Below are 144,179 nucleotides of genomic sequence, written 5' to 3'. Positions count from 1 at the left end.
TCCCAGCAGATCACAATCTTCTTCGCCTTCTTCTTTGGCATGATAGATCGGATGGTCGAAGTCATACAGAGATGTAACCAAATTGTTATCGATGAGATCAGGAGGGTAATCACTTTTGAGGTTGGACCGAGACAAATTCAAAAGGAAATAGAACGAAAAACATTGCCATTTATTTGTTTTTAAAACTGCAAAATTAAATGAAAAACAGGGAACACCGCTTTTAACTACAAAAACATCCATTCATTACTGATGCAAAATGTTGCATAATGAAACACATGAGATGGCCCTTATAATGGACCATTACGTTTCGGGCAAAACGTATGGCTTTCATGCAAACAAAAATTGAAAAACAGAAATACTACTCTTCAGGATGAGTGACAGTGATGCTTTTGGAGTCCTTCCAGTTTCCTGGTACGCACGACCTTATCCACAACTCGAGCTCGCGGTCGCAGTCGATCTCTCCACTCACTGAACAAGCGTGATCAGGATCCAGCATTCCTGCACTGACAAAGGGGTACGGTGGACGACATCTTCTGTTTGGTCTAGACGACTCTTGATCCGGCTGATAACCGACCCCAAACATGTCTGCTTTTACCACGATGTCAATGATCCTTCCCCAACCTTGGGCCTCTCTGCTCTTTACCACTTCCAGGGCTTGTTTATAAGAAGAAATGGACAACTTCTTCTCTTTCTCAGTAACAAGGGCATTCTCCACCTGGACGGTTTCGATTGCTTGATTGGGTATTTCAAGTTCTTCACTGTCCATTTCTACTTCCTTCATCTTCTGGGTCGTGTCTTTCATCAATACACACCCCTCTGTGGTGACGGTCGCACAACAGACATCAACAACAGGGAAAGCTCCATCCTGCATCAGAGATTTTGGGACCACAGACATTGGAACCTTTAACTGATTCTCCTCAGCCACTTCCATTCCTCTCTTGTTCTTTTTCACCATCTTTACCTTTACAGGACCCTTCCTGGGTACGGGGTTGACATCCTCATTCATTATCTGTGCCAAGCTGATAGCCTTGGAATCCACCATATCTTGGACGATATGCTTAAAAGCTCTACAACCCTCAATGTTGTGTCCGGGTGCCCCAGAGTGAAACTCGCACTTGGCACTCTCATCATAGTTTGCAGGCCTCCGCTGCTGTTCTATAGGAATCAAAATCCTCGGCCGAACTAATCCCAGATCCTTCAACCTCTTGAATAGAAGGGTATAAGTCACGGGTGGCTCCTCAAACTGACGATCTTCCTTCTTCTTCTTCACCTGGCTCTTAGCTCTCGGTGCCTTCTGTTGAGGTGGCAGTTGTTGCTGTTGAGCAGGTGGATTACTGACAGGAGTGGTTGCAATGGCAGCATAAGGGTGATAACGATCTTTACTACGTTCTTTCTTTGCTGGCACACCAACTGGCTCAACCTCCTTCTTGAATGGACCACTGTCGGAGGGTTTCTTTGCTACAGTACCAGAAGGTTTGTTCACTTCGGAGGACGGAGCCTTCCCCTGAACTTTCTCCACTATCAGCCACTTCTCAATCTTTTCCAATCTCTCAGCCATGGCTTTCTGCCCCAAGGTGAGCCCCTGCACGGCTCTGAACAACTCCTTTATCATCTCTTTCAACTCGAAGATATCGGCGTTGGGAGGATCCATTAGTCTGAGCTATTTGAACGGAAGAGCTATGCGCACCAGTTAGTCACTGTCACCTACAAAACAGCAAAAATGTTAGTATGAGTCACGCATGCAATGTCTATCCGTACCAGGAAAATTATGTCCTTTGATTCTGGCGTCATCGAGACAGATAATTTTTCATCAATAACATTCTAACATCGGGATAACTTTCAACCAGAATCTTAATCAAAAAATGAACCCTGAGTACGGATAGACATGGGTTGGATGCAGATGAATGCGAAATGATAATGATGCAAATGCATGAATGCAGGCCACTGTGCCACCAAGTCATCTGAAGACCCATTCTCTGAACCAGTCACAGTCAACTGAGTCACCATAAATCCGACTTGGGGAGTCCCGAAATAAACGGAACCGAAGGTATATCATTACCATTACAGGAACATCCACTGAACGGATGACAGCCAGCTCCTCTGAACAAGTACTCTCAAATTCAACCCGGGGATCCGAAATAAACGGAACCCGCTGATAAACCATGAACAGAACTCCGGCGTCCCAGAAATAAATGTCCATAATTCACAGTCACCATCAGTACCAAGAGTCACCAACAAGTCACCAACTGGTCACCATCAGTACCTGTTAAAATGATCATTCCCTCCCCACTCACGGGTGTCATCTAGGCCAGGGTAAGGTCGAGAGAAACGCAGCATAAATAACCTTTCATAGAATATCATCATATACACACCCGAAGTATGCAACGATAATACCCCACCAGGGTCTGAACTGCTCGTGATATCAATGTTCCGCTAAGTGGCGCAATACCACCCGCTTCCCATGAATCACTCTATTCTTAAGTATCCTAGATTTCACTCATGGCCTGGGTATTGGGCCTTTTACCTCGAGTAACTCCCACCCCAAACAGAGAAACACAGCACATCCAGCAGATGAATATGAATGAATGCAAACATTAATGCAAACAATAAATGCAAACAGTAAATGCAAATATATACAAATGAATGCAATAAATACAACAGCAAACAGCAACCAAAACCCTAACCTAGAGAGCGCTAGGAGAGACTCGCTTAGGGAAGATGGACCAGCAAGAGGTCAACTTCCTTTGTTGTCCCCAGCAGAGTCGCCAGCTGTAGCATTACGCGACAAACCGGCGGGAAACGAAAACAACAGAGCCGCCACCGTGCGTTATTTATCCCAAAAGAGGGAAAGGAAACGCTCAGAGTAAACCTGGAAAAAAGCATGGTCTCGCGACCAAAGAGAATGGGATCGGGAGTCGGTTATGCGGAGGGAAGGTATTAGCACCCCTATGCATCCGTCGTACTCGACGGGATCCACGCACAATAGGAAGGAATATGGTTGCTAAAACACTGCTCACACACACACACTGGCTGAAAGAGACACAAGAAAACAAACGAGACTGACTCGGCAGGATGTCGCATCCTGGGCCTACTTAGTCTATCAAGCATAGACATCAGAGTCGAAGTAGTTCGGACTGGGGAAACGACACATGCTCGCTAGGATGTCGCATCCTATGCATACGTATCTTCTTTGGACGAAGAAGAATCATAGAATTCGTAGCTCGGCTGACACGCACACAAACAAACACAGGCAAAGGCAAACGTGGAGCCCGAATGCCAATCACTGGACTTACATCAGCATCCGAACCAAAACACACCCACACTGGAAACCAGATGCCACTTGATGGACTTATACCGGACTCCAAGCACACAACAAACACTAGGATACAGAATGCCAATCGCTGGGCTTACATCCATCTCCTGACACACACAAAGACAAAACAAAGACACAGGCGCCCGGAGAGATCAGCTCATCTCCTGCCTACGTACCTCATCTGGTATGAGGATCAGGGCGACGTAGTTCCCCTACGGAGGGATGAAGGACTAGCCTAACCAGATAACAGAGGGAGACACAACTAGGGAGACTGCGACTCGAGCCTAGATGTTATCATGCAAAATCATCCCTAAGTTAAGGTTTCTAGCTAACTTGTACAGGAAGCAAGCCTATCCTAAACATGACTTGCACAGGAAGCAAGCCAAACTAAACCTAACTTGCACAGGAAGCAAGCTAAAACAAACACACAAGCACAAACAGCACACACTATATGCAATCAGTTGGCTCAAACAAGGTTAGGTTTTAGTCGAGGGGTCATGTCAACCTCGACAAACAAACCACTGTAACAGGGTGAGGTTAGCTCTTAACCTTAACATTGAGAGTTAGGGTGAAGCTGATGAAAGGTGAGTGAAGATGAGACTTCACAGCTCTTATCCCTAGCCTGGGAGAGCTTAAGACAAGAATGTGTGGCTTCAGAAAGTGGGAACCCTTCTACACATATGACTGACACAATGTACAATGATCTTGGGTTAGTATCTACAATGCATCAACACAGTGGTGTGAGCAAAGCAGATGACACACAGAATAGCAGGGGATGGATTGCACATCCCTGTTATCTGCCAATGCCTCTTCACTTAGGAGGTCTTTGAGTCTGTACAAGGACAAATGTAAACAAACACAAACATTGCCTCTTAAGGAGGACTTCAGACAGGTGCCTGGCCAAGTAACAGGCCAGGTCTTCCAGACTACATGGAGTTAGGATGTTATACCTCAATGCAAATGCTCTTAAGCAAAGAAAAGCAAGTTCTCAATAGAACTAAAGCAACTAATGTACCTGAAATCAATCAAATACAATCAGTACTCAGACAAACCAACATTAAACAGCAAAAGGTTAACAGCTAATTATACACAGTCAAACACAAGTCAATGCACAAAGGTGCAAGCTTTAAGGCACAAGAACAAGTTTTAAAACCTACAAAAAAAACCAATGATTAGTCATAAACAATCAAGAAAGCAACTCCAAATGGGGCACACCATCAAGCATAAGCATTTGTGCTATTAACCTGAAACACAACTCAAAAGTGAGAACACAAACCACTAGTCCAGGACTAGGGCCAAAATGAGATCAAATCATCAAAACAGAACATGAAACTTATCCAAAATCAAGATAAAACAATTAAAAATAAAATCCAATTGGTCTCATGTTCATATCATTCATCATTATCATTTCATGATCAAAATAGCACAAAGCATGCAAATAGGAGCTCATAGAAGTCAACAGAACGATTCAACTCAAATCCAATCACAAACATTTCAAAAAATCTTCAAATAATTCATGATCAATCATCATCCATAACATGATAAGCATACCAAATTTCAGCTCATTTGGATCAAGGGAAGTAGGTCAATGAAAATCAGAAAGTCAAAGCAAGTTCAAGCAAACTCATACAAAGCATCAAAACATGCACCAACTTCAATTAATCATAAAACAGAAACAACACATGATAAATGAATGGGACTAAAACCATGACAAACTTTAAGATGTCTACAATTCACATGTCAAATTTCAAGTCCATCCAATTAAGCATTAGAATTTCACAAATCAAATGAAATCATGTGTCACAAGAGGTCAACAATTTGGTCAAACAGGGGAGAAATTATCAAACAAATAGGAAATGAATTCAAAAATTCCAGAAAATTTCACAAGCATTCTCAACATGCACAAGTGTCTTCATGCAAAAATCCAAACCATTTTGAGTTCAATAAGCATGGTAATTAAAATCATGAAGTTGGACATGAATGGTGTGACACAAATTGTCACACCCCTATTCAAAAAATCATATCTCAATAACCAGCAATGATAAAATTACAAACTCTATATCAAAATCACCATGAACATGTCTAGTTTAAGCACAAAACTTTTGAGAGGCATTGGATCATGTATCATCATTTCACAAGCAAATTGGCAAGGCATACACAAAATGGACACACATGAACAAACCCTAGCACATTTAAAAATACACACGTGCAAAAAATCTGGAAAAATCATCATAATAAACTAGAGGTCATGAGAAGCAATTCAAAAAAAATCCCATCAAATTTGGATTAAAAATGAGTGACTTATGAATTTTCTAAGTTTGCCATGCCAAATGAAATAAAATTGAAAAAAAAAGAAAATGATTTAATTAAACTAATCAACGGCAATGGCAATATGGTAAATACACGGCCACTTAAGTGAAACGCCGCGTTTCACTTAAGGGCGTGTCAGCTGGCAATTGGTGCATGGCAAATAAACGGGAAAATTACATGCAGACTTCACTTCCAAAGATCAAACACGCATATGGCATGGGAAATTTAGGGTTCTAACGCGTTCATCATCATTTTTTTCCAGCAAGAACAACTTGTGACCAAAATCAACAATCTATATACCAATGTGTTCATCTCACAGTGTACATCAACAATCCAAAGCTTATTTACCCTAACTCAAACTATCATGGAAGAATCGAGCAAGATAATATTTGACCAACAAACTTTAAATCAATGTATCTCCTTTAATACTCAACCATTTCTCACGATTCAAAGCTCATTGTATTCATGGCAAAAGGATCTACAAGAAGCATAGCACGATTTCACCATTGGCTAGGTTCGAAATTTTACCTGATTTGAAGAGCAGTATGGAACAGTGGTTATTTGGTCACAACAAGTCGAAACAGATGCACCTTCAAGTTCCAGATGATGAATGGAGGAGTATTGAAAGCTCAAACTTGCTTGGTGATGCTCCAAATTCGAACTGCCATGGAAGGGGTTCAATGGAACAGTGCTTGAAAATGGTTCAACAGCTGCGAAACTATGCTTGCAAAAGCTTCCAAAATGATAGTAAATGATGAATCTATGAGCAATGGCACAAACTCTTTGGAGACTTTTTGCAGAAAAATGAAGAACAATTTTGAGAGAACTTTTTCTTTTAGATCTAGATCTGGATGGAAATGAATGCTAATCTGTTTTTCTGTTAGAATTACCTACTTATACCATCTGTTAATGCAATTTGTTAATTGAACTTAAGCCAAACTTTGCCAATTAGTGAAAATGACCAATATGTGCAAATTGCTAAATCCAATCATTATGCATGGGGGTGCATGCTACTGCACGAAAATGGGCTTAGGCACACCCCAAATGTAGTTTCTGAACATTGGCAATTGGTAAAAAGTGTAGACAATGATTAAATTGAAAGTCCATTTTTCAACTCTCCCCTTTTTTAATTCAATGCACTTGAAAAAGGCCATTTTGATTGGATGATTTTTGGTGAAAAGTGATGAAGGATTTGGATAGAGCATATCAAATGTGACTTGTAGCAAAAAAACCTCACTCAATTTGGCCAAATGGTTTGGAAGATATGCCACTTTGAAGTTCAAAAATTCTTGAGAATGATTTGATCATAACTTGCCAACCACAAATGAGAAATGAGTGTTCTTGGAATTTTTGGAAAGGTGAGAACAAGATCTTCAACTTTCGTGCTGGACAAAAATTCATTTGAAGCTTGTATGATGATGTAAATTTAAGGAGCAAAACTTTCCATTTTTGGCAATTTCCAATTACAGGTCAACTTACTATTTTAGGAAACTCTTTGTCTGACTTCAAATTCTTCAATCTTGATCTTTGAAATGACAAATGGGACTTGTATGGCTATGAATGAACCCTTTCAAACCATCTCCCACCTTGAAATCCACGAATTCAAGCACAGTTGACCATAGTTGACTTTTTAGGGTTTCTGGTGAAATTCAGCTTAACTGTTGAGCTTTGATCATCCAATCTTTGGCCAAACACTTCAAAATGATCACATAATCACATGAACTTGATAAACCAACCCTAGGGCTTTGTTCCCTTGAGAATTGCACTAGCTTGCTTGATTGACTGATTCTCCTGATCAGTTGACCTAATCTGTCTGAATGACTTGCACTTGGGCAAAAGGCAATGCAATGTTATGTAATGGACTATGTTATGTTAATGACCTAAAATGAAAATGTATGTACAAAAGGTAGGGTGCAAATTTGAGGTGCTACAGTAGGTTCATACATGAACTGACCATTGGAATATTCAAAGAGTTTCAATAATAGGTTCAAACATGACTTGACAATGTCGGGGTATATTAAAAATATCCATCAACAAGTTCAAACATGACCTGACAATACTGAAAAAAATACAAAGAAAGCTTTATCAACAGGCTCATACATGACCTGACAACATTGGAAAATTCAAAGTGTTTCAACAACAGGTTCATACATGACCTGATAATGCTAGAAAATCAAGGAAAGTTAAATCAATAGGTTCATACATGACCTCAACATTAGGATATTCAAGGTAAGTTTCATCCATAGGTTCATACATGACCTAACAATACTTGGAAAACTCAAAGGGAGTTTTATCAACAGGTTCATACATGACCCGACGACACTGGAAAATTCAAAGAAAGTATATCCATAGGTTCATGCATGACTTGACAATTATGGAGGTTTCACACAGATTTTAACAACAGGTTCATACATGACCTGACAACACTAGAAAACCCAAAGAAAACTTCAACAACAGGTTCATACATGACCTGGAACTATTGGAAAACAAACAACTCAAGTTTCATCAACAAGTTCATACATGACCTGACACTTTAGAATACATCTGAAAGTTTTGGAGATTTCTAACAGGGAACTTATGCAAAACAAAGATAAGCGGGAGTCTTCTTAAAAGTATATCATCCACACAAAAGGCTACGATGATTCTTTACAAAGAAATTAAACAAAACCAACATCATTGGAGTTTTCTAACACGAAAAATCTTCAAGCTTCTAGGAATTCCTCAAGATGATGAGCCATACATGACTTTCACGGAACCATCAGGAAATACAGGGTAATCAAACTCTCTATACGTGCCAACAACAATTGGACTTTGACCGTAAAGAATGGATTACAACCAGCTTTTAACGGATAGGTGCCAACAACAATTGTACTTTGACCATAAGTAATGGATTACAACCAACTTTTAACGGATAGGCGCCAACAACAATTAGACTTTCACCGTAAGCAATGGATTACAACGAACTTTTAACGGATAGGTGCCAACAACAATTGGACTTTGACCGTAAGCAAATGGATTACAATCAGCTTTTAACGGATTGATGCCAACAACAATAGGACTTTGACCGTAAGCAATGAATTACAACCAAATTTTAACGGATTTTGCCAACAAAAATTGGACTTTGACTGTAAGAAATGGATTATAACCAGCTTTTAACAGATTTGCCAACAACAATTGGACTTTGACCGTAAGCAATGGATTACAACCAGCTTTTAACGTAGTTTGCCAACAACAATTGGACTTTGACCGTAAGCAATGGATTACAACCAACTTTTAATGGATTTTTCCAACAACAATTGGACTTTGCCGAAGGCAATAGTAAAACAATTACCGACTACAATGTAGTTTGCCAGCAACAACTGGACTTGAAATGATGTTGGTGACAACCAAACTTCAGATACCAATTACGATTGTATTTACAAATGGAGTGACAATGATTCCAACGACAATTTGGTTTAAAATGAAATCTAGTAACAACTGAGCTTGGAATAATGCTAGCGATAGCTGAATTTTACGAGACACCAATGAGCCTAGATATAATGCTAGGCAAGGGCATAGTGGTTCTGGAAGTGCGTCAAAACAAAAATGACATGTCCGGGAATTCATCAGAGAGCAACAAAAACGAATTCTGGAAATGCATCAGAATTACAAGTGATATTATGGGAATACAGCAGAATACAGACACCTCCGGTAATACATCAGAATATAAGACAGACATATTCAAGAATACATCAGATAAGTGAGGAAACATCTGGAAATACATCAGAATATAAGACAGACATATTCATGAATACATCAGATAGGTGGGGAAACATTTATAAATATATCAGACAAATTATGGAAATATATCAATAAACAAAGGAGTAATTCGGGAATTCATCGGATAATCCAAAAAGGAAATAAACCTTATGTACAATTTTTTTTTATAGGTGCCAACTGAGTTGGACTTGAAAATGACTGTGAAAACCGGATGATGGTTTAAGGGCACCCAAGGCAAACTGGAATTAGAGGTCAAAGGATATAGGATCAACAACAAGGCCGAGGTCAATGCAAAATGAGCACGAAGTACATTTCGGTTATGCATGATTTTAATTTGTTTTTATGCGTGATATATGAATGATCATCATATGAAAATACTAACACTTGAGTGGACTAGGAGTTTGTAAAGGCTTTTTATGGAGGTCATGATTCCCCAACACCGAGAACTCAACCAAATATTTTATGATAGATGTTGTCAAAGGAGAATTCTATCAAGCTTGACAGCCACAACTTAGACAATGGATCCTTTTAGAGGATTAATGAATTGTGCTAGCATAATTTTTGGGCACTCGTCTTAAACTCAATAGTTGTTGACGTATGGAAGAATTTATTTGAGCAGTGCAAAAGCATGAAGAAAGCAGTCCCCCCCATATGGCTTATCTTTCCCCAGTCTGTTGGGTCTTTGAAAGTGTCCACCTTAAAAGTGAGTTTGAAACAACTTGGCATGAGACGATCTCGAGATAGCTTGCCCCAATGATTGAATACCGCAGTGATCTGACCCTGATTAACCAAAACCTGGAATGGTAGACTTCTGATTGACTATCCTTGGATAGTTGGACTCAATGAGCTTCTGAGGTGGCTTGCCCCGATCTGAGTCTTGAAGAAAATTACTCTTGGCTAACTGAACATTGGGGTGATTGGCTTGGATTGACTGATACTCAAAGTGATTTACCCTGATTAGACTTCTTTCACTTTATTAAGTTCCTCAACTGTATATTGTTGGAATTTCTTTAATGCTAAATGTTGACTCACAAATAAGATTGTTCATTCAAAAATGGTAATTTCAATGCAGTGCTTATGCAAAAAACAAATCAAATCAAATTTTATTGATATGAACGAGTGAAATACAGTGAACGGATCACTGATAAGAACACAATGATGATCTAGTCATTCACAGTATGGAAGTTGGTCTGATAAAAATGATTAACAAAAATCGTTTGGAGTCAGGTTAACACAATCTTGTTGTAGTATGCTTTCAGAATAAACCCTGTCTCAATTAGGTATTTTAAGGGTTGTAATGTGGTCTGGTTCATGGTTCTTGAAACAGAAGAATATAAGGCTCAAAATTTAATTTGTACCGACCCCTTCTTCTTGATGATCTCCAATTCCTACGTTCAGTTAATTCGATACACGCATTCGACTTCCAAGAGGGTTCGAAGGTTTGATGGTAAGGATGAGGGTTCAATATGAGATTTTCTTGAAATGGCAGCCACCTTCTTTTGTTTTTGTTGAGGATTTTGGTGACCTCTTTTGATTGATTTTCTTTATCCCTAATTTTTCCTGGACAGCTTCTTTGAAGCTTTCGGTCCATCGGGATGCCCTGATTTTTGCCTAAGCCATTTTTTGAGGTGTTTGACTTAGCGGGCTTTTCTTTTTGAAAGGTGGAGACTGCCACATTATTGGTTGATGAGGATCAACCAACACTAATTTTAGCTTTTCTCAGCTTCTTTGACACTTCAACATGTGCGCGAAGGATAGCATGTGATTGAACCTAATTGGAGGGTGTACATATGGACGAATTCCTTTGAAAGATCGAATGCATGGTCAAACTATCTGAACATAACTACCCTGCCCTAGGTTAAGATTAAAGGTTTTAGATCCGAAAGAAACTTCTAGGCTCAAAGTGGTTGACTAGGGATTAACTCCTTATCACTTCAGTGTTTGGGGATTTGAAACAATGCCTTACATCATCGACAAGGTTTTCTTCAAAAGCCTACCACAACAATTCTAGGTGTTTCGTTTTCATCCTCCTCCAACTAATACTTGTTAACACGACGACTTGATAAACAAAAGTGAACGAGAGATGTATTTTTTGTTTTGTTTTTAACATAAATGAAAAATGAGTGAATACAAATGGATTAATTCAAAATATCCATAAATATTTCATTAATCTTACCAATTCAAAGAAAACAACAATGCTTAAGAGCATCTAACAATCAACATGCAAGGAAATTACAAAAGAAATGCTGAAACTGTCAAATGATTGTCAGGTTTAGGGAATGACTTCTTCAAACTTGATCCATTAACTTTGGGAGACACCCCTTGAGATCTTCGCACATATCTGGGAGATAGGTTAATGTTCACTACCAAGTTTCCTTCTTGAAAGTCTATGTACCTGTTATCAATTAGCTGTTGTACTTTGGCTTTGAAAGCATTGCAGTCAGTTGAATGCCCTTCTGATCCAGCATGATATCCATATTTCACATTTGGGTCATACCCGGGTGGGTAAGGTTGTGAAACCGGCTTGAGAGACTTGGGAACCACCAACGATTTTTGAATTAGAGGTTGTAGAAGTTGTCTATATGTCATGAGGATTGGATGACGAGGAACATTTCTTCTTTCCAAGTTATTTTGAGGCCTGGGCTGATTTTGACGTTGATTCCGATATCTCGTGCCTTGGGCTTATTGATTTGGATGAGGAGCAAACTATGATTGTAGGTAATGAATACCAAAAGGTAGTGGTTGTTGGTATGGCACTTTGGGCATTTATAACTGCTCATTTTTAGCCACTTGAAAGTTGGGATCAACAAGCTTTTTGACATTGGCACGGCGATCTTCAAAGTCTTTATCTTCAATCTCATCATTGGATGTCGCCTTCTTGGATCCATTACTCACTTCTCCTTTGCTTTTGTTGGCATGGGTCGTGACATTAGAAATCCAAGGTGATATCTCAATTCTCTTATTGGGAAATGATGATATCTCGTTAGCCACCTCCATGACTTCTTCCTTGTGGTACAAAACCTTGAGGGGTTTCTGAGGTCCTTTGCCTTTCTCTCTAATTGGCCCAGAAATCAAGATGTATGTACCTGAGCTTTCCTCCTTGAGTGTTGGTGACCTAATGTCAATCAATCTTTGTAGATTGAACTTAAACTCTTGCATTCCTCGATGGAATTCCCCATTGTTCCAGTATGATATCCGCACATGACCTTCGGGTGATCTTCTTCAAAGACTAAGCTCTTTTTGTTAATCAGCTCTCGTACCAAGGCTTTCAGCGCTAAGCAAGAATCCAGGTCATGTCCCAATGCTCCTTTATGGAATTCACATGTTGCATTTGGATTGTACCATGGCAGGTATGTGACGTAGGTGTGAGAGCTCGAGGGGTCACTAAAGCATTTTGGATCAGTTGCGGGTAGACCTTGCTATATGGCACTGGAATCAGATTGTGATCTTTGTTCCCCTTGTTCTGATTCTGATTTTTGTTCTGAATTTGACTTCAATTATTTTGAGGAGGAATGTCTAGAGGATGTTGATGATGACATCCTGAGGGAGGGCCATATGCCGGTAGATAAAGAGTTGCCACATAGAATTTCCCCTGACTAGGGGTAACACCGGATGGATGTGGAGCAGTAGCTCCCTCCGTTGCAACAATGGGTATGGGATGACCCTATTTTCTCAATAAGGCTTGCAGGGTTTCCACGACCCATCCCATTTGGCTCTTCAAAAAATTTAGTTCCTCCTTCAATGCTTCTTGCTTTTCCTTAGCTCGTCCATCATCTCTCGAGACATGGTTCTTTGTTCTAAACTCGTGTCAGGAATCACTTTGCTGATCATGGATAAAGGATGGATGAGTCTTTTTGTATTTTGTCTAGAAAATGACATACATTATGGTGAGATGCATATGCAATGGAATGTGAATGAATGCAATGCAAGCCATGCATATTTGTTTTTTCCTCAATACACGGGTTCAAAAGTCTGAGGTACTGATGAATCTGATTACTTTCCCAGAATAGGTTCTCACTAGGTACGATCTAGGGTTACAAAGGTTCCTATAGTCATGAATCCATTAGACTGTTTGCTGTCTGCGGCAACTTACTTGCCGGGCATCAACTCCATCCAAAGAATCTACTCCAAGTGAGGTTCTGGCATCGATCCAACAAGAAGTTTGTATCGCGGACCCACACTACGCAACCATCTTTCCTAATTGGCCAAAGTATTAAGGTTCTTCAAATGGTCCTCAGAGTCATGGATCCTAATGAAAATATTGAAGCTTATAGCAACTTACTTGCCGGGCGACAACATCCTCTCAAGGATCTACCCTAAGTAAGGTTCTCGCACAGACCCAACGAGAAATTCATCTCGCGGATCCACACTACTCAACCTCATCATATCTTATGTTTTTACTCGAGACTCAGGTAAAAAGTCCTTCCCACCAGGTTTGCAATCAGAGTATCCAAGTACCAAAGCATAATGAAACCAATTCAACAAATTATATCAATATGATAATAAACATAGCAAAAGCAATAAAGAAAGGCTACATAAGTAAACAAAAAAGATACACAAACGACCTAATAAGGCTTGACTCACTTCGAGAAGCCTAACTTCCCCAGTAGAGTCGCCATTTATCGAAAAAATGAGAACACGACCTAGCGAAGCGGAATCGCACGCTCGTAATGATGGACTGAACAGAGTCGCCACCAAACTTTATTTATTCCTAAAACGGAAAGGGGAAATATCGATAAAACCTAAGAAAGAACGAAAATAATTATGGTCGTCGCAACCAAATCAGGGTTCAGGAGTCGATTACGCAAGGGGAAGGTATTAGCACCCCTCACTTGATGAAGGGGACTAAATCTAAGTTTTTTTATTAATGGGCCTGACAAGATTTCGCAATCCTGCTCCTACATATCTCATTAGAGAACTCAAGGCTTACGTAGTTCTAGGTAGAAAAATGTTTGTTTGTTGGTCGATTTTAGTGAAATCTATATTGTATTAATCAACGAAAACATTGTTTTACCCAAAACAAATGAGGAGCAGACGTATACCACACATCGAATGGATTTACAAATTAACATTCGGAAAAACGTCACTTATCTCAACTCAATAATTATGGCCAAAGCATTTCTTTACATCACCTTAAGACAAGATGACTTTCGTTTATGAAAAGGTTTCAAAGATCAATCGCACGACGGCGAGAAAAGAGTTTGATTGGTTGTATGTATTTTTTGAAGGAGAATGGCGATCCAAAACACAGCGGAATTTAAAATTTCTCCTTTAATGATCCTTACGAATGGGCATGATCAGTGATAGAATCGTTACCTCTTTTGGCGATCACGAACGTTGAACGATGACAACGCCTCTACTCAGTCCACATGAACGGATTCCTTCAATCTCAGTGCTAGCTGCTACGAATGAAGGCTTTGAGTGAGAGAGAGAGAGAGAAACAAAATTGCAAGTGTTCCAATGATTCTACACAAGGGTTCTATTTATAGAACCATTTGTGTGGGCTGCAAGCTAAAAAGCCCACTCAAGTGTATATGGCCCATATCTTATAATATGCCAAAATTACTTAAGCTCGTGGTACCTTACCATATTTCGTATTCTACTTAAGTACACTGTACCTTACGATGTTCTATAATTCACTTAAGGGCACCGTACATTACGGTATTCCTTAATTACTCTATCTCTCATCAATCTGTCCTTTGTGTGTCACCCTATAGGTTTTCGTGGCATTGGTAATTATATTAAATCACGTATTTAACATAATAAACAGTAAGTGGTATCTAGCAACACATCACTACTACCCAAGACACGAAAATGTCATGTGATCTGACAAATCCTTCTGTGATAATAATTATGTGTATAATTACCCTTTTGCCCTTATGTCTATATTGAACACAAGGCATAGATCGTGTCATCCTTGTCCAGTTCAATATTGGGCCCATAGACATTTATCCTGTTACGCAGGATGGGCAAATTCCATCTAGGTCACTCATGTCCCTTAGCATGTGTCGTGGGGTACCCATCAACTGTCTTTATGGTCATCCAGTTATGGACAACGTTTGATCAGCAATAAGGCACTCGACTCTACATCTAGGGTCCATAGTGGTTTCAGGTCGAAGGGTGGTATACACCATTATCACCATGAGAATAACTTATGACACTTTGCATAACATTCTATATAGTATTCTCATAGCGGGTCAATCTAATATAAATATTACTTTTAATATTCATACCTATGTTTGAGACTTGATAACTCCTTATCCATGATCCATGAGATGTGATCATCAGTCTATAAACATAATAGTCTTCATGCGTTAATGTTATCCCACTTCACAATAAAGCTCGACTACGGATACTTTAAGAATAGTGTCCTTATGTTTAACGTGCTCTCATGATTAAGTCACATTTGATACATTAAACAGACTATCTATTCCAGGGACTTTATTAAACAAACATAATAAAGAAAAAGCCTTTTATTATTAATAAACATTTCGATACAAGTACCAAAAGTATTGGCCTCTAGGGCTTACACCAACAATCTCCCACTAGCACTAGAGCCAATCAGGCAATACCCCTAATGCCCATAGATCTAGTATGGCCATCATGCTTCTGCTGCGCAAGAGGCTTTGTCAGTGGGTCAGCAATATTGTCAAGTGTAGGTACTCTACATATTTTCACATCTCATCTATCTATTATCTCTCGTATGAGGTGATAACGCCTAAGTATGTGGTTGGATCGTGGGTGAGATCTAGGCTCCTTAGCTTGTGCGATATCATCATTGTTATCACAATAGAGACCAATGGGATCCACAATGCTAGGAACTATGTCAAGTTCAATAATGAACTTTTTGATCCAAACAACTTCCTTTGCTGCACTTGAGGCAGCAATATACTCGGCCTCGGTTGTAGAATCAGCAATTGTATCTTGCTTTGAACTTTTCCAGCTCACAGCGCCACCATTTAAGCAAAACACGTAACCAGATTGCAATCTAAAGTCATTCTTATCTGTCTGGAAGCTAGCATCGGTGTATCCAATTACAGCCAACTCTTCCTGACCTCCATATATCAAGAATGAGTCCTTAGTCCTTCTCAAATACTTAAGGATATTCTTGACAACTACCCAATGGGCATCACCAGGATTAGATTGGTACCTACTCGTTGCACTTAAAGCATACGAGACATCTGGTCGAGTACATAACATGGCATACATGATAGATCCTATTGCAGATGCATATGGAATCTTATTCATGCGATCCCTTTCTTCCTTGGTTGAAGGGGATTGTGTTTTTGATAGACACAGGCCATGTTGCATAGGTATGAATCCTTTCTTGGAATCATGCATGTTAAAGTGTCTCAGCACTTTGTCTATGTACGTACCCTGACTTAGGCCAAACAGTTTTTGTGATCTATCTCTATAGATTCTGATTCCTAATATATAGGCTGCTTCACCTAGGTCCTTCATAGAAAAGCATTTCCCCAACCAAGACTTTACTTGTTGCAGGGTAGGGACATCGTTTCCAATGAGTAATATGTCATCTACATATAATACCAGGAAAACGATCATGCTCCCACTAACCTTCTTGTAGACACAAGGCTCATCTTCTTTCTTGATGAATCCATATTGTTTTACTGTTTCATCAAAACGAAGATTCCAGCTTCTGGAAGCTTGCTTCAATCCATAGATTGATCTTTGTAACTTACATATCTTTTGGGCTTCTTCTGGTATGTCAAATCCTTCAGGCTGTGTCATGTACAGATCCTCAAGAAGATTCCCATTAAGGAAAGCAGTTTTGACATCCATCTGCCATATTTCATAATCATGATATGCAGCGATAGCAAGTAAAATCCGAACAGATTTAAGCATTGCAACTGGTGAAAAGGTTTCATCATAGTCAACCCCATGAATTTGTTTATATCCTTTTGCAACCAGTCTTGCCTTATAGGTATGTACCTTACCATCCATGTCAGTCTTCTTTTTGAAGACCCACTTGTATCCGATAGGGTTAACTCCTACAGGAGGCTCTACCAAGGTCCAAACTTGGTTTGTGTACATGGAATCCATTTCAGATTTCATGGCTTTTAGCCACTTCTCAGACTCGGGACCAGTTATGGCCTCTTGGTAGGTCACAGGCTCATCTTGATCCATGAGTAATACATCACCTTGATCAGTTATGAGATATCCATATCTCTCAGGTATGTGACGTATCCTGCTTGACCTACGCTGGTCTTGTTCTACTTGAGCAGGTTGCTCTTCCACAACTACTTGTGTTTCCTGCTCTAATTCCTCCATAGGTGTATCGATGCTTTGTGATTCTTGAATTTCTTCAAGCTCTACTTTCCTCCCACTGATTTCTTTGGAAATAAAATCCTTTTCTAGGAAAACTCCAGTTCGAGCGACAAACACTTTGCCCTCTAAAGGATTGTAGAAGTAATACCCTATTGTTTCTTTAGGATACCCCACAAATAAGCATTTGTCAGATTTGGGCTCAAGCTTAGTTGAAATTTGTCGTTTCACATAAACTTCGCAAACCCAAATCTTCATGTAAGACATATGTGGTTTCTTACCACTCCATATCTCATATGGTGTCTTCTCAACCTTTTTGGATGGAACACGGTTAAGTGTGTAAGCTGCTGTCAATAGTGCATGTCCCCAAAAGGAGTTTGGAAGATCGGCGTGACTCATCATGGATCGGACCATGTCTAACAGGGTTCAATTTCTTCTCTCAGATACACCATTCCATTGGGGTGTTCTAGGAGGAGTAAGTTGGGATAGGATCCCACACTCTTTCAGATGGTCATCAAACTCTAGGCTTAAATACTCACCACCTCGATCTGATCGAAGAGTTTTAATATTCTTACCTAGTTGGTTTCGTACTTCATTCTTGAATTCCTTGAACTTTTCAAAGCACTCTGATTTGTGTTTCATTAAATACACATAACCATATCTACTGAAATCATCAGTAAATGTGATGAAGTACTGAAAACCTCCTTTGGCTGGTATGTTCAGTGGTCCACATACATCAGTATGTATGAGGGCCAAAAGATCATTAGCTCTTTCACCTTTTCCTATGAATGGAGACTTTGTCATCTTTCCAATTAAATAAGATCTGCATGTCTCATATGATTCATAATCAAAAGAGTCCAAGAGTCCATCTTTATGGAGTTTGGAAATGCGTTTCTCATTTATGTGGCCTAATCGACAATGCCAAAGGTAAGTTGGATTTAACTCATTAGGTTTCATCCTTTAGTATTAATGTTATAAATATGCATTTCAAGATCAAGGACATATAGTCCATTGTTCATTTGTGCAGTAGCATAGAATATATCATTCAAATAAATTGAGTAACAATTGTTCCTTATTATAAATGAAAAACCAAACTTGTCCAAACAAGAAACGGAAATAATATTCCTGCTAATTGCAGGTACACAATAACAGTTCTCTAACTGAATTATTAAACCACTACGTAAAGTCAATACATAAGTTCCTACGGCTAAAGCAGCAACCTTTGCTCCATTGCCAACTCGTAGGTCGACTTCACCTTTTGCCAAATCTCTACTCCTTTTTAGTCCCTGCACATTTGTACAAATGTGAGAACCGCATCCAATATCTAATACCCATGATGCAGAAGTAGATAAATTAATTTCAATAACAAAAATACCTGAAGTTGAAGTCTCTACTCCATTCTTCTTATCTTCCAAGTACTTTGGGCAGTTTCTCTTCCAGTGTCCGGTCTTGCCGCAATGGAAGCAGGTGCCTTCTTTTGCTATGACTCCACTAGGCTTTAAAGCAGCAACGGTGGGTTTGGGTTTGGCAACTTCCTTTCCTTTCCCTTTATCACCCTGCTTGGTGGGCCTTTTGTTCTGTCTCTTTCCATTTCCGATCATCAGAATGGACTTCCCTTTTGACTTCAGATTCTGCTCGACAGTTCTTAACATGGCTAGCAGTTCAGGAAGAGATTTTTCCATATCATTCATATTGAAATTTAGGACAAACTGAATGAATCTATCTAGCTACGATTGCAAGATCAAATCAGTCGCAAGTTCCTTTCCGAGGGGAAAACCCAATCTCTCAAGATTTTCCACATACCTGATCATCTTGAGTACATGGGGACCTACAGGGGCTCCCTCAGCTAACTTGCCTTGAAAAAGGGATTTTTGAAACTTCAAACCTCTCATGCCTTGGTTGCTCTTGATAGAGCATTTTCAGGTGTCGATCATATCGAACGCTGCCATGTTCTCATGTTGCTTTTGCAATTCTGAGTTCATGGTAGCTAGCATGAGACAAGCAGTTTCATTGGCATCATCGACATGCTTCTTATAAGTATCTCTTTCTGGCTTAAGTGCAGAACTAGGAGGTTTCTCTTCAGGAACAGGTTTCTCCAAGACATACAGCTTTTTATCATGTTTGAGGACAATCCTCAGGTTTCGGTGCCAATCCAGAAAATTTGTCCCAGAAAATTTTTCTTTGTCAAGGATTGATCGCAAGATGTTGTTAGAGGTGTTTGTTATCATGGTAATCTACATAAGAATTAATGAAAATATAAGTATCAATAACATATTTAATTAGGCCTTTAATTAAATATGCTCCCACTATTTTACTCAAAACAAATGACCCTCACCATTTGATTAAGAAAATTCCGTTGGAAGATTTTCTAGTGGGTCGAGATCCATATTTCACTTCGTTTTAAGTCCGCGTAGGCGGATTACATAAAACTAGGTTATTTAGGTAGGAACTCCTTCCAATTGTATCTAATACAACTCTCGAATATTTTAGTTGGGTGAATAACTCCTTATTCCAATCCATCACATGGATAATTTCCAACTCTTGCTTCTAAACATATATAATCTTATTATAATTTGTTTGGTCAAGTTTGGCCCATTGTTTTAACAATTGGATATTACAATTATCCCATCGCACCTTGCTAATATAGAACATGCACCTCGCGTATGCAAAAACTACATTATCCGATACTAGTCTTGATGAGTGTTAAAACTTGGAAAGCATAAACTTAATATTTAATTTGAGGGAATTTACAATTATTCTAATCTCACCGGCTTATTTATCATATAAATCGTCTCTCACATGGATCAACATACATACACATGCATCATCATACATTTATAATGAAACAGTTATGGCCCCTAGCGCAATTGTTCTCCCAAGCCAATGAGAGAACCTAAGTTAACCTAATAATGATCTAAGCTTCTCCAAGCAAGATCTTCAAGGTTGTCCTCCTTTGATGTTGACTTCTTCTCTTTCTTCATAACATTACATTACATAAAAGAAACTCATTTTACATACAAGGGAGTGAGATGAGAAAAGAAGTTACATTGAGAGATTAAAAGAGAGGCACGACACGCAGGTCGTATTTTAAAACCCAAAACAAAATAAAGGAAAACTAAGGCCATAACCGATCACCACAAGACAATAATAAACACATTATTATTATTATTAATTTTAATTCTTTTAATTAATTAAAACCAAATTAAATTTCGACGATCGATCACACTACGCAGAGTTAGCCGAACGGGTGTATTTTGTCTTGCGTTAACCGGTTAACCATATGCGTTAACCGGTTAATACTGTTGAAAATCTGTTCGTATTTTGTATTCTGTTTTGCGTTAACCGGTTAACCAAATACGTTAACCGGTTAACACTGTTGAAAATCTGTTAGAAAGTTGTATTCCGTCTTGCGTTAACCGGTTAACCATATACGTTAACCGGTTAACACTGTTCGAAAATCTGTTAGAAAGCACAACTCTTGTGCAGTCACAACCCTAATCGCATAACTCTTTGACAACACAACCCTTGTGCCATCATTAACCCTAATGCACCAATTTCAGACCGTCAAACACATCTCGATTGTTGATTCAGTATGATTGATCAACACGTCATTGCTTCACCATACTAATGTCGGATCAAGAAGCAAACGACCATTGATTGCTCAAAGGAAAACAACCAATAAGTGTTTGAATGAATGAAACAGAAACACTATATCATATATACCGTATTTTGCATCAGGGTTACTTATATCATATATATAACTTGATCGATCTCGATTTAATTACTCGTTTATTCTTTGATTCATTATGTCTTTAATTATATTAACACAGAAAATAAACAGTTATCAGATTCATGGTTTCGTAAGTGGCTCTGATACCACTGAAGGAGAATAGCGATCCAAAACGCAGCGGAATTTAAAATTTCTCCTATAATGATCCTTACGAATGGGCATGACCAGTGATAGAATCGTTACCTCTTTTGGCGATCACGAACGTTGAACGATGACAACGCCTCTACTCAGTCCACACGAATGGATTCCTTCAATCTCAGTGCTAGCTGCTACGAATGAAGGCTTTGAGTGAGAGAGAGATAGAGAAACGAAATTGAAAGTGTTGAATGCTTCTACACAAGGGTTCTATTTATAGAACCACTTGTGTGGGCTGCAAGCTAAAAAGTCCACACAAGTGTATATGGCCCATATCTTATAATATGCCAAAATCACTTAAGCTCGTGGTACCTTACCGTATTTCGTATTCTACTTAAGTACACCGTACCTTACGATGTTCTATAATTCACTTAAGGGCACCGTACATTACGGTATTCCCTAATTACACTATCTCTCATCAATCTGTCCTTTGTGTGTGACCCTATAGGTTTTCCCGGCATTGGTAATTATATTAAATCACATATTTAACATAATAAACAGTGAGCGGTATCTAGCAACACATCACTGCTACCCAAGACACGAAAATGTCATGTGATCTGACAAATCCTTCTGTGATAATAATTATGTGTATAATTACCCTTTTACCCTTATATCTATATTGAACACAAGGCATAGATCGTGTCATCCTTGTCCAGTTCAATATTGGGCCCATAGACATTTATCCTGTTACGCAGGATGGGCAAATTCCATCTAGGTCACTCATGTCCCTTAGCATGCGTCGTGGGGTACCCATCAACTGTCTTTATGGTCATCCAGTTACGGACAACGTTTGATCAGCAATAAGGCACTCGACTCTACATCTAGGGTCCATAGTGGTTTCAGGTCGAAGGGTGGTATACACCATTATCACCATGAGAATAACTTATGACACTTTGCATAACATTCTATATAGTATTCTCATAGCGGGTCAATCCAGTATAAATATTACTCTTAATATTCATACCTATGTTTGAGACTTGATAACTCCTTATTCATGATCCATGAGATGTGATCATCAGTCTATAAACATAATAGTCTTCATGCTTTAATGTTATCCCACTTCACAATAAATATCGACTACGGATACTTTAAGAATAGTGTCCTTACGTTTAATGTGCTCTCATGATTAAGTCACACTTGATACATTAAATGGACTATCTATTCCAGGGACTTTATTAAACAAACATAATAAAGAAAAAACCTTTTATTATTAATAAACAATTCGATACAAGTACCAAAAGTATTGGCCTCTAGGGCTTACACCAACATTTTTGGGCTTGAAAGACGAGTATTTATGACTTGCAAGCTCTTACAACTTGGGTCTAATATACTCGGGATTACGACTGGTTATTTCATCCAAGTAGTCTTTTTCTTTCAATTTTATTGAGAAAAGACGTTTGAATATGTACAAATATTTTAAAGAGAAGACGATGACATATGGCTCACAAGCTCTTACAACTTGGGCCTAATATTCGGGATTACGACTGGATATTCCATCCAGGGTAATCTTTTTCTTCAGATTCACTTATGAAAATGATTTGAATATTGGAGCATTTTAAAGAGAAGACAAATACATAGGACTTACAAGCTCTTACAATTTAGGCCTAATATTCAGGATTACGACTGGATATTCCATCCAGGGTAATCTTTTTCTTTAGATTTTATTGAGAAAAAAGATTTGAATATTTGAGTGTTTTGAAGAGAAGACAAATACATAAGGCTTACAAGCTCTTACAACTTGGGCCTAATAGTCTGGATTACAACTGTATATTTCATCCAGGTAATCTTTTTCTTCAGATTCACTTATGAAAATTATTTGATCGAAATCATGGTGAAATGTTAGTGAGATTATTTACATATGTTAGGGTATGGACATGGATAGAGAAATTAACTAAGTAATCATTTAAAAGACATGAAATCGACTAAACAATTAATGAATAATCTATTTAACAAATAAAAATGTAATTAACCAATTAAACTATAACTAATTAAATAATTAAATAATTAATTGCTAATTTAAATCAATAAAAAAAAAAGGGTGTATCCATTAATATGGAGTGTGGATATAAAATTTCTTTTTAGGCCCAAACTTTGAAAGGTGAATCAATCCAAATTATCAATCTTTTTCTCTAACCAAATTCTACTTACTAAAATATAAAATAATAAAATATAAAATAAATAATAATAATAATAATAATAATAATAATAATAATAATAATAAATGAATGAATGAAAAAGCTGGAAAGGTGTGGAATCTATAAAACAAAGTTGCAATTTTTCTTCTATTCTAACTTAGAAATACATGAGTGTTATGAAAAAACTAATTTTTTAAATGATAATAAAAAAAAATTTTAAAAAAAGTAGAAAATAAACTTATATTTTTTCAAAAACTAATCGAAACAAATGCTTCCAATTTTCTAAAAAAATAAAAAACTAACTCTCTCTTTCATTAAAATAAAGAAACAAGACAAACAATTAAACACAAAAACAAGTATGGAAACAAAAATACCCCACAGTGGTACGTATCGTGTTGTTGGAGAGATGTGAAACAGAGATAGTGTGACGGTCGTCGGAGGTGCAATGTCGGAGAGATGAAGACAATCGCGTTGGAGCTAGGAGCATCGTCAAAATTGAAATAGAGGCGAAGGAACCGAAAGCGAAGGTTCGTCGGACATGTGTTTATGTTGGTTGTCTAAAAAAAACAAAGCTTAATGGAGAAAGATCCTCTTCAAACTTATCACTTTTTCTCAACATTTTCCATTTCCCTTTTGATTTTTCTTTTCCCTTTTTCATGGTTGTTGATGGGTAAAGAGATGTGGTTAATATTTGAGGTGTTATGTATGAAGAAAAGGTTAATGGTTGTGGTTGTTTTATGGAAGTGGAGAGAATTTGAGTTGGTGTGATGAGTTTATGGTGTAAGTTGTTTTTACATGAATGGTTTGTATCATGAAGAAAATGGTGTTAAATGGAGAAGAAATATGATTTTATGATGTTATAGAAGTTGTTAGTATTGATATATGAAATGTGAAGTTTGGAAAAATGAAGGAGTTTATTTGTGAGAGAAGAGACATATATGTTTTATGGTTGTTTTGTTGATGAAGAGGTATGTGTGGTTTATGTATGATCTTGGTTAGTTATGGTGTGTGTGATCCAAGCATCATGAGAGGGAGTTAATATTATGGTAAAAATATATCTTTTTTCATTGGTTTAGTGTTTGTCCTTTATGAGTGTATTCAATCCATTTGTGTATATTAGATCATGAGCTTTTTTCTCTACTTTTTCCAATTTTCCATTTTTTATGATTCATTGCCATAAAGATGATCTGTAAGAGCACAGAGAAATTGGGGATTGCTTTGTTGCCACACGTTTAAGGGAGAGGGAGAGATTTTTTTTGTTTTGTGATTTTCTTTATTCATTAATATTATTATTATTATTTCTATTTTTTGATTGGACAAGAAGGGAATATGTGGATAAAACCTAAGAGCTCTAGATTAATTTGAATTTCATGACCATGATCAATACAAAGAAACACAATTAATTTAAAATGCAAAAATTACCCTTTTTGATATTTTGAGTGCAAAAATGAATTAAAACCAATTAGGTGAAATACAATCCATACATTTAAAATAAATAAAATAAAATCAATTTTAATATATAATTAATTCTATTTCTTTATTTCAAATATTTTGACAAAAAAAATTTAATAAACGGATTAAAAAATGAATAAAATTCGGGCGCAAAAGTGCTCAAAAAATTAAAATGAATGCACCAAAATGATCAATGCGAAATAAACTTATTGGAAAAATACAGCGTCTCTTTTAATTTTGAAATAAATTTTGACCGGTTAAACAGGCCCGAGCTAATAAAAAAGTGGCCAAAAAATTAGCTGAAAAATAAATCGAGCATACCAGATTAAACTACGTGAAACATAGATTAATAAAGCTGATGTCTGGAAGCTTGATTTTTAAAAAAATCCGTCCACTGATTTGATGCACATCCGTCGATTAGTTCAACCGGTTTGCTTGTAGATCCGAAAAAATTATTTCGACTGGTATTCTAGGCACTATGCGGTATGGAATGCATGGTATTCTATGTAGAGGTGCAACAACTATGATGAATATATTGAATCGGAATTTAGGGTCAAAATCGGGGTGTGACAGCAGTAAAGACAAGACTGATAGAGCTCCTTCGTGAGTATGCAGATGTATTTGCTTGTTCATATCAGGATATTCCTGGGTTGGATATTGATATTGTCATGCACAATCTACCACTCAAGGAAGAATGTCCAATGGTCAAACAAAAGCTAAGGAGAACTCGTCCAGATATGGCTCTCAAGATCAGAGAAGAGGTGCAAAATCAGTTCGATGTCAGGTCTTTAGAGGTTGCAAAATACCCATAATGGGTTTCTAACATTGTGCCCGTACCAAAGAAAGATGGAAAAGTCCGCATGTGTGTTGACTATCGATTTCTGAACAGAGTTAGTCCAAAAGACAATTTTCCATTACCTCACATTGGCGTATTGGTTGATAACACAACTCACTTCTCGGTATTTTCTTTCATGGATCCAGAGGACATGGAGAAAACTATATTCATCACCCCTTAGGGAACTTTCTGTTATAAGGTGATGCCTTTTGGTTTAAAGAATGTTGGGGCAGTATATCAACGCGCAATGGTGACTCTCTTTCATGACATGATTCATAAAGATATCATGTATATGTTGATGATATGATTGTCAAATCCCAAACTAAAGAGGAACACATTATAAATTTGCATAGGTTGTTTGCTCGACTGAGGAAATTTAGGCTGAGGCTTAACCCTAACAAATGCATATTTGGGTTTTAATCTGGGAAGCTTTTGGGTTTTATTGTAAGCCAGAAAGGGATTGAGGTAGATCCTGACAAAGTCAGTGCTATTCAGAATATGCCTGCGCCGAAGACCGAGAAAGTGGTTCGTGGATTCTTGGGGAGATTAAACTACATCGCCAGATTCATTTCATATATCACCGCCACCTGTAAATCAATATTCAAGCTTCTGAGGAGAGATAAAGTAATTAAGTGGAGTGATGATTGCCAAGCAACTTTTGATAAAGTCAAAGATTATTTACAAGAACCACCAATTTTGATGCCCCCTATTCAGGGAGAGCATCTCATCATGTACTTAACAATACTCAATGAGTCTATGGGTTGTGTGTTAGGGCAGCAAGATGAAACTGGCTAAAAAGAGAATGACATCTATTATACGAGCAAGAAGTTTAACGACTATGAGATTAGATACTCATTACTCGAAAAAAACTTGTTGCACACTTGCATGGGTTGTTAGACGTCTCAGACAATACATGTTGACTCACATAACTTGGTTAACCTCCAAGATGGACCCCATCAAATACATATTTGAGAAACCAACCCTCACTAGCATAATTTCTCGATGGCAGATGTTATAATTAGAATACGACATCCTTTATGTCGAACAGAAGGCCATCAAGAGTAGTGTACTGGCATATCATCTTGCTCACTAGCCAATGGAGGATTACCAACCTTTGAAGTTTGATTTCTCAGATGATGATATTATGGTTGTCAAACACTATGGGACCTCTTAACCCAACCAAGGACCCAAACCAGGGGAGCGATGGACTCTTATGTTCGATGGTGCTTCAAATGCCACAAGTCATGGAGTTGGAGCAGTATAGATGTCTCCAGAAGGCATTACAGTGTATACTCCTTACTCTAAGTATTGAATATTGGGCCTTACACCTTCCAGATATTGAGTTAAGATGAACGTTTGGCCCTTGGCCATGATCATTTAAAGGTTATAATCCAAGTCTTATATTGGTGCATAACATGTCTTCATTCCAGATGTGCATACAATTGTATCTTAATATTGGAGGTCCTCCTTGGTTTTGCATTAAGAAACCTTGTTTTATATATTCCAAATAATTGATAATTGATATATTTATTTCAAAGTGATTGGATTCATTCATGTTATATCATGTTCTATAATGACCTTGATTATAAGTATTTGTTGAAACAAATGTGAGTTAAGAAGGGCTATGTTCTTATTCATAATGTTAACATAAATTTGATGTAGATCATTTTATTATCTCAAATTATGGACTTAGAGGTTTGAATGTCAGACTTGAGTTTTTTTTTTTTTTTTAATTTAAGTTTTTATGGTCACATGTAATGCCCTTTGTCAAATTCATCTTTAAGTTCTAGACCACTTGGATAATTGGGAAATAAGGAAACATGTATTAAGGTTCACTATCTTAAAAAAACCAAGTTACTTTTAAAAAGATATATAATTTGTTATCCTACATACAAGTTACATTAAACAATATATAGAAGATTTAAATGAAATTTAAAAAAACTAGTGTTTGAATGTACATTTGAAACGATTTATTAACCTATCTCTAATCTTACTCAGAATCCTGTTTGCACATCAATAAATTCTCTTCTCAAAACTCCCATTGAGCAATCTCTTCACTTGAATCCCACCCTTTACATTAGTGACATGTTAAGAGAGGAAGAGTTAATTCAAATTAATCTACATTTAAGTTAATGATCATTCGCATGGTGTAATCATTACATGAATTATCTCCATAAAACATTGCAACCTAATCACATAACATGCCACAAGATATAATACCTTGGTCGATTTTCGACTTGGAAGAAGAGTTGTACTGCCTTTTCCCCAATATGTCACCATGATTTTCTAGCTACTCCAATAGCCTCATCATCCAAAATTCGTATTTGAACCCGCAAAAACAACATTGATCAATTATTAAGTTAGTATAAAAGTTTGCATCAAATGTCAAGCACATTCGCCTTACAAAAGGCATTGTAACATCAGGGTCCCTAAAACTCCTATTGGTTATACAACATCATAAACATAAAATTATCAGTCCAAATACAAACCCGCTTCAGCAAAAACACACTTGACGTGTGCCATACTAAATAACTTGCAGTGAAAACATTTTTGTCAACACATAACAATTAAAAGGGGGCATATTTTAAACTCAAAAAGAGTAAGAAGGTACAATCATGACAGATTCTACAAGTGAAGAATTCGTGTCATTCAACTCACAACCATCTCGTGAAATCAGGGAGACACACAAGTCTCACTAACGGTTTGATTCTCAAAGATATTAGAGCTCACCATTTTTCTCAGAATTCCCACACGAGCCAAAATAATATTAAGAGAAACTCACACGTGTGTACCCTCTCTCATTACCCTATTCATCCCTGTAAGACCCCAATTTTGTCCCTAAGATCCCTCATGGCATCATGTCATATCATTTCATTGCCTCAAGGAACATTGTGCACCTTGCCTCCTTCCCTATGGATGGGTTATCTTTTTGAGATTGGTTCTTGATCACCAAGCATGTTTTGCATTTGTATATCACTGCTTTTCCTTTTATCACTAACCAAAAGTACAAAAATATGTCATTTAACCTTTGTCTTGCAGATGAAGCAACCAACAGTCAAAGCAGTTAAAGGCAATCATTGAGCAATAGATGGTGGCCATTCTTGAGAATTTGGACACCATGATCATTATCAAGAGTTCATATGAGCTATGATATCATTTTGAATCAAAATCCCAAATGGTAGAGGCTTGAATTTCATCAGAACATTTTCAGGTTAACTGGAGGCCTAGAAAGTCAACAGCCAAGTCAACTGTGGATTTGGAGGTGGGAAGTGATTGGAAATACTTCATTCATGTTCAAACAAGTCTCATTTGACATTTCAAACATCCACATTGAAGAAAATAAAGTCAGGTCAAAACTTTCCAAAAATAGAAAGTGACCTATAATTCAAATTTGCCAAAAATGGAAAGGTTTTAACCTAACTTCAACTTCAAATTACATCATCAAGAAAGATTCAAATGAAATTTTGTTGAACATGAAAGTTTTAGATCTTTCTCTCCCATTTCCAAAAAGTCTAAGATCATCAATTTCTCATGTGTGGTTAAGGACATATGATCAAAACATGGAAAAGTGTACTTGAAGATTCAAATGGGCATAACTTCTCAACCAAAACTCCAAATTGGATGGTTCTTTTTGCATTGTTCTTATTTTGACCTATAATTTCCAAATCATGCATTGCATTTCATCAATTATCATCATATGAACATTTGCCAATTCACTTGATTTTTGGAGGGAAAATATGGAATTTAAAATTTGTGCATTATTTGAACATTACACCATTTCCATTGGCTCCAAAACAGATTTTTGAGTGAATTCAAACACAAACCCGTGCACTGTTCACCATGCATTCCCATGCATAAGGATGAAAAGCTAAATTGCAATTACACCTCATTTTGCTAATTCCACTTACCATTGGCTAAACATGATTAGAAGGGTGATTAGCATAGCATATATAAATGAAACCCTAACTGTTTTCAGCATAACAACAATCACAATTTCAGATCTAGAAAATTTCTCAAACTTTTTCTCTCAAATTTTCTTTCATTTTCTTCAAACAATTGCATTTCTCTTGGTTGATTCATCATTCTGAAGCATCATTGAGCAAGTTTGGAGGTAGAATTCAAGAAAATCGTGGCACATGGAAGCATATTCAAAGCATGAAGCATCAATGGTGATTTGAGATTCTGGTTGAATTAAGTGCGATTGAACCTCCAGCTTTCATCCAATCAACTTCACAAGCTTCATAGAGGAACTGTTGAGCCAATACAAAGCCTGAATCAAGCGAATTCCATTTCTGCACTTCAAGAGGTTACAAAATCGATCTCTTTATTTCTTAAAATTCTTATGCTATTATGATAGATATTGTGATGCTGAGTAGTTTGAGCTTTGAATCTTGCGAATCCATGCTGTTTTGAGTGAGATATGGATGTTTGAATTTTTGATGATGAATCTTCTTCACTTCGATCCATGCATGTGTGATGTTTTCTCGATGAAATGTTTGTTGATTATTGATGTATGATGAAGATACTACACAATGATGTGCTCATTTTTAATTTCTGGATGTGTTGAATTTTTCTGGAAATTTGTGGATGAAGATCTTCATGATCTTCATGATGTTCATACTGTTCCCAGATTACCTGCGAATTTTGCCATGAAATGCATATGTTTTCCTGCGAATTCTGTTGCCAGTTCATCCCACTTACCTGCGGATTCCAATTGCCATGCATGCACGTGTTTTAGGGTTTAGGATGAAACACTGTCGTTTCAGCCTTGGCGTGCTTCAGTTCAAATGTGAACTGACTTCGATTCCTGGCCAGCGCTTTTATTCAAATGCCATGCTTATTTTTCAATTTCCCTCCTATTTCATATCCATGCTTCATATGTCATTTTTTTATTTTTTCTTCATCTTACAAAATTCATATCTAATTGAATAATCATCCAAAAATTATGAGGTTTTTTGCATTGCATTCCTTATCTTGTCTATTATTTTTTGATCATTTTTCCATAAATTGTGCTTGGCTGGATTTCATTTTGTGCTAGGGAATGTAAACATGTATGCATTTTGTACCTTGCCTTGCTATATCATTTGTGAAATGCTGGTCTTTTATCCAATGAATCTGAAAATTTGCATGATGAAACTAGACTCATTGCATGACATTTTGGTGTTGATTTGGTATTTTTACCATTTATCATTTCTGTTTTATGATCATGTTAAGTTGGTGTGACAATTTGTGTCACACCTTTGCTTGTCCAACTTAGGTGATGTGTTTACCTTCCAAATGATCTCCAATTGTCCTGATTTTTTGTGTGATGCATGTTATGAATGTTGTGATTACTCATGAATTTTTGTTGGAATTATTTGAATCATTTCTGATTTAATTGAGATTTTTCATTCTGGTTGGTCACATTTGAGCTTTAAAATTGTCTTGAACTTCAATTGATCACGAAATGTTTTTGGTATATGATATTGATGTGAGACCTTTTGGATTGTTTCAAGATAGGTTTGAACTTGATTCATGTTAATTTTCAGCTTCTGTTTTGAATTTTTTCTCCATCTTTAACCCTAGGCTTTGACCTAGTGGTTTGCCTCTCACATTTGAGCTTTGATTTCAGGTTGACCATCCAAGTTCCATAGTTGTTGATGCTCCATCATTTGAGCATTGATGTTTGCCTTTGATTACTAATCTTTGTGTGTTTTGTAGGTTGATGTTGACTCATTTGAGTTTGACTTTTGGCTTGCACATTGTGAACCTTGTCTGATTGTCTGATATTAACTATTGGTTGTTTGTCTGTATAGTTGTACTGATTTGTTTGATGTTTCCACAGGTACATAAGTTTCTTAAGTTCATTTTGAACTTGCTTTTGCTTGGTTGCTTAACCACTTAGGTATAACCTCTAATCTTTATGTAGTCTGGAAGACCTGTCCTGTTATGTGGGCAGGCACCTGTCTGAAGTCCTCCTTAAGAGGCAATGTTTGTGATTGTTTACTTTTTGTGCCAAGCAGGAAAAGTCTTCTTATGAGGCAATTGGCAGATAAAAGAGATGTGTAGTCCATCTCCTGCTATTCAGTGTGTCATCCACTTTGCTCACACAATGTGTTGATGCATTAGGGATATTAACCCAAGATCTTATAGAGTCTACTTGTAGAGAAGAGTTCCTACTTTCTGAACTCCTACACATTCTATTATTCAAAGCTCTCCCAGGCCAGGGATAAGAGCTATGAGGCACACCCCTCATCTCCATTTCATCTGCTTCACCCTAACTCTCAATGTTAGGGTTAAGAGCTCAAATTACCCCATTCCAGTTGACTGTAAAGTCTAACCTTGCTTGAGCCTAATTGATTATATATAGTGTGTGCTAACTGACTTGATTGTTTGCTTACTTGATTCATCTGTGCATATTTGCTTGAGTGTGTCTTTGTGCATTTATCATCATCATTTGTATATCATTTCATAAGCTTTTCTTTATAGCATTTTGCTCTGACCATGGAGGAGACAAACATAAGTCCATTACTTGGCAGTTGTTCCTATGATATGGTGGGAGACTAGTATAAGTCCATTGATTGGCATCTGGTATCCTTGTTTGTTTGTTTTAGGAGATTGGTATAAGTCCATTGATTGACATCCGGTATCCATGTTTGTTTTGTGAGACTAGTATAAGCCCATTGATTGGCATCTTATATCCATGTTTGTTTTAGGAGATTGGTATAAGTCCATTGATTGGCATCCGGTATCCATGTTTGTTTTGTGAGACTAGTGTAAGTCCATTGATTGGCATCCGGTATCCATTTTTGCTTTGTTCATTTGCTTATTTGCTTTGTTGCCTATTCCAAAGGAATCACTTGGATCATCTACATATGATTTCAAGAGGTGAACATCTAAGAAGTTTTACACTCCCTCACCCTCCCACCTTTGTGTTTCTTTAAACCTCCATCTTCGCATGTTAACCCAAACCAAAAAATATTGTGCAAACATTCTCATCTCTTTTCAAATTAGAAACCTAGGCCTTAAGCCTTTGACTTTTTCAAACTTCATTTTCATAATACTTCTTTTGAATTGAATCCTAATCATACTTTGACCATCTTTTGTGAATAAATCCTAATTGGTTAATTTCACTCATTCAATTGTTTTGTGGCTTTGTCCATTCTTGATAAGTTTTCATACATTAGCCATAGGTTTGATTTATCCTAGTTGGTTGATGTTAATCTCACCTTTTGTCCTTAGTGATTGAATTGTAAGACTTCCTTGCTTATTATAGGGTTAACCCCTCACTAGCAAGTTGAAGCTTTTCTCACATGGTGGATTTGTTGTTTGTATAAGGTTGAGTTTTCTCCCGTGGATAACGAAAGACCTTAGGGCTTTTGTTTTAAAATCAATCCACTCATATTTTGGAAATCTTTTAGCCGAACTACGAGGTTTTGTTCCTGTAAAGGTACGTAGGCAATGGATTCTTCCATCCAAACACAAAAAATAATAACTTGTATATTCTTTTCTCATCCCTTCATCCATGTTTGCACAATAAATATTTCATAAACAAATAACATTTCGTACAACAAGTGTGAAAAGGGCTCCCTAGGAGTACCTAGGACGTTTTGGGTGCCTAACACCTTCCCATTGCGTAATTAACCCCTTACCCAGATCTCTGACCTTTTCATTAGTTTTCTATGTGTAAAACTTCTTAGGCTTTTGTTCGCTTTTTAGCCATTCTTTTGGATAAATAAAAGTGCGGTGGCGACTCGATTCTTTGTATACTTTGCTTTTGGTTTAATCAATAAATCATAAAGTGACGAATACACCGCTACAGAAAAGTGGCGACTTCACTGGGGAAAGCAATTTCCTTGGTGGTTTTACCTACTTTTCACCCTTGTTGTATGATATTATTTATTTGTTATGTGACATATTTTTCTACAATTTGGAATAACTGTATTGATTGTAATGTTTGAATTGCTTGATATACAATTGATGTTTGCTTGGTGATCTCTGTAAGATGAGTTCTATACCCGAACTCGAGTGCACCTTAGGATAGGAGAATGGCGTAGTCTCGTCGACTTGTGTGGAGTATTCCTTAGCAAGTTGACTTGCGAGTCCATTCACTTGGTGGAGGTCATGTTGGATTAATAATGTCACACAAGTTATTTGTGGTTAGGCATTATTCTTTCAATCATGTGCCTTAGAAGCCAAGGACCTTAGTTTACCAAGCCCATCTTGGCCTATTTTTAGGACGTAGTGCGGAGGTCGTTCAGATGTCAGATCTGATGCGATTGTTACGCGATACTACACTCATAAGAGTCTCTCTTGAGAACATTTTTGGAATACGAGTATTCGTTCCTCCGATAATATTCGAAAGATGGGATGATGACTATGGGAACCTCTGATAGAACATGTTCGGCAGGTTTAAACCCTAGTACACTCCCTTTGGGTGGTTCTTAACCGAGACTCCATGCTCGTGACTCTCAACAAACCTGTGATTCATGGTTGAGTCGTTCAGACATCCTTAATATCAATGGAACTTGGGTGTCGATAAGGTGAAAACCCTAATCCACCAAAATGGATGATTGATATTAAGGATGATTGAGCCGGTTCAGGTACCGTTAATATCAATGGAACTTGGGTGTCGATAAGGTGAAAACCATAATCCACCAAAACGGATGATTGATATTAAGGATGCTATGAGTTTTCCCATGACCTTTGTCTGGTGTGCTTTGCTTGATCCTTGAGTGTGATTGTTGCATTCACACATTCATGCATTCATGTCATCAGAAAAAACCAGAAAAAATTTCAAGGAACTTAAAGGGTTTATTTGCAAAATTTTCAGACATGGAAAGACCAAAAAGGCATACAAAGAAGTACAGCTTTAGACAGCCCGATCTGAAAGAGTTAAGGAATCTGACATCTTATGTATTGGATCCCTTGGGTTTCAAAGCTCGTTATGGGAAGCTTTTGCCTCTGTTGACTACTCAGGTTGACGAAGGGTTGATGAGTACTTTGGCTCAGTTCTATGATCCTCTGTATCATTGCTTCTCTTTTCCGGACTTCCAGCTGTTGCCTACGCTCGAGGAATATGCTCATCTTGTGGGTATTCCTATTCTGGATCAGGTGTCGTTCAGTGGCTTAGAGAGTATTCCGACTTCTCGAGAGATCGCAGACTTGTTGCACATAGATGAATCTTTGATTGAGGCGCATATGACCACCAAAGGTGGAATTCGGGGTCTTCCTATTGATTTCCTCATCGCTCAAGCTACCGTTTATGGGAAGGCCATGAGTGAGGATGCCTTTGAGGCTTTATTTGTGCTGCTCATCTATGGTTTGGTATTATTCCCCAACATCGACAAATTTGTGGATGTGAACGCCATTAGGATCTTTTCAGTTCTTAATCCCGTTCCGACTCTGTTGGGCGATGCCTATTTCTCTTTGCATCTGAGGAATGCAAAGGGTGGAGGAGTTATTGTGTGATGTTTGCCTTTGTTGTATAAGTGGTTTATTTCTCACTTACCGCAGACAGTCGCTTTCAAGGAGAACAAGGGATGTCTATGGTGGTCTACGAGACTTATGTCTCTCACTAATGATGATATCTCTTGGTATGATCGCGTGTATGATACAGTTCAGATCATTGATTATTATGGTGAATTCCCTAATGTGCCTCTTCTTGGTTCATGTGGTGGGATCAGCTACAATCCTATCTTAGCACGTCGTTAGCTTGGGTTCCCCCTAAAGGATAAACCTCATAACATTTTGTTAGAAGGTGTGTTCTTCCAGGAGGGTAAAGAACCCCAAGGCTTGAAAGCCAGGATGGTCCGCGCTTGGCGCAAGATTCACAAGAAAGGTAGGAATGAGTTGGGTCCGAAGAACTGGATTGCTTTGGAGCCATATACTTCTTGGGTCAGACAGAGAGCTTCTGAATATCTTATGCCATATGATTATCCGAGACCTACACCATTGGTTGTGGCTGGGCCTTCAACCCTCCCTAACCAAGGCGTAGAGGAGTTGAGAGACGAAGACCTTTCACGTGCTTGGATCCGTGAAAGAGAAGAGTTGCTTCAGCAAATCAAGGAGAAGGACGCTCTGATTGAATTCCTCGAGCATCAGGTAATAGACGATCCGAATGATACCTGGACTTCTCTGCTTCCTCAGTCTTCCAAATTCTGGAAGAGGAAGTATGATCGACTTGCGAAAGAGAAAGCGGATATGGAAGCAGCATATGAGAGAGAGATCAAGAAGCTTTGTGTTTCTCGTCTTCCAGCATCCCGAGCTTCTAGGGATCCATAGGATGTTTATTTTCCTTTTCCCTTGTAATAATCAAAAATGCTGTACTTCTTTGTCTTGAATATATATTTGATGAGATATTTTCCATATGCTATTAAATGCTTAATATTTCAAATTTGCAAATAGAACCCTAAAAGTTCCTTGAAAATAAAACAAAGCATATGCACAAGCATTGCATGCATCATCTTGCATAAGCAGGTTGTTCTGGTCTTCTTGTCTGTGGCCTAACTCCGTGCTCTTCATTCATTTTGAAGACAAGCTGACTCATCGGTACTATACCAGAGCCAATTCTGCAAGAGTGATGGATCAGTTAGAACAAGAGAACAGAGAGCTGAAGGATGAAGTCGCCAGGCTCACTGCTTTGATGGAGCAATTTCTAGCTGCTCAAAATCAACCTTCTCCACCTCCTGCAACTCCTCCCCAAAGGACTGTTATATCAGAGATTGTCTCCTCGACTGTGCCAGCTGCCAGTGCTCATTTCATGCCAGCCATGCCAGCCGGGTTCCCGTGGGGTATGCCTCCAGGTTTTATGCCTGATATTCCAGCTCCTACTTTTGCTTCTATGCCGGCATCTAGCCCGGTCCTCGCAATGCCTCCTCCTGTCGTGCATACCACTCCTAGGGTAGACGACACCATCTATCATTTTGAGTCGTCTGAGGGCCCAGATGTTAATGAAAAGATGGATGCTATGAATGACCAATTCCTCGAGCTCCGAAAGGAATTGAAGACCCTCCGAGGGAAAGATCTATTCGGCAAGTCTGCTGCTGAACTCTGCTTGGTTCCCGGTGTGAAGATACCCGTCAAATTCAAAGTCCCTGACTTTGAGAAGTATAAGGGGAACACCTGCCCTCTCGCTCACCTGGTCATGTACGCCAGAAAAATGTCTACTCAGACAGATAATGATCAGTTGATGATTCATTATTTTCAGGATAGTTTGTCAGGTGCAGCTCTTCGTTGGTATATGAGCCTTGATAGCGCAAACATCCGATCCTTCAACGATCTTGGCGAAGCCTTCGTCAAGCAATACAAATACAATGTTGATATGGCTCCTGACCGTGATCAACTCAGGGCCATGTCTCAGAAGGATAAAGAGACATTCAAGGAGTACGCCCAGAGGTGGCGAGAGTTGGCAGCTCAGATTACTCCTCTGCTGGAAGAGAAGGAGTGACTAAGATCTTTCTGAAGACTCTTAGTTCATTTTATTATGAGCGGATGGTCGCGAGTGCTCCCTCTGATTTCACCGAGATGGTGAACATGGGGATGCGTTTGGAGGAAGGTGTCCGGGAAGGACAGTTGTCTAAAGATGAGAGCTCTTCTAAACGATATGGGGCGTTTAAGAAGAAAGATGGGGAGGCACATGCTGTGCAATCCCATGCTAAACCGAGAAGACCCTCTGTTAAGAGGAAGTCGGTGCGTCATCAACACCAGGTGGCTCATATAGCACCTGTCTTCAGAGACAACAACCAGCATCAGCAACAACCTCAGTATCAACAGCAACATCGTCCACAGCAACAGGCTTACCAGCCTCGTGGCAGCACCAGTAATCAGGCCAATTTGAATTATGATAGGAAAAAGATCAATTTCGATCCAATTCCTATGTCATATGTTGAGCTATATCCCTCCTTGTTGGAGAGGAAACTGGTTACACCCAGAGAGCCTCCAACTGTGCCTGCTAACCCGCAGTGGTGGTACAAGCCTGATCAACATTGTGTTTATCATTCCGGTCCTCCGGGACACAATATTGAGAACTGCTATCCATTGAAGACTAAGGTTCAAGACCTTATGCGATGCGGCATTCTGAGCTTTGAGGACTCAGGCCCGAATGTTACGAAGAACCCATTGCCCGAGCATGGGAAATCAGTGAACATGGTCCAGGGTTGCCCTGGCAAATATAAAGTCAAATATGTGAGCCATATTCGATAATCATTGGTCGAGTTGCATCGTCTGCTGTGTCAGTACAGCCATATGGAGCATGACCATGACAGATGCCGTATCTGCTCCGTCAATAGATTGGGTTGTCGCCAAGTGCGAAGAGAGCTTCAAGAGCTGTTGGATGAGGGTACCATTGAGATTCTTCAAAACAAAAATGTTGATGAAGACGAGCCAGAGGTGAATGTGATTTCTCCTGTGTTCAAACTTCCCGAGCCTGTTGTCATCCGTTACGATGGTAGCAAGCAAAAGGTCTCCCCTTCTCTGTTAATCAAGCCTGCAGGCCCTGTGCCTTATTCTTCGGATAAAGCTATTCCCTTCCGATATAATCCCGTTGTTGTTGAAGATGGGAAAGAAGTGTCGTTGCCTTCAACTTCGATGGTGAATATTGTTGATGTGAGCGGGTATACCCGTAGTGGTCGTGTGTTTTCAGCACCTAAGCCTCAGGCTAGAGTCGTTGCTTCTGATTCTGCTGAGCATCCGGTTGGAACTGTGGTGAATGTTCCGAATCCGGCACCTGTTGCCAAACCCTCCTCTGTACAAAAGACTCCTGCTTCTTCTGTTGGCCCGAGTGGCGCTGTGAATGAAGAATGTGATGAGATGCTGAGGCTCATCAAGAAGAGTGAGTACAATGTTGTAGACCAGCTTCTACAAACGCCGTCCAAAATCTCCATGCTATCTTTGCTTCTGAATTCAGAACCCCATAGGGAGGCTCTGCAGAAAGTTTTGGACCTGGCTTATGTTGATCATGACGTCACGATTGAACAGTTTGACAGTATAGTTGCAAACATCACTGCTTGCAACACTTTGAGTTTCTGTGACGCTGATCTCCCTGAGGAGGGAAGAGACCACAACATGGCTTTACATATTTCCATGAATTGCAAGACCGATGCCATGTCCAACGTGCTGGTGGACACTGGATCATCTTTGAATGTATTGCCGAAGACCACTCTTTCGAGATTGTCATATCAGGGGCCTCCTATGAGGCAGAATGGTGTTGTTGTGAAAGCTTTCGATGGGTCGCGTAAGACCGTGATTGGGGAAGTTGATCTCCCAATCAAGATTGGACCAAGTGATTTCCAAGTTACCTTCCAGGTTATGGATATCCACCCATCTTATAGCTGTCTCCTTGGTAGACCATGGATTCACGAGGCTGGCGCTGTGACATCCACCCTACACCAAAAGCTGAAATTCGTTAAGAATAAGAAATTGGTTGTGGTAGGGGGAGAAAAGGCTCTCCTGGTTAGCCACTTATCTTCTTTCTCATATATTGATGCTGAGGATGAAGTTGGAACTCCTTTTCAAGCTTTATCTATTGCTGAGCCGATTGAGAAGAAGTCTCTTTCATTTGCTTCCTATCGTGATGCGAAACTGGCCATTGAATGTGGTGCAGTTGCTGGTTTGGGGAAGATGATTGAGCTTGAAGATAATAAATCCCGGGCTGGCATTGGCTATTCTTATGGGGCATTCAACGAGCAAGGGTTGTTCAAGAGTGGAGGTTTCATCCATGCTGATCAGGCTGAGGAAGCTGCTGCTATTCTGGAAGAGGATGCAGAGGACTTGAGCAACTTCATCATACCTGGTGGTGTCTGCCATAATTGGGCCGCTGTGGATGTTCCTACGGTCATTCATAAGTCAGCGTAATTTGTTCACTTTGTTTCAAAACCCTTCTCCCATGCCAAAAGGAGAAGTGATGACATTGTTGGCAGCATTTATGCAATGATATTTCATTCAATTAATGCATTGTTAAACATTTGTTTTTCCATTTGTTTTCACTTTTTGCTTTTGCATGAAATCAGTGATCACAAAAAAAAAACCCTAATAACAAGAATAAAAGCAATCTTTTCATCTGCATAATGGTTTGCTTGTTTAAATTCTAAAGTTTTTTTTATTATTATCCAAAATCATTATGCAGGTTGATTCTAAAACCCATTGAACATAATGATCCAAGGCCATCTCCCAATTTTGAATTCCCTGTATTCGAGGCAGAGGAAGATGATGTTGAAGGGATTCCTGATGAGATTACCCGTCTCCTTGAGCACGAGAAGAAGATCATTCAGCCACATCTCGAGGATCTGGAAACAGTCAACTTGGGGTCTGAAGATTGTGTTCGTATGGTGAAGATTGGGGCACTTCTTGAAGAGTCTGTCAAGAAGGGGTTGATCAGTTTGCTACGAGAATATTCCGATATCTTTGCTTGGTCGTATGAAGACATGCCGGGTCTAGATACAGATATTGTGCAACATTTCCTGCCTTTGAAGCCTGAGTGCGTGCCTGTGAAGCAGAAGCTCAGAAGAACTCATCCAGATATGGCAGTGAAGATCAAAGAGGAAGTTCAGAAGCAAATTGATGCGGGGTTTTTGGTGACTTCTACATATCCTCAATGGGTGGCCAATATTGTGCCTGTGCCTAAGAAGGACGAAAAAGTCCGTATGTGTGTTGATTACAGAGATTTGAATAAAGCTAGTCCGAAAGATGATTTTCCTCTACCACACATTGATATGTTGGTAGACAATACAGCTAAATTCAAAGTCTTTTCCTTTATGGACGGATTTTCCGGATATAATCAAATCAAGATGGCACCCGAGGATATGGAGAAGACAACATTCATCACACCTTGGGGAACATTCTGTTATCGAGTGATGCCCTTCGGTTTGAAGAAAGCCACGTATCAACGTGCTATGACTACCTTGTTTCATGATATGATGCACAAGGAGATAGAGGTCTATGTTGATGATATGATTGCTAAGTCCCGAACGGAAGTTGAACATGTTGAGCATTTGTTGAAGCTTTTTCAGCGTTTGAGGAAGTTCAGGCTTCGTCTCAATCCGAACAAATGTACATTTGGAGTCCGTTCCGGCAAGTTGTTGGGTTTTGTTGTCAGCGAGAGAGATATTGAAGTTGACCCTGCGAAGGTCAAAGCAATACAAGAGATGCCTGCACCCAAAACTGAGAAGCAAGTCTGAGGTTTTCTTGGCCGCTTGAACTATATTTCCAGATTTATATCCCACATGACTGCCACATGTGCGCCGATATTCAAGCTCCTCCGAAAAGATCAGTTTCATGATTGGACCGAGGATTGTCAGAAAGCTTTCGACAGTATCAAAGAATATCTGTCTGAACCTCCGATCTTGTCTCCGCCTGTAGAAGGAAGACCTCTGATCATGTATTTGACTGTTCTTGAAGACTCGATGGGTTGTGTACTCGGTCAACAAGATGAATCAGGGAAGAAAGAATCTGCTATCTACTACCTCAGTAAGAAGTTTACTGATTGTGAGTCTCGATACTCTATGCTTGAGAAGACGTGCTGTGCTTTGGCTTGGGCTGCTAAGCGTTTGCGCCAGTACATGATAAATCATACAACTTGGTTGATATCCAGAATGGACCCAATCAAGTATATTTTCGATAAGCCTGCTTTAACTGGGAGGATTGCCCATTGGCAGATGCTGTTGTTTGAGTATGATATCGAGTATCGAGCTCAGAAAGCTATCAAAGGTAGTATCTTGGCTGACCATTTAGCGCACCAGCCGATTGAAGATCATCAGTCTGTTCAGTACGACTTCCCAGATGAGGAGATTCTGTATTTGAAAATGAAAGATTGTGATGAGCCTACACTTGATGAAGGTCCAGAACCTGGTTCCAGATGGACAATGGTGTTTGATGGCACTGTAAATCAGTATGGAAATGGTATTGGGGCAGTAATCATTACTCCTCCTGCCACGCATATTCCGTTTACAGCAAGGCTAACTTTCAAATGCACGAATAATATGGCTGAGTATGAGGCCTGTATTATGGGACTAGAAGAATATATTGATTTGAGAATCAAACAGCTTGATGTGTATGGTGATTCGGCCCTGGTTGTCAATCAGATCAAGGGTGAATGGGAGACGAATCAACCAGGTCTCATCCCGTATAGAGATTATGCGAGGAGGATTTCAACGTTCTTTACAGAAGTTGACTTTCATCATATTCCTCGAGAAGATAATCGGATGGCAGATGCTCTTGCTACGCTTGCTTCAATGATTGTGGTCAAGTATTGGAATGAAGTTCCCAACATTGCCGTGATGCGCTTGGATAGACCAGCTCACGTGTTTGCAGTTGAAGAAATGAATGATGACAACCCTTGGTATTTTGATATCAAGAATTTCCTCCAGAACCAGGTCTACCCGCCTGGGGCATCTGTGAAAGATAGGAAAACTTTGAGAAGGTTGTCAGGCAGTTTCTACCTCAGTGGTGAAGTGTTGTATAAGAGAAATTTTGACATGGTTTTGCTCAGATGCGGGGATAGACACGAAGCAAACCTGTTGATGACTGAGGTCCATGAGGGTTCATTTGGTACTCATTCCAATGGACATGCCATGGCTAGAAAGATGCTGAGAGCAGGCTACTATTGGCTGACAATGGAGTCTGACTGCTACAAATATGTGAAGAAATGCCACAAGTGTCAGATTTATGCGGATAAGATTCATATTCCTCCGACACTTCTGAATGTGATTTCATCATCATGGCCTTTCTCTATGTGGGGAATCAACATGATCGGCATGATTGAACCGAAAGCGTCCAATGGGCACAGGTTTATTCTCGTAGCAATTGATTACTTCACCAAATGGGTTGAAGCCGCTTCGTATGCGAATGTGACCAGGCAGGTGGTTGTGAAGTTTATCAAGAATCAACTGATTTGCCGTTATGGTGTGCCAGATAAGATCATTACTGATAATGGATCTAATCTGAATAATAAGATGATGGATGAGTTGTGCGCTGAGTTCAAGATTACACACCATAATTCCTCTCCTTACAGACCAAAGATGAATGGGGCTGTTGAAGCTGCTAACAAGAATATCAAGAAGATTATCCAGAAGATGACAGTTACGTACAAAGATTGGCATGAGATGCTGCCATTTGCTTTGCATGGTTATCGTACATCTGTCCTCACTTCAACAGGGGCAACCCCTTTCTCTCTTGTTTACGGTATGGAGGCTGTTCTCCCAGTAGAGGTGGAGATCCCATCAATGAGAGTCTTGATGGAAGCCAAGTTGACTGATGCTGAATGGATTCAGAGTCGTTACGACCAGTTGAATTTGATTGAAGAGAAGCGATTGACTGCCATGTGCCATGGTCAGTTATATCAGCAGAGAATGAAGAAAGCATTCGATAAGAAGGTCAAGCCTCGTGTGTTCCGAGAAGGTGACCTCGTGCTCAAGAAAGTCTTGTCTTTCGCGCCCGATTCCAGGGGCAAGTGGACTCCAAACTACGAGGGTCCATATGTTGTTAAGAGAGCCTTTTCAGGCGGTGCTTTGATGCTTACAACAATGGATGGGGAGGATTTCACTCGTCCTGTGAATTCAGATGCAGTCAAGAAATACTTTGCCTAAAAAAAGTATGCAAAAGAAAAACAGAATAGCTCGCTAAGTTGAAAACCCGAAAGGGCGGCTTAGGCAAAAATGAGCGTCTCGGTGGAGAACCCGAAAGGGCAATCCAGGCAAAAGTTAGAGACATAAAAAATGAATTTGCATCCCGCTAGATTGAGTACCTCACCCTGGGGCAATCTAGGCAAAAATTAGGGATATGGCAAGTAACTGCATCCTGACAAGACTTTCTGTTCCACAGCTGTCTGTTCGTCAGAAATTCTCGATTCGTCGTCGACTGAAGCTTCGCATACATCGAGATTCAAATTGGTAGAGAAAGGATCATTATGTTCAATGTAGCCCTCTTCCAATATATATCATTGATTTCAAATTTGTACAGATCTATGGAGTCTTGCCATTTGCAGGCTACCATTCCATCAAATCAATTTGAGCTTTTATTCAATTATTTGCACTCTTGTTTGTTTCGATTCAGCAAATGTTTTGCATGTTTTAATTGATAAAATGTCATTGTTTTAAACAAATAAATTTTTCAAATTTTTGTTGCTTTAAACAAAGTGAACATTCACAATGATGAAAGGATACTTAAGAATTTCTCAGTGCTCTCCCAAGGGTGGCATGATTTCCAACAGGTAAGACATTTGTTCATATTCCTGGCATGGTTGTATCCTCTTTCTCCAGATTGTTGTTGGGGTTGTTCCCCAAGCAGAGCTTTTGTTGGGGTTGTTCCCCAAGCAGAGTGTTTGTTAGGACTTCACAGTTCTCTCCAACAGTTTTATCTCCTCAGCATGGGTGTTTGTCCCTTGGAAGATTCAGTGATTGGCGGGTTGACATCCCGGTACTTCATCACTTTCCTCAGCACAGTCGCTAGTAGGGTTTGTTGATATGATATGCTATATTCCTCCCCATCGGAGCGCTTGTTGAGGTTTTCACCTCTTATCCCTTCAGCGAAGCAGTGTTTATTTTCCTCCTCCACGGTTGTTGGGTTTCTCTTGGAGGGTTCAGCATTTGGTGGTTGATTCCCAGCTCTCCTCCTCATCCCCAGTGGATTCCCTAGTAAAGCCGCCAGTAGATTTGTGGTATGATGGATTGTATCTATGTGATTCCTCAATAGAGTTGGTCTCCCCCAACAGAGTCAGAATCCCCGCCAAGAGTGGTATTCTCAACAGAGTTGCTTTTGTGGCATTTCCTGCCTGTTGAAATCTCTGTTTTCCCCAGTTGGGTCGGTTGGTGGTCTATCATCCAGAGATTTGGTTGATTCCCTGATGCTTTTGATCCCTAGTAGAGTGGCTTATTGCAGAATCTACTTTTATGTGATCTATTTTCCATCCGTGGGTGTATTCCCCAATGGAATGGCTGACAGTATTCCCAGTAGAGTTGCTTGTGCAGTTAGATTCTACATCGATGATCTGTTCTCCCTTTGTGGGTTGTTCCCCAGCGGAGTTATTTGGAGTTGCTTTCGTGGCAGTTCTCGCCTGTGCAGTGAACTCTTGTTTCCCAGTTGATACTGAGAATCCCCCTGCATATATCTTGGGACTTCTCTAGTTCCCCAACAGTTTTGTCTTTGTGGCTGTTTACGCCTGTTGTGACTTTCTGTTCCCCAGTTGGGTTGATTGTTGATCCATCACTCGGAGATTTTGTGATATCTCTGATCTTTTGGCCTCCCCGCAGATCTTTGCTTTTTAGCATGTAGATCTCCAACAGATTGGCTCTCCAGTTGGATTCTTTGGTCATCCCTCTGGAAGTGTAGTACCGGACGTTTGATTCCTGGGCCTGTTTGCGTTAGATATGGCTGTTTTGTCAGCATTCATCAAATATAAATCAAGCATAGTCATGCATACTCATAAACATTCAGATATTCATGTTGCATTTGTTGCCATATATCTCTTGTTTGTTGTTTCTCGCTAATGGGTGATATAGATCTCTCCAATAGATCTCCCCAAGCAGATGTCGGGTGTTTTAATCTCTCCATATAGAGTCATCCCCATAAGTAGAAAGTGTTTGTCTTTCCTTCTGCAGTTCCCCACTGAGATATATCCTCGTGGATGACGGTTTCTTCCGTTTCCCCCCAACACATATATTGGGATGGATCTTCCTATTGAGTTATATCCTCATAGGACGAGTCTTGTTTCAGTCCGTCTGTTCGGTTTGATCCTGAATTGGCATTTGTCAACCGTTTCTTGTGCTTCCCTGTGGAATAAACGAACGAATTGCCCAGTAACCGGCAATAGTTCTTTTTATCCCCCAGCGGAATCTTTTGGGCCTCTACCCTTATACCGGTAGTTGTAAGTCCTGTGTTCCCTATTCTTAGCGGAATTTGTGGTTATATACCTTTTATTCCTCAACGAGAGTCGATGGTTTTCTACCCAGTAGTCGGTAGTCGTAAATCCTATTTTCCTGCTCTCCAGCAGTTTGTGGTTTGTTATGAACCCTATTTGTGTTTTCTCGTGAGGAATTGTGGTTCTTCCATTCCCCACGCAGAGTTGTTGGTTGTCTACCCGTATTCGGTAGATGTAAACCCTATCTTTTTATCCTCATCAGAGTTGATGGCTACTACCCCGTATTCGGTAGTTGTAAGTCCTATCTCTTTTCCCCTAGCAGAGGTAGCCTTTGTGGTTCAGTCTGGTTGATGGTGGATTTTGTGGTCTTCTACCCAGTATTCGGTAGTTGTAAATCCTATGTTGTTGTGGTTTCATCCCCAACGGAGTCTGTGTCTCCCTGTGGAATAAGTTGAATAATTGCTCAGTATTTGGCATTCATTCACCCTATCCCCAGTTGAGTCTTTGGTTTTCTACCCCGTATTCGATAGTCGTAAACCCTAATTTCTCCCCTTTGCATAGTTAACCTTGTTGCTCATCCTAACCGATGATGGTTACTCTTTGTGGTTATCTTCATTCAATATTCGATGTTGATATTCCCTCCTTGCTTCTGGGTATTTGTCGTTTGCTAGCAATTGTATCCCCAGCAAGTCCTTATGGGTAATTGCTGTTTTTGCAATTCATCCCCAGTGAGTCATCTTTCATTTACCCTTTTGCTTGGTAATGATTGTTGCTCCCTTTGATTGGTCATCTTTATATACCTAGTTCGGTATCCCGATGCCTTTCTTTTCGGTCGATTTATCCTTTATTAACCCAGTAATCGGTTGTGGATAATCTTCCATGCGAGTATGTTATCCACGTTCTGACGGTAATGGATAATATGTCTCATGCACTCTTCAGTCGAAGCCTGTTGTGTTTCCCCAGTCGAGTAAGATTCGTGTTCCTTTTGCGGAATCGAATATTTCTTTGTTTCTTGAATAATTGCCGGATGCTTGCAATTTATCCCCTGTGAGTTATCTTTCGTTTGTCTTGTTGTTGTTGGTAACGATTGTCTCTCTTTTTGGTTGGTCACCTATTATATACCCAGTAACCGGTATCTTTGGTGTCTCTTCCTTTGCGAGTATATTATTCACGTTCTGACGGTAATGAATAATATATCTCATTCACTCGTTGGTTGGAGTCCTTTGTTGATTTTCCCCAGCGAAGTAAGATTCGTATTCTTTGCAGAATCGAATATCCATCCTTTGACAAGTTTGTGTTTTGGATGATGAGTGTTTTGGCATATATACCAATTCACGTTTTCGGTAGGTCACCTATTATATACCCAGTAACCGGTATCTCTGGTGTTTCCTTCCATGCGAGTATGTTATCTACGTTCTGACGGTAATAGATAATATATCTCATGCGAGTATACTATCCATATTCTGACGGTAATGGGTATTATATCTCATGCGCTCTTTGGGTTTGTTCCCCAGCTGAGTAAGATTCGTTTTCCCGTTGTGGATTCGAATGTCCATCCTGTAAGTCGATTTGTTTTTTCAAGCCCTCCTTTCGGATGATGAGTGTTTTGGCATATATACCAATTCACAATTCGGTCGGTCACCTATTATATACCCAGTAACCAGTATCCCTGGTGTTCCTTCCTTTCTGCTCCCTATTATGACCTTGGTCCCCTATGGAGTAAGACTTTCCTGAGTAGATGTACCTTTTTCAGGTCTTTCTCAGATGTTTGGTTGATTGATATCTCTCACCCTTATACCGGTCTTAGATATTCTTTCTTCCTGAGCCTGTTACCCTTATACCGGTAACACCTCATTCTTTGTTGCTTCTCCAGTGGAGTTTCTGCTGTGATTTTACCCTTTTGCTGTATTGGCGGTTTCCCCAATATACGCATTTTTCCCCGGTAGGGAGGTTCTGTGTGAATCTTTTTCCCTAGTCCGAGTCCGGATTTTCATCCGAGGTATCCTTCGTGGATAGTTTGAGTCAGCTTGAGTCTTTCCAATGAATGTGTCCTCCTTTGGAATTCTTCTTTCCCTGTTTGAGTCTTTTGCTCCCCAGTGAGGTCTCTAGTCCAGTCGTGTCCTGTTCACACCGCGTCAGTTTCCCCTAATTCAGAGTCGTGTCCTGCTCACGCTTTCTTTTTCTTATCCCCATGAGAGTCTTGTTAGAGTCTCTGTTCCTGGTGAGTGTATTACTCTGATGGATTGTCTTTTCTTCTTTTGTGGACCAGTATTCCCCACAGAGTTTTGTTTCTTTTACATGCATACATTTGCATCATGAGGTCTCTTAGGGATCAAAATTTGTCTCATTAATGTTATTTAAGCCCATTCTACCGCGTCGAGATGAAGATTTCTAAACTTCACTTCTCCGGCTAGAATGACCTTAAATAGGGGCATCTGTAAGACCCCAATTTCGTCCCTAAGATCCCTCATGGCATCATGTCATATCATTTCATTGCCTCAAGGATCATTGTGCACCTTGCCTCCTTCCCTATGGGTGGGTTATCTTTTTGAGATTGGTTCTTGATCACCAAGCATGTTTTGCATTTGTATATTACTGCTTTTCCTTTTATCACTAACCAAAAGTACAAAAATATGTCATCTAACCTTTGTCTTACAGATGAAGCAACCAACAGTCAAAGCAGTTAAAGGCAATCATTGAGCAATAGATGGTGGTCATTCTTGAGAATTTGGACACCATGATCATTATCAAGAGTTCATCTGAGCTATGATATCATTTTGAATCAAAATCCCAAATGGTAGAGGCTTGAATTTCATCAGAACATTTTCAGGTCAACTAGAGGCCTAGAAAGTCAACAGCCAAGTCAACTGTGGATTTGGAGGTGGGAAGTGATTGGAAATACTTCATTCATGTTCAAACAAGTCTCATTTGACATTTCAAACATCCACATTGAAGAAAATAAAGTCAGGTCAAAACTTTCCAAAAATAGAAAGTGACCTATAATTCAAATTTGCCAAAAATGGAAAGGTTTTAACCTAACTTCAACTTCAAATTACATCATCAAGAAAGCTTCAAATGAAATTTTGTTAAACATGAAAGTTGTAGATCTTTCTCTCCCATTTTCAAAAAGTCCAAGATCATCAATTTCTCATGTGTGGTTAAGGAGATATGATCAAAACATGGCAGAGTGTACTTGAAGATTCAAATGGGCATAACTTCTCAACCAAAACTCCAAATTGGATGGTTCTTTTTGCATTGTTCTTATTTTGACCTATAATTTCCAAATCATGCATTGCATTTCATCAATTATCATCATATGAACATTTGCCAATTCACTTGATTTTTGGAGGGAAAATATGGAATTTAAAATTTGTGCATTATTTGAACATTACACCATTTCCATTGGCTCCAAAACAGATTTTTGAGTGAATTCAAACACAAACCCGTGCACTGTTCACCATGCATTCCCATGCATAAGGATGAAAAGCTAAATTGCAATTACACCTCATTTTGCTAATTCCACTTACCATTGGCTAAACATGATTAGAAGGGTGATTAGCATAGCATATATAAATGAAACCCTAACTGTTTTCAGCATAACAACAATCACAATTTCAGATCTAGAAAATTTCTCAAACTTTTTCTCTCAAATTTTCTTTCATTTTCTTCAAACAATTGCATTTCTCTTGGTTGATTCATCATTCTGAAGCATCATTGAGCAAGTTTGGAGGTAGAATTCAAGAAAATCGTGGCACATGGAAGCATATTCAAAGCATGAAGCATCAATGGTGATTTGAGATTCTGGTTGAATTAAGTGCGATTGAACCTCCAGCTTTCATCCAATCAACTTCACAAGCTTCATAGAGGAACTATTGAGCCATTACAAAGCCTGAATCAAGCGAATTCCATTTCTGCACTTCAAGAGGTTACAAAATCGATCTCTTTATTTCTAAAAATTCTTATGCTATTATGATAGATCTTGTGATGCTGAGTAGTTTGAGCTTTGAATCTTGTGAATCCATGCTGTTTTGAGTGAGATATGGATGTTTGAATTTTTGATGATGAATCTTCTTCACTTCGATCCATGCATGTGTGATGTTTTCTCGATGAAATGTTTGTTGATTATTGATGTATGATGAAGATACTACACGATGATGTGCTCATTTTTAATTTCTAGATGTGTTGAATTTTTCTGGAAATTTGTGGATGAAGATCTTCATGATCTTCATCATGTTCATACTGTTCCCAGATTACCTGCGAATTTTGCCATGAAATGCATATGTTTTCCTGCGAATTCTGTTGCCAGTTCATCCCACTTACCTGCGGATTCCAATTGCCATGCATGCACGTGTTTTAGGGTTTAGGATGAAATGCTGTCGTTTCAGCCTTGGCGCGCTTCAGTTCAAATGTGAATTGACTTCGATTCCTGGCCAGCGCTTTTATTCAAATGCCACGCTTATTTTTCAATTTCCCTCTTATTTCATATCCATGCTTCATATGTCATTTTTTTATTTTTTTCTTCATCTTACAAAATTCATATCTAATTGAATAATCATCCAAAAATTATGAGGTTTTTTGCATTGCATTCCTTATCTTGTCTATCATTTTTTGATCATTTTTCCATAAATTGTGCTTGGCTGGATTTCATTTTGTGCTAGGGAATGTAAACATGTATGCATTTTGTACCTTGCCTTGCTAAATCATTTGTGAAATGCTGGTCTTTTATCCAATGAATCTGAAAATTTGCATGATGAAACTAGACTAATTGCTTGACATTTTGGTGTTGATTTGGTATTTTTACCATTTATCATTTCTGTTTTATGATCATGTTAAGTTGGTGTGACAATTTGTGTCACACCTTTGCTTGTCCAACTTAGGTGATGTCTTTACCTTGCCAAATGATCTCCAATTGTCCTGATTTTTTGTGTGATGCATGTTATGGATGTTGTGATTACTCATGAATTTTTGTTGGAATTATTTGAATCATTTCTGATTTAATTGAGATTTTTCATTCTGGTTGGTCACATTTGAGCTTTAAAATTGTCTTGAACTTCAATTGATCATGAAATGTTTTTGGTATATGATATTGATGTGAGACCTTTTGGATTGTTTCAAGATAGGTTTGAAGTTGATTCATGTTAATTTTCAGCTTCTGTTTTGAATTTTTTCTCCATCTTTAACCCTAGGCTTTGACCTAGTGGTTTGCCTCTCACATTTGAGCTTTGATTTCAGGTTGACCATCCAAGTTCCATAGTTGTTGATGCTCCATCATTTGAGAATTGATGTTTGCCTTTGATTACTAATCTTTGTGTGTTTTGTAGGTTGATGTTGACTCATTTGAGTTTGACTTTTGGCTTGCACATTGTGAACCTTGTCTGATTGTCTGATATTAACTGTTGGTTGTTTGTCTGTATAGTTGTACTGATTTGTTTGATGTTTCCACAGGTACATAAGTTGCTTAAGTTCATTTTGAACTTGCTTTTGCTTGGTTGCTTAACCACTTAGGTATAACCTCTAATCTTCATGTAGTCTGGAAGACCTGTCCTGTTATGTGGGCAGGCACCTGCCTGAAGTCCTCCTTAAAAGGCAATGTTTGTGATTGTTTACTTTTTGTGCCAAGCAGGAAAATTCCTCTTATGAGGCAATTGACAGATAAAAGAGATGTGTAGTCCATCTCCTGCTATTCAGTGTGTCATCCACTTTGCTCACACAATGTGTTGATGCATTAGGGATATTAACCCAAGATCTTATAGAGTCTACTTATAGAGAAGAGTTCCTACTTTCTGAACACCTACACATTCTATTACTCAAAGCTCTCCCAGGCCAGGGATAAGAGCTATGAGGAACACCCCTCATCTCCATTTCATCTGCTTCACCCTAACTCCCAATGTTAGGGTTAAGAGCTCAAATTACCCCATTCCAGTTGACTGTAAAGTCTAACCTTGCTTAAGCCTAATTGATTGTATATAGTGTGTGCTAACTGACTTGATTGTTTGCTTACTTGATTCATCTGTGCATATTTGCTTGAGTGTGTCTTTGTGCATTTATCATCATCATTTGTATATCATTTCATAAGCTTTGCTTTATAGCATTTTGCTTTGACCATGGAGGAGACAAGCATAAGTCCATTACTTGGCAGTTGTTTCTATGATATGGTGGGAGACTAGTATAAGTCCATTGATTGGCATCTGGTATCCTTGTTTGTTTGTTTTAGGAGATTGTTATAAGTCCATTGATTGGCATCCGGTATCCATGTTTGTTTTGTGAGACTAGTATAAGCCCATTGATTGGCATCTGGTATCCATGTTTGTTTTAGGAGATTGGTATAAGTCCATTGATTGGCATCCGGTATCCATGTTTGTTTTGTGAGACTAGTGTAAGTCCATTGATTGGCATCCGGTATCCATTTTTGCTTTGTTCATTTGCTTATTTGCTTTGTTGCCTATTCCAAAGGAATCACTTGGATCATCTACATATGATTTCAAGAGGTGAACATCTAAGAAGTTTTACACTCCCTCACCCTCCCACCTTTGTGTTTCTTTAAACCTCCATCTTCGCATGTTAACCCAAACCAAAAAATATTGTGCAAACATTCTCATCTCTTTTCAAATTAGAAACCTAGGCCTTAAGCCTTTGACTTTTTCAAACTTCATTTTCATAATACTTCTTTTGAATTGAATCCTAATCATACTTTGACCATCTTTTGTGAATAAATCCTAATTGGTTAATTTCACTCATTCAATTGTTTTATGGCTTTGTCCATTCTTGATAAGTTTTCTTACATTAGCCATAGGTTTGATTTATCCTAGTTGGTTGATGTTAAGCTCACCTTTTGTCCTTAGTGATTGAATTGTAAGACTTCCTTGCTTATTATAGGGTTAACCCCTCACTAGCAAGTTGAAGTTTTTCTCACATGGTGGATTTGTTGTTTGTATAAGGTTGAGTTTTCTCCCGTGGATAACGAAAGACCTTAGGGCTTTTGTTTTAAAATCAATCCACTCATATTTTGGAAATCTTTTAGCCGAACTACGAGGTTTTGATCCTGTAAAGGTACGTAGGCAATGGATTCTTCCATCCAAACACAAAAAATAATAACTTGTATATTCTTTTCTCATCCCTTTATCCATGTTTGCACAATAAATATTTCATAAACAAATAACATTTCGTACAACAAGTGTGAAAAGGGCTCCCTAGGAGTACCTAGGACGTTTTGGGTGCCTAACACCTTCCCATTGCGTAATTAACCCCTTACCCAGATCTCTGACCTTTTCATTAGTTTTCTATGTGTAAAACTTCTTAGGCTTTTGTTCGCTTTTTAGCCATTCTTTTGGATAAATAAAAGTGCGGTGGCGACTCGATTCTTTGTATACTTTGCTTTTGGTTTAATCAATAAATCATAAAGTGACGAATACACCGCTACAATCCCTTATAAATAAGGGTATTATTCTATTGGATTAAAGGGAGAGTCCGCATACTATTACTCTGCAAAAATTTCATCAAAACCATTACCTAAAGCTCAATCTATCTAAAAACCTAATTAAAGTTTCACACTGAAACTCTGATATAGGTGAGCTCAAAATTCTACGGTACAACAAAGTTCAAGAAAGACAGAAAGAGAAGAGGAGGAAGACTTTGAAGAAACATAAAGGGAGTAAAGAAAGGCTTATTTATTGGTCACCGGAAAAAGCATCAGATTAGCTCGGATTTTGTAAGTTGGCTTCTTTTCCTCCATTTTCTTGCTACTGTCGTCTTCACCATGACGTCTTGAATAAAAACCCCTTGTTGATTACCTTGACCCTGCACTATTTAAACCCTAATTCGAATTAGGGATTTTGGTTGTTTGTTCCCCTTTCTTGAAATTTCGCTCTGATTAAGATATAAAAGGTTGTTTAGTATAAGTTTAGGTTTCGATCCGGCCATTTGGAGAAGATTTAGGTAAAACTGAGGCCACATTTGGATAGTAGAGAAGAAATAAGGGGGGATAGTGTTTTAGGTTTTGGGTTTGAAGGTGTTGTTTCGCCAAAGAAGAAGGTGGCGTCGTCGCCCTTGAAGAGAGAGAAAGTTTTTATGGAATGAAGAGGATTGACTAAGGGTTGGAGCTTTTAAGCCTTGACCATGGACACTTGTCACTGGTCAGGGGACCCTCTCCGCTAGATCCTGTGTGTGATCCCCATTCCCTTATCGTATCCTTCCCTCTCCCATCACCTTCCATCCATGTTGACCAAGTCAGATCACTGAATCTGGTGGTCAAAGGCATTACTTCGAAGTCAACCTAGTTGATCGGAGGTCTCACTGGACCTCTCAAGTAGGGATGGGCCTTTTGTGTTGGGCCTATGTGGATTTTCCGTTTACACCCCAAGGGAAGTTTGGTAGCGCCTTTTGGGCCTTGTTTTCATCCTTTTTGGGGAGCCCATTTACTCTTTTTTTTCTTATTTTTTTCTTATTTTTTTCTTGATTTTTTCTATTGTTTTTTTATCATAATTATTTTAAATATTATTTAAATGATTTATTATATTTATTTGATTAACATTTTAATATTTTAATGTGTATTAGTCAATTAATTAATATTTTTTTCCATTTTATTATAATTCTCTATTATTATTTAATATAATTGAGTTAATTCTCCATTCATTCTTGAAAGATTTGTCTGAGTTATTACTTTATATTTGATTGATTAAATTTACTTGTGTAAACTATAGTTTCATACAAATCATGCATTTAGTTTTTTTTTATATTATGATGATACCCCAATTGGTAATCATCCTAAGCGTTATAATCTCACTAAGCCATTTGAAAATCAAATAATTCTCAATTCAATATCAAGCATATTCTTTAAACACCTTCGAAAGTCGATTGCTCTTAGCATCGCCATCAACCACACATAGCTTACTCTTGGGCTTTCTTACAATGAGACCTATTCGATTTCAATTAATCGATTAGATTGTTGATTCACTAAATATAATCCAATATATCCGTGAATACAAATTTAAAACCTCGACCTAACATCGAGTATTTTTTTATTCAAATCAAATTAAAATACCTAATCACGATTAAACACCATTTCATTTAGAAATGAAAAAGGGGATGGTTTTGAACCTTCAACTCCTCTCCTCGATTGTTTGAATACTTGTTCCCTTACTCGGTTATTCAAATATTTGTCATTTCTGTTAAAAAAACATCTAAACCAATTAAGTCAAAACATTTTAATAATAAATTAAGAACGAAAAGGGAGATGGTCTAGCGCCTTCAATTCCTCTCCTTGAATGCTTGAATATGAGTTGCCTTACTCAGTCATTCGAACATTTGTCGTTTATCCAAAATATCAACCATACACAAACCTATTTTGTTAAATCACTTAGATGAAAAAGAAAGTGGTCTAGAGCCTTCTATTCCCTTTCCCAAATATGTGGACATGAGTTGCCTTACTCGTCCATCTGAGTATTCGTCATTCATTCAAAATACATTAACTATTATCAAACCCTTTTATAATGAAGGATGGAAAGGGAGATGGTTTAGAGCCTTCGATTCTTTTTCTCGGCTATTTGGATACAAGTTGTCTTATTCAATTATCCGAATAACCGTCATCCAAACAAAACTTACAACGTATTAAATCCAACTTTTAAAAAGTACATTGTTTAATCCTTCTAACACGCATAACAAACTAGTGCTTAAGCTTCCGTCGAGAGTAGACAAGTCAATGTTTAGCCTTTAGAACACGATCTAAACAATTGTTCATTAAAAAACACCAACAAATCGTAGTTCCCCAAACTACGAATGCTCTGATTTCCTTATTACATTATAAGAATACGTAGGCACGAGATTGCGAGATCTTGGCGAGCACACTAATAAAAAACCACCACTTTCCCGCCTTCTGAGGTTCCCATCCATTTCTCTTTTCAATCCTTTACTCACTTGAAGAAAACAATGAACATTAGCTTACATTCAAATCGCAAATTAGACTAAAAGGTTCCTGTTGAGTATATTATTCTATTTTTAAAGGTTTTATCGATATTTTCCTATTTCTTCATTGGGATAAATAAAATTTGGTGTCGACTTTGTTCGGACCATGTTTTCGCGACCATCGCGAAGAATCACATTTTTTGAGATACGACAACATATAATTTGGAAATGGACAATTCAAAGGACAAATAGTCTAATCAAGAGTTTAAGGCCTCGCATTTTTGAACTAAAAAAAGCACACAAAAATCAATTTACTTATTAATATTTAAATAAGTCAAAATTATTTTAAATGCTTGATTAGCTAAATTATAAAAAAAAGAACTGTACCATAATAACTTGTCATAATAAATCAATTTTCTCTCTCTATTATTCATTATAATTTTTTTTAATTCATACATAAATAAATGTATGGAGTCTATATATGTATATCAAATACATCAATTCAAAAAATAAAATTTTATTAACAAAAAAATGGAGGGATAACTTCCCAAGATAAATTAATACCAACAAAAAAGAGGTCCCAGAATATATGCGTAAAGCACATTGAAAATTAATAAAGGAAAATAAAAACATTGAACATTTACAAAAGACGAATAACTTAATTTTGAAGCTAAATGTTTGTTAATTTCAATGTTTAAATTATATTTATATTTATATTTTATCTAAAAATCATATTTTTTATATTTAAATATAAATATTAATAAAAAATTTATGATAATGTTAATGATTTTTTTATAAAAATTACTTTATTGAATAAAAAAACAAAAAAAAACAAGGGGACATAAGACCTAACTAATGAAAAAGATAACAAATAAAATTGAGAATATGTTTAACCTATCTTTAAAAAAAATTCAAACACAAATAGAAAGTAAAGCTCATCATGTATCATAATCAATAAAAATAACCTTTATTTTTGCTAATCTATCCGAACAAATGTGAGATATTTTGAATGTAAGAAGCTCAAAGCTTTCTTTATTACTAATGATAATATTAATTAATTATTCTTATGATAAATAATTTATAAAGATAAAATTTATTATCAAGAAATTTAATTTCACAATTAATTCTTTTTTAATTAAAAAAATTTGAAAAATATATTAAAATTTATTTTTCCAACACCCTTATTTTTGGCTATCTTAGGTAAGCAAATGTACATATTTCAAATAGAGCATTAACTATATGCAATTAAGGTCAAACCTTTATTCAATTCTTACTTTAGACATTTCTTATATAAGGGGATAGTGTCTCAGTTTCAAAAACCAATTTTCAAAGAAATCAAGAACAAGACAGAAATCCAGTGAGTCATAGCCATGCCAGTCTCGAGTAGCTTCTCTATTGATGATGAAAAATATGATGATGATGGAGTCATAAAAAGAACAGGTTTTTATCTTGTTTGATCAAATAAAATTTTATTTAACAAAAACCATAATGATATTTTGTTGTGTCAACATTGATAATGTTTTGATCATGATTCATGAAGGAACATGGGTGACTGCGAGTGCGCACATTGTGACGGTTGTGATTGGATCTGGAGTGTTGTCATTGGCATGGGTTGTTGCACAATTGGGATGGATTGTTGGGACTATTATCCTCCTGTTCTTCTCCTTTATCAGTCTCTTCACTTCTCTTCTTCTTGCAGGTTGCTATAGGTATCCTGATCCTATTTATGGAATCAGAAATCCTACCTACAAAGTGATGGTGAAAAATATTCTAGGTAAATTCTAAGTCCAATTTTAATACTTTACTCTTCAATCATATATTTGAATAAACATTACTCATGAGATGTATTTGTTGATTTGTTTGTTTATTATGTTTGTTGTTGTTGCTGCTTTTATTTTGATGTTTGTGTTTTGTTCGCTTTCTAACCTTTCCTTTAGATAAATAGAAGTGCGGTGGCGACTCGAATTGTATGTTTACTTTTGATTTAGTCAATAAATCTAAAGGTAACGAATACCCCGCTACACTAATGAAAGTATTGAAGCTTACAACAACTTACTTGTCGGGCGGCAACATCCTCCCAAGGATCTACTCTAAGTAAGGTTCTCGCACAGACCCAACGAGAAATTTATCTTGCGGACCCAGACTACTCAACCTCATCCTATCTTATGTTTTTACTCGAGACTCGGTAAAAAGTCCTTGCCACCAGGTTTGCAATCAGAGTATCCAAGTACCAAAGCATAATGCAACCAATTCAAGAAATTATATCAATATGATAATAAAGATAGAAAAAGCAATAAAGAAAGGCCACATAAGTAAACAAAAAAAGGCACACAAACGACCTAACTAGGCTTGACTCACTTCGAGAAGCCTAACTTCCCCAGATTTGTCGAAAAATGAGAACACGACCTAGCAAAGCGCAATCGCACCCTCGCAATGATGGATTGAACAGAGTCGCCACCGAACTTTATTTATTCCTAAAAAGGAAAGGGGAAATATCAATAAAACCTAAGAAAGAACGACAATGATTATGGTCGTCGCAACCAAAGCAGGGTTCAGGAGTCGATTACGCAAGGGGAAGGTATTAGCACCCCTCACGTCTGTTGTACTCAACGGGAACCGTTAGGTTAGTTGTGTGTGTTAGTGTTAGTTTGAAATGTTAGGCTTCAAGTTATTAGGTGGGAAAGAAAGAATAGAAAAGAGAAGATTTTTTTTTGGATTTTTTGATGAAGGGGACTAAATTTAAGTTTTTTAGTAATGGGCCTGACAAGATTTCGCAATCCTGCTCCTACGTATCTCAATAGAGAACTCAAGGCTTACGTAGTTCTAGGTAGAAAAATGTTTGTTTGTTAGTCGATTTTAGAGAAATCTATATTGTATTAATCAACAAAAACATTGTTTTACCCAAAACAAATGAGGAGCAGACGTATACCACACATCAAATGGATTTACAAATCAACATTCGGAAAAATGTCACTTATCTCAACTCAACAATTATGGCCAAAGCATTGCTTTACATCACCTTAAGACAAGATGTCTTTCGTTTATGAAAAGGTTTTAAAGATCAATCGCACGACGGCGAGAAAATAGTTTGATTGGTTATATGTATTTTTGGGCTTGAAAGACGAGTATTTATGACTTGCAAGCTCTTACAACTTGGGTCTAATACTCGGGATTCCGACTAGATATTTCGTCTAGGTAGTCTTTTTCTTTCAATTTTATTGAGAAAAGACGTTTGAATATTTACAAATATTTTAAAGAGAAGACGAATACATAGGGCTCACAAGCTCTTACAACTTGGGCCTAATATTCGGGATTACGACTGGATATTCCATCTAGGGTAATCTTTTTCTTCAGATTCACTTATGAAAATGATTTGAATATTGGAGCGTTTTAAAGAGAAGACGAATACATATGGCTTACAAGCTCTTACAACTTAGGCCTAATATACAGGATTACGACTGGATATTCCATCCAGGATAATCTTTTTCTTCAGATTTTATTGAGAAAAAAGATTTGAATATTGGAGTGTTTTGAAGAGAAGACGAATACATATGACTTACAAGCTCTTACAACTTGGGCCTAATATTCAGGATTACGACTGGATATTTCATTCAGGTAATCTTTTTCTTCAAATTCACTTATGAAAATTATTTGAAAATTATTTGATCGAAATCATGGTGAAATGTTAGTGAGATTTTTTACATATGTTAGGTTATGGACATGAAATCGACTAAACAATTAATCGAATAATCTATTTAACAAATAAAAATGTAATTAACCAATTAAACTATAACTAATTAATTAATTAATTAATTGCTAATTTAAATCAATAAAAAATAAAAAAATAAGGGTGTATCTATTAATATGGAGTGTGCATATAGAATTGCTTTTTAGGCCCAAACTTTGAAAGGTGAATGAATCCAAATTATCAATATTTTTCTCTAACCAAATTCTACTTACTAAAATATAAAATAATAAAATATAAAATAAATAATAATAATAATAATAATAATAAATGAATGAATGAAAAAGCTGGAAAGGTGTGGAATCTATAAAACAAAGTTGCAATTTTTCTTTTATTCTAACTTAGAAATACATGAGTGTTATGAAAAAACTAATTTTTTAAATGATAATAAAAAAATAAAAAAAATAAAAAAAATAAGAAAATAAACTTATATTTTTTCAAAAACTAATCAAAACAAATGCTTCCAATTTTCTAAAAAAATAAAAAACTAACTCTCTCTTTCATTAAAATAAAGAAACAAGACAAACAATTAAACACAAAAACAAGCATGGAAACGAATCGTGTTGTTGGAGAGATGTGAAACGGAGATAGTGTGACGGTCGTCGGAGGTGCAATGGCGGAGAGATGAAGACAATCACGTCGGAGCTAGGAGCATCGTCAAAGCTAAAACAGAGGCGAAGGAACCGGAAGCGAAGGTTCGTCGGAAGTGTGTTGATGTTGGTTGTCTAAAAAACCAAAGCTTAACGGAGAAAGATCCTATTCAAACTTATCACTTTTTCTCAATATTTTCCATTTCCCTTTTGATTTTTCTTTTCCCTTTTTCATGGTTGTTGATGGGTAAAGAGATGTGGTTAATACTTGAGGGGTTATGTATGAAGAAAAAGTTAATGGTTGTGGTTGTTTTATGGAAGTGGAGAGAAGTTGAGTTGGTGTGATGAGTGTATGGTGTAAGTTGATTTTACATGAATGGTTTGTATCATGAAGAAAATGGTGTTAAATGGAGAAGAAATATGGTTTTATGATGTTATAGAAGTTGTTAGTATTGATCTATGAAATGTGAAGTTTGGAAAAATGAAGGAGTTTATTTGTGAGAGAAGAGACATATATGTTTTATGGTTGTTTTGTTGATGAAGAGGTATGTGTGGTTTATGTGTGATCTTGGTTAGTTATGGTGTGTGAGATCCCAAGCATCATGAGAGGGAGTTCATATTATGGTAAAAAAATGCCTTTTTTCATTGGTTTAGTGTTTGTCCTTTATGAGTGTATTCAATCCATTTGTGTATATTAGATCAAGAGCTTTTTTCTCTACTTTTTCCAATTTTTCATTTTTTATGATTCATTGGCACAAAGATGATCAGTGAGAGCACAGAGAAATTAGGGATTGCTTTGTTGCCACACGTTTGAGGGAGAGGGAGAGATTTTTTTTTTGTTTTGTGATTTTCTTTATTCATTAATATTATTATTATTATTTCTATTTTTGATTGGGTAAGAAGGGAATATGTGGATAAAACCTATGAGCTCTAGATTAATTTGAATTTCATGGCCATGATCAATACAAAGAAACACAATTAATTTAAAATGCCAAAATTACCCTTTTTGATATTTTGAGTGCAAAAATGAATTAAAACCAATTAAGTGAAATACAATCCATACATTTAAAATAAATAAAATAAAATCAATTTTAATATGTAATTAATTCTATTTATTTATTTCAAATATTTTGACAAAAAAGTTTAATAAACGGATTCAAAAATGTATAAAAGTCGGGCGCAAAAGTGCTCGAAAAATTAAAATGAATGCACCAAAATGATCAGTGTGAAATAAACTTATTGGAAAAATATAGCGTTTCTTTTAATTTTGAAATAAATTTTGATCGGTTAAACAGGTTTGAGCTGATAAAAAAGTGGCCAAAAAATTAGCTGAAAAATAAATCGAGCATACCAGGTTAAACTACGTGAAACGTAGATTAATAAAGCTGATGTCTGGATGCTTGATTTTAAAAAAACTTCACCCACTGATTTGACGCACATTCGTCGATTAGTTCAACCGGTTTGCCTGTAGATCCGAAAAAATTATTTCGACTGATATTCTAGGCACTATGCGGTATGGAATGCATGGTATGCTATGTAGAGGTGCAATAACTATGATGAATATATTGAATCAGAATTTAGGTTCAAAATCGGGGTGTGACAGCAGTAAAGATAAGACTGATAGAGCTCCTTCGTGAGTATGCAGATGTATTTGCTTGTTCATACCAGGATATTCCTGGGTTGGATATTGATATTGTCATGCACAAGCTACCACTCAAGGAAGAATGTCCTATGGTCAAACAAAAGCTAAGGAGAACTCGTCCAAATATGGCTCTCAAGATCAGAGAATAGGTGCAAAATCAGTTCGATGTCAGGTCTTTAGAGGTTGCAAAATACCCATAATGGGTTTCTAACATTGTGCCGGTACCGAAGAAAGATGGAAAAGTCTGCATGTGTGTGTTGACTATCGATTTCTGAATAGAGTTAGTCCAAAAGACGATTTTCCATTACCTCACATTGACGTATTGGTTGATAACACAACTCAGTTATCGGTATTTTCTTTCATGGATCCAGAGGACATGGAGAAAACTATATTCATCACCCCTTATGGAACTTTCTGTTATAAGGTGATGCCTTTTGGTTTAAAGAATGTTGGGACAATATATCAACGCGTAAGGGGGGCATATTTTAAACTCAAAAAGAGTAAGAAGGTACAATCATGACCGATTCTACAAGTGAAGAATTCGTGTCATTCAACTCACAACCATCCCGTGAAATCAGGGAGACACACAAGTCTCACTAACGGTTTGATTCTCAAAGATATTAGAGCTCACCATTTTTCTCAGAATTTCCACACGAGCCAAATAAATATTAAGAGAAACTCACACGTTTGTACCCTCGCTCATTACCCTATTCATCCCCTATAAATAAGGGTATTATTCTATTGGATTAAAGGGAGAGTCCGCATACTGTTACTCTGCAAAAATTTCATCAAAACCATTACCTAAAGCTCAATCTATCTAAAAACCTAATTAAAGTTTCACACTGAAACTCTGATATAGGTGAGCTCAAAATTCTACGGTACAACAAACAACAAAGTTCAAGAAAGACAGAAAGAGGAGAGGAGGAAGACTTTGAAGAAACATAAAGGGAGTAAAGAAAGGCTTATTTATTGGTCGCCGGAAAAAGCATCAGATTAGCTCGGATTTTGTAAGACGCTGCTTCATTGTTTCAGAGAATCTCATTTATCTGTTTGAGATACTGCTTCATTTATCTGAAGAATCTCATTTATTATTTGAGATATTGCTCTAGTATCCTCGAAGAGTCTTAGATACGATTGAGGTATCATTCCTCTTCCTTGAATACCTCGATTATATCATATAAGACTTGTTTTGCTAATTCGAAGAATCATATTTATTTGTTTGAGATACTGCTTCATTTACCTGAAGAATCTAATTTGTTCTTAGTGAAACTGCTTCAGTACCCCCGAAGAGTCTTAGATACGATTGAGGTTGTCATACCCCAAAATTTGCCCGTTAATCTTACAAAACACTTTTCGTAGCACTCCAACTCATTTTTCAAGGGATTGACCTTAAAAGAACAAAGGCCCAGCTCACGAGTGGCCCAATCCAGAAAATGGCCCAAACTGGCCTGCTCGCTAGGCGAGCAACTCCTTCGCCTAGCGAACCCTTCGCTACACGCTCGCCTAGCGAAGCTTGCGAATATCAGAATTTTTGGGCTTCATTCTGAGCCCATTAGGTCACCACAATCACTATAAATACCGACACTTCAGTCACGAAAATGGACAGACGGAAAACGGAAAAAGGAGAACCCTAGCAAGCAAACCCTAACACTCACAGGAGGCAAACCCTGAAGGAACTCGGCGGCATCAAGGTTTACCTCTGCCCAATTCAATCTGATTTTGCCGATTCGAAGTCGCAATTCAGTTGCAAACAGGTTTACATTGCTATTACTGCCTTATGTTCTTAATTTGCATATGGCATTATGATTAAATTTATGAAAATATCTTAAGTTTGGCATGTGAATTTTAGTATGTACCTGAATACCTTAAATGATTAACCATATAATTGCTGTAATGAAAGCCATAAGGCATAAAATTGGTTGAAATTGTACTAATATCAAAACCAGAATCCGCAGCCGCTCGCTAGCACATCGCTAAGCGCGCATGCAGCGAGTATTCGCTAAGCCTTCGCTAGGCGAGGCAGGAGCGAACGTGACAGTAGCTGACTTTTCTGTTCTGATTTTTCACTCATGTTTTATCATAGCCATGCATCATTTACCCGACCCTATTTACTGTTGTGATCTTTTTTTTGTGGTGTAATCCTCGATTGCACCCTGATTTGGTGTTCTGACATGTTTTGTTGAGTTTTGTACAGGTTCACATATCCCAGGAAAAGATTGCTTGTTAGGTCTCTCACTTTATTTGTGGGGTACCCTTGTGGAGATTCACCCTGAATTACTCAATTGATTTTAATGTATTAATTTTATGGCGAAGATCCATCCTAAATTGCTTAATTGATCTTAATGTATTAATTTTAATGTGGGGATTCCTCCTAATTACCTAATTGATTGTAAAATACGGCCTATGAATATGTGACCTTGGACCTCTCTTTGTTGCTTTACGGTATTACGGTATTATGGTCATGTCCCGCGAATGTGAGGATACACTTAGCCAAGACCCTTCGATTAAATCATCATGTCCCTCGAAAATAAATCATAGCCCCTCGGATGTTGCCTTCGAATATATGATTTTGTCCCTCGATGACCCTTCGGTGTAGCCTACGGTTAAATGATGATAGTCCCTTCGAATGCTAAGGTATCCTTACAACCGTTGCTTTCAATGACCAATCGATGTCCCTACGATGACCCTTCTACATCCAAAGGATAAAACTACTTACTTCTCAATAGTAAGGACAGTTTTACCCTCATAAGGATAGGAAATGCCCATAAAGACCTTGGGTAGGTATAACTCCTAAATGCTTGCTCACAACTAAAACTACTTTTCACACCTCACACTTTTCAAAACCTCCATTAGAAAATCACCACTTGGCATACATTCGTACTAGAATCATTGTCAGGTTATATTTTTCTAAATAACTTTCAAAACTAAACGAGATAACCACTTTGTATACATTCATACAAGAATCATTACAAAGTTAAATTCTCTTTTCAAAACATTTTCTAAACAGCTCTCACACACTTTTTCAGACAAGTGATCAAGCAATTAAGAGCCCATGGATAACCATGGATACAAAGGGTGCTAACACCTTCCCTTTGTATAATGTACCTCCTGAACCCAAAATCTAATTAAGGTCTTTCTTGTTCTTTTCCACCTTTCCTTATTGGATAAAAGAAAAGTCGGTGGCGACTCTTGCTAACCGCGACATTTGCTTTCCAAAGCAAAAACACACAAAGTCAGTTCACCGTATGACAGAACTGGCGACTCTGCTGGGGACCCTTAAAAAGAGAGGTTACCTTAAAATCAAGATCACTTATTCAAATTGTCTGATTTACTTTTAAGGGATTGCCTGGGTATTTTATGCTTGAGTGAAAGATCCTACACCCGGATCTAGTGTACCTTAGGTAAGTAGCAATAGATCATCGCGACTATCCGGCGTATACTGGAATGGTCAAAATGATGGCTACGGTTAATGTGACACTTTGGATGTCCTGATGTTCCTCATGTTTACTTGAGGAAAAATTTGACTTCCGCGTGGTGTCATCAAAGCATTAACCAGACCTTTAGAACCCTAATTGACTCATCCTAGCCATTAGAAAGTAGTGAGATAACTGGCTTCGGTTCCGACTGGGGTTGGTTGATACTCGATACTACACTCTTTGAGATTGGACTTTAGGGAAGCTTTGGTCAACCACTTGGTGTTGCACTGAAGTGGACCTAAAGGAAGGTCAATGATTGGAGATCCTTCTAGAACCCGGTTACTATTCTAGGACAGGTTGAACCAACCAAACTTCAGTGGGGAGGGTATTTACCTATGGAACTCATGCAAGCCTTAAAACCTAAGGATTATTGTTGTGTGACTTGTTTGTGCTTGTTATCTATTTAACATCATAACATCATAACATCATAGCATTGTACTAACCATTTCAAGGACTTAGGGATTTAGCTTTGCTCTGTTAGACAGGTTATGGCTTCCAGGAAGACCATCCGGATCAATTTTGTAGCAATCTTTCCTCAACTAAAGGATTTGGTGTCAGAGCTTCCCGATCATGCTCAGTTCATCAAGAAACATGGTCATCTCCTCAATTTGGTTACCACTGATTTCAAAGAAGATATGATGAGAGTCCTATTCCAATTCTTCGATCCTAAACATCATTGCTTCACTTTCCCAGATTATCAGTTGGTACCCACATTAGAAGAGTTTTCCAGGCTGCTTGGGATACCTATCCTTGATCAAACACCTTTCAATGGTTTAGAAAAGATTCCGAAGTCTGAAGAAGTTGCCGCGGCTTTACACATGACAAAATCCGATATTGAAACTAATTGGGTAACAAGAAGTGGAGTTAAGGGTTTACTTGCCAAGTTTCTGAGAAATAAGGCCCGAGAATTCTTAAAGGTTATGAATGTCCATGCTTTCGAAGACGTTCTAGCATTACTAATCTATGGTTTGGTGTTATTTCCTAATCCAGACCAATTCGTAGACGTGAATGCTATTAAGATATTCCTCACTCATAACCCTGTGCCTACCTTGCTCGGAGACATTTTGCATTCCCTTCACACCCGTACTATGAAGAGACAAGGGACTCTCATGTGCTGCATACCTTTATTATCTAGGTGGTTTATTTCGCACCTTCCTCAAGCAGTCTTGAAGAATGAGCAGAATTTGAAGTGGTCTCAAAGGATAATGTCGCTTTCCCATTCAGACATCCGTTGGTGTCCTCATCTCAAAGAAAATGTTATCATCATTGACCGTTGTGGAGAATTCTCTAACGTACTACTCCTGGGGATAAGAGGAGGTATTACTTATAACCCAGCTTTAGCCCTACGCCAATTGGGGTATGCTCGAAGGGAGGGTCCACATGAAAGAATTATTCAAGGCACTGTGTTTGACTATGACACCGACCCCCAAGGTCTCCGTCAGAGATTTGTACGAGCCTGGGGCATGGTGAAAAGAAGCACTTTAGGAAAGAAAAACTCTATTCCTATGGAACCTTATCTCAGATGGGTACGCGCCAGAGCTCGTGAACTTGTCATGCCATACCTTGCAGTCGGACCGCTGATTGTTGAACCAGAGGTTGAAGGAGGTACTCCTCAGATCATTCCTTATCCAGATATGCCTACCGATGTGGAAGAATTAAAGAGGTCCTGGATCCAGTTGAGAGAGGAAAGGGATACTTTTGAGATTCAGTTCGTTGCAGAAAGGAAAAAAGTATTAGAGCTCACCAGCCAGCTTAATGAGGAACGAAGACTCAATACATATCTTCGCCCAAAAAGAAGCCGTCCCTGGGAGACTTGAGCTTTCATTGTATTTTTATTATTTCCCTTTTGTAATGAACATTGATTAAGGAAATTATTAATAAAAGTCTCCCTCTTTTTGGTGGTTTACGCAAAGTTAAATTCCAAAAGTCCTTGAAAACATTTCATACATTGCATAGCATGACATAACATTGCATAACAGGTATTCTAAAGGATCTATGTTCTCACGGTCTTCCTATTGCAAACAGAAAAATGGCTCTCGAACAAACTGTCAAAGATCTCCAGGCTCAGAATGCTCAATTCCAGGAGATGATGCTGAGCTTATCCAAGGGGAAGGAGGAACTGAAGGCTCTCTTGCTCGAGAAGAAGAAAGACCAGAAACCTGTGAGTTACATTAACCCGGGAAGAAGGCGTAAAGGACAGGTTGCGGGAATCAAGATTAGACTTCCAAAGGATCAAGAGGAGGAGACAGAGAATGATTCAGAAGAGGAGAATGCTGATCCTCTCAACCAGGAGGACGACGATGAAGATTATGAAGATGAACAGTACTCTCCAAAAGAGGATAAGTATAAGTTGTTGGAAGAACGCATGCTAGCTATGGAGGGTCAGAAGGCGCCCGGTCTGGATTTCGAAAGCTTGGGATTGGTCTCTGATGTGGTCATTCCTCGCAAATTCAAGATCCCCACTTTCACTAAGTATGATGGTGCGTCTTGTCCTCAGATGCATTTGAGAGCTTATGTGAGAAAGATTCAGCCGTATACCACTGATAGGAAACTATGGATCCATTTCTTCCAGGAAAGCCTGTCAGGCACACAGTTGGAGTGGTATTATCAGCTCGAGAGCTCTAACATCCGCACCTGGACTGATTTAGCGACAACTTTCTACAAGCATTACCAGTATAATTCTGAATTAGCACCTACTCGGCTACAGTTACAGAATATGACTATGGGATCTAAAGAAAGCTTCAAAGAATATGCTCAAAAATGGAGAGATTTGGCTGGCAGAGTCAAACCCCCTATGACTGATCGAGAATTGGTGGACATGTTCATGGGTACACTGACTGGTCCATTCTACAGCCATCTACTGGGAAGTTCTTCATCAGGTTTCACTGACCTTATATTGACGGGTGAACGTGTTGAAAGTGGTATTCGAAATGGAAAGATACAGGCAGCTACCTCCGCAAGCACCAGAAAGACCCATCAGGGAAAGAATGAGTCAAATGCTGTGTATGGTGAAAGGGGTCATAACAAGAAAAGCCGTGACCATACCATCGGAGCAGTCACAATTGCAGCCCCGCCAGCTCAAAACTTCCAGCACAGACAAGACAGGCCAAGGAGGCAGTTTACCAAGATCAATATGACTTTAGCACAGGCACTGCAGGGTATGCTAAAAGCAAATTTGATTACCCTCAGAGATCCTCCTGCGAATGTCAACACTACTTCTCCTCGTTATAATCCCAATGCCAGGTGTGCATATCACTCCGATAGCCCCGGGCATGATACAAATGATTGTTGGTTGTTGAAGAATAAAATTCAGGATATGATCGACGCGGGAGAAATTGAATTTGATCCTCCGGAGACTCCTAATGTCATCACTGCTCCTATGCCTAACCATGACAAGACTGTTAATTCTGTGAATGACAATTCTCACATTACTAATGTGGCGGACTTAACATCTCCTCTCCTGATCATCAAGAAGAATTTATTGCAAGCTGGTTTATTTCCAGGTTGTGCTGAAAATTGCGATCGCTGTATACTCCGACCCAATGAGTGCTTGAAGTTGAGGAATGGTATTCAACGACTGATGGATGATCGCACAATTCTCTTCGAAAAGGTTCCTAAGGTGGAAAACCCTACTGAAGAAATATCTGTAATTGCTAGGTCCAAAGTTCCAGTGAAGATTACCGCTACCAGAGCACCTGTGAAGATTACTGCTGAGCCCAAAGTAGCTCCCCTAATCATCACTGCACTTGGCCCAGTACCGTATTCCTCCAGCAAAGCCATTCCGTGGCATTATGGAGGTGATGTTTACATCCATGGCGTGAAGCAAGTTGGTAATTTTGCTAATCCTATTGACATTGTTGGGACTAGTAAAGTTACTCGAAGTGGAAGGATCTTCTCTCCAGAAATCTCGCCTCCCGCCCCTGAAACCCGAGGAAAGGAACCAGTTAACCCTTCTCAATCAGGGACACCCGTCGAAGTTACTACTGAAGATGTTGCCAAACAAGAAATGGAAGAAATGCTGAAAATCATCCGCAAGAGTGATTTTGATGTGGTAGAACAGCTGGGGCATACTCCGTCTAAGATCTCGATGTTATCCTTGTTATTATCTTCTGAATCTCATGCCAAAGCGTTGATAAAATTCTTGAAGACCGCTCATGTACCTCAGGAGACATCCGTCGATCAGTTCGAAAACTATGTTGCTCACCTGGCTGTTGACAATGGCCTAGGCTTTTCTGATGCTGACCTGACACCAGCAGGAAAGAATCACAATAAAGCTCTGCATATCTCCATTGAGTGTACAGGGATCACCTTGTCTCATGTGTTGATCGATAATGGCTCTTCTTTGAATGTACTACCGAAAGCCGTGCTCGATAAACTTGACTGTAAAAGCATCGAACTGAAGCCTAGTGACATTGTGGTGCATGCTTACGACGGTGCGAAGAGTGTTGTCCATGGTGAAGTGGTTCTCCCTATCAAGATAGGACCTCAAGTCTTCAACACTATCTTTCACGTAATGAACATTCGTCCTGCCTATTCTTGCTTGCTGGGACGCCCTTGGATTCATGGGGCAAGTGTTGTAGCCTCGTCTCTCCATCAAAAGCTGAGGTATCCAATAGAGGGCAAGATTGTCACTGTGTGTGGAGAAGAAGAATATATTGTCAGTAGTGTGCAGGCCTTCAGATACGTCGAGATGGATGGTGAATTCTTTGAGACTCCCTCTCAGTCATTTGAAGTGGTTCCTCCTCCCAGTCCCGACCTTAAGCCAACTCCCCTTATACCCAAGGTTATTAGTACTCCTCCTGCCATGATTTCTCTGAAAGATGCTCAAGCCGTGGTTGAAAACGGTGGTCGTACTGGTTGGGGTCAACTGATCAACGTACCATACAAGTCCGACAAGTCTGGTCTGGGATTTAACTCTGAAAAGATGGTCAAAGATCAAATTAATGTTGTAGAAGATGCTGATAGCGATTGCGATATGGATAGCTGGATTTTCCCAACAATTGGTGACGGACTCAATAATTGGAAGGCTGAAGACACTATCCCGATTTCCTTTAGTCAGGAGTAATTGTTATTGTCTGTTTTAGTGTTGCAATTTTTTAATTTTTACAATTGAACTTCTTAAAGCATTGTGTCTATGCCCGGGGCACAATAGCTAATTTGTTAAGGGTTTTGTCATTTTCATAAGCATATTCACATTCAATAAATCAATGGACTTTTTGCATTCAAATATTGCGCTCTTTATCTTTCCTGTCATCTTCCGAAAAATCTATGTTTTCTTACACACACTCACGTAACGAATTGTAGATCCATACCCACTCTGGATCCTGTTGATAATAGTTCTACTACTGTTCATTATGACTTTGAAAATCCAATCTACCAAGCCGAGGATGGAAGTGAGGAAGATTGTGAAGTACCTGGAGAACTTGCCAGACTGGTACTGCAAGAAGAGAAGACTATACAGCCGCATGAAGAGTCAATCGAGATAGTAAACCTGGGTACTGAAGTGGACAAGAAAGAAGTCAAAATAGGAGCAGGCTTGGAAAACAGTATTAAAGAAAGATTGATTCAGATGTTACATGACTATGTAGAGATTTTTGCTTGGTCTTATGAAGACATGCCAGGATTGGATACTGACATAGTAGTGCATCGTTTGCCAACGAAGGAAGATTGTCGTCCTGTTAAACAAAAGGTTCGCCGCATGCGTCCTGAAATGTCTGAGAAAATCAAAGCCGAGGTTATGAAACAATTTGATGCAGGTTTTCTGGCTGTTACTTCTTATCCTCAATGGGTTGCTAATGTGGTACCGGTACCGAAGAAGGACGGTAAGGTGCGAATGTGCGTCGATTACAGAGATTTGAACAAAGCGAGTCCCAAAGATGACTTTCCACTCCCGCACATTGATGTTCTGGTAGACAATACCGCGCAACACAAAGTATTCTCCTTCATGGATGGATTCTCGGGTTATAACCAGATTAAGATGGCACCTGAAGACATGGAGAAAACTACGTTTGTGACGCAATGGGGCACTTTCTGTTACAAAGTAATGTCATTCGGTTTAAAGAACGCCGGGGCAACATACAAGCGTGCTATGGTGGTTTTGTTCCATGATATGATTCATCATGAAATAGAAGTATATGTGGATGACATGATAGCCAGATCTCATACTGAAGAAGAACATCTCGATCATTTGTACAAATTGTTTGAGAGGTTGAAGAAATACAAGCTGAGATTGAACCCGAACAAATGCACCTTTGGAGTAAGATCCGGTAAACTCTTGGGATTGATTGTCAGTGGTAAAGGAATTGAGGTTGACCCGGCTAAGGTGAGAGCTATCCAAGAAATGCCAGTGCCCCGTACAGATAAGGAAGTCAGAGGTTTCTTGGGACGTTTGAATTACATCGCCCGGTTTATCTCCCATTTAACTGCTACCTGCAAACCCATCTTCAAACTACTGAGGAAGAATCAAGAGATGATATGGAATGATGAATGTCAAGAAGCTTTTGACAAAATCAAGAAGTATCTCCAGGAACCTCCGATCCTGATGCCACTAGTTGAAGGAAGACCTCTAATAATGTATTTGACCGTGTTAGAAAATTCAATGGGGTGCGTGTTGGGGCAACATGACGAGTCTGGTCGAAAAGAGCATGCCATATACTACCTTAGCAAAAAGTTTACCGACTGTGAAACAAGATACTCACTACTCGAGAGAACTTGCTGTGCTTTGGCCTGGGCTGCTCGCCGACTAAGACAGTATATGTTGAATCATACCACTTTGTTGATTTCTAAGGTGGATCCCATCAAATACATATTTGAGAAACCTGCCCTCTCCGGAAGAATAGCGAGATGGCAGATGATTTTAACAGAGTATGATATCCAGTATACTACCCAGAAAGCAATCAAAGGAAGCGTGCTGGCCGATCATTTGGCTCATCAAGCAGTGGATGATTACCAATCTATGAATTTTGAGTTCCCAGATGAGGATGTCATGCTTGTTACTGATTACGAAGAACCTGGACCAGATGAAGGACCCGAACTAGGATCCCGATGGACTATGGTTTTCGATGGATCTTCTAATGCTTTGGGTAATGGTGTTGGTGTTGTGATTATTTCTCCCAAGGGTTGCCATACGCCTTTCACTGCTAGACTATGTTTCGATTGTACCAACAATATGGCCAAGTATGAAGCATGTATTTTGGGACTCAGAGCTGCTATAGACCTGAGAATCAAGTTTTTGAGCGTGTATGGAGACTCAGCATTAGTAATCAGTCAGATCAAAGGAGAATGGGACACTAAACATCCGAATCTCATCCCTTATCGAGAGCGGGTGTTGACATTAATCCCATACTTTGAAAAGATCACATTCGAACATATTCCACGAGAAGAGAATCAGTTGGCAGACGCCTTGGTCACCATGTCATCTATGTTCAGAGTCAGATGGGACAATGAAGCTCCCAGGATCACCATTGAATGACTAGATGAACCAGCATATTGTTATGAACTTAACGCTGCTGAAGTAGAAGAGAAACCTTGGTTCCACGAAGTAAAAAGATATTTAGAAGCTCAGGAATACCCTGAAGGGGCGTCCATCAATGACAGAAAATTCCTGAGGAAGTTCTCCGCTAGATTCTTTTTGAGTAATGGAATATTATACAAACGTAATCATGATTCGACTTTGCTTCATTGTGTGGATAAAAAGGAAGCAGAAAAGATTATGGAAGACATGCATGACGGTATTTTTGGGACTCACTCTAGTGGACATACAATGGCCAAGAAGATTCTGAGATCAGGGTATTATTGGTCTACCATGGAAGCTGATTGCCACCATCACTCCAGAACTTGTCACAAATGCCAGATCTATGCGGATAAAGTACATGTGCCTCCTGCTCCATTAAACGTGTTAACAGCCCCTTGGCCCTTTGCAATGTGGGGCATTGATATGATCAGAGAGATCAAACCTACGACTTCTAATGGACATCGTTTCATCCTTGTTGCTATTGATTACTTTACAAAGTGGGTTGAGGCAGCCTCATTTGCTTCTGTCACCAAGAATGTGGTGGCACGATTCATCAGGAATAATCTCATTTGTCGATATGGCATCCCCGAAAGAGTTATCACTGATAATGGCACCAATTTGAACAACAAAATGATTACTGAACTCTGCACGCAGTTCAAGATAAAACACCATAACTCTTCTCCGTACCGGCCAAGGTTGAACGGCGCCGTGGAGGATGCTAATAAAAATATCAAGAAGATCATACAAAAGATGACAGTAACGTACAAAGACTGGCATGAGATGTTACCATTTGCTCTTCATGGTTATCGCACTTCAGTACGCACTTCGACAGGGGCAACTCCTTTCTCTTTAGTCTACGGAATGGAAGCCGTCCTACCGGTAGAGATTTAGATTCCCTCTCTAAGAATCATGAAAGAGACAGGTTTAGACGAGAATGAATGGATTCAGACTCGACTCGATCAGATAAATTTGATTGATGAAAAGAGACTTGCGGCTGTTTGTCATGGGCAGATATATCAGAAGCGCATGACCCAGGCATTCAACAAAAAGGTCAAGAGACGGGTGTATCAAATCGGCGAATTGGTGATAAAGCGTATCATTCTACCACAAGGTGATCCCAGGGGCAAATGGACTCCCACATGCGAAGGGCCATTTGTAGTTAAGAAGGTATTCTCTGGTGGAGCCATGATACTTGCTACGATGGATGGCGAAGACTTCCCACATCCCGTGAACGCAGACATAGTTAAAAAATACTACGCATAAAAGAGACCCGCTAGGTCGACGTACCTAGGCAAAAGTAAGGGCATCCCGGCGAACCAAAAGGGTTCGGGCAAAAATTAGGGATAAACATATAAAAATGTACACTCGGCAAGTCGAAAACCTGAAAAGGCGGCTTGGGCAAAAAAGGGTATCCTGGTGGACTGAAAACCTGAAAAGGCGGTCCAGGCAAAAATTATGGATTAAAAGCGTATGACTATGTCCCGTTCTCAGACAGCTTCATCCAAGTTTAAGGGACTGAACAAGCCAATCAATTCTATCCGACAGCAGGAGATGAGACGCTTGAAGACATAATGACAGTAGTAGAATTAAAATCAACAGGGCTTTTCCTTCATAGCTTTTCTTTATATTCTCGATAATTTCCTCTTACTAGGATTTCTGTCTCCATGTACACAAATTGCCTGTTTATAGGCCCTCTTTCAGAATCAATATAATTTTATTTCCAAAAAGATGCTTTTGTTTTACTTTTTCTATTTTGTTTGCATAAACATCCATTGATTTAATTTGAATTAATACGTGCATTTGAATATGATCGATGTGTACCAAAAATGCATGCATAAAATAGAAATAGCAATCACTACGAGACTTCAGGATCGAGGAGAAGGTCTAACCAGGCTTTCCCATGAATCCGTCGCTAATTCTATTCCCCAGCAAAGCCAGTTATTCCCCAAAAGCAATTGGCATTACTAGACAAATTGGTCATCTCTTCCACCCCTGGCCAGGCTTCTGTTAAATATTTCTACCATCAGACAGAAATCAAGTATCCCTAGATGAGAAGGGGTCATCAATACAAGTATCTCCAACCAGAAGATGGGGATTTATTTTCCCCAGGGGGTCGCCAGAAAAAAAAAACTTTTCAGACGCATAATTCATTCATTACATCATTTCACAGCATCCGCATGCATACATTGTTCGCATTTATAAAGATAAAATATCTCATGCATCATGACATGGCATGAGACTAACTTTGTTTTTCAGGTTAATTATCCTCCTGATACAGTCAAAACAAAGGTCCATTCAGACGGACATCTTTATCAATTACATTCAGGATTCAACTACATCTCTCAGATATAATCCATATGAACATTCATTCTGACAAACACTCTGATATCCTCCCAATGGTGGCATGTTTAAGCCCACCCCAGATATTCATTGCAAATACAGCAAATGTTATCAGATACAGCCTAACGTACGGTTCATTCTGATTCGGCTCAACATATGACTCCTTCAACTCAGATGCGATCTAACGTACGATCCATTCTGACTTTCAGCAACTCCAATACGGTCTAACGTAGGACTCATTTGGATCTTCAAATCCTCAGATACTGCCTAGCGTACGGTACATTCCGAGGTGTAGTCTAGCGTACGACTACTTTCTTCTTCAGATACAGCCTAACGTACGGCTCATTCTGCAACTCCAATACGGTCTAACGTACGACCCATTTGGATCTTCAACTCAGATGCGATCTAACGTACGATCCATTCTGACTTTCAGCAACTCCAATACGGTCTAATGTACGACCCATTTGGATCTTCAACTCAGATGCGATCTAACGTACGATCCATTCTGACTTTCAGCAACTCCAATACGGTCTAACATACGACCCATTTGGATCTTCAACTCAGATACGATCTAGCGTATGATCCATTCTGATTCTACCTTCGTCAGATACAGCCTAACGTACGGCTCATTCTGCAACTCCAATACGGTCTAACGTACGACCCATTTGGATCTTCAACTCAGATACGATCTAGCGTATGATCCATTCTGATTCTACCTTCGTCTGATACAGCCTAACGTACGGCTCATTCTGCAACTCCAATACGGTCTAACGTACGACCCATTTGGATCTTCAACTCAGATACGATCTAGCGTATGATCCATTCTGATTCTACCTTCGTCAGTCATCCACCTAATGAATAATTCACTCTGCTATTCAGATACGGTCTAGTGTATGATCCATTCTGATCTCTTATCCCCAGCAACGTATAACACACTCTGACTCCCCAGCGAAGTCGACAGCCTGATGGATGACTCACTATACGATTTAGCGTATGACCCGGTATGACTTCGTCTAATGTACAACGCACTCTGAAGCTCTCATCATCAAACTTCCTGGATGGCATCTTTAAGCCCATCTCCATCAAGACTAATTGACAAGTGCAAATTTTTGGGGCATTCTAGTGTTCAATAATCTTCCACCTCCAGACCATGAATGGCATACATGCCATCCTAACTCTCTCGGTTCAAGAATATCGAACAGGGGCAGCTGTCATACCCCAAAATTTGCCCGTTAATCTTACAAAACACTTTTCGAAGCACTCCAACTCATTTTTCAAGGGATTGACCTTAAAAGAACAAAGGCCCAACTCACGAGTGGCCCAATCCAGAAAATGGCCCAAACTGGCCTGCTCGCTAAGCGAGCAACTCCTTCGCCTAGCGAACCCTTCGCTACATGCTCGCCTAGCGAAGCTTGCGAATATCAGAATTTTTGGGCTTCATTCTGAGCCCATTAGGTCACCACAATCACTATAAATACCGACACTTCAGTCACGAAAATGGACAGACGGAAAACGGAAAAAGGAGAACCCTAGCAAGCAAACCCTAACACTCACGGGAGGCAAACCCTGAAGGAACTCGGCGGCGTCAAGGTTTACCTCTGCCCAATTCAATCCGATTTTGCCGATTCGAAGTCGTAATTCAGTTGCAAACAGGTTTACATTGCTATTACTGCCTTATGTTCTTAATTTGCATATGGCATTATGATTAAATTTATGAAAATATCTTAAGTTTGGCATGTGAATTTTAGTATATACCTGAATACCTTAAATGATTAACCATATAATTGCTGTAATGAAAGCCATAAGGCATAAAATTGGTTAAAATTGTACTGATATCAAAACCAGAATCCGCAGCCGCTCGCTAGCACATCGCTAAGCGAGCATGCAGCGAGTATTCGCTAAGCCTTCGCTAGGCGAGGCAGGAGCGAACGTGACAGTAGCTGACTTTTCTGTTCTGATTTTTCACTCATGTTTTATCATAGCCATGCATCATTTACCCGACCCTATTTACTGTTGTGATCTTTTTTTTTGTGGTGTAATCCTCGATTGCACCCTGATTTGGTGTTCTGACATGTTTTGTTGAGTTTTGTACAGGTTCACATATCCCAGGAAAAGATTGCTTGTTAGGTCTCTCACTTTATTTGTGGGGTACCCTTGTGGAGATTCACCCTGAATTACTCAATTGATTTTAATGTATTAATTTTATGGCGAAGATCCACCCTAAATTGCTTAATTGATCTTAATGTATTAATTTTAATGTGAGGATTCCTCCTAATTACCTAATTGATTGTAAAATACGGCCTATGAATATGTGACCTTGGACCTCTCTTTGTTGCTTTACGGTATTACGGTATTATGGTCATGTTTCGCGAATGTGAGGATACACTTAGCCAATACCCTTCGATTAAATCATCATGTCCCTCGAAAATAAATCATAGCCCCTCGGATGTTGCCTTCGAATATATGATTTTGTCCCTCGATGACCCTTCGGTGTAGCCTACGGTTAAATGATGATAGTCCCTTCGAATGCTAAGGTATCCTTACAACCGTTGCTTTCAATGACCAATCGATGTCCCTACGATGACCCTTCTACATCCAAAGGATAAAACTACTTACTTCTCAATAGTAAGGACAGTTTTACCCTCATAAGGATAGGAAATGCCCATAAAGACCTTGGGTAGGTATAACTCCTAAATGCTTGCTCACAACTAAAACTACTTTTCACACCTCACACTTTTCAAAACCTCCATTAGAAAATCACCACTTGGCATACATTCGTACTAGAATCATTGTCAGGTTATATTTTTCTAAATAACTTTCAAAACTAAACGAGATAACCACTTTGTATACATTCATACAAGAATCATTACAAAGTTAAATTCTCTTTTCAAAACATTTTCTAAACAGCTCTCACACACTTTTTCAGACAAGTGATCAAGCAATTAAGAGCCCATGGATAACCATGGATACAAAGGGTGCTAACACCTTCCCTTTGTATAATGTACCTCCCAAACCCAAAATCTAATTAAGGTCTTTCCTATTCTTTTCCACCTTTCCTTATTGGATAAAAGAAAAGTCGGTGGCGACTCTTGCTAACCGCGACATTTGCTTTCCAAAGCAAAAACACACAAAGTCAGTTCACCGTATGACAGAGGTATCATTCACTTGCTAGAATATATCGATTGGAATTTATCCTAAAAATGAACCCTGCCACAATTCATTTTCCTATACTCTAGGCAATCAAATAGAGGCAACTATCATACCCCAATTTTTTCCTGCCTTTTATTTTTCCTGTTTAGACCTCCAGAAGGCATTACAGTGTATACTCCTTACTCTAAGTATTGAATATTGGGCCTTACACCTTTCAGATATTGAGTTAAGATGAACATTTGGCCCTTGGCCATGATCATTTAAAGGTTATAATCCAAGTCTTAGATTGGTGCATAACATGTCTTCATTCCAGATGTGCATACAATTGTATCTTAATATTGGAGGTCCTCCTTGGTTTTGCATTAAGAAACCTTGTTTTATATATTCCAAATAATTCATAATTGATATATTTATTTCAAAGTGATTAGATTCATTCATGTTATATCATGTTCTATAATGACCTTGATTATAAGTATTTGTTGAAACAAATGTGAGTTAAGAAAGGCTATGTTCTTATTCATAATGTTAACATAAATTTGATGTAGATCATTTTATTATCTCGAGTTATGGACTTAGAGGTTTGAATGTCAGGCTTGAGTTTTGGCTTTTTTTTTAAATTTAAGTTTTTATGGTCACATGTAATGCCCTTTGTCGGATTCATCTTTAAGTTCTAGACCACTTGGATAATTGGGAAATAAGGAAACATGTATCAAGGTTCACTATCTTAAAAAAACCAAGTTACTTTTAAAAAGATATATAATTTTTTATCCTACATACAAGTTACATTAAACAATATATAGAAGATTTAAATGAAATTAAAAGAAAAACTAGTGTTTGAATGTACATTTGAAACGATTTGTTAACCTATGTCTAATCTTACTCAGAATCCTGTTTGCACATCAATAAATTCTCTCCTCAAAACTCCCATTGAGAAATCTCTTCACTTGAATCCCACCCTTTCCATTAGTGACATGTTAAGAGAGGAAGAGTTAATTCAAATTAATTTACATTTAAGTTAATGATCATTCGCATGGTGCAGTCATTACATGAATTATCTCCATAAAACATTGCAACCTAATCACACAACATGCCACAAGACATAATACCTTGGTCGATTTTCGACTTGGAAGAAGAGGTACTGCCTTTTCCCCAATATGTCACCATGATTTTCTAGCTACTCCAATAGCCTTATCATCCAAACTTCGTATTTGAACCCGCAAAAACAACATTGATCAATTATTAAGTCAGTCTAAAAGTTTGCATCAAATGTCAAGCACATCCGCCTTGCAAAAGGCATCGTAACATCAGGGTCCCTAAAACTCCTATTGGTTATGCAACATCATAAACATAAAATTATCAATTCAAATACAAACCCGCTTCAGCAAAAACACACTTGACGTGTGCCATACTAAATAACTTGCAGTGAAAACATTGTTGTCAACATATAACAATTAAGGGGGGCCATATTTTAAACTCAAAAAGAGTAAGAAGGTACAATCATGACAGATTCTGCAAGTGAAGAATTCGTGTCATTCAACTCACAACCATCCCGTGAAATCAGGGAGACACACAAATCTCACTAACGGTTTAATTCTCAAAGATATTAAAGCTCACCATTTTTCTCAGAATTCCCACACGAGCCAACAAAATATTAAGAGAAACTCACACGTTTGTACCCTCTCTCATTACCCTATTCATCCCTTATAAATAAGGGTATTATTCTATTGGATTAAAGGGAGAGTCCACATACTGTTACTCTGCAAAAATTTCATCAAAAACATGACCTAAAGCTCAATCTATCTAAACACCTAATTAAAGTTTCACACTGAAACTCTGATATAGGTGAGCTCAAAATTCTACGGTACAATAAACAACAAAGTTCAAGAAAGACAAAAAGAGAAGAGGAGGAAGACTTTGAAGAAACATAAAGGGAGTAAAGAAAGGCTTATTTATTGGTCGTCGAAAAAAAGCATCAGATTAGCTCGGATTTTGTAAGTTGGCTTCTTTTCCTCCATTTTCTTGCTACTATCGTCTTCACCATGATGTCTTGAGTAAAAACCCTTTGTTGATTACCTTGATCCCACACTATTTGAACCCTAATTCGAATTAGGGTTTTTGGTTGTTTGTTCCCCTTTCTTGAAATTTCGCTCTGATTAAGGTATATAAGGTTGTTTGGTATAAGTTTAGTGTTAGAGGTTTTTGTTTTTTACATTTTGATTTTGTGGACTCTGCTAGGTTTCGATCCGGACATTTGGAGAAGATTTAGGTAAAAATGAGGCCACATTTGGATAGTAGAGAAGAAATAAGAGGGATTAGTGTTTTAGGTTTTAGGTGGCGTCGCCGCCCTTGGCCGACAACTACCGTCTTCTTCTACGAGGTTACATCGAATATGAAGGACGAGATTGCAGAGAATTTTGGTTGATTAGAATTGAAGAGAGAGAAAGTTTATATGGAATGAAGAGGATCGACTAAGGGTTGGAGCTTTTAAGCTTTGACCATGGACACTTGTCACTGGTCAGGGGACCCTCTCCGTTAGATCCTATGTGTGGTCCCCATTCCCTTACCGTATCCTTCCATCTCCCATCACCCTCCATCCATGTTGACCAAGTCAGATCATTGAATCTGATGGTCAAGGGCATTACTTCGAAGTCAACCTGGTTGACTGGAGGTCTCACTGGACCTCTCAGGTTGGGATGGGCCTTTTGTGTTGGGCCTGCGTGGATTTTCTGTTTACACCCCAAGGGAGGTCTGGTAGCGCCCTTTGGGCCTTGTTTTCATCCTTTTGGGGGAACCCATTTACTCTTTTTTATCTTTTTTTTTCTTGATTTTTTCTATTGTTTTTTTATCATATTTATTTTAAATATTATTTAAATGATTTATTATATTTATTTGATTAACATTTTAATATTTTAATGTGTATTAGTCAATTAATTAATATTTTTTCCATTTTATCATAATTCTCTATTATTATTTAATATAATTGAGTTAATTCTCCATTCATTCTTGAAAGATTTATCTGAGTTATTACTTTATATTTGATTGATTAAATTTACTTGTGTAAACTATAGTTTCATACAAATCATGCATTTAGTTTTTTTATATTATGATGATACCCCAATTGGTAATCATCCTAAGCGTTATAATCTCACTAAACCATTTGAAAATCAAATAATTCTCGATTCAATATCAAGCATATTCTTTAAACACCTTCGAAAGTCGATTAATCTTAGCATCATCATCAACGTTACATAGCTTACTCTTGAGCTTTCTTACAATGAGACCTATTCGATTTCAATTAATCGATTAGACGATTGATTCACTAAATATAATCCAATATATCCGCGAATACAAATTTAAAACCTCGACCTAACATCGAGTATTTTTTTATTCGAATCAAATTAAAATACCTAATCACGATTAAACACCATTTCATTTAGAAATGAAAAAGGGGATGATTTTGAGCCTTCAACTCCTCTCCTCGATTGTTTGAATACTTGTTCCCTTACTCGGTTATTCAAACATTTGTCATTTCTGTTAAAAAAAACATCTAAACCAATTAAGTCAAAACATTTTAATAATAAATTAAGAACGAAAAGGGAGATGGTCTAGAGCCTTCAATTCCTCTCCTCGAATGCTTGAATATGAGTTGCCTTACTTAGTCACTCGAACATTTATCGTTTATCCAAAATATCAACCATACACAAACCTATTTTCTTAAATCACTTAGATGAAAAAGAAAGTGGTCTAGAGCCTTCTATTCCCTTTCCCTAATATATGGATATGAGTTGCCTTACTCGGCCATCTGAGTATTCGTCATCCGTTCAAAATACATTAACTATTATCAAACCCTGTTATAATGAAGGATGGAAAGGGAAACGGTTTAGAGCCTTCGATTCTTTTTCTCGGCTATTTGGATTCAAGTTGCCTTATTCAATTATCCGAATAATCGTTATCCAAACAAAACTTACAACGTACTAAATCCAACTTATCAAAATATTTTCAAAAGAACATTGTTTAGTCCTTCTAACGTGCATAATAAACTAGTGCTCAAGCCTCCGCCGAGAGTAGACAAACCAATGTTTAGCCTTTAGAACACGATCTAAACAATTGTTCATTAAAAGACACCAATAAGCCGTATTTTCCTGAACTATGAATGCTTTGATTTCCTTATTACACTATAAGGATACGTAGACACGAGATTGCGATATCTTGGCGAGCACACTAATAAAAAACCACCATTTCCCCCTTCTGAGGTTCCCATCCATTTCTCTTTTCAATCCTTTATTCACTTGAAGAAAACAATGAACATTAGCTAACATTCAAATCGCAAATTAGACTAAAAGGTTCCTGTTGAGTACAACGGATGTGGGAGATGCTAATACTTTCCTCATGCGTAATCGACTCCCGAATCCGAATAGGTTGCGACGACCATTATTCTATTTGTAAAGGTTTTATCGATATTTTCCTATTTTTTCATTGGGATAAATAAAATTTGGTATTGACTTTGTTCGAATCATGTTTCCGCGACCATCGCGAAGAATCATATTTTTCGAGATACGACAACATATAATTTGGAAATGGACAATTCAAAGGACAAGTAGTCTAATCAAGAGTGTAAGGCCTCGCATTTTTGAACTAAAAAAAGCACACAAAAATCAATTTACTTATTAATATTTAAATAAGTCAAAATTATTTTAAATGCTTGATTAGCTAAATTATTAAAAAAAGAACTGTCCCATAATACATTGTCATAATAAATCAATTTTCTCTATCTATTATTCATTATAATTTTTTTTAATTCATACATAAATAAATGTATGGAGTCTATATATGTATATCAAATACATCAATTCAAAAAATAAAATTTTATTAACAAAAAAATGGAGGGATAACTTCCCAAGATAAATTAATACCAACAAAAAAGAGGTCCCAGAATATATGCGTAAAGCACATTGACAATTAATAAAGGAAAATAAAAACATTGAACATTTACAAAAGACAAATAACTTAATTTTGAAGCTAAATGTTTGTTAATTTCAATGTTTAAATTATATTTATATTTATATTTTATCTAAAAATCATATTATTTATATTTAAATATAAATATTAATAAAAAATTTATGATAATGTTAATGATTTTTTATAAAAATTATTTTATTGAATAAAAAAAACAAAAACAAAAAACAAGGGGGCATAAGACCTAACTAATGAAAAAGATAACAAATAAAATTGAGAATATGTTTAACCTATCTTTAAATAAAATTCAAAAACACAAATAGGAAGTAAAGCTCATCATGTATCATAATCAATAAAAATAATCTTTATTTTGCTAATCTATCCGAACAAATGTGAGATATTTTGAATGTAAAAAGCTCAAGCTTTCTTTATTATTAATGACAATATTAATTAATTATCCTTATGAAAAATAATTTATAAAGATAAAATTTATTATCAAGAAATTTAATTTCACAATTAATTCTTTTTTAATTAAAAAAAATTGAAAAATTGAAAAATGTATTAAAATTTATTTTTCCAACACCCTTATTTTTGGCTATCTTAGGTAAGCAAATGTACATATTTCAAATAGAGCATTAACTATATGCAACTAAGGTCAAACCTTTATTCAATTCTTACTTCAGACATTTCTTATATATAAGGGGGTAGTGTCTCAGTTTCAAAAACCAATTTTCAAAGAAATCAAGAACAAGACAGAAATCCAGTGAGTCATGGCCATGCCAGTCTCGAGTAGCTTCTCTATTGATGATGAGAAATATGATGATGATGGAGTCATAAAAAGAACAGGTTTTTCTCTTGTTTGATCAAATACAATTTTATTTAACAAAAAACATAATGTTATTTTGTTGTGTCAACATTGATAATGTTTTATTCATGATTCATGAAGGAACATGGGTGACTGCGAGTGCGCACATTGTGACGGCTGTGATTGGATCTGGAGTGTTGTCATTGGCATGGGCTGTTGCACAATTGGGATGGATTGTTGGGACTATTATTCTTCTGCTCTTCTCCTTTATCACTCTCTTCACTTCTCTTCTTCTTGTAGGTTGCTATAGGTATCCTGATCCTATTTATGGAATCAGAAATCCTACCTACAAAGTGATGGTGAAAAATATTCTAGGTAAATTCTAAGTCCAATTTTAATACTTTACTCTTCAATCATATATTTGAATAAACTTTACTCACGAGATGTATTTGTTGATTGGTTTGTTGTTGCTGCTGTTATTTTGATGTTTGTGTTTTGTTGTTGTCTAAAGACAATTTTTGTGTTTTTGAGACAATTTTTCTTATATTTTTATATTTTCATTTAATTAACATTTTTCTAGTTCTGTTTATAAGAAAAAGTTTATTTTTCATATTTATTGAATAAACAATGTATCTAATATATTCTTATTTGTTATTAAAAAATTTATACTAAAATTTGTATAAGTAAACTTTTTGTGTAAGTTAGTGTTGTATTTTTCCGTTTAAAAAATATTTTGCACGGAAAATAATATTTTGAATATACTTTTACTTTATTTTTTTTAAGAAAATAACGCGAAGTCTCTTCTCATGATCATATTTAAATCTAGATCTAATGACTTAGATTTGAATGAAATTATAAATCTTTAATTTTGATATTTTACGTTTTAGTCATATATTTGAATCCGTTTTTGTAAATATATAAAATCGAGTGCGCATGTGTAAAATTTTGTAAAGATTTGATGTTGGCTAGTATTGCATTTTTCTGTTTGAAGAATATTTCATGGGGAAAATAATTTTTGAATATGTTATTTTGCTTTATTTAGAAAAACTACGCAAAATCTCATTTCATCCACGATCATATATAGATCTAGATCTAACGATTGAAATTTGAATGAAATTATAAATATTCAATTAAGGATCAGAAGTAATATATTATTCCCTCAGTACCTTTTTACACATACCAATACCAAGACAACTAATAATTGTTGTTCCTTTTTAAACAATGATTATGTTTTTTCCTACAATACCCTTAACTTTTTAGTAATTTATTTAATCTTTTTCTCTCTCTATAATAAATGATTAGGGATAATTTTGACAATACGACAATTAATTATACATTGAACTTTGAAATGACACTTAAATATATTGATTAAAATTTGAATAAAATTATAAATATATATTTTTTAATATTTTATTTTTCAATCATATGTTCGAAGAGTATTGCAAGGATTTAATGTAGGGAATGCATCAGTTCTTAAATATAAGATCCTCTTAAATAAATCATGGAAATTAAAAAATTGATTGAAATATTAATTTTATTTACTATTTATAAAATTTTGCAAGTTTATTTTTAAAGGAGAAAATCATTTAATATTTGTGTAAAAGTATTTAAGGAAATTGTAGAAAAAGTATATAATATAATGAAGGGTATGTGTGTGAAAAAAATTAATGCACAATCAAATGTGATGAGGGTCTTAAAAGAAGGATAAGAAAAAAAAATCCAAAACGGTCTTATAATTAAGGAAAAGCTAAAAATGAAGTAGTATTATATTATTTTATATCTGAATAAAATTTTCTCAAAAGTATAATTTATATTAAAATTTGACTTTGTGTAACGTTTTTGTGGTTGTCTAATATTGTGTTTTTCTTTTAAAAGAATATTTCGGATAACAAATAATATTTTGAATGTACTTTTGAATCTTAGTGTTTTATATAAAAAATGTGCCGAAATTCATCTCATCCATGATCGTATATAAATTTAGATCTAACTATTGAGATTTGAATGAATTTATAAACATTCAATTTTTGATATTTTACTAAATCACAGTTATGGATCAGTTTTTGTAAATATTTAGATTTGCTTAATATTATACTTTTTTTAGTTGAGGTTAATCTTGTGGTAAAGAAATTTAAATGCATTTTTACCTTAAATACCACGTCAAATCTCATCTTGCACACGATCTTATGTAAATTTAGTATGATTTGAGTAACTCGTAAATATTTGGATAAGTTTTTTGAACATGTCTAACAATTATGATTTTAGGATTAGGTTTTATGACCTATTATTAATTTTTTTTAATAATTTGCCAAATGAAATGTCAATTATTTTTTGTAAGAATTAGATGTTGTCTAGTGTTATTTTGTTTTCTATTTTCGGTACATGTCATGATAAATAGTTTTTAAAATGTATTTTTATCATTTTAATTTTTATTTCTAAAAACCCCACCAAACCTCAACTTATTAATGATCTTATGCAATTTAAATTCAATATTTCAATTTTGAGCAGCTCCTATATAAACTTTATTATATAATGCTAACTAAAATAAAGAGAAATCTATTTTGAGTGAATTCATAATCATTCTCATATATAATATAGACAGTTACAAAAAGCAATTTGCAGTCATATATTTGATTAATTTTTTTTGGTCTAAATTCATATTTTTGCAAGGATTCAATGTTTACTAGTATTAATTATATATTTTTCTTTTATAAAATTAAATGAAAAACCAGGTCAAATTAAATTAATTTTTGTTCACTACCCTATTACAAAATTCAATTTTTAACATTTTACTTTTAAGGATTACTTTTTTTTTTGTTACAACCTTTTTCTTAGGGATTTGATGTTGACTAATACTTCATTTTTGGTTTGTTGTAACTTTTCTTTCTTTCTTTTTTCCTACAGGAGAATTTCAATGCAAGCTTTGTGCATTGGCTCAGTACACAAATCTTGTGGGTGTTACCATTGGTTTCACTCTCACAGGAGCCATTAGCATGGAGTAAGAACTTCAAAAACCTATAGCCGTTTTCTATAAATCATTGTTTCCATATATTTTTATATCATTGTTCTCAAACCTATGAGTTTAATTACATTGCTTGTTAATTTATGGATAGGGCCATACAAAAATCAAACTGTTTCCATAAGAATGGCCATGATGCAGACTGCACTTCATCCAGCTATCAGTTTATGACAATCTTTGGAATCTTTCAGATTTTACTCAGCCAAATCCCTAACTTCCATGAACTTTCATGGCTCTCTATTATTGCTGCTGTCATGTCTATTGGTTATTCCTTCATTGGCATTGGTCTTTCCATAGCAAAGATTGCAGGTTAGGCATTGCTTTCGGTTTTAAACATAAAATGTTTATGCATGATAGTTTAACCTAACATAAACTGTTTATTCTTTGGTTCTTGAACATGTATAGTAGAAGGAAAAATTGCCCATACAGGTCTTACAGGACAAGTTATTGGAGTGGATGTCACTCGCCGAGAGAAGATGTGGAATATTTTCCAAGCAATCGGAAACATAGCGTTCGCATATTGTTTCAGTGTGGTCATTGTTGAGATACAGGTCCGTGATTTTTTATAAACATGTTTTTATACAATAAGGAGAGAGTCTGTTCACGTTTTATCGGGTCCAATCAGAATTATGAGAATTATGCTCATTTAAACTTCTTTAGATTGTTAAATAAAATTCTCATTTCATTTTTTTTCCTTGTGTAGGACACTTTAAAATCAAGTCCGCCAGAAAATCAAGCTATGAAGAAATCAACCTATTCTGCAGTTGCAATCACCACATTCTTCTATGCAATGTGTGGCCTTCTAGGTTACGCCGCATTCGGGAACCAGTCACCTGGAAATTTCTTAACCGGATTTGGTTTTTACGAACCATACTGGCTCATTGACATTGGCAACATTTTAATTCTCATTCACCTCGTTGGAGCTTATCAGGTCTTCGCACAACCTATATTTTCTGCTGTGGAAAGTTGGGGCAGCAAGCGAAGTCCACAAAGCAAATTGATGACAAAGGAATATAACATAAGAATCCCATTGGTTGGAACATGGAGAGTGAACATGTTCAAGGTGATATGGAGGACAATGTATGTGATAATAACAACATTGATTGCTATCATATTTCCATTCTTCAACAACGTTGTTGGTTTGCTCGGAGCTTTCTCGTTCTTTCCATTGACAGTGTATTTTCCAACAGAGATGTACCTAACAAGAGCTAAAGTACAGAAATATTCTGTTGCATGGATTGCGATAAAAACTCTAAGTGTGTTTTGCTTGATGGTCTCTATTGTTGCTGCAGTTGGATCAGTGGAAGGAATTATCTCAGACCTCAAGACTTATAAGCCATTAAAGGCTACTTAAACCCTCTTTTCTAGCATATCTTGAATAAAATAAATCTTGAAGTTCTTATGTCAAAGAATAATAATGAAGTTGTTGCAACAAATGTAATGTATTTATATCTATGAGATTTTGTGAATTAACATATGTGTCATACAACTTTTATACTAATCTATTGTTGGCATGGTTATCATAATCGAATCAGAAATTAAACCGGTTTAAAAGATGATTTTAGGTTTAAAGATTGGATCGAGGTTGAATTGATACTTATAAAAATAAAAGATTTAAAAATCTTTTAGCAAAAGTTAAGAAACTGAAATATTAAAAAAATCACTTAACGTTGGTATGACTAATTTTAAGTTATTAGTATATGTCAGTGTATTTTGAATTTTTTGAAATGAAATCTCAAATTAGAATTTGCCCGCATTCAACGGGTTAAGATGATATTAATCGTTTGATCTTTATTGTATAATTTTAAAAAAACACATTTTTTTCCACAATATTATCAACTTTAAATAAGAACTATACAATCTTGATCGAACACTTAATTACGCTTAAATATCTAAAAGTTTGATTTTTTTAATGCAGACAATCTAGGTCTGAATTTTTCAAATCAATCTTCATCACATCTTTTCAATGATGATGTATTATTCAATGACTAAGATTCTCATTATTTTCCCACAAATTTATACACAAAAATTGTTGGAGAATTTTTAAAATATTCAATTTATAAGTAATAATAATTAAATTAATTCTATAAGTCATTAAAATCATAAATGACTCTGGTGTATTGATTAAATATTTTGATATTAATTCAAATGTAATAGGTTTGAGACTTGAATAGAACATTTTTTAGTTTTATTTTGATTTTGAAGCGTGATATTAACTCAATAATAATTATTAAATTACCAAAAATAAATGGTCAAAAATTGGATCTTCCCGATCTCAAACACAAGATCCGGTGGAAATGGCCGCACGGATACAAACAAGTACCCTTAGACCATTGCAACTTTTAGATTAATATCTGAACGTAATAATATATAAGAGTTGCAAATACCCAATAATTTAAAAAGATGATTAGTGACACGATTTTCTCTATAAATAGAGATATTGTGCAAAGTGAAAATCACATGAAAATACATTTTCAAGAGTCAAAATATATATCTAAGTCATTCATTTATTTTTTATTGCATGAGAATAAGGGAAGTAACTTTATTCTTTAAAATATCGTTGATCGATATGTTTAATATTGTTGGAAATTAATTTAAATCGAATAGATCGAGGATAGAATCGTGAATGAAATCACATTCCTTATAAGTATTTCGAGCACTCTCAAATGTCTTGAAGTTGGAACTCGAGAGTACCTAGGATAATTCAACATATACTCAAGTTTACACAAGATCGATAAAAACTCGAATGCAGGGAAGATGACATCTAGAATTTTGTGTGAAGAGGATACACTTTTTTATTGTATTTTTTTGAAATCAGAATGCTCAATATATATGCCAAATTAATGTTGTTTCACAAGGTTGCGACCCTTGATGAAACACATTTTCAGCAACATTTTTATCAAATGTTGCATTGTTTCACCTACATCAACACTTTTATTAAATATTGCACTGTTTCGCTTATAACAACAGTTTTACCAAATTTTGTAATGTTTCGCATACAACAAAAGTTTTCAAAGCATGTATTATTTCACATTCTGCAACACTTCATGAAGTGTTGCCTATTTATGAATTCAAAATACAAACTGCCTACTGCAACACTTCACAAGTGTTGTATGTTTCTGAATTAATAAATTAACCTTCTGTTACACTGGGATTTTCAACTATTAGAAAGACAACCAAGAATGTCAATCAAAATACATTTATTGAACAAATATTAATGAAGTGTCTTTAAGAGAATCATTAATGAGGATTCGTCGAAAAGCCAAAACAGGAGGCTCGGCCGAGCCATTGAAACAATGAGATATGGTTTGGAAGACTCTCTGGGGTAAACCACCTAAAAGCCCAGATTCTTGGGAAATATGTCCAAAATCTCGAAAAGGACAGTCGACAGAAACATGTCCATAATCTCGAGAGGGACAGTCGATAGGAGCCCTCATTCCACCAGAGGGACTGTTCGACCAAACAACATGGTATAAAAGACTTGGTAAGTTTATAAGTCTCGAAGCTTTGACGAACATCGTCGATAGCACGTTGGAGCGGTTACCGTCGGGAGGACGTGAAGATGTGGAATAAGTGGAAAAACAACTATCAATCAACATGGGTTATAAAAAGATAGCATCTTGAAAGACACGTAAGCGCACTAGTAAGAACTTGAAGAACTGAACATAGAGCAAACACAATGATTCCCCTAGTGGTCATAACCATCATCGACAGTTATCTTGTAAATAAAATAAATAGCAGACTCATACATTGGATCAAGGGTCGCAAAATTTTATACATACTCTCCATACCACTAGAGTACCTGAGTCATAGAGCGAAACAGTTGTGAGTGCAACGTTTTGTTAGATTTATTTTATATGATATCAAAACTAGGATACTTTATCATTTATGTATATTGGACCGTATCCTTTGAGTCTTAATGTGCATCTTAGAATTAGGAAGCATAAAAACATTTTGAAATAAGTTAGAAAAGGTTTCATGCATTAAAAATAAGTTTTTACTGCACTAAATATTTTATGTGTGTCAACACATGACCTATACAAGTCGACACATACTAGTTACAGGTCGACACATACGAGTTACAGGTCGACACATGTAAGTCATTTTTAAAGTCTGTAGCTTTTATTTGATGTGTCAATTGTATGTGTCGACATATGACCTATACAAGTTAACCCATGACCTATATAGGTCGATACATGCATCGAACAAGTCGACACATGACTTACATAGGTCGACACATGCATTAAAAATCTTGAAAAAATGCATTGTTTTCTATTACTTTTGCATTCCTTTTGCTTCATACTTGCACACTTATATATACTTCATGCATGCATCATTTCTAGTAAGGTTTTAGTGTAAACCTACACGAAATCCAGATTTCAAAGATTCTTATCATCTTCAACCTACATTTTATGCATACACACAAACAAACTATACATAGTTATTCCTTGTTTGGGTTCCATCTAGAATTAGAGTTGATAACATCCAATTTAGGTCGTTTAGTTATAAATTGGGTTGAGATCTTTGAGGGTTTCAAATAATAAAACCAACATGATGTTTTCCTCTAAGATCAATTAGGGATTTGAAGGTTTTGGACAAGATTACGCACTTTGGATTTGATCGAGTGAAGACTTTGAAGAATGAGAGTTTCTTGAAAATGAGTAGCGAGAGATGGTGGATCATATTGGTAAATCTTGGGTTACAACAATTCACAATTTGGATCCGATTGAGTGAAGGTTTTGAAGAACGGGAATTTATTGCAAAGGAGTAGCGTGAGACGGTAGGTCAAATTGTCATTATTGGGTTACTTAATCAAGCTCAGATCAAGGGAAGAGAAAATGTTAGAATCAACATCAAACATAGGGTTTGTAGGATTGGATTGCTATATTTCTCTTGTATACTAATTTTGCAAAGTAATCTTAGTTTTATTATCTCAATTCGAGTTCGAATTGAGGGAAGACATGCCCATAGTGTGGCCGATTGAGGAACTGCCTAAACAAATATTTTTGTACTCTCTCTCTCTCTCTCTCTCTCTCTCTCTATATATATATATATATATATATATATATATATAAATATATTTATATATATATATATATTTATATATATATATATATTTATATATATATATATATATATATTTATATTTATATATATATATATATATATATATATATATATATATATATTTATATATATATATATATCTTTTACATTTCATTTGAAAATTATTGAATTCATCGATTGTGTGATTAATATATTTGGTTAATCCTTTTGAAAACCATTTGAAAAAGGTTTTGTTGAGTTGATCACAATCCATTAGATTGTGAATGGATTTGAAGATCAACAAAACCATATAAATTTCTAAACGAAATTGATTGCACATAAGGTATTCGATAGTTTGTTATAATCATATATATGTGTATTTTATCATTGGGAATAATCACTACTTTTATCATAGCATTCAATTGTTTATGGTTGAAAGTTTGTTGATCAAATTTGTGTTCATTTCATACTTTTATTATACTTACGCATATCTAAGCTTTTTGATAGCGGTTCGGTTAGACGATTCAATTCGGGTCACATCTGCTCGCCATAAAAAAATTAAAACATTTTTTTCTTAAAGTTTTTAACTTGTGGTCTATTCACTCCCTCTAGATCGTTGCATATCATCTAACAACAGTTGAGCGAGAAACATGTATGCGTCTGGTTCCATCCTTTTTAAATCCTTTTTTGTCTCCTTAAATGGAACATGTACTATTTTCTTTGATTTATTTAACGTTATTTACTATATTTCTACCTTATCATTTATTATAACTTGACTTCATTTAAAGTCTTTTTGTCACACTACATTCAGTTTACAGGCACATGCGTTCACACAAGTTATTTTGACAAATAGCTTTGGAGATTTTTTGAGTTAATCTCATACTTTCAAACTCGTGATTGTTGACCAAAAACACCGGTAAACAAAATGGCACGCCCAGTGTGACCCTATTCATGTGAATATTTTTTACAGAAAAGTAATGTCTTCCGCTTTGTCTTTGTGTCTTTTTTTGTGGTTTTCTGTGTTGTATGCACTTGAGGAGTGGTAAACGTCTTTCCAGTATGTCTAGAAAAAACCAAACCTCTTCCCAAAGTAATACTCTAAATCCAGGAGGACAACTGGCAGTTACTAGCATCAGTAGTTAGTTGGCTCTAACCTTAGTCGAGGAGATGCCTACGGTCATAAGCCAGGAAGTGGGGTATTCTATACCGCCAGATGTGTTTCATCACCACAGGTGTCAAATATACCAATTGTTGTTAGGGAATTACGGAATCTAGGAGACCAAAGGACTCCTTATTTAGGATTCTCGTTGCCTCAAAAGGAACAACCGTATGGCATGCCAACTGCAATGATGGCGAGCTTCCACCTTAGTACGTTAATATATTCAGATAGCGTGGTGGCAACATCGACGTATTTTAACCCATATTTGGATTCGGTGTCAATGATTAGCAACTTTTGCCAAATGGTACAACCACCAGGAGGAATAGGGTATTTTCCTCCGCAGGTTGCTTCATCTTTAACCAATAACTCTCTCCAAGTCATGAGATAGTTAATGGGTGAAAGAAACCACTATATGGTTCATAATATTACACAACATATAGGCAACATGTTTACCCCGCTTCTATATAACACAAATAAGAGTTATCAATAATGAACCCGCAAAATGGGTAGGATTGCTGACTTTTTAGGGGAACCATCGGTGCCACCGACTCCAATTCCTAACATTCCCCAAAGGGTTAACCCTCAAGAAAACAGGATGGTCGAAAACGATCAAAGGTCAAAAGGCCTAGACATGGTCGTAGTGCACCGCAACCAAGATGCCAACCAAGTCCTGAGACAAGCCTGACAGAATAATATGGGGGTACAAGATAACATCACCAACGTTGTTGAACGTGTTTTGGTCTAGAATGACCTTAACGTGGGCCTACATAGGCCAAACTATATATCCCCGTTGTCAAAGTATGTAAGGCAAGCCGAATTTCCTAGGGGCTAGAAAGTCCCAAAAGTCACCACATTCACCGGCGACACTAGTGAGTCCACCGTCGAGCACTTCGCTTGATATCATACTAAGGCTGGTGATCTAGACAACAATGAGAATTTAAAGATCAAGCATTTTTCAAACTCGTTGACAAAGAACGCTTTCACGTAGTTCACCACCCTTCCCCAAAACTCCACTTTACATTGGTCAAACTAGAAAGGGCCTTTCACAAGCAAATCTACATGGGGTAATGTAAGATTAGCCTCAAAGAATTGGCCGACATAAAGAGAAAGGTGGCCAAAAACATTGACGATTACCTCAATAGGTTCAAAACCTTGAAAGCGAGATATTTCACTCATGTTCCAGAACATGAGTTAGTCGAACTAGCATCATGGGGTCTTGACTACTTCATTAGGAAGCAGTTAGACACCTAATACTTAAGAGACATGGCCCAGTTTGCCAATAGAGTTCGACAAGTTGAACGGTTGAAAGCTGAAAAAGTAAGAACTACAAAGTTCAGCAAAAAGAAAACATCTTATGTCAAAGTCAACAACATAGGAAACTCATCCGACTCAGAATATGAGTGTGTAGAGGAAAATGAGGTCAATGTGGCCGAACTAAAGTCAGGGCGTCTATATACATGCAAGTTGCTACAACCCTCAAACGGGAAGAATCCCATAGAGCCTAAAAACAAAAACAAAAATCCTAGTACATATACATTTGACATTACTAAGTGTGACAAAAAATTTGATCTTTTGGTGACTTATGGAGAAATTGTTGTCCCAAAAGGGACTAAAGTCCCTCTGCTAGAACAGAGAAAGAAAAAAGGTTTTTGTAAATTCCAAAGTTTTTTGGATCATAATACTTCTCAATGTGTACTTTTCAGGGACCCGGTGCAAAATGCTCTGAAGGATGGCAAACTCAAGTTTGCTGACAAACAGAAGCCACACACGAAGGAGGATAATGAAACAAAAAATGATGTTTTCTTTGTCGAACTAGTGGACATTATGGTTGTCGACACTATCACCAGTACTGGGGGATAAATACAACAAATCAAACGACAAAGACCAAACAATGAAGGCCTATCCTAAAGCTGAATAGAAGCTAGTCAATTTCTTTGATCTTTGCAAGTTAAATGATTCGGAGGTAATGATGTGTCCCAGGTGTAGCTTCGTGTTTGACAAGTAATTTGCTAAAAGGTTGTAGAGGGACAATCCCTACCAGGATGAGAAGTTTGTCCAACAGGACATACCCAAAGAACCTTCCTCCAATAAAGCAAAGGGACCAATGAAGTTCTATGGTAAGACTTATGTTCCTACTGCAAATGCGTCTCCCGAATGGCTATACCATGCTCAAAAGTCAGAAACTAGTGGAGGAAAATGGAAAGTTGTGAACATTGATGTTGGCACCTCGTATCAAGACAACTCTAAAGTCTCAAAGAAATACCCTTATGTATCCCATAATTATATGGGGAAAAAACCCATGGCAAGGACTCAGTGGAGGAGGCGCCAGAGAAACAAGAAGGATGCGCGAGAGGCTAGATGTTCCAGCGGAAGTGATAGTGTTTGATCCATCGGTGAGGGCCGAAATAATTAACGGCTAGTCAAGAAACGTTTCCCCCTTTGTCACCCATAAAAGAGAAGAAATCACCACACAAGGCAGTCGAAGATACTGAGATGGAGACAGATAACTTCGATTCAGGGTCTAAACCAGAGTTAGACATCATCTGTAATATGGTATATGTCTTACTATTGGAGTATGACACGATCACAAAAGTAATTGAGGAGGAATTTCCACCCACAAACCTCTGTTCTATTACATGATGAATGATGGTTCAGTGAACGAAGATCATTCCATTTTTGAAACGTTAGACATGTCCATGCAACAAAATTTGAAGCCTTTGTACATAAGGGCTAAGGTAAATGGCATGGGGATCAACAAGGTGTTAATCAACTGTGGGGCGTGTATTAATGTTATACCCCAATCCATCTTGGGAAAAAAAGGAAAATCTGCCACGTATCTGACCTATAACAACATGGTATTGTCAAACTATGAGGGCAAGGAAACCAACATCAATCTGCTTCAGAAACCCTTCATTGATCTTAACAGCCATATCAGGCTGAGCTCTTCTCAACTTCTGTTTAACTGGAGGACATCCTGGCTTCAATGGTAATCTATGCTCCACAATATCAATATCAAGAACTGGCATGTCTTGATAAGACCAAGAAAACACATCCACATATTCTCTAAGGATCTCTATCATCCTCTTCTTAACATCTGGACAAAGCAGTGCCCCAATCTTGACTTCTCTCTTGTTTTCTACATAACCCAGATTAATCACTTTCAATGGCTTTTTATGAGGCTGAATGGTCTTTTCCTCGTGCTTAGGGGTAATCCAAGTCGACATAGTGGTGGGAACCTTCACAAGACCAACACTATTTATGGTGGTGTTGAATAAGAAAACTACAACCTGATATTGGGCAGAGAATGGTTGCATGAGGTAGGGTGTATACCCTTATCGATGCATAAGATGATCACCATTTGGAAGCCTGATGGGTTTGTTGAAATCATCGAGGCAGATTAGAGTTTCTTCAGAGCGGTTGTCAATTACATCAAAAATCTTAACATTCCATCATGTAGGCCCGCCGGAGGTGGGTATAATTTCGAAGGGCGTGAAGTGAGCTACACAGTGAACCTACACGCTCAATACGAGTTTAACTAGGAGTACAAAGTCATTGGAGGATACAAGCGATGGTAAGAATCTGATGGTGATCATGATTGAGTCAGACGCGTTGACTCGGATTTCGGCCTATGTGGCTGAAAACAAAATATTGACGACCTTAGAGGCCGAATCTCAACAAATAATGGTTTTCAAAACCATTAAGCCTGAGAATTATTAGGAAAATCAATATGGATTTACCGGAAAAACAACAAGTTCATAAATTCAGAGGCTAGATTGCATCTATTATGATGAGCCCATGGGGTTCGAGAAGGATGAAATAAACTTGACCAGTAAAATGTAGACGTATGATCCTTTGGAAGAGCTAGACTTGGGAGATGGGATAACAAAGAGGTCGACGTACATTATTGTAAAAATCAACCCACATCTGAAAGAAGAAGAAATTAAAGTATTGAGAGAATTCAAAGATTGTTTTGCTTGGGACTATAATGAAATGCCTGGGCTCACCCGTAAACTAGTCAACCTAAAGCTACCAGTCAAACCTAAGAAGCTAGTGAAGTAGACCCCACGAAGGTTCACGCCTAAAATCATGTCCAAGATCAAAGCTGAGATCAAAAGGTTGCTTCGGAACAACTTCATCAAACCTTCCAGTTATTAAGAAAAACAATACCCTTAGAGGTTGCATATACTTTAGAGACCCTAATGTTGCTACTCCTAAAGATGAATATCAAATGCTAGTGGCTGAGATGTTGGTCGATTCCGCAGGTGGATTTGAATACCTAAGTATCATCGATGAATACTCTGGTTACAACCATATTTTCATTGTAGAGGAAGACATAGTGAAAACGACACTTCGATGCCCATGGGCCTTAGGCACGTATGAATGGGTAGTGATTCTTTTTAGTCTAAAGAATGCCGATTCTACTTATTAAAGAGTAATGAAATTAATGTTTCATAATTTCATTGAAACATACATGCAAGTTTACATCAATGACATTGTCATCAAATCTTCATCCAAGGATGGTCATCTTGAAGACCTTCGATGATCGTTCGAAAGGATGAGAAATTATGGGCTGAAAATGAACCCGTTAAAAGGTTCTTTTTCTGTTCATGCAGGGGATTTTCTTGGCTTCGTAGTCCATAAGAAGGGAATAGAGATAAACTCAAACAAGACAAAAGCCATACAAAATATTAAGTCTCCAACCAACAAGAAACAACTTCAGTCCTTGTTAGGAAAAATCTACTTTCTTAGGAGATTTATTTCAAATCTAAGTGGCAAGATAAAGTATTCTCACCACTATTGCGATTAAAGAAAGAAGAAGGTTTCATATGGGGACCATAACATCAACAAGCCTTTGATGAGATTAAGAGGTATCTGTCGAAACCTCCAAAGTTGTTACCTCCTATGAAGAACAAAGCCAGGAAGATGTACGTTTCTGCATCTGACTCGACAATTAGGAGTGTATTAGCCCAAGAAGATGACGATGGCATCGAAAGATCCATTTATTATTTTAGTCTAATCATGAACAATGTTGAGACTAGATATACTATGGTAGAAAAATTGTGTTTATCTTTATACTTTTCTGTACCAAACTCAGACGTTACATAAAATCTTCAGATGTGTTTGTTTTCTCACACTTCGACATGATTAATCACATGTTGTCGAAACCAATTTTACATAGTAAAGTTGGAAAATGGCCACTAGCCCTTACCGAATATTCTTTAACTTATGCGACTTTAAAGGCCATGAAAGGACAAACTGTTGCTGATTCCATAGTAGATCATGCAATAATGGGAATAACACAAAACTATGTCGAGTTCCTGACATGGAAACTATATTTTGATGGCTTCACCCATCATAAAGGAACTGGCATAGAGATTTTCATCTTTTCCCCAGAATCAATGGTTATTATCCCAAGAATGAGGCTGAATATGAAGCATTGATTATAGGTCTTGCCATACTATTAGACTAGGGGGCAACCAGAGTCGAGATCAAAGGTGACTCAGATCTGGTAATCAAACAATTAAAAAACAAATACAAATGTAGTAAAGATAACTTGTTAATGTACTTCGTCAAGGAGAATTCAATGCTTAAACGATTCAAAACGCTAGATATTGAACATGTGCCACGAATACGCAACCAATAGGCCAACGATTTGGCCCAAGTAGCTTCAGGTTACAAGGTGGATAAGAAAAAACTAAAGAACTTGACGAAGTAAAAGATAAATTGGTATCGACCAGCGTCATTCGACCAGAGTTATCAACGCCAAATCTAGTAGGGGCATAGGAGTTACCATAATTTTGTGAAAAATTTGAAAATTTTGCCATCGACAACATAGTAAGTGATAGTTGGCGAATATAGATTTTCGAGGTCCTTAGCAATCCGACATGAACGACAAATCGATAAAAAAATACATGGTGTTAAGGTACATTATCATTGGAAATAAGTTGTTCAAAAATACTCCACAAGAGGTGTTGCGAAAGTGAAACCTACTTAGCAATCTATGATTGTCATAGTGGATCTTGTGGCGCTCACCAAGCAGGCCACAAAATGAAGTAGTTTTTACGTCAAGAATTTCAAAAGCATGGAGAGATACAACACGTTCCTTCCAGTGAATTACATTCGATTATCAAGCCAATTCCATTTCAAGGATCAGCATTAAACATGATAGGAGAGGTCAAGCTAGTGTTCTCTGAAAGCCATAGATATATCCTTGTGGGCATTGATTACTTTACAAAATGGGTCAAGGTGGTAACTTTAATAATTTTGACCAAGATACAGTGATCGACTTCATACAAAGTCAAATCATGTGTAGATATGGGACTCCTGAAACTATTACAATTGACCAAGGTTCAATCTTTGTCGGCAGAAAGGTAATGGAATTTGTTGCAGAGACAAAGATTAAATTCCTGACATCAACTCCATATTTTGCTCAAGCTAATGGCCAAGTGGAGGTTGAGAACAAAGTCATTGTGAACGTGATAAAAAATCTTATTGGCGAGAAGCCAATAAGTTAGCATACAACTTTAAGTCAAGCACTTTGGGATTGCAGAACTTTTCCTAAAGAGACCTCCAATGTTACACCCTTTCAAATCACATTTTCCCATAGTGCAGTTCTACCTGCAGAGATATACTTACAATCGGTAAGAATCCAAAGGCAAAACAAAATCCCATATGACCATTTTTGGAGCATGATGATGGATGGGTTGATCAACCTTGATGAAGAAAGACTATCTGCTTTAGATACCTTGATAAGGAAAAAGAAGAGAATATCCGAGACATATAATGAAAAGGTCAGACCAAAAGTTTTCTCTGTTGGAGATTATGTCTGGAAGGTTATACTCCCTTTCGACAAGAAGGATAGAACTTTGGAAAAATGGTCACCCAATTGTGAAGAACCTTTCAGAGTCAATAAAGTGTTTTCCAACAACGCCTACGAAATAGAAGAGTTAAATTCGGACAACCAAAACACTAGAATAAATGGCAAATAACTAAAGCAGTATAGGCTTATGCTTCAAGAAGTCAATATGACAAAAGGAAAATAGTAATTGAATATCATTTATTTGGCCACAATAATGAAGTTACAAAATGCCGAAAACGACAGGTAATACAAGGCCAAAAAGAAATGGTTGTTATGTATACAAAGTTCAACTTAGAGATTAGATTACATAATCCATTTTCCCCTCAACTCCTCAAACCGAGCTTTGGTACGGGCGAGATTCCGATGGATCTGTCGGTCTAGAGCTTTTAATTTCGCTACTTTATCCTCTTATTGTTTAGCAGCTTGGAAACATCCCAAACTAGTGTTGGAAGCTTCGTCCAGCTCTTGCTCAATAGAACTTGGGTCAGGGGTTACCAATTTGGCTTTTTCTTCCTGCGTCACCTCTAATTTCAATAACAACTAGTTTTTCTATTGAGTCCAAGAGAGGATGTCGGTGTCTAAAGTGGGAAGTTTTTGCTTGGTCTAAATTTTTTCCTCTAACCCACCGACAAGAGTACGAGAATCAAAAACCAGACGATGATGGCCATGCAAAACACCCATTTTTAGTGTGAGATGATTAAGGCTTTCTTGCTTCTGTCTCATGACTTGTGCAGCTTAGTCGAGTAAGAGTTCGAGATCTAACACAATGTAGACAATAGGACCTGGGACATCAGGCTTTCTTAGCTTGAACAATAATCCCTGAATTTCAAACAGAACAAGGGGATTTTCCCTAACAACTTGAAGGACATCAATGCGAACTAGTTTGGATTCTAGTTGTCCAAATAGTTCAATGTTAATATCAATTGGACTAGCAAGGGAGTTGGGAGACAAAACCTCCAAGTTTTTGATAATCCACCAGAAAACTTCAATTGGATTCTCCATTTCAATGACCTTGGATTATTCTGAGTAGAGGCAAACACTCCACTAGAACTTCCAATGTAGTACGACCCATGGATGGAGGAGTGAGTCTATTCAGGAAGCCCATCATGAGGGAGAGATTCCCCAAATAATTGCCTAAGGCCAAGAGCCATAACATCAGGGAAACCTTCGATATGAACACCCGTGGAGTTTCCACCGGGGGACTAGCTCTTATAAAGGCCTCAGGAAACATAACCTTTGTCTGTTGGCTCGTAGAGGTAGTAAGAATTGCATATGTATGTTTGGTCACCATGACCTTCCCATAAAATGGTGCATCCTGAATAACACTATCATGGCCAGCATCACTTTGCAAATCATTGGAAAGACCGACAGACTGAAGATGGTATGAAGGAGTGACAGTCAAAAGGTTAGAATCCTTGACAGTTTCATCTGGGTTGACCGATTGAGGATGGTAATTCTCTGAAGTTGTGTCGATGGGTTGCCAAATAGACATAGTCAATACTAGTAAAAGGAATAAGATAGATGTAAAGAGAAGAGTTAGGAATACATGTTCCTCTTCAAGTTGAGACAAAGAATTATCGGTCTCATCTGTTGTTGGAGGTGGTCCAAAGAGGTGGCCTCTTAGTTGGCTTCTATACCGAAGCCATGTTACGCTATCTTCAGTATCTTCTTCGAGGAGAATAACATCCCCAGGCCTTGATATCTTCTGTCTGACAGACGCCCCACCCAAATTCGTGACCAACTTAGGAGGCACGATAGTAGCTTTAATGGTACAAGCACCCACATTGGAAGGGGGTGGTGAAGGAGTCGAAGCCTTTTCTTTGCCTTCAACATTAAAATTCATGGTCTCCTTGGGGAGACTAACAAGAAAAAAGTTTTTTTGGTAAAGATAAGAAAGGGGTTACGTCATAATGAGAAATGGAAATGAAAGTCAAGTTTCAAATTGAAGCATCGTCATCAGAAGAGCCAGGACCAGTATTGTCTGAAGCCGACACATGTTGTGCCTGCCCAGAAGTAAAGGCCTCAATCACCTTCCTTACCTAGAATGATACTCTCAAGTTAGAAGGGCCTAAGATAAGAGAAACTTACATCTAAAAGTTAAAACAGTTACTCCTGCAGCATGTGAAATGATGGCCCCGGGAGAGCCGTTAGGTAAGGTTTTTGGATTTTAGGGAACAACTGAAAAGCAAAGTAGCATGTATTAGCTGAAAGAAAAAGGAGGGAAATGTTTGAGTATTCGTGATGCAATAACTTTGTCCCTTAGTAAAGATAATACTCCAACTAAAAGATGTACCATTATGGTTTGGTTAGACACAAGGGACCAATGGTGACCCCTATAGACTTCAAACTCCTAAGTACAGTGATAAGAAAGAGTGTAGTCGAAGTCATGCAAGGAAACTTCCTTATTTTGTAGAATGCATGTAGGTGTTTAATTGGCTGCATTATATGGTAAAACACTAGCTGGATTCTAATGTCTTGACTGATGTCATGACATGGTGTGTATGTGTGACTGCATTGTAGGTTAGAATATCTAACTGTACTCTAATGTCTTGACTGATGTCATGACACACTTGAGTAGTTACTGCAGGATTAGCTAATACATGATTTATTGAATGTCAAACTGGAGACTGTGACATTCATCCCTGTCAGCAGCTACTGAGGAATAGAACAATTGGTGTTCTGTTAGAGCTCAGTATTCATTTGCAGTCTGGTTATCAAGGAAGAACCAGACCTGGCATAAGGCCTACTGTATGAATGTCAAACTGGATGTTATGACATTCATCATGGACAGTATATACTGAATAATAGACAGAGTGGGGTTCTGCTACACTTCAGTATGTTTCTTAGTTTGTTCTCCAAGAGGATAACATAACTGACTTAAGGCTAAATGTGTAAATGTCAAATTGGATGCGTTGACATGTATTAATGTAAGCTGTTACTATAGAATGGACAGTTTGGTCCTGTACAGTTCAGCAAACTTGTACAGTCTGTTTTCAGGAAAAACAGACTTAGCATATGGTCCTTGATGTCAAGCTGAATGTTGTAACATTCATTCCTGACAGCATATGCTAGATTGTAGGTTGTTAGCACACTAATATGTGGAAACTAGTTAGAATCCTATGTGGCATTATTTGTGGAGGTCTTGAGATATTTTAGGAACTAAATATGGAGATATTTTAGGAACTAAATATGGAGATATTTTAGGAACTAAATATGGAGATATTTTAGGAACTAAAAGATTGAAGACATTGTTTGTAGCAGAAAGTTTCTGCTGATGTTGTAACAGCAAAGGAGAAGTTTGCTGCGATTTCTGAAGGCCCAAATCCACTTGGGTGATTAGGTTATAAATAGTTGATTGTAATCTGGTCTTTGTAAGCCTCCTAGAATGAAAATTTAGGGGTGTGTGTAAGGTAAACCTCCCAACCTGTGGGATGGTTACCATGTGTTTCTCAGTGTTCAAAGCTGAGAGTATTTGTAACTCAAAGCCTGTAGGCAAGAGTGATTATGTTCTTGAACAAAGCTGTGAAGCAAGTTCAAGTTGTTTTCTCAGTGTTCAAAGCTGAGAGTATTTGTAACTCAAAGCCTGTAGGCAAGAGTGATTATGTTCTTGAACGAAGCTGTGAAGCAAGTTCAAGTTGTTTAGCATTACATTGTAATTGTGGTGATAGGAATGGAAACTGGATGTTTCTATCTAGGAGTTCCTAGGTATAGATTGCATTGGGTAGGGATTAAGTGATAAGTTGTAAACGGGTGAGTTTAGCTTTGAATTGATACTACTAATAGTGGATCTTCTTCCTGGCTTGGTATGCCCCCAGACGTAGGTGATGTTGCACCGAACTGGGTTAACAATTACTTGTGTTTTTACCTTTTGCATGTTATAATTTTGTCTGTTATAAAATAAGGTAAACCTGTAATGCTGTAACAGATGATGTTCAAATCAATGTTGAGACATCATGCTGATAACTGTGCAGGCTCAACAGAAGTAAGTGCTATGTTTGATCTCTGCTGTGCCTGTGTACCAGATGGACAGAACTGGGTGTTCTTCCATTCTATGGTGATATAGTAGCAGATGTCGTGACATCTGTGAATGTGTGCATATCAGTACTAGGTTGTAATTTGTATAACTGTCTTGTTGTATTAGTTACAATGTTAGATCAGATGTCATTACTTAGAGTAGAACATATAAACTCTAACTACACCAGAATTTCAAATGGTATCAGAGCAGGCATCCTGTTCTGTTTCTGGATGAGATCCATGGGTGATACTTTCTGGTATCTTGCAAGAAGTTATGTTAGTACTGATGTTGGAACCTGTAGAAGGTTTTGTGGTTTCCCTGAATGGTCCCTTGAAGTAGGTGGATGGACTATTCATGACAGGAACTGTGTGCACCCGCCTCTGAAGATTGGCAATTGGCCTTTGTGTGGGACAGCTGTGCAAGTATTGAATCATATTCAAACTTGGTATGCTCTTGGAGGCTGATCTGATGAAGTGTGTGTTCATTGGTTGAGTTGTATTATGATCTCCGCTGCATAATACCTGGCAAAACTCAAACTTTGATGTAGTTTCCCCTCATGTGGATGAAAGGCTGCTGTAGTCAAGACTTCATCATAACCTCTGAAGATGTCAAAGATACTTGAGTCCCCTCCAGTCCACTCATCATGATGTTCTCACGTCAGGATGGTAAGAATCACCTGATCACTGATTCTTTTACACTCTTGGGTAGTGTATATGAAGACCTTGAAGACTTTCAAGGAGGGTTTGTTCCAAGGAGGTGAAACCAATGTTCTATGTGATGTTAGAACATGTTGTTCAACAAGTATGCAGCTGCTGGTTGAAGGACAGATGTTTTTAGGTGTCAAACAAAGGGATACTCTTGTTTGGAACCTACTCCTGACCTGGAAGAGGAGACATCTGTGTGTGCTCAGTTGACAAGGGCAGGGTCAACCGGGTGTGTGCTCAAGAAGGTCACTCATAGAAGTCTGATCTCTAGAAGTGGAGCTAGTTGAGGTGTGACATTGTGCAATTTCCTGCTGGTTGTCTTACTCCTGTAGATTGATCAGGGTGGGATAGTTATTCCCTGAAGTACTATGTATTGGTGGAAGACAAGTCCCCTGAATGTTAGAAGTCAATATTGGGGTAACCTGATTACTATATCATTTAAGAGGATTGGAACCATGAATCTTGTTGTTTAAACACCACATTCAGAAGTGGCAGTTCTTTCAAGGAGTGAGAATATGAAGATTCAAAGGTTGGTTGAGGTAGTATGCTCTGGCAATGCATATCTACTATTGACTGGTGTTGTGTTTCACTAGTACTTATGGTCAGCTGAAGTCTGATTGGTGTGATTGGAGTATGTATAGGTATAACTCATAGAGTTAGGTCCACTAGTAGGGATGGTGTATGTCATGTTGAGACATGTCTGTACAATGCATGGATATTGGTGTGAAGTTTCCATGATTGTTAATTTGAGGGGGAGTGTTGGTTAACCTCTGTCGCACCTCGAAAAAAAATGGGGATACGACTACAAAGCGAAGCGCGATCGCACGCTCGCAATGATTGACTGAACAGAGTCGCCACCGAACTTTATTTATTCCTAAAAAGAAAAGGGGAAATATCGATAAAACCCAAGACAAATGAAAGGATAAGATATGGTCATCGCAACCAATATCAGGGTTCGGGAGTCGATTACGCAAGGGGAAGGTATTAGCACCCCTCACGTCCGTTGTACTCAACGGGAACCATTAGGTCAGTTGTGTGCGTTAATGTTAGTTTGAAATATTAGGCTTTTCAAATTATTAGGTGGGAAAGAAAGAGTAAAAGAGAGGAAAATGTTTTTGGATTTTTTAACGAAGGACTAAACCTAAGTTTTTTATTAGTGGGCCTGACAAGATTTATAAATCCTGCTCCTACGTATCTCAAAAGAGAAATCAAGGCTTACGTAGTTCTGGGTAGAAAAATGTTTGTTTGTTGGTCGATTTTGGCGAAAGCTATATTGTATTAATCGACGAAAATATTGTTTTACCCAAAACAGATGAGGAGTGGACACATACCACACATCGAACGGATTTATAAATCTACATTCGGAAAAGCGTCATCTATCTCTACTCAACAATCGTGGCCGAAACATTGTTTTGTATCTCTTAAGACATTATATCTTTCAAAAAAGGTTCTTTGATTAATCGCACGACGGCGAGAAAAGAGTTTGGTTATTGGATTGAAAAAAAATGGATTTAATTGTGGGTTTCAGGATGTGGATTTTAGAAATAATCCGGGACTAATCTAAATATCAATTTAAATAATAATAACAAATCAGCAAAAAACAAATTAAAAATCAAATTAATCTATAATTCGTTAAAATTACTTTGATATCAACTCTAACATTCATTTGGAAATTAAAATCAATTAGAGTTTGAATCATTAGTAAAATAAACAATTAAGATTAAATTGAAATTTGGAATTAAACTTAATTCGAAATTAAAATCAAATTGAAAATTAAAAAAGTCAAATAATTAAAATCTAATTTATCATAAAACACCATGATCAAGAAGCTAGATACTGACCAATGTCTGTTAATGAAAAAAAATGGATTTGGGAATGAATGTATGCAAATGAATTTTAGGCCAAATGCCAAATAAAAATAAAAAAATTCAGGACCAAAATCGGGGTATGACAGTTGCCCCTATTTAAGTATCTTCAACTAGAGAATATGAAGCAGGACACTCTTCATATGATCATAGTGGGAGATGGTTAAATACTAAGAAGACCCGGATTTTGATCCTGAATCCCCATGACATGATGTGGTATGATATGATATGATATGATATGATATGATGTGATATGCGTGGATGCATGATTCTTTTTTTGTAATTTTTATCTGTTAGGGATATGGTGGACCCTTAACAGGAGATGCTACTAGGCGGACCAATCTGTGGGGAATGCTGATGACCCACAGGAAGACAGACAAATGGTAAAAAATAACTTTGCTGGGGAAAACAATCCTGCTGGAGAATCAGGCACCCACCGGGGAGTACTCAAAGGATAATTTGATAAACGACATTCAGAGTACAAGAGATTTCGGTAGTAAGTTCACATATGACTTACTAGACCCAAATAAGAAAGAAAATGGAACAGCAGGTTCAGATATGACCTGGCAATACTGGAATAAAACACAACAACAAGTTCATATATGACCTGACAATGCTGGGGAATAATCTTGGGGAAAAAACTCTTCAGAACAGGTTCATGTATGACCTGACACCGGAATAAAGCTCAACAACAGGTTCATACATGACCTGAATAGTATTGAACGAACATAGGGAAAAAATCTTCAGAGCAGGTTCATGGGACCTGACACCGGAATAAAGCTCAACAACAGATTCATACATGACCTGAATGGTATTGAACAAAAGGAAAAACTCTTCAGAGCAGGTTCAAGTATGACCTGACCCCGGAATAAAAGCTCAACAATAGGTTCATATATGACCTGAATAGTATTGAACAAAACTGGAAAAACTCTTCAGAGCAGGTTCAAGTATGACCTGACACCGGAATAAAAGCTCAACAACAGGTTCATATATGACCTGAATAGTATTGAACAAAAGTTGGAAAAACTCTTCAGAGCAGGTTCAAGTATGACCTGACACCGGAATAAAGCTCAACAACAGGTTCAAACATGACCTGAATAGTATTGAACAAAAGTTGGAAAAACTCTTCAGAGCAGGTTCAAGTATGACCTGACACCGGAATAAAGCTCAACAACAGGTTCAAACATGACCTGAATAGTATTGAACAAAAGTTGGAAAAACTCTTCAGAGCAGGTTCAAGTATGACCTGACACCGGAATAAAGCTCAACAACAGGTTCAAACATGACCTGAATAGTATTGAACAAAAGTTGGAAAAACTCTTCAGAGCAGGTTCAAGTATGACCTGACACCGGAATAAAGCTCAACAACAGGTTCAAACATGACCTGAATAGTATTGAACAAAAGTTTGGAAAAACTCTTCAGAGCAGGTTCAAGTATGACCTGACCCTGGAATAGCAACAATTGGACTTTGACCGTAAGCAATGGACTACAACCAGCTTTTAACGGATTTTGCCAACAACAATGGGACTTGAAAATGACTGCGAAAACCGGATGTTGGTTTAAGGATACCAAAGACAAACTGGAATTAGAAGTCCAAGGACATGAGGTCAACAACAGGACCTGGGTCAATGCACAATGAGCACGAAATACCTTTCGGCTATGCATGATTTGAATGCATGGTATATGAATGATCATGATTATGAGAATGCTGACACTTAGCAGACTGGGTGTTTGTAGGGACAGAGATTCTGATTCCTCAACACCAATAACTCATACCCGTACGGTTGACAGGCGCATCCAGAGGAGAAACTATCATGATTGACAGTTATAAATAACCAAAGGTCCATCCTTCTAAAGGATTAATAAGTTGTATTCCATGGGGACTTTTGTTGGTGCTCTAGGAACATTTATGCAACCTCGAGGCTTTTGGGGAAACAAATGATTTTCCTTCGATTTTCACATATATCAAAGTAAATTTGTTCTAAGTTTCAAATTCTTTTTCCAAGTTTCAAAATTTCATTATTAACAAATAAATGACATTCTGCATAACAAAGAAGAGCATAGATGAACACAACTAACAATGATTGGAAAAAACTTGTATTTTATTCAAGAATGGTAGCACACAAATGGCGTAGCTCCATAGAGTGTTACAATTTTTTGAAAATGGCAATAAGGAAAGGTTTACATTGAATTCAGTGACCACTAACATCCTTAATAGATATGATCCCCCAAAAACCTTGCTCCTAAGGGGAGTGACTGGATTAATCTTCCACCTCTAATTCTTCGGTGTTAATCAGTAACAACTGATGCAGTTTATGCCTTTATGCCCCTAACTTTTTCCTGGATCGCCCTTTCGGGTTTTCGATCCACCGGGACGCTCCTTTTTGCCTAAGTCGCCTTTTCAGGTTTTCAACTTAGCGAGCTACCATTTTTATTCATCCCTAACTTTTGCCTGGACCGCCCTTTCGGATTTTCAGTCCACCGGGATACCCTTTTTTTGCCTAAATCGCCCTTTCAGGTTTTCGATTTAGCGGGTTTTTGTTAGGCATAGTATTTTTTAACTGCATCAGAGTTCACGGGGTGTGAGAGCTCTTCATCATCCATAGTTATGAGAATCAAGGCACCTCCGGAGAAAGCTTTCTTCACAACATATGGGCCTTCATAATTGGGAGTCCACTTCCCACGTGAATCCTTGTGTATTGGCAAGATCTTCTTAAGCACGAGGTCTCCTTCTCTGAATTCCCGAACACGTACTTTCTTGTCAAAAGCCCTTTTAAGCCGTTTCTGGTATAATTGTCCATGGCACAAAGAAATCAATCATTTCTCATCTATGAGGTTCAACTGATCAAATCTATTTTGAATCCACTCAGCCTCTTCTAGCTTGGTCTCCATCAAGATTCTCATTGAAGGTATCTCCACTTCAATTGGGAGAACTGCTTCTATCCCATATACCAAAGAGAACGGGGTTGCCCCTGTTGAAGTGCGGACGGAAGTCCGATATCCATGCAGTGCAAAGGGTAGCATTTCGTGCCAATCCTTATAGGTTTTTACCATTTTCTGCAGGATCTTCTTGATGTTTTTATTAGCGGCTTTAACAGCGCCATTCATCTTTGGAAGATATGGTGAAGAGTTATGGTGCTCAATCTTGAAGCTCTCGCATAATTCTTTCATGGTCTTATTGTTCAGATTCGTCCCATTATCTGTGATGATCCGACTTGGAATTCCATAACGGCAAATGATCTCTTTCTTGAGGAACCGTGCAACCACTTGCTTTGTCACATTAGCATAAGAGGCGGCTTCTACCCATTTGGGAAAGTAATCAATGGCAACCAGGATGAAGCGGTGACCATTGGAAGCTTTAGGCTCGATGGCGCCAATCATGTCGATGCCCCACATTGAGAAAGGCCAAGGTGACGTCAAAACATTTAGTAGAGTCGGAGGCACATGTACCTTGTCGGCATAGATTTGGCATTTATGACATTTTCTAGCATAATTGAAGCAGTCGGATTCCATGGTCAACCAGTAATAACCAGCCCTCAAAATCTTCTTGGCCATGGCATGCCCATTGGCATGAGTTCCAAAGGATCCTTCATGAATCTCCTTGATCAACAGGTCCGCTTCACGTCCATCCACGCATCTGAGCAGAATCATGTCGTGATTTCTCTTGTACAACACACCGTTGCTTAAGAAGAACTTGGATGCTAACTTCCTCAATGTTTTCTTGTCAAGGGTTGTTGCATCTGTTGGATATTCTTGATTTTGCAAAAAACACTTGATGTCGTGAAACCAGGGTTTACCATCGTCTTCGTCTTCAACTGACTGACAGTAGGCAGGCTCGACTTTCCGCTCGATCTGAATGAGAGGTGCTTCATTATGGAATTTGACTTGGTACATTGAAGCCAACATAGCCAAAGCATCGGCGATTTGATTCTCAGTTCTCGGAATATGACGGAAAGTGATTTCGTCAAAGTATTTTATTAATTCCATGACATAGGCACGATATGGGATCAACTTGGTATCACGGGTTTCCCATTCGCCCTTGACTTGGTATATCACCAAGGCTGAGTCTCCACATACTTCGAGGATTTTGATTCGGAGATCAATTGCTGCTTCAAGGCCTAGGATGCACGCCTCATATTCTGCTATATTGTTCGTGCAGTCAAAACACAACCTTGCTGTAAAAGGAGTGTATCCACCATTCGGATTCAACAGGACAGCTCCTACGCCATGCTCCATGTAATTGGAGGAACCATCAAACATGAGCTTCCACCGAGATCCGGGCTCAGGTCCTTCATCAGGTTCTGGGATTTCACAATCCTTTACTACCATAATGTCTTCATCAGGGAAGTCAAATTTCAACGACTGGTAATCTTCAACGGGCTGGTTTGCCAGGTAATCAGACAACACACTTCCTTTAATGGCTTTCTGAGATACATATTGGATGTCATACTCAGATAGTAACATCTGCCAACGAGCGAGCCTTCCAGTCAAAGCAGGCTTTTCAAAGATATACTTTATTGGATCCATTTTTGAGATCAACAAAGTAGTGTGGCAAATCATGTATTGTCTTAGACGACGAGCGGCCCATGCTAAAGCGCAACAAGTTTTCTCTAAGAGTGAATATCGGGATTCACAATCGGTAAACCTCTTACTCAGATAATAGATAGCATGTTCCTTTCGACCGGTTTCGTCATGTTGTCCCAGCACACATCCCATTGACTTTTCAAGCACAGTTAAGTACATAAAGAGTGGTCTCCCCTGAACAGGTGGAATTAGAATAGGGGGCTCTTGCAGGTATTGTCCGATTTTCTCAAAAGCCATTTGACAGTCAGAGTTCCATTCGACTGCTTGATCTTTTCGAAGCAATTTGAAGATAGGCTCGCATGTGGCCGTCATATGTGAGATAAACCTCGAGATATAATTCAAACGTCCCAGAAAGCCTCTAACCTCTCGCTCGGTGCGTGGAGCAGGCATCTCTTGTATAGCTCGGACCTTGTCGGGATCTACCTCAATTCCTCGTTGACTAACAATGAAACCAAGCAACTTTCCAGATCGGACACCAAAGGTGCATTTAGCAGGATTTAGTCGTAGTCGAAATTTCCGAAGACGCTCAAATAGCTTTTGCAAGTGGTCTATGTGATCCTCTTCACTTTGAGATTTTGCAATCATATCATCCACATAAACCTCAATTTCCTTATGCATCATATCATGGAAAAGGGTGACCATTGCTCTTTGGTAAGTTGCCCCAACATTTTTGAGACCGAATGGCATTACCTTGTAGCAAAATGTTCCCCAAGGGGTGATGAATGTGGTCTTTTCCATGTCTTCTGGATCCATCTTGATTTGATTATAACCCGAGAATCCGTCCATAAAGGAGAAGACTGCGAACTTAGCAGTGTTGTCTACCAGAGTGTCAATATGTGGCAGGGGGAAATCGTCCTTTGGACTAGCTCTGTTTAAATCCCTATAATCAACACACATCCTGACCTTGCCATCCTTTTTGGGTACAGGTACTATGTTAGCTACCCATTGAGGGTACTTTGCAACTGCTAGAAAACCGGCATCAAATTGACGTTTCACCTCGTCACAAATCTTTAGAGCCATGTCGGGTCTTGCTCTTCGGAGCTTCTGCTTCACTGGCGGACAATCTGGCTGTAGTGGTAGCTTGTGGACAACAATGTCAGTATCTAAACCTGGCATATCCTGATATGACCAAGCAAATACATCTACATATTCATGTAGCAACTTGATCAATCTTTCCTTGATGCTTGCCTTAAGCGTAGTCCCGACTTTGACCTCTTTCTTATCTTCTTCAGTGCCAAGGTTGATTGTTTCCACTGGTTCTTGATGTGGCTGAAGGGCCTTTGACTCGTGCTCGAGCATCCTTTCCAGTTCTTCTGGGAAATCACAATCTTCCTCACTCTCCTCTTCCGCTTGGTAGATGGGGAGTTCAAAATTATAGGAAGTAGCGGGGTCATCGAATTCAACTGGTTTATTGATTATTCTGCATGTTTTTTAATGATGGTTTTTTTAGAAAAATGGAAATAAAATGCAAAAGAAGCAAAAAATATTTTTGTAGTTTTTGAAAGGATTGCCATTTTAAGAAAAACAACAGATGAATGAACGACAAGAATTTGAACAAAATGCTCTTTATTTGTCATAATGATTTTTTTGAAATTCAAAAGGGGCCCTACAAATGATCCATTAGCCTTGGGCAGAGCTAAGGATTTTCAAAAAAACACAAAGGAAAACAACAATTACTTTGACACAGGAAAAACTTCTGGAATCTCAACCGCTTCCCAGTTTGTCAGGGCTGCTTCACATCGGTATATCAGATTTGATGTCTCTCCATCCTCAGTGTCATCTTCCACTGCACCAACTTGTTCTCCATGGATAAATCCTTTGCTCAGGAAAACTTCTTGTATGCTCCGCACACGGTCCTTTGCAGGGACCAGGGCTCCTCCGCTAGCAGAAGGCTTGTACCCTAAACCAAAACGGTCATTTTTCTCATTGACGTTGATAACTTGCCCCCAACCTGCAGGGCCTCCACTTTCAACTGCTGATTTTGCGCTCTTCAAAGAAGCGAATGACAAACTAGCTTTCTCAACAGGATCCTTAACCTCTTCAAGTGTAGCATTGGATATTTCAAGGGCTTGAAAGGAGGTTTCTAAGGCATCCTCATCAGCCTCAATATAATGGAAAGAGGAGAGTTGACTGATGATAAAGTCCTCTTCACCCGAGACAATAACGAGCTTGTTATCGACAACGAACTTCATCTTTTGATGTAGAGTAGAAGTTACTGCCCCAGCGGCATGTATCCATGGGCGTCCCAAAAGGCAGCTATAAGCTGGATTTATGTCCATGACTTTGAAATTGATGGGGAATACATGCGGTCCGATTTGTATCGGTAACTCTACCTCCCCAACTACTGTCCTTCGCGAACCATCAGAAGCTTTCACCACAAGCGCACTAGGTTTCAATTCTGAACCTTGGTAAGTCAATTTAGCAAGTGCCCTCTTTGGTAGAACATTGAGGGATGATCCAGTGTCAACTAAAACTCTAGCCAGAGCATCTTCTTGGCACTTTATGGATACATGCAGAGCGCGGTTGTGATTCTTCCCCTCTTTGGGCAGCTCTTCATTACTGAAGCTTAGAGTGTTGCAGGCTGTGATATTGGCGACCACTCCATCGAATTGGCCGACCGTTATATCTTGGGTAACATGAGCCTGAGCAAGCACTTTTAGTAGAGCCTCCCTATGAGCTTCGGAATTCAGAAGCAAGGACAAGATAGATATTTTTGATGGTGTTTGATGTAATTGATCAACTATCTTGTAGTCAGATTTCTTTATTATCCTTAGGAACTCACTTGCTTCATCTGTTTGCACAGCCGGCTGTGCCCCTCCATGTGCTGGGGTAGGATTTACATTTGCAGCTCCCCTTGTTGGCTCTTGAGGGTTCATATCAAAATTGGGAGTATAAATCCGACCACTGCGAGTCATCCTGCTTGTCCCTGCGATGTTAGTGATGTCGGTGTCAACATTCTCCAAACCTTTCTCACTTTCAGCAATTTTGGGCTTTCCATCTACCACTCCATCCACCACTGTTATGTCGTACTTCCAGGGTACCGCCTTGGTGCTCTCAAAAGGAAATGGGGTAGGCATGCAAACTACCACGGGTGACGGATGAACAACGTCTCTCCTGTGATAAGTCACCTCAAACGGTTCTGGTATGTTAAAAACAGGTTCAATGACCGAAACTTCCTCATTTATTGCTGGACCAGAAATTTGTAAAACACCTTGATTCATCAAATTCTGAATGTCATTTCGTACCACTTTACATCCTTTTGGCTGAATGGCACATTCCTCACAGCTATCGTGGCATGCGTCAATCAATCTAGCCCTCACCAATCCTACATGAAGCGCTAGCAACAGAGTTTTAACATCTTCCACGTTTTTGATTACACACATATCAGAAGCATCTTCGACGACATTAACATCGCCATGTGCTGGCAAAGGGTTGTTCTTGACATTGGGTCCGACGTCTCGAAATGAAAGAATCTTCTTCTCAACCAGGTCTCGTACAATATGCTTTAAAGCATAACATCCTTCTAAATCATGTCCAGGGGCACCCCCATGGAACGAACAATGGGCATCTGGATTGTACCACGGCGGTAAAGGATTAGGTGGAGGACCCAAAGATCTGGGAGTCACTAACCCTTTCTATAGCAATGATGGGTACAATTCAGTGTATGTCATAGGAATTGAAGCAAACGGAAGTCTACTTCTCTGTACCCTATTTTGATTTTGAGGATTTTGTGGACGAGGAGCCTGTGCCCTCGGCTGTTGATAAGCAGGTGGTGCTGGTGCCTGCTGGTATATTGGCGCTTGTTGAGCGGGTGGATAAACATGAGCTTGTGGTTGGTTAAAATTTGGTGTGACTGCTGCCACATATGGTTGTTGAACATATTGTACTGGATAAATCGGTTGTTGTTGAGAAAATTGGTGTTGTTTCTTCCATGACTGACTCCTTCTTTGACTGGTTGACACTACATTCGTATCCCCCTCCTTCTTTCTTTGAAATCCTCCAGGAAACTTTTTGGCATTACTACCAGATGTTTCAAAGGTAGTCGTCATCTTTCCATTCTTTAATCCAAGTTCGACCTTTATGCCTACAGCGACCAGGTCAGAGAAACTTGTAGATACACTACTTACCATTCTTTCATAAAACACAGGTTTAACTGTATCCATGAACCAATCCGCTAATTCCTTCTCGGCCAGAGGTGGTTCGACTTGCGAGGCCACTTCCCTCCATCTTTGCGCGTATTCCTTAAAAGACTCCTTGTCTTTCTGGGACATGCTGAGCAGCTGCCTCCTATCTGGGGCCATATCCATGTTATACTTGTAATGTTGGATGAAGGCATCAGATAAGTCTTGGAAACAACGGATCCTACTTTGATCAAGGCTTAAGTACCACTTGGAGGGAGCACCCCTCAAGTTGTCCTGGAAGCAATGTATCATGAGTTTATCATCCTCCACATGCGCAACCATTTTTCGATAGTACATAATGAGGTGACTCTTAGGACACGAGTGGCCCTCATACTTATCGAAATCTGGGGTCTTGAACTTCGCAGGAATCACAAGACCGGACACTAAGCACATCTCCTTAGCGGTAGCACCAAAAACTTGGTCGCCTTCCATAGCCCTCAATCTCTTCTCAAGCAGCTGGTAATTCTCTTTCATCCCTCTTAGGTCTTCCTGCCTTTCGTCATCTTCATCTGAAAAGTCTGGAGCATGTTGTTGATCCTCAAAGTAGGGTTGCACATGTGCACGAACGAGAGGAGGTGCGAACGTGTGAACCACAGGATGATTTTCATTGATGGTCGGTAGAGGGGCCGTTTGCTGAGCGGACGGTGCAAAACCAGGTGCACCTTCAACCGTAGGCGTGAAACCGGGAGGTAAACCATAGGTTGTCCAGGTTGTTGGTACCGTCCTTGCAGGTTGGGGTTCAATCGTTGGACCGGCGATTTCTGAAACAACTGTTGTTTGGGCGTCCAACTTTGCCCTGATGACCTGTAATATTTCCATGACCTAACCCATGTTTCCACGCAGGTCTTCGAGCTCTGAGCTCACTCGCTCCAATTCATGCTCTTGATCTGCCATTCTTTGACGAGCTCTGGCACGAGTATTATACTGGTGTTGAAAATTCAGCGTGAAACTGGAGGAAGAAAGGACAGAATGAGACTCTGTTTTTTTTTGAAAATGTATGAATGCATGTATGGATGCATCTTGTTTGCAAAACTCTTAGTTATCTTTATTATTTATTCAAGCAACGTTAGAATATAAGAATAACATGTAATAATTGAGAACTAAAATGACAACTTCCATTAAAATCAGATTTGAATACAAAGGGATTTAACTTTAAGTACACACGATTCGAATACAAAAAGATTTAAACATCAATAATTCAAATTCAAGTACAAGTAAACTTAAGTTCTGTCTCAGCTCTTAAGATCGTAGCCAGATCTGTGGTGAGCTCATTCATCATCTTCTTGATAAACTTGACGAAGTTGAAAACTTGAGGAGGCGTGTTTTCTGGACACATACTCCAATCCGCTTCCTGGAGTTTTTCTGGAAGTTCCAACATGTTGAGGTTAACAAACCTAGCCAAGTTGCGGAACTTGCCATTCCATTCAACATAGAGCTCTTGGAGTTCCTTGATGACCTTTTGATCTTCATCTAAGGTTGCTCTAGCTTCTCTGTACAACCTCTTCCAGTACACGCAATCATTTTTTAGGAGTAAGTAGGCTGCATCACCTTCTTGGCTCTCCAAAACTGCAAACCTCCTAGTAGCTTCTTCCAACTGGTACCTGAGATGGTGACAGTTTCTTTCAGCTTCTTCCTTTTGGAGGATCTCGCGATACAACTTTTCCTCGCATTTCTTCAGAGCTTCCCTCAAGTCACGGATTTGTGCCTCAAAGTCAAGCTTAATTTCTATTTTATCCATGAGAGATTTATCCAACAGCCTCCCTAACTCACAAATCCTATACTCAGCTTTCTTGAGCTCCTCCTTCCTGGTTCGGATCACTGATGTGGAACCCAATAGGATATGATCAAGATCATCTTTCTGGTCTTCCAAAAGCCTAGCTCTCTTGTTTCTATCCTCAAGTTCTTGGGCTTTTCCCTTACGTTCCTCTTTCAAATTATGATTTTCCAAGATAACTCGGTTCATCTAAATTCGTAATTCGGCATTCTCCACTTCGAGCTCCTTAACCTTAGTAACGAGTTTCTCCATGTCCTCAGGGAGTATGGGCTCGGGCTCAGGAGTTTTAGGAAGAGCTGGAGCCTTTAAGATATATGGCAACTGGATTTTCTCAACTCTTTCTTTCACCCATTGCGTGTAAGGTTCTTTGGCAAGAATGTTTCTCTTTCCACACTCTTTACCCATTCTTACAACCTTTAACCAAGCCTTTCGTACTGCTCTTACATCAGGATTGCTTGCTTGGATGTCGGAGAGCACAAATGGCTGTAAGTCCTTTGCGTCAGGAGGACCATCCATGGAGTAACCGTGTTGTAATTGAGATAACATAGGGTTATAGTTGATGCAACCCTTGGTACCCAACAACGGTACATTAGGAAATTCCCCACAGCTGACTATAATGTCTGGGGTTTCCCACTCTCGGATATACCATCTGATGGAACTCACGGTGAGAGAAGCTACTTTCTGAGGAGACTTAAGTTCTTTTGCCACAAAAGGACCTTCTTCAGGCATGTGTTGCATGAACCAAGTGTAAAGCAAAGGAGCACAACACAATAACATTCCACCCCTCTTTTCATGTCGAGAGTGAAGGGCATAGTAAATATCAGCTAAGAGAAATGGTACTGGATTGCCAGAGAGAAAAACTTCTATGGCCACTTGATCCACAAATTTTTCAACATTTGGGAATAACACAATCCCATGGATCAATAAAGCCACCACAGCATAGAATGCATTCCAATTTCCACTTTTCTTGAACTTTAGAGCTAAATCCTCCAAAAACATCGCGGCAAAACCTTTGCAACCCCCTTTTTCAGCCCAATTGTCTCGAACAGTCGGGACATTGATGCTTAGGGCCGAAGCTATCTTCTTTGGGCCCATATCTTCTTCGAGCTTTGGAAACGGATTAAAATCTTTCAACTTGAGTCCCACGATCCTCTCAACTTCTTCCAAAGTTGGAGCTAGCTGGAAATCAGCGAATGTGAAACAACGCAGAGGGGAATCATAATATTGTGCCAGAGAGCTGATAATTCCATAGTCAACTTTCTTATTTAGAAGGCTCAAAATCTTCCCATAGTTTTTTCCGAACTCATCACGTCTGCTGAGAGACAAATCAGAGATCAAACCCTTCAGATTGTCCAACTTGGGTTCCTTGTACTTAAGCGTGAAAGTGTGTCTCACTGAAGTTGTCATTTTCAAGTTCTCAATTCCTGAAACAAATAAGAGGTAACTAAGAGTTTTCTTTTTATGATGTTGATGCAATGAATGTAATGCATTTTTTTTGTATAGGTTCAATAGGCTTAAAGCATGGATAAGTCTGATTGCTTTGTATGGAACATGGTTCTCACCAGGTATGGTCTAAGGTTTTTTTTTTTTTTTGAAAAAGTTCCTAGAGTCATGGATCCATTAAACTGTTTGCTACCTGCGGCAACTTACTTGTCGGGCATCAACTCCATCTAAAGAATCTACTCTAAGTGAGGTTCTCGCATCGATCTAACGAGAAATACATCTCGCAGACCCACACTACGCAACCATCTTTCCTAGTGGGGTAAAGAACTAAGGTTCTACAAATGGTTCTCAGAGTCATGGATCCTAAAGAAAACATCGAAGCTTACGGCAACTTACTTGCCGAGCGACAACATCCTCTCAAGAATCTACTCTAAGTGAGGTTCTCGTACCGACCCAACGAGAAATACATCTCGCGGACCCGCACTACTCAACCTCGTCCTATCTTATGTTTTTACTCAAGACTCGGGTAAAAAGTCTTTCCCACAAGGTTTGCAATCAGAATATCCAAGTACCAAACCACAATCGAACCAATACAACAGATTCATATCAATATGACAATAGAGATAGTAAAAACAATAAAGAAAAGCCACATAGGTAAACAAACAAAGGCACACAAACGACCTAACTAGGCTTGACTCGCTTAGGGATTGGGTGTTCTTCCCCAGCAGAGTCGCCATCTGTCGCACCTCGAAAAAAAATGGGGATACGACTACAAAGCGAAGCGCGATCGCACGCTCGCAATGATTGACTGAACAGAGTCGCCACCGAACTTTATTTATTCCTAAAAATAAAAGGGGAAATATCGATAAAACCCAAGACAAATGAAAGGATAAGATATGGTCATCGCAACCAATATCAGGGTTCGGGAGTCGATTACGCAAGGGGAAGGTATTAGCACCCCTCACGTCCGTTGTACTCAACGGGAACCATTAGGTCAGTTGTGTGCGTTAATGTTAGTTTGAAATATTAGGCTTTTCAAATTATTAGGTGGGAAAGAAAGAGTAAAAGAGAGGAAAATGTTTTTGGATTTTTTAACGAAGGACTAAACCTAAGTTTTTTATTAGTGGGCCTGACAAGATTTATAAATCCTACTCCTACGTATCTCAAAAGAGAAATCAAGGCTTACGTAGTTCTGGGTAGAAAAATGTTTGTTTGTTGGTCGATTTTGGCGAAAGCTATATTGTATTAATCGACGAAAACATTGTTTTACCCAAAACAGATGAGGAGTGGACGCATACCACACATCGAACGGATTTATAAATCTACATTCGGAAAAGCGTCATCTATCTCTACTCAACAATCGTGGCCGAAACATTGTTTTGTATCTCTTAAGACATTATATCTTTCAAAAAAGGTTCTTTGATTAATCGCACGGCGGCGAGAAAAGAGTTTGGTTATTGGATTGAAAAAAAATGGATTTAATTGTGGGTTTCAGGATGTGGATTTTAGAAATAATCCGGGACTAATCTAAATATCAATTTAAATAATAATAACAAATCAACAAAAAACAAATTAAAAATCAAATTAATCTATAATTCGTTAAAATTACTTTGATATCAACTCTAACATTCATTTGGAAATTAAAATCAATTAGAGTTTGAATCATTAGTAAAATAAACAATTAAGATTAAATTGAAATTTGGAATTAAACTTAATTCGAAATTAAAATCAAATTGAAAATTAAAAAAGTCAAATAATTAAAATCTAATTTATAATAAAACACCATGATCAAGAAGCTAGATACTGACCAATGTCTGTTAATAAAAAAATGGATTTGGGAATGAATGTATGCAAATGAATTTTAGGCCAAATGCCAAATAAAAATAAAAAAATTCAGGACCAAAATCGGGGTATGACAACCTCCTCACGTTTGGTCAGCCTAGGGTCTGGTTGGCTGTTGACCTGTGTCACGTGGGTTCTGGTTGTTGTGTGACACATTTGCAAGGAAGGATTCATCTCTCTCATTCCTAAGGGTGAATCTAATCTGGAAAGATTCTCAAATCTATTGAGGTGACTGCAAGCAGAAGATGCTGACACAAGAAGAGTATTTTCAAAATATTCTTTTGATGGAAGTATCTGAAAGGATAATTGGGAAAGGAATTAAGATCAATGTCTACTTGTGCCAAGTACAAGTATTTAATTGATTATCCTTGGAGCTCAAGATAACTGATGTTCTTAAAGATGTTGGAACATCTCTTCTTCAAGATCCTGTGCAGAATCACAGGAAGGATAGTACATTGGTGTATGATCTATCTCTTTGGTGGCAGCGAAAGCATATGATCTCCCAAAAGGTTTCCTGGCAAGAAACTTGTTCAGCCTTGGTGTGTACAAGAAGAAGAAGACATCATAGTCTTGATGGTGGTTACTTGGATCAGTTTATTTCTGATCTAGGTAATGAAGTGCATTGACTAATGCACACTGTGGAGTTAAGAACAAGTGGCAGCATTCTTGACATCATGGAAACATCCTTGCCTTAGGACGTGGAATCCTTGGTATAGCTGAGGGGTTAGTTGCTAACTGGTCCTTCTGAAGACTCATGCACCAGAGTGTCTGATGTCTTTGGAGAAGAAGCAGGGATTCATCAAGGTGTGAACTTGGATGACTTAACTGCAAACCTGCAGGATGGAGGTTGTTTACTCAAACTTGGTTCCACAATCAAGTCTATGAGAACATTAAACTCTTGTTCTGTGAAGGGAGGAAGCTCTTTCAAGTGGCAGAAGAAGGAGCTGAATTCAACAGCTGGATGTCAAAACACAATGTTGTGACATTTGGTTCAACATCAGATTCTTAGTTGGTGAAGTGGCACATCAACTTGAGATAGAAGGGTCTGCAGGGTTGTAGATTGGACACTTCAACAGGCTTGAAGTTCAAATCTCACTTGGAAGGTCAGAATATCTTTGGGAGAAGTCTGATAAACTTAGAGAGGTCAAAAAGTGGCATTTGACTTGTTCATATGAGGATTCATGAAGGAGGTAATCAACCAGTGGCAGTTGGTCTACCTCAGAAGTGAGTTCGAAGAATCAAGATAATCAACATATGGCAGCTGATTATTCTTGAGGAAAGTCTGAGACAAATTACTTTTGAGCAGAAAAGTAGTAAGTTGAAGACAAAAGGAGGTGTTTTCTATTCATCCCTTGGAGCTTGTGGTAGGAGTTCTGAGCCATCTATGGAAGATTATCTCTTGTAATGGGACGAAAATGTATATGTCTGTCGCATCACGCGAAAAACCGGCGGGAAAACAAAGAAACAACAGAGCCGCCACCGTGCGTTATTTATCCCAAAAGAGGGAAAGGAAACGCTCGAAGTAAACCTGGGAAAGAACATGGTCTCGCGACCAAAGAGAATGGGTTCGGGAGTCGGTTATGCGAAGGGAAGGTATTAGCACCCCTACGCATCCTTCGTACTCGACGGGATCCACGCACAATAGAAAGGAAAATTGGTTGCTAAACACTGCTCACACTCACACACACACTGGCTGAAAGAGACACAAGAAAACAGACAAACTGACTCGGCAGGATACTGCATCCTGGGCCTACTTAGTCTATCAGGCATAGACATCAGAGTCGAAGTAGTTCGGACTGGGGAGACGACACATGCTCGCTAGGATATCGCATCCTATGCATACGTATCTTCTCGGACGAGAGAAGAATCAGAGCATTCGTAGCTCGGCTGACACGCACACAAACAAACACAGGCAAAGGCAAACGTGGAGCCTGAATGCCAATCACTGGATTTACATCAGCATCCGAACCAACACACACGCACACTGGAACCCAAATGCCACTCGATGGACTTACATCAGCTTCCAAGCACACAACAAGGCAACAAGTTAATAGGGAGTCGGGGACTCGAGCCTATAACTGTCAAGCACACACTCAAACAAACAGACAACAGATTGCTAAGGAGTCAGGCACTCGAGCCTAGCAACTGTCAAACAACACACACAAAAGGAAAAAAGGGCGCCCGGAGAGATCAACTCAATCTCCTGCCTACATACTTCATCTGGTATGAAGATCAGGGCGATGTAGTTCCCCTACGGAGGGATAAAGGACTAGCCTAACCAGATAACAGAGGGAGACACAACTAGGGAGACTACGACTCGAGCCTAGATGTTATCATGCAAAATCATCCCTAAGTTAAGGTTTCTAGCTAACCGGCACAGGGAGCCAGCCTATCCTAGTCATGACTTGCACAGGAAGCAAGCCACACCTACACTTAACTTGCACAGGAAGCAAGCCAAGCAAAACCTAACTTGCACAGGAAGCAAGTCTAAACTAACCCTAACTTGCACAGGAAGCAAGTCAAACAATCCTAACTTGCACAGGAAGCAAGTCAAACAATCCTACAAGCACAAATAGCACACACTATACACAAGCAAGTGGCTCAAACAAGGGTTAGGTTTTAGTCGAGGGGTCATATCAACCTCAACAAACAAACCTCTGGAACTGGGTGAATGTGCTCTTAACCTTGCCATTGAGGGGCTAAGGTGAAGCAGATGAAAGGTGAGTGAAGGTAAGACTCCACAGCTCTTATCCCTGGCCTGGGAGAGCTCAAGACAAGAATGTGTGGGTTCAGAAAGTGGGAACCCTTCTACACATTTGATACTGACTCAACTGTACAATTGTACAAGATCTTGGGTTTGTATCTGCAATGCATCAACACAGTGGTGTGAGCAAAGCAGATGACACACTGAATAGCAGGGGATAGGTTGCTTATCCCTTGGGTTCTGCCAATTGCCTCTTCACTTAGGAGGTCTTTGACTCTATGCAAGGACAAAATTAAACAATCACAAACATTGCCTCTTAAGGAGGACTTCAGACAGTTGCCTGGCCAAGTAACAGGCCAGGTCTTCCAGACTACATGAAGAAAAATAGATATACCTCAATGCAAATTGCTTATACAAGCAAAGCAAAGCAAAAAAGTTCACAAGGAACTAAGCAGCTAAAAGCACCTGAAATAGTCAAGCAGATGTTAGTATGCAACTTTAAAACAAAGCAAAAAGAAACAGACATCAACAGTTAATTGGGGGCCAATGGATGTGCAAGGCACAAGGCTCAAGGCATGTGAGCCAAGCCACCTACAAAACAAACAAGTTAGACAAGGATATTTAAGCAAGCTCAATCAAAAAGAAATGGTCTCATTGGTCACTTGTTGGTCAACCTGAAAACACAAGCTCAAAAGTGAGTAACAGGACCACTAGGACAAGCCTAGGGTCAAAAAGGAATGGAAAAGTCAAAACAGCAAAGGGCAAGCATCCAAAATCATGTTCAAACCATTAAGAAACACAACCAATTGGGTTCACATTCATATCAATCATCATCATCATTTCATGAACAAATTAGGTCAAAACATGGCATTTAGAAGCTCATAGAAGTCAACAGCAAGACTTGCATCAAAAGTAATCTTAAACATTTTCAAAAATCACCAAATAAATCATGATCAATCACAACCCACAGCATGGTAAGCATCTCAAATTTCATCTCATTTGGACAAGTGGAAGGCAGTCAATGAAAATCAGAAAGTCAAAGCAATTTTGAACATGCTCAATGAAGTCAACCAAACATGCATCAACTTAGAAAAATCATAAATCAGAAATGGTGTATGATAAATGAATGGGACTAAAACCATGGAAAAGATGAGGATGTCTAGTTATCTCATGTGAAATTTCATGTCCATCCAATAAAGTATGAGAATTTCACAAATGGAATGGGAACAAGTGTCACAAAAAGTCAACATATGACTAAACAGGGGAGAAAATCTCAAACAATTAGGAAATGCCACAAATAATTCCAAGAAAATTCACATATAAACTAGACATACAAAAGTAGGTTCATGCAAAAAATCAGATCAATTGGAGGTCAAGAAGCATGGTATCAAAAATCATCAAGTTGGACATCAATGGTGTGACACAAATTGTCACTCCCTAATTCAAAAAATCATATCTCACAAACCAGCAATGATAAATTCACAAACTCTACACCAAAATCACCATGAGTGTGTCTAGTTTAAGCACAAAAAATTTGGGAGCCATTGGATAAAGCATAACCATTTCACAAATGTTTTGGAAAAGTGTACAAAAATTGGTCACATGTCACAAACCCTAATAACAATTAAAATCCATTGATCCAAAAATTCTGGAAAAAATATGATTAAAAACTAGAGATTGTGATGAACACAACACAAAAATTCCCATGAAATTTGAGTTAAAATTGAGAGCTCTATGATTTTTTGAAGATAGCCATGCCAAGTGAAATAAAAATTGCAAAAGAAATTAAATTAATTGGTAATTAAATCCGGTAGTGGCATATGCGTAATTCCTGGGACATTTAAATGAAACGGTGTGCTGCATTTGGGGACGTGGCACGCTGTGATTTGCGCATGGCCATGAAATAGTGCTCCTCTTTAATATATATTTTATAGAAGGCGTTTAAATAACTGAATTGGCATTGCGCCCCAGTGGTAAAACACTTGGTATTTGAAGCTTTGAGGCAAAGGTCTGGGGTTCGAATCCCCCTCGCCCCAGGCCTTTTGGCATTTATTTGGAAACAAGGCAAGGCATATATACAAACGCGAAAACAAAAAGCAAAGCATGCCAATGAAGCAGTAGCAACGTGTTCATTAAAAAGAGAGGGTCAGCGCATAAGTGTGGGCCAGGCGTACAGCAATATCACGTGTTTCTTCATGAAACCACATGCGCAGCCAATAAGTAACCCAGGCGGATGTACGGCGTGGCAAATGAAAGCAGTCTCAGCATCATGTTGCAGAAAAAATATTTACAGCATTCATGTTAAAAAGAAAATGTCCAGTATATACATGTTCATCACTACAAACCCAGGTCAAAATTTTTTTTCTCCAAATTCAAAAAACAGGTATACCAATACGTGCATCTTCCATCACATGTTCACAATCCAACAATAGTTTTCAATGATTTATGCTAGCATGAGAGAAACAAACCAAAACACATTCACATATGAAACTTTGAGACAACATATCTCCACAAATACTCAACCGTTTTCAGTGACTCAAAGCTCATAATGATCAGGATAAAGAGATCTACGCATTACACACCATGATTTTGGAAAAAAGAGGATTCGAAATCTTACCTATTTTTGAAGCAGTTTGTGAAACAGCAATGGTTTGAAGGCTTTGGCTTGAAACAGATGCTTTAACAACTCCCAGGAGGTGAATGGTGAAGCTGTTTTGGCTCAATGATGCTTGAAATGGAGGAACACGAATGCTACCATGGCCGATGCCTCTTTAAAACAGCAGTGGGAGAGGAGCTTCCAGTTGGAAAAATAAGGTTGCAATGTGCTCACAAGGTTGTTTGAATGATGTTTTAGGCAAGGCAAGGCTTAGTTTCTTTGGAGTTTTTGACAGACTTTACAAAATGAAGAATGAGCCAAATGAGAGAGAGAGAGATTTTTTTTCTGTTAGAATGTGGCTGCCATTAGTGGTTTCCAATGACAGAAAATGATCATAAAATCTGCTATGTGATGGTACCAAGCATGGTTCATGGATATGTGGGATATGGTGGTTGAATTTGTACTTTCTTTCCAAGTTTCAAGCAAGCTAGCATGGGCTACATGTACTTCATGGGAATGGCTTTGCAACATGACCAAAACCAAATTTCTGAGCTATTTCCATTGGCCAAATGGTAAAAAAAAAATGATTATATCAAAAAGTCAACCCTTGGTCAAACTTGAATTTAAATGAGACAAGTCAAAAAATGCCATTTTGATTGGCAAGGTTTTGGTGTATGAAATTTATATTTTTGGAAAGAGGGGAACAAATGTGACTTGTAGGAAAAAACCCCACCAAAATTGGCCAAATGGTTTGAGAGATATGGCCTTTTGAAGTTCAAGATTTTGTGAAAATGATTTGATCATAACTTGCCAACCATACATGGGAATTGAGAGTTCTTGGACTTTTTTGGAAATGGGAGAACAAGATCTTCAACTTTCATGTTGGACAAAAATTCATTTGAAGCTTGTATCATGATGTAAGTTTGAGGATCAAGACTTTCCATTTTGGGCAGGTTTCAGTTACAGGTCCAGTTTCCATTTTTGGAAATTTCTGATCTGGCTTCAAATTCTTCCATGATGGTGTTTGACATGATACATGAGGCCTATTTGGACATGAATGAGACCTCTCAAACCAATTTCCATTATCAAATCACTGATTAAATGGACAGTTGACCAACAGTTGACTTTTCTAGGGTTTTGGATGACTGAACCTCTTCTGATGAATTCCAAACCCTAATTCCTTGAGAACTTGACTTCAAATGATGTCCCAAGACATATGAACATGTTGGACCAACCCTAGGGCCTTGGCTCCTTGAGAAATGCACTTGCTTGCTTGGTTGACTGATCTCCTGATCAGTTTGACCTAATTCCTTGATTGGCTTGCACTTGAGGCAAAAGAGGCAATGCAATGCTATGCAATGGACCATGATATGCTATGACCTAATATGAAAATGTATGTACAATGATAGGTGCAAATTTGAGGTGCTACAGCTGCCCCTATTCAATCAGCTGGGAACCCGAATGGATGAGAGCAACGGCTGTCAGTCTTTCAGGGTAAACAGGGATTGAATACCAAGAACCGAAGAAATTTGCACTCTGCTGGATATGATACAAGGAGAGCCACGTCATTTACTGATGACGCCTGCAATTGACAACTTCAGAAAGGTGAAACCATTTACCGATGGTTAGAGACTGGTAACTTGATATTTACCGATATCAACTTCAGCAAAACCATTTACTGATGGCTGTTGGGAAACAAATCTGATGTAAAAGGAAGCAAGACCATTTACCGATGGTGGCCTCAAGGAAACTTGACATTTACCGATATCAACTTCAACTTGACCATTTACCGATGGCTACTGCGACTGGGGATCTGATATTTACCGATATCGAAGCATACGGGGCCATTTACCGATGGCGTCTCCACTTGGGGAGGAACAAAATCTTTGTGGTGTAATCAGACAAGACGTTTACCGACGACTTCTGGGGATCTTGATTTTATCAACAAGGAAACAAAGCATGACCAGACATTTACTGATGACTGGGATGAGACTCGATGTTTACCGACATCGAAAGATGATGTTTACCGACATCCAAAGAAATGACCAGACATTTACCGATGACTGGGGAACACTTCACTAAAGGAAAACAAATATTTGCAACTGGAAACCAGATAGGACATTTACCGATGACTCTACTGGGGATTTCTAGCCGGGGATTATCAGACATTTACCGATGACCGCAGAAAAGACTCGATGTTTACCGACATCGAAAGATGATGTTTACCGACATCAAAAAATGACCAGACATTTACCGATGACTGGGTGAGACTCGATGTTTACCGACACCGAAGCAATGGTGTTTACAGACACCAACAATAATAACCAGACATTTACTGACGACTGGAGAGAATACCCGATGTTTACAGACACCGAAACAATGGTGTTTACCGACACCAAAAATGATGACCAGACATTTACTGATGACTGGAGAGAATACCGATGTTTACAGACACCGAAACAATGGTGTTTACCGACACCAACAAAAGAAACACACGCGGGTGCTGATATGACACTTACCGGTATCACAAGAACGACATCTTAGATATATCAGGGCAAGGTTGACCACTTGCTGGGGGTCTCACTGAGGAGAAACAAACTTTCTGTCACCCACGGGTGAAGTAATAAACCTCCGTGGGATAATCAATCCTGAACGCTGTCAAGAGCAACTGTAGCAGACTTGCTGTGCTGATGTTGAATGAAATGATCCGCCTCTGCCGGGGATACGGTCTGGTGAGGTTAACACATGAATGCATATGTTTGAATTTTTCTATGGCATAATGCTCCATATTGAATGGAAATGCTACGCAGTTTGAGGATGCAATGATCACTACATGCAAAATGCAAAATGATGAAAAACTCCGGCTGGGGAGCCAAAACTGATCGGGTACTCCAACTCTGCGGGGAGACTCCTCTTGGGGAAATACTCTGCGGGGAACTCTGCTTGGGGAACGGTAAAGCGACTTCACACTCATGTTGGAGAATAGCACTGCTGCTGGGGGAAGGGTGAACTCCGCTGGGGATATCCTTCAGTCCACAGACAGGATAAATGCTGGAGATAAATTTCAATGAACCTGCCTTACTCGGGGAGGAAACGGCAAATACAGGCCTGCTGGGGATAGGCAATCCTTAGATCTGTTGGGGAATAGAAGGCACTATCCACAGACGTCTCCGCAGGGGAACATAGCTCTGATAGCTTCCAAACTTGCTTGGGGAAAATATCTGTTGAGGAAACGTCCTCACAGATGCCAATCTGAAAAACAGCACAACGAAATGCCCCAGGGGATACATGGACAAGATACGCTCAAGTGTCCTCAACATTCAAAATGATTTTCAAATGTTTTGTCTTTCTGCACATTATTGTGTAGCCTTCATGTTCTTATATGCAATGCTTATCAAAAATTCGGACATTTTTGCAAACAAAACAGTAAAAATAAAAACCAAAGAGCTATTTATCTGAATAACGACTTTTATTGATTGAAAATGTGCCTGAAGAGGCAAATACATCGGGACGCAACTCCTAGAAAGAGGTAATTGCGCATAAAAGGAAAAAATCTATCCTAATGGCAATGTGAACACGGCATCCACTATTTCCCAATTCTGTTATAACTCACAGATCATCAATTTTCCTCCCAACTCCTTGCTTTCTGAGAAGAATGACTGGACGGATCACATCTTTCGAGATGGCAGACGACAAAGCTTGATGAAGTACAGACAACTCAGACTGTAGTCTTCGCTTTAATCCCTAACTTTTGCCTGGATCGCCCTTTCGGGTTTTCAATCCACCGGGATACCCATTTTTGCCTAAGCCGCCCTTGCGGGTTTTCGACTTACCGGGTGTACAAATTCTTTTCATTTTATCCCTAATTTTTGCCCGAACCTTTCCTTTCTGTTTTTTGGTTCGCCGGGATGCCCTTTTTTTGCCTGGACTCTTTTTTTCTTTTTGTCCAGCGGGTCAATTTATGCGAAGTATTTTTTGACTACATCTGAGTTAACAGGAGACGGAACATCTTCACCATCCATAGTTGTAAGCATCAAGGCTCCACCGGAGAAGACCTTTTTCGCAACATATGGACCTTCATAATTAGGAGTCCACTTGCCCCTGTTATCTGCACCGGGAGGGAGGATCCTCTTCAAAACTAGATCACCGATCTGATAGCTTCGAGGACGCACTTTCTGATCAAAGGCTCGCTTCATCCTTCTCTGATACAACTGTCCATGACATACAGCTGCTAGCCGTCTCTCCTCGATAAGGCTCAACTCGTTAAACCTTGTTCGAATCCACTCGGCTTCGTCCAGCTTGACATCCAATAAAACTCTCAGAGAAGGAATCTCCACTTCAACGGGTAGGACAACTTCCATACCATACACAAGGGAGTAAGGGGTTGCCCCGGTCGACGTACGTACTGAGGTACGGTACCCATGCAAATCGAAAGGCAGCATCTCATGCCAATCCTTGTACGTGACGACCATCTTCTGCACAATCTTCTTGATATTCTTGTTTGCCGCTTCTACAACACCATTCATCTTCGGTCTGTAAGGAGAAGAATTGTGATGCTCAATCTTGAAATCTTTACAAAGCTCTTTCATCATCTTGTTGTTGAGATTCGAACCATTGTCAGTGATGATTCTCTCAGGAACTCCATAACGACATATGATTTCTTTCTTGATGAACCGGGTAACCACTTGTTTGGTAACGTTAGCATAGGACGCTGCTTCCACCCACTTGGTGAAATAGTCAATCGCAACCAAGATGAAGCGATGTCCATTCGAAGCAGTAGGCTCAATCTTCCCGATCATATCGATGCCCCACATGGCAAACGGCCAAGGCGAATTCATGACATTCAGAGGGCTTGGTGGTACATGCACCTTATCAGCATAGATTTGACACTTATGGCACTTCCGAGCATACTTGAAACAATCGGATTCCATAGTCATCCAGTAATAACCCGCTCTCAACAATTTCTTAGCCATTGCATGTCCGCCGGCATGAGTACCGAAGGAACCTTCATGAACTTCCTGCATTAACATGTCCGCCTCGGGTCTGTCCACGCATCTGAGCAAGACCATGTCAAAGTTTCTCTTATACAGCACATCATCCTGATTCAAATAAAAGCTTCCAGCTAGCCTTCTCAGGGTTTTCTTGTCATTCTTCGACGCACCTTCAGGATACTCCTGAGTCTTGAGGAAATTCTTGATGTCATAATACCACGGCTTCTCATCAATCACAACAGACTCGGCTGCAAACACATACGCAGGCCTCTCAAGTCGATTCACCGCAACATGTGGCACATGATTCCACCAATGAACTTTGATCATAGACGACAAAGTAGCCAAGGCATCAGCCATCTGATTCTCATCCCGGGGGACATGATACAACTTCACCTTCTTGAAGATCGTCAGTATTCTTCTGGTATAATCTCTATACGGAATTAAATGCGGCTGATTCGTATTCCAATCTCCATTGACTTGATTGACCACTAGAGCGGAATCTCCAAATATATCAAGAGTTTTGATCCTCAGATCAATGGCTTCTTCTATCCCCATGATACAAGCCTCATACTCAGCTTCGTTGTTGGTGACGTCAAACGTCAATCTGGCAGAAAAAGGTATATGAGCACCTTTAGGATTGATCAGCACTGCCCCAACACCGTTACCGTTCATATTCACAGCCCCATCAAACATCAGTGTCCATTTGTCATCCGGGTCCGGTCCTTCCTCGACAAGAGGCTCTTCGCAATCTTTCATCTTAAGATACATGATGTCTTCGTCAGGGAATTCAAACATCATAGGCTGATAATCTTCAATCGGTTGCTCGGCGAGGTAGTCTGACAGAATACTACCTTTGATGGCCTTCTGGGACGTGTACTGAATGTCATACTCTGTTAGAATCATCTGCCAACGGGCAACACGTCCGGTGAGAGCTGGTTTCTCAAAGATGTACTTTACTGGATCCATCTTAGAAATCAACAGAGTAGTATGGTTCAACATATACTGTCTCAGTCGGCGAGCAGCCCAGGCCAAAGCACAGCAAGTTTTCTCGAGCAGTGAATATCTTGTTTCACAGTCGGTAAACTTTTTGCTAAGGTAGTATATGGCATGCTCTTTTCGACCAGACTCGTCATGCTGTCCCAATACACACCCCATCGAGTTCTCCGTCACTGACAGGTACATTATCAGAGGTCTCCCTGGAACTGGAGGTATAAGGATTGGAGGTTTCTGTAAGTACTCTTTTATCTTGTCAAAAGCTTTCTGACAGTCATCATTCCACTTGATCGCTTGATTCTTTCTAAGCAGTTTGAAAATTGGTTCGCACGTGGCTGTTAGATGAGATATGAACCTTGCAATGTAGTTCAATCTCCCTAAAAACCCACGGACTTGCTTTTCCGTTTTCGGTTCAGGCATCTCTTGAATAGCTTTGACTTTTGCTGGATCAACCTCAATCCCTTTCTCACTGACAATGAAGCCTAAGAGCTTCCCTGATCTCACCCCAAACGTACACTTGTTCGGATTCAACCTCAGCTTGAACTTTCTCAACCGGTCAAACAGCTTCTGCAAATTAACAAGGTGCTCCTGTTCTGTCTGTGACTTCGCAATCATATCATCTACGTACACTTCAATTTCTTTGTGCATCATGTCATGAAAAAGAGTCGTCATTGCCCTCTGATAGGTAGCACCAGCATTCTTTAGCCCAAATGGCATCACCTTATAGTAGAACGTGCCCCAAGGTGTAATGAATGTCGTCTTTTCCATGTCCTCTGGCGCCATCTTGATCTGATTATATCCAGAGAAACCATCCATGAAAGAGAATACCGAGGATTGAGCCGTATTGTCAACCAATACATCAATGTGAGGTAATGGGAAATCATCTTTCGGACTCGCTCTATTCAAATCCCGGTAATCGACACACATTCTGACTTTACCATCCTTCTTCGGCACAGGAACGATGTTGGCCACCCATGGTGGATAACTGGTAACAGCCAGAAAACCCGCATCCCACTGCTTCTGAACCTCTTCCTTGATCTTAGTTGCCATGTCAGGACTCGTTCTACGAAGCTTCTGCTTGACCGAAGGACATCCTTCTCTAAGAGGTAATCGATGCACCACAATGTCTGTATCCAAACCAGGCATATCTTGATATGACCAGGCGAATATCTCCACATATTCTCTCAGCATCTCAATCAGCCTCCTCTTGACAGAGTCCTCTAAAGCAGCCCCAATCTTGATTTCTCTTTTGGCGTCCTCAGTACCCAAATTAACAACCTCCAACTCCTCCTGATGAGGTTGGATGACCCTTTCCTCCTGCCTCAGCAATCTGACCAATTCTGCAGGAAGTTCACAGTCTTCCTCACTCTCCTCTTCAGCTTGGTAGATGGGATTGTCGAAATCATAATGAGCCATAACAGAACTGTTCATAGTGAATGCCATAAGATCGCTTCTGCATGTTTAATGCTTTGTTTTAGAAAAAGAGTTCAAAAAAAGTCACAAAAAACAAAAACATTGCCATTTTTATTGTTTTGAAAGAAAGATGAAAACAAAAAATAGAAAGATAGGGATCACAAAGTTTGATTGCAAAAAAATGTCCTTCATTAATGATAATCATTAAAACATGATGAGGCCCTACAATGAATCACTACGCCTTGGGCAGATCGTAGGATTTTCATGCAAAATGACAAAACAACAGAAAATTACTCTGTCAGAAGAGTAACTTGAACCACTTCTTCAGCCGTCCAGTTGTTGATAGACCCCCCTGGTGCACACGGGCGAACCCAGTTGTTCAAATCACAATCACTGTCACAGTCTTCACTACCGGTTGCAGAGACGTCGCCATGATTCATCAGCCCAGCGCTGGTAAAGGTACTCGGACCCGCTTGACCATTCTGCTCTGCTTGGAGAGGTTCATAACCAACGCCGAATTTGTCTTCTTTAACCGACAAATCCACCATCTTGCCCCAGCCTTCAGCGTTGCCAGAATCAACGACCTCCTTAGCCTGCTTGTAAGAAGTAATTGAAGCACTTGGCTTCCTCTGTTCGGCGTACGCCACTTTCTCAAGAGCCACAGTCTCAAACGCCTGGCATAAGGTTTCGTGGATCTCGCCATCCACCTCAACATATTTGAACGAGGATAGATGACTCACCAGAATCTCTTCTTCGCCGCACACAGTCACAATCTGACCGTTCCAGACATACTTGAGCTTTTGATGGAGAGTCGACGAGACTGCCCCTGCTGCATGAATCCATGGACGCCCCAATAAACAACTGTAGGCGGGCTGGATGTCCATAACATAGAAGATGATATCGAACACCTCAGGACCTATCTTCACAGGCAAGGTAACTTCCCCACACACAGAACGTTTGGAGCCGTCGAAAGCACGAACGATCAGGTCACTGGGATTAAGCACAAACCCTTCCACGTCAATCTTCTTCAGAATCTGCTTAGGCAGCACATTCAGCGATGACCCGGTGTCTTCCAATACGTGAGACAACACTGCCCCCTTGCACTCCATGGTGATGTGCAAGGCTTTGTTATGGTTTCGCCCTTCAGGCGGTAAGTCCAGGTTGGTGAATCCCACACCGTGCCTGGTGCTCACATTGGCCATCACACCCTCCAGTTGATTGACAGAAATCTCCTGAGGCACGTAAGCCAGATTCAACATCTTCAGCAAGGCATTACGGTGTGCCTCGGAGCACAACAACAGTGAAAGTATAGAAATCTTGGACGGAGTTTGATTCAACTGATCTACAATCTTGTAGTCACTCTTCTTGATTATTTTCATGAACTCCTCCACGTCCTTCTCAAATGACCCCTCGGGCGCTTCCTTCTGGACAGGCTCTTCCTCAACCACAGCTTGCTTACCCTTTGCTTTGGCGAGAGCCTCAGCATTATTGTCCCTCAAAGGCTGCGGTGCGAACAGACGACCGCTTCTGGTAAAACCTCCTGGACCCCCTACATTATCCACAGCTGGACCAACAGTTGCAGGAACTCTATTCGGTAAACCAATTGTCACTGGAGTTTGATTCACTGGTCTCGTCTGACTTTCAGCCCTTCTGTAACTGCGGTGAGCATTATCATACTTCCACGGCACGGCTCTACTATTCTCAACAGCCCTTCTTCCAGACGCAATGATAGTAGTTGGAGCACTGATGGTTACTGGCACGGGAATGGTAACTGGGGTACCATTCGTTGCAGGTGCACTAACGACCCTTTGTCCACGTTCTTCAGACGGTTTAAAGTAAATGGTGATAGTTGACACTGTCCCACGATCTTTTACAGCCCTACTGAATTGCAAACAACCCTCATCCATCATACCCTGGATACCGGCCCTTAACTGGTCGCAGCCATTCTCAGATTCTGCGCAGCCCAAACAATCCTCATCACAGCCCGAGTAGACACCCCCATTCAGCAGACGGCCCTTCACAACTAGCAGAGAAGTCTGAACATCATCAACATTAACAACCAGATCTTCAGCTTCTTTCCCTTCAATATTGTTCACTCTATGCCCACCATGCTGAGGCATAGGGTTGTTTACGACGTTAGGCACTGGAGCGAAGTTGATCGCCTTGGCATCGATCAAATCTTGGACCTTGTGTTGGAGAGCCCGACACTTCTCAGTATGATGCCCTGGTGCCCCAGAGTGAAAGTCACAACGGACGTTGGCGTCGTACCCAGGAGGCAATACTGTAGGCGGAGCCATTGTACGCAACTCAACCATCCCCAACCTGAGTAATTCGGGCAGCAGCTCGGCGTACGACATGGGTAGCGAATCAAAATGTCGATCAGGCATCCTTTGTCTGGGCTGATACGGACGTTGCTGTTGTTGTTGTTGTTGCGGTTGTTGAACTCTTGGTTGTTGTTGCTGACGAGGTTGAGGTGCCGGAATGGTTACTGCAGCAGCTTGACGGTATTCAACTCTGTTCTGATCTCTGCGGTGTTGAACAGCATTAGTTTCACCCTCTCTTCGACGAGGTGCCCCAGCAAACGGCTTCTTAGAAGAAGAGGAACCAGCATCTTGGATCTTCCCAGTTTTAATCAAGCTCTCAGTCCTCTCTCCACAAATGACAACATCAGAAAAACTACCGAATGGGCAGCTCCCCATCCGGTCCATAAACACACCTTGAAGAGTACCGATAAACATATCTGTCAACTCCCTCTCCAGCATAGGGGGTTGAACTCTAGCAGCCAATTCACGCCACCTCTGGGCGTACTCCTTGAAGCTTTCATTGGATTTCTGACAAAGACTCTGCAGCTGAGTCCGGCTCGGTGCCATGTCCATGTTGTGTTTGTATTGCCTCAAGAAGGCCTCACCCAGATCTCTCCAACAGCGGATAGAATCTCTCTTCAATTCCATGTACCAGTCCAAAGAAGCCCCAGATAGACTATCTTGGAAAAAATACATCCACATCTTTTCATCATCAGTATACGCAGAGATTTTTCGATAATAAGCCTGCACATGGGTGCGAGGGCAAGAAGTACCGTTGTATTTATCGAAGGACGGTGCTTTGAACTTGTGAGGGATTCTCAGACCTTCCACCAACCCCATATTAGTAACATCAAAACCGAGAGAATTTTGACATTCCATAGCACGGATCTTCTCAGCAAGAGCCTCAACTTTGCGGTCTCTCTCATTAACCCTTCCCAGAACGTCTTCGTCTTCACTGAGCAGAGAGAACATATCCTCTTGTCTGTCAACAATCGGAACAGGATTACGGGCCGGGGCACGGACTGCTCTGGCATTAGCGGCATCTGGAACAATAGGTTGACCGTTGATTCGAATACCCCCCAACTCATCACCTACAGCATAGTTGTTGATGGGTACAGCAGCAGCAGCATTGTTATCATCGATTGGGCCTCTCTCTGGCGGAGCATGGTTGGCCGGTGGATTTGCAGCCTCTTGTCTCTGAACCATGGCTCGAAGCTCTTCTTGACCTTGTGCAACCCCTTGCATCATATTCATAAACTGGGCCATGCTAGCCTTCATCTCAGCCAACTCAGCTTGAAATTGATCCATACTTCTCTGTTGATTCAGTCTTGTTGAGTAGCGGTGCGGACGTTGATCAGCTATCCTGCCTAAAACAGGAACCAGAGTGAGAAGCCACGACCAAGAACACCTGTTATGCAAAATGATATGAGTATGATGCTAATGATGCGTATGATGCACATGATATGCTCATTTCTCAGGCATTCAAAGAGCCTGACCCATCCTGAAAAGATGGCAACCTGCAGCAACAAGAGAACAAACAGATACAAGGAAATGAGAACAACAGGGAAATACTGACAACCTTATCCATACATAAGGGCAAAAAGGTCAATACCACTGAGTCAACAGAAAATTCGCATAAACGGAGTACAAAGAAATGAATCCCATCCAACAAGCCTGGAGGTGATTCTCAACGATGAAGGTCCAAAGACGGAGTACAAACAAATGAATCCCATCCAACAAGCCTGGAGGTGATTCTCAACAAAACACAAACAAAGATACAAACTAAGACAGACGGTCTTCTGGAATGAGGGTCTTCAGGTAATGGCACTGGTCTATCAACAGGTCACATTCTGAACATTCTGGCAAAAGAGTGATCTTCTCCTTCAGTTGTCGTCTAAGCTCTACCACTTCTCCTCCAAGGCGGTTCTCTGATGCCTGTCTCAAGTCTACTTCCTTTTTCAACTGGATGTCTTTATCTCTGAGTTGCTTCTCCAAGTCTCTGATCTTCTTCTGATAGCTGGCCTCAACCCTCTGCAGCCTTAAGCACTCCCGGTGTTCTGCATCTAACATGCTCTCCATCTCTTCGTAGGATCTCTTCTTGCTTCTCAGTCTGCTAGCATCTTCTTCTCGCACTCCTCTGAGTTGATGAGCCAAGCTCAAATTATCAGCTTTGGCTTTGTACAGCTCCATCTGGGTATCTTGCTCCTTCCCTCTCAAACGGCGATTCTCCATCAGGGCTTGCTCGTAGTGCTCCGCGGGCACACTCTCAGCAAGGATCAAAGGTGGTTGCTCCTGCAACGGCTCCATCCTATCGTAGGGTAACAACAAAGTTTCTACTCTCTCTTTGACCCAATCAGTGTAATCAGGCATAGCCACGGCAAACTTCTTCCCTAAGACAGATCCATCCTTCACACCAATAGACTTCCAAGCTCTCCCTATCTGCTCCAATCTAGTCGGGTCACTCCGCTTCTCAAAATACACACTTTCAGCTACCTCAACCTCAAGTGGTCTTCCTTTCATCACAAACCCCAACTGGCGAAGAGAAAGAACCGGGTTGTAATTGATGCAACCCTTAGTTCCTACGAGTGGCACATTACGGAATCCTCCACAGCTCATAATGACGTTACGCACATCCATCCGGTAAGATTGCCACCTGATATCATAGGAGGTAAGAGATATAACCCTCTGAGTCCACTTATGCGTGCTCTGAGCATCCACAAAAGGTCCACTGACTGGCAAAAGAGACAAGAACCATCTGAGCAAGAGCGGGAGACAGCACCTGATAGCTCCACCCTTACCATGCCTACTGTGAATAGCATAGTAAGTGTCAGCTAATAGAGTAGGAACTGGATTTCCTCCAATGAAAATACTGACTGCAGCATAGTCAACAAAATTTGGCATACTCGGAAACAGGACGATCCCATAGATCATGACGGCCAACTGAGCATGAAAGGCTTCCCAACTTCCCTTCTCTGCTTCTTCTCTAGCTACCCTCAACAGAAACTTCAAAGGCAATCCTACAACATCCCCACTGGACTTCCAACTATCACTGACTTCCTTGATACCCAAATGGAGAGCTCTGGCGACAACTCTGAAATCAACCTCCTTGGGCACATCCAAGAAAGGAACCTGATACCGGACCGGGACAATCAGCAGAATGGAGTACTCCTCAAGAGTAGGCGCTAACTGATAATCTTGAAAGGTGAAACAATGAAGCTCTGGGTCGTAGAACTGTAGAAGAGTCTGCAACGGCACCGGATCGACTACCATCTTCAACAGGGTCAGAATATCTCCATACTGGTCAACAAACCCCTTCTGGTTACCACTGGTCATAAGGTTGCTCAACTCAATCAGAGACGTCAAAGGTTCACGGTGAAAGCTGTAGGAACAAGTCTTCCGCTTCAACTCTGGGACTGTTGCCATCTCTATCAGTGAACAAGCTCTGGAATGTACCTGAGAAATGATATGCATGCAGGGATTAGTTTTTTTTTTTGTTTTTTTTTGTATCTTTTTTTTTATTGCGTTTCTTTTGAAAAATAAATATGCTATGATGCAAATGATGCAGACTGGACTGGTTGGCTGTGTCTCTCAGAACACAGGATCAAAGCTTCGGCTTGAACTCGGAACCACAAATTCATCTGAAACCCAAAGTCATCTGAGACCCCAAACTTCTGAACCAATAGTCACCAACAGGATCACAAGTCACCAACAAGTCACCAACAAGTCACCAACTGTACCTGTAATAATGATCATTCCCTCCCTACTCACGGGTGTCATCTAGGCCAGGGTAAGGTCGAGAGAAACGCAACATAAATAACCTTTCGCAGAATATCATCATATACACACCCGAAGTATGTAACGATAATGTCCCACCAGGGTCTGAACTGCTCGTGATATCAATGTTCCGCTAAGTGGCGCAATACCACCCGCTTCCCATGAATCACTCTATTCCTAAGTATCCTAGACTTCACTCATGGCCTGGGTATTGGGCCTTTTACCTCATGTAACTCCCACCCCAACAGAGAGAAACAGACAACCAGCCAGGTGAACAGATGAATATGAATGCAAACATTAATGCAAACAATAAATGCAAACAGTAAATGCAAATATATACAAATGAATGCAATAAATACAACAGCAAACAGCAACCAAAACCCTAACCTAGAGAGCGCTAGGAGAGACTCGCTTAGGGAAGATGGACCAGCAGAGGTCAACTTCTCTATAATCCCCAACGGAGTCGCCAGCTGTCGCATCACGCGAAAAACCGGCGGGAAAACAAAGAAACAACAGAGCCGCCACCGTGCGTTATTTATCCCAAAAGAGGGAAAGGAAACGCTCGAAGTAAACCTGGGAAAGAACATGGTCTCGCGACCAAAGAGAATGGGTTCGGGAGTCGGTTATGCGAAGGGAAGGTATTAGCACCCCTACGCATCCTTCGTACTCGACGGGATCCACGCACAATAGAAAGGAAAATTGGTTGCTAAACACTGCTCACACTCACACACACACTGGCTGAAAGAGACACAAGAAAACAGACAAACTGACTCGGCAGGATACTGCATCCTGGGCCTACTTAGTCTATCAGGCATAGACATCAGAGTCGAAGTAGTTCGGACTGGGGAGACGACACATGCTCGCTAGGATATCGCATCCTATGCATACGTATCTTCTCGGACGAGAGAAGAATCAGAGCATTCGTAACTCGGCTGACACGCACACAAACAAACACAGGCAAAGGCAAACGTGGAGCCTGAATGCCAATCACTGGATTTACATCAGCATCCGAACCAACACACACGCACACTGGAACCCAAATGCCACTCGATGGACTTACATCAGCTTCCAAGCACACAACAAGGCAACAAGTTAATAGGGAGTCGGGGACTCGAGCCTATAACTGTCAAGCACACACTCAAACAAACAGACAACAGATTGCTAAGGAGTCAGGCACTCGAGCCTAGCAACTGTCAAACAACACACACAAAAGGAAAAAAGGGCGCCCGGAGAGATCAGCTCAATCTCCTGCCTACATACTTCATCTGGTATGAAGATCAGGGCGATGTAGTTCCCCTACGGAGGGATAAAGGACTAGCCTAACCAGATAACAGAGGGAGACACAACTAGGGAGACTACGACTCGAGCCTAGATGTTATCATGCAAAATCATCCCTAAGTTAAGGTTTCTAGCTAACCGGCACAGGGAGCCAGCCTATCCTAGTCATGACTTGCACAGGAAGCAAGCCACACCTACACTTAACTTGCACAGGAAGCAAGCCAAGCAAAACCTAACTTGCACAGGAAGCAAGTCTAAACTAACCCTAACTTGCACAGGAAGCAAGTCAAACAATCCTAACTTGCACAGGAAGCAAGTCAAACAATCCTACAAGCACAAATAGCACACACTATACACAAGCAAGTGGCTCAAACAAGGGTTAGGTTTTAGTCGAGGGGTCATATCAACCTCAACAAACAAACCTCTGGAACTGGGTGAATGTGCTCTTAACCTTGCCATTGAGGGGCTAAGGTGAAGCAGATGAAAGGTGAGTGAAGGTAAGACTCCACAGCTCTTATCCCTGGCCTGGGAGAGCTCAAGACAAGAATGTGTGGGTTCAGAAAGTGGGAACCCTTCTACACATTTGATACTGACTCAACTGTACAATTGTACAAGATCTTGGGTTTGTATCTGCAATGCATCAACACAGTGGTGTGAGCAAAGCAGATGACACACTGAATAGCAGGGGATAGGTTGCTTATCCCTTGGGTTCTGCCAATTGCCTCTTCACTTAGGAGGTCTTTGACTCTATGCAAGGACAAAATTAAACAATCACAAACATTGCCTCTTAAGGAGGACTTCAGACAGTTGCCTGGCCAAGTAACAGGCCAGGTCTTCCAGACTACATGAAGAAAAAGAGATATACCTCAATGCAAATTGCTTATACAAGCAAAGCAAAGCAAAAAAGTTCACAAGGAACTAAGCAGCTAAAAGCACCTGAAATAGTCAAGCAGATGTTAGTATGCAACTTTAAAACAAAGCAAAAAGAAACAGACATCAACAGTTAATTGGGGGCCAATGGATGTGCAAGGCACAAGGCTCAAGGCATGTGAGCCAAGCCACCTACAAAACAAACAAGTTAGACAAGGATATTTAAGCAAGCTCAATCAAAAAGAAATGGTCTCATTGGTCACTTGTTGGTCAACCTGAAAACACAAGCTCAAAAGTGAGTAACAGGACCACTAGGACAAGCCTAGGGTCAAAAAGGAATGGAAAAGTCAAAACAGCAAAGGGCAAGCATCCAAAATCATGTTCAAACCATTAAGAAACACAACCAATTGGGTTCACATTCATATCAATCATCATCATCATTTCATGAACAAATTAGGTCAAAACATGGCATTTAGAAGCTCATAGAAGTCAACAGCAAGACTTGCATCAAAAGTAATCTTAAACATTTTCAAAAATCACCAAATAAATCATGATCAATCACAACCCACAGCATGGTAAGCATGTCAAATTTCATCTCATTTGGACAAGTGGAAGGCAGTCAATGAAAATCAGAAAGTCAAAGCAATTTTGAACATGCTCAATGAAGTCAACCAAACATGCATCAACTTAGAAAAATCATAAATCAGAAATGGTGTATGATAAATGAATGGGACTAAAACCATGGAAAAGATGAGGATGTCTAGTTATCTCATGTGAAATTTCATGTCCATCCAATAAAGTATGAGAATTTCACAAATGGAATGGGAACAAGTGTCACAAAAAGTCAACATATGACTAAACAGGGGAGAAAATCTCAAACAATTAGGAAATGCCACAAATAATTCCAATAAAATTCACATGTAAACTAGACATACAAAAGTAGGTTCATGCAAAAAATCAGATCAATTGGAGGTCAAGAAGCATGGTATCAAAAATCATCAAGTTGGACATCAATGGTGTGACACAAATTGTCACACCCTAATTCAGAAAATCATATCTCACAAACCAGCAATGATAAATTCACAAACTCTACACCAAAATCACCATGAGTGTGTCTAGTTTAAGCACAAAAAATTTGGGAGCCATTGGATAAAGCATCACCATTTCACAAATGTTTTGGCAAAGTGTACAAAAATTGGTCACATGTCACAAACCCTAATAACAATTAAAATCCATTGATCCAAAAATTCTGGAAAAAATATGATTAAAAACTAGAGATTGTGATGAACACAACACAAAAATTCCCATGAAATTTGAGTTAAAATTGAGAGCTCTATGATTTTTTGAAGATAGCCATGCCAAGTGAAATAAAAATTGCAAAAGAAATTAAATTAATTGGTAATTAAATCCGGCAGTGGCATATGCGTAATTCCTGGGACATTTAAATGAAACGGTGTGCTGCATTTGGGGACGTGGCACGCTGTGATTTGCGCATGGCCATGAAATAGTGCTCCTCTTTAATATATATTTTATAGAAGGCGTTTAAATAACTGAATTGGCATTGCGCCCCAGTGGTAAAACACTTGGTATTTGAAGCTTTGAGGCAAAGGTCTGGGGTTCGAATCCCCCTCGCCCCAGGCCTTTTGGCATTTATTTGGAAACAAGGCAAGGCATATATACAAACGCGAAAACAAAAAGCAAAGCATGCCAATGAAGCAGTAGCAACGTGTTCATTAAAAAGAGAGGGTCAGCGCATAAGTGTGGGCCAGGCGTACAGCAATATCACGTGTTTCTTCATGAAACCACATGCGCAGCCAATAAGTAACCCAGGCGGATGTACGGCGTGGCAAATGAAAGCAGTCTCAGCATCATGTTGCAGAAAAAATATTTACAGCATTCATGTTAAAAAGAAAATGTCCAGTATATACATGTTCATCACTACAAACCCAGGTCAAATTTTTTTTTTCTCCAAATTCAAAAAACAGGTATACCAATACGTGCATCTTCTATCACATGTTCACAATCCAACAATAGTTTTCAATGATTTATGCTAGCATGAGAGAAACAAACCAAAACACATTCACATATGAAACTTTGAGACAACATATCTCCACAAATACTCAACCGTTTTCAGTGACTCAAAGCTCATAATGATCAGGATAAAGAGATCTACGCATTACACACCATGATTTTGGAAAAAAGAGGATTCGAAATCTTACCTATTTTTGAAGCAGTTTGTGAAACAGCAATGGTTTGAAGGCTTTGGCTTGAAACAGATGCTTTAACAACTCCCAGGAGGTGAATGGTGAAGCTGTTTTGGCTCAATGATGCTTGAAATGGAGGAACACGAATGCTACCATGGCCGATGCCTCTTTAAAACAGCAGTGGGAGAGGAGCTTCCAGTTGGAAAAATAAGGTTGCAATGTGCTCACAAGGTTGTTTGAGTGATGTTTTAGGCAAGGCAAGGCTTAGTTTCTTTGGAGTTTTTGACAGACTTTACAAAATGAAGAATGAGCCAAATGAGAGAGAGAGAGATTTTTTTTCTGTTAGAATGTGGCTGCCATTAGTGGTTTCCAATGACAGAAAATGATCATAAAATCTGCTATGTGATGGTACCAAGCATGGTTCATGGATATGTGGGATATGGTGGTTGAATTTGTACTTTCTTTCCAAGTTTCAAGCAAGCTAGCATGGGCTACATGTACTTCATGGGAATGGCTTTGCAACATGACCAAAACCAAATTTCTGAGCTATTTCCATTGGCCAAATGGTAAAAAAAAAATGATTATATCAAAAAGTCAACCCTTG

At 38.8% G+C, this 144,179-nt stretch overlaps 3 protein-coding genes and 1 long non-coding RNA gene across 5 annotated transcripts; 2 read left to right on the top strand and 2 right to left on the bottom strand.

Moving 5' to 3' along the window:
* Positions 1-27,866: 27,866 nt before the first annotated feature.
* LOC127092003 (uncharacterized) lies at positions 27,867-80,002 on the bottom strand. Its single transcript, XR_007792059.1, has 2 exons — positions 79,306-80,002; positions 27,867-28,232 (listed from the first exon to the last, which is right to left on the bottom strand). It is a non-coding gene; the product is annotated as an uncharacterized LOC127092003 (long non-coding RNA).
* A 3,834-nt stretch (positions 80,003-83,836) lies between these two features.
* LOC127092002 (amino acid permease 1) lies at positions 83,837-88,449 on the top strand. 2 transcript variants are annotated; one of them, XM_051030769.1, is made up of 6 exons: positions 83,837-84,001; positions 84,102-84,335; positions 86,862-86,955; positions 87,071-87,285; positions 87,385-87,527; positions 87,680-88,449. In XM_051030769.1, the coding sequence occupies exons 1-6, from the start codon at positions 83,926-83,928 to the stop codon at positions 88,328-88,330; spliced, it is 1,413 nt and encodes a 470-aa protein (XP_050886726.1). In that variant the 5' UTR covers positions 83,837-83,925; the 3' UTR covers positions 88,331-88,449. The 2 variants fall into 2 exon arrangements, with proteins under 2 accessions (XP_050886726.1, XP_050886725.1); XM_051030768.1 differs by having other exon boundaries at positions 87,382-87,527.
* A 5,995-nt stretch (positions 88,450-94,444) lies between these two features.
* On the top strand, positions 94,445-95,041 carry LOC127096248 (uncharacterized). Its single transcript, XM_051034842.1, has one exon. The coding sequence runs from the start codon at positions 94,445-94,447 to the stop codon at positions 95,039-95,041; it is 597 nt and encodes a 198-aa protein (XP_050890799.1).
* A 22,312-nt stretch (positions 95,042-117,353) lies between these two features.
* LOC127096247 (uncharacterized) lies at positions 117,354-118,571 on the bottom strand. The gene is made up of 2 exons (XM_051034841.1): positions 117,828-118,571; positions 117,354-117,731 (listed from the first exon to the last, which is right to left on the bottom strand). Exons 1-2 carry the CDS (start codon positions 118,569-118,571, stop codon positions 117,354-117,356), a joined length of 1,122 nt encoding a protein of 373 aa, XP_050890798.1.
* Between the last annotated feature and the right edge of the window lie 25,608 nt (positions 118,572-144,179).

The sequence above is a fragment of the Lathyrus oleraceus genome, chromosome 6, assembly GCF_024323335.1.
Source record: "Lathyrus oleraceus cultivar Zhongwan6 chromosome 6, CAAS_Psat_ZW6_1.0, whole genome shotgun sequence".
NCBI lineage: Eukaryota > Viridiplantae > Streptophyta > Magnoliopsida > Fabales > Fabaceae > Lathyrus > Lathyrus oleraceus.
Note: the sequence above shows the minus strand (reverse complement) of the source record. Positions and strands in the feature narration are given on the sequence as shown.

Coding starts and splice junctions, on each gene's coding strand:
- LOC127092002 (XM_051030768.1), top strand. CDS start 83,926: ATGGCCATGCCAGTCTCGAGTAGCTTCTCTATTGATGATGAGAAATAT. Junction 84,336..86,861: donor GATGGTGAAAAATATTCTAG/GTAAATTCTAAG, acceptor TTTTTCCTACAG/GAGAATTTCAATGCAAGCTT. Junction 87,528..87,679: donor TGGTCATTGTTGAGATACAG/GTCCGTGATTTT, acceptor TTCCTTGTGTAG/GACACTTTAAAATCAAGTCC.
- LOC127096248 (XM_051034842.1), top strand. CDS start 94,445: ATGGCCCAGTTTGCCAATAGAGTTCGACAAGTTGAACGGTTGAAAGCT.
- LOC127096247 (XM_051034841.1), bottom strand. CDS start 118,571: ATGACAACTTCAGTGAGACACACTTTCACGCTTAAGTACAAGGAACCC. Junction 117,732..117,827: donor AGAAAGTAGCTTCTCTCACC/GTGAGTTCCATC, acceptor TTGGGTACCAAG/GGTTGCATCAACTATAACCC.